The 144,179-nt window shown below is 36.3% G+C and overlaps 7 protein-coding genes across 12 annotated transcripts; 4 read left to right on the top strand and 3 right to left on the bottom strand.

The window, feature by feature from the left end:
* The first annotated feature begins 8,427 nt into the window (after nt 1-8,427).
* On the top strand, nt 8,428-25,443 carry LOC129268529 (ras-related protein Rab-22A-like). The gene is made up of 5 exons (XM_054906078.2): nt 8,428-8,502; nt 10,079-10,160; nt 11,400-11,471; nt 18,763-18,979; nt 19,836-25,443. The coding sequence occupies exons 2-5, from the start codon at nt 10,089-10,091 to the stop codon at nt 19,934-19,936; spliced, it is 462 nt and encodes a 153-aa protein (XP_054762053.2). The 5' UTR covers nt 8,428-8,502; nt 10,079-10,088; the 3' UTR covers nt 19,937-25,443.
* A 6,879-nt stretch (nt 25,444-32,322) lies between these two features.
* LOC129268540 (uncharacterized) lies at nt 32,323-42,849 on the top strand. Its single transcript, XM_064095721.1, has 6 exons — nt 32,323-32,438; nt 35,590-35,776; nt 37,058-37,494; nt 38,292-38,899; nt 39,113-39,274; nt 40,605-42,849. Exons 1-6 carry the CDS (start codon nt 32,323-32,325, stop codon nt 41,078-41,080), a joined length of 1,986 nt encoding a protein of 661 aa, XP_063951791.1. The 3' UTR covers nt 41,081-42,849.
* LOC129268550 (beta-1,3-galactosyltransferase 1-like) lies at nt 42,513-45,483 on the bottom strand. Its single transcript, XM_054906094.2, has one exon. It carries the CDS (start codon nt 45,016-45,018, stop codon nt 43,927-43,929), a length of 1,092 nt encoding a protein of 363 aa, XP_054762069.2. The 5' UTR covers nt 45,019-45,483; the 3' UTR covers nt 42,513-43,926.
* Nucleotides 45,450-69,199, bottom strand: LOC129268561 (Y+L amino acid transporter 2-like). The gene is made up of 12 exons (XM_064095446.1): nt 69,040-69,199; nt 65,909-66,017; nt 64,549-64,717; nt 63,726-63,917; nt 56,188-56,313; nt 53,956-54,055; nt 51,820-51,864; nt 51,198-51,321; nt 50,703-50,806; nt 50,069-50,312; nt 48,738-48,915; nt 45,450-47,389 (listed from the first exon to the last, which is right to left on the bottom strand). The coding sequence occupies exons 1-12, from the start codon at nt 69,048-69,050 to the stop codon at nt 47,325-47,327; spliced, it is 1,467 nt and encodes a 488-aa protein (XP_063951516.1). The 5' UTR covers nt 69,051-69,199; the 3' UTR covers nt 45,450-47,324.
* A 7,165-nt stretch (nt 69,200-76,364) lies between these two features.
* On the top strand, nt 76,365-95,721 carry LOC129268592 (Y+L amino acid transporter 2-like). 2 transcript variants are annotated; one of them, XM_064095445.1, is made up of 12 exons: nt 76,365-76,518; nt 81,689-81,782; nt 82,228-82,591; nt 83,456-83,519; nt 84,044-84,105; nt 85,403-85,502; nt 88,376-88,420; nt 89,764-89,887; nt 90,820-90,926; nt 92,648-92,891; nt 93,068-93,245; nt 93,977-95,721. In XM_064095445.1, the coding sequence occupies exons 1-12, from the start codon at nt 76,508-76,510 to the stop codon at nt 94,039-94,041; spliced, it is 1,458 nt and encodes a 485-aa protein (XP_063951515.1). In that variant the 5' UTR covers nt 76,365-76,507; the 3' UTR covers nt 94,042-95,721. The 2 variants fall into 2 exon arrangements, with proteins under 2 accessions (XP_063951515.1, XP_063951514.1); XM_064095444.1 differs by lacking the exon at nt 76,365-76,518 and having other exon boundaries at nt 81,591-81,782.
* Nucleotides 95,722-96,780: 1,059 nt separating this feature from the next.
* On the top strand, nt 96,781-109,797 carry LOC135153187 (proton-coupled folate transporter-like). 4 transcript variants are annotated; one of them, XM_064095441.1, is made up of 6 exons: nt 96,781-96,875; nt 101,649-102,589; nt 103,515-103,649; nt 105,918-106,001; nt 106,702-106,861; nt 107,807-109,797. In XM_064095441.1, exons 1-6 carry the CDS (start codon nt 96,868-96,870, stop codon nt 107,973-107,975), a joined length of 1,497 nt encoding a protein of 498 aa, XP_063951511.1. In that variant the 5' UTR covers nt 96,781-96,867; the 3' UTR covers nt 107,976-109,797. The 4 variants fall into 4 exon arrangements, with proteins under 4 accessions (XP_063951511.1, XP_063951510.1, XP_063951513.1 ...); XM_064095440.1 differs by lacking the exon at nt 96,781-96,875 and adding an exon at nt 97,095-97,123; XM_064095442.1 differs by lacking the exon at nt 96,781-96,875 and adding an exon at nt 101,284-101,473.
* Nucleotides 109,798-114,757: 4,960 nt separating this feature from the next.
* Nucleotides 114,758-131,802, bottom strand: LOC135153186 (cystine/glutamate transporter-like). Of its 2 annotated transcripts, XM_064095438.1 has the most exons (11): nt 131,516-131,605; nt 131,135-131,282; nt 121,849-122,212; nt 121,077-121,202; nt 120,633-120,732; nt 120,216-120,260; nt 119,987-120,110; nt 119,376-119,482; nt 118,792-119,035; nt 117,872-118,049; nt 114,758-116,690 (listed from the first exon to the last, which is right to left on the bottom strand). In XM_064095438.1, exons 2-11 carry the CDS (start codon nt 131,279-131,281, stop codon nt 116,626-116,628), a joined length of 1,500 nt encoding a protein of 499 aa, XP_063951508.1. In that variant the 5' UTR covers nt 131,282; nt 131,516-131,605; the 3' UTR covers nt 114,758-116,625. The 2 variants fall into 2 exon arrangements, with proteins under 2 accessions (XP_063951508.1, XP_063951507.1); XM_064095437.1 differs by having other exon boundaries at nt 131,135-131,802.
* Nucleotides 131,803-144,179: the final 12,377 nt, after the last annotated feature.

The following is a 144,179-nucleotide window of genomic DNA, read 5'->3' as shown; positions in this document are numbered from 1 at the left end:
AATGAGAAAATGGAATATGGCAGAAGAAGCAGGATGCTGTAATTTAGTTTTAACAGAGCAAAACAAATTAAAGAATTTAGCACTGTTTTTAGCAATATGTATTTAGCAATTTTCGGATGATATTAGGTTGTCTCCAGAGTCATCAATTTGAACATAAATGCTATCAATAAATAATGAAAAATAATCACTTACAATTTTTATTTGGTCCAATATGGGTAACTGGTAAAACCTTAGGTGTGGGGTTCACAAACCACTTTGGGAAATCATATAGTTTGGAGGAAATATTCTATGTCAAGATTCTCAAATAAAACTTCAGCCAGCTCTACATTTATCCACCATTAAAGCCACAAATATAAAATTGAAGTTGGGGAAAGGATAAAAAAAGCACTTTTGTGTGACTTTCGGTGAAGCTACTTTTTAAAGTTCCTTGTGTGGGAGTATAATAATGTAGGCAATTACATTTGTGTCATGCTCAGTTTAATGAAATCTAATACAGAACTTGAAAGGAAAGAGTATCATGGATGAGATTCAATTAGAGGATCATCAAACGAGAATAATTATTGACAGGACAAAGGTGTGAGGAGAGACGGATGGCTAGATCAGTGTGAGAATGATATTGGTTTTGGTGGTCAGAACGATGTGGCAGACAGCAACAGGTTGCTGTCACAGGCAAGAATACAATCTGAGGGTGCGTTCAAGCGATTTCAGTATTAAGCTGGAATGCTAAACGTGATTCTTAAATAAAAATGGAAGCTTAAAACACCCTTATTCTAGGTGGGTGATTTTTCAACAAAGCTGATTCTCATTTGTTACAAGACATTCTCATTTGTCTGCATAATTTGATCTGAGAAGCACATGTGTGAAATTCAACTGTTAAATGTACACAGAATAAAGAATTGTCTCAAACTCTGAACCAATAGCCAATAACTACAGTACTAGGGAACTAGGGCTACAATTGTACTAGAGCTACAATTCTTTATCATACTTTTAGGGTAAGACCGATTTTCTATAGGGCAATTTTAATATTATAGAAGAATTTTGAAAAACAAGAAGGGGCACTAAATTTAAAAAAAGCCCCAAGGCCAATGAGAGAGGCATTGAGGGAATTCAATAGCTGATCAATAAATGACTTTCAATGAACATGGTTTTAGAATTGGGTTGAAATATTCACCTTTTGTTAAAGTATTCCATGTTTATCCTTAGAAAAGAGGTTTGTTTTCATGACCAACTAAAAATGATTTAATGGTCCATACTCTGAACTTGGGTCTAGTTCAAACTCTGATCTTAATTTGTGATTTGACGCTCAAATGATCATTCATAACTGACTGCGAATAATTACTGAAAGAGTTCTATTTATTGTTAATGGTGAGGAAAGAGCCAGGTAAAGATAGGAATCATAATGCACGTATATATGTACAAGTAGTAGTACAATATTGAAATTTTTGGCTTCCTATTAGACCATGGCCTAAATTACAACAGACTCCAGAATAAGGGCTATAAATGTCTAAGAAAACTGGTTCTAGGAGGAAAAAGAATTGTGTAAACTCAACTTGAGTACAGGAAAACTTTATATTGGCAAGGTAAATCCCCATATTTGTCAGGCCATCACTGATCGTTGGACAAATCAATATCCTGTGTTCTAAGAAAATTGAAAGGTGGTACTCCTGACGCTCTTCAGTCCAACCAAATCAAATGTCAAATACATGTAGGTACTGTAATGACACTGTCAAAATAGATTACATCTACATGAATGAATTTTGTAGATAAATATACAGCATTCATGTGTGCCCGTCTGCAGTTTTTCACAGAATAAACCTAAAATGTCATGGTTTCAGACTTTCAGTTAAAAATATCACCAATAGTATGGATGTACTTATTGTAGCTTTCATTATTTGGTCGCTTTGTTCATTACTTTATTTATCATAACATTGTACTACGTGTATGTGTACTACATGTATGTGTACATATTTAATAACATGTATTTGGGAATGGGTGATGTAAAATAGAATGCACATTGTGCATACATGAAGGAGTCTAGGCCTACACAACAGTATAAATGCTTGATCATCGAGAGAATTTATTCAAGTACATGACAATTATGTACTCTCAATGACATTTGATTACCTAGTTTAAACGGTACTTATATCTTTAGTGGCCGTCACACCTTGAAAGCTCAGCCAACTTCTATCAATGCATTTTGGGTGTGGTAAACCATTTTAACACTTCTTCCCATTTCTTAATATCATTTTATTTATATCACTTAATTTATCAAGTAATGGAATTCTTGACGTCAAGAAAATTATTTGTACATGTATATTTAACAATAGCAATTCTTGGGGTCAAGAAAAAAGGTAAAATAAAAAGAAATGACTTGCCATACATACATGTACATTAGCAAACTGTACACTAGCTGAAATGTTAGGGTATGACAGCCCCTTTTGTTGTGTCTCACATGATAGCCATCTGGCATTCTGGCCCCTTCTCAACAAAACTATTAATAGGTCCAGACAACTTATAAATTAGCTACAAATCCTCTTTATCATCCACTGACGTACAACTTTGTGGGTAGAGTATTCAATGTGACACTTTCTCAATACTGAATCAGTTAAGTTGGTCCAGAAGTGTAGCCATTCTCTTTGTTTTGCCAAGCCCTGTGTTGCACAAAGAACTTGTAGGTTAACTAATCAAGGACTAGAAATTCAATTAGATTTTTCTTCTTGTGGGGGTGGCCAGGGGGATAAATCAGGGGGTTAATTTACTCAATGAATGAGCAGAAAGAGCATTCCATTTGACGTCAGTGACAAGTTCGATGACAAGTTTAGTTTGGACTGCGTCTTCAGATGGCAGGATGGCCAAAGGAACGCAGCCAGGAGTGGGCGAGATGAGTCACAGATTTTCCATAAAAAGGAGCAATTAGTTAGGGACGTCATAATAGACTGGTAATGAAATGTGACGCAAAACGTCAACTCTAGGCTCACAAGGGAAGCATGAGAGTTTGTCATTTTTTCTCTTTGATCCAAAAAGAATCGACCTTACTTGTAGCTGCATTTGTGGTGAAGGCGTTAGAATGTTCCCTATCTAATATCTCTGATGGTCTATTTTTGAACAGCATTGATATGACCCATCAATCTGAATAGTCTTTGTTTGTAGTTGAGATTTATTTTGAGCTTATTTGTAGCACTATTGAACAGAATTGTTTTCTGAGTATTTTGATCAATATTTGTGGAAGTTCCAGCTTCTGCATGTTCTGCAGTAGGTAGAATCTGTGTATTAAAGGAGAATGAAACTCTTGGAGCAAGTTAGCTTTTGTGAAAGCAGAAAAATCAAAGAATAAGATCAACAAAAGTTTGAGTAAAATAGGACTAGCAATAGAAGAGTTATGAGCATTTGAATGTCGAGATCACTAATGCTATGGAGATCCTCCCATTGGCAATGCGACCAAGATCTATGATGTCACAGATGAACAACTCTCCCCTTTTGGACACTGAAAATATACCCCAAAACATCTCTTTTTGCTCATTCTAATCATATGACAAACGATTCATCAATGATATAATGTTGTGAAACCTCTGTACTTGTCCTCTCATATAAAGAGAACACCTCACCTTGTGATAGACTATAAAAGTGAGAATATAAGTGAAATAAGTACTAAAGTAATGAGGGAGTTGTACGTGTGTGACATCACAGATCTTGGTCGCATTGCCAATGGGAAGATCTACATGGCATTAGTGATCTCAATATTCAAATGCTCATAACTTTCTTATTATTCATTCAATCTTCCTCAAACTTTCAACAATATGTTTCTTTGATTTTTCTCTTTGATATGGATTCAGCTGGTTTCAAGGGTTTCATTCTCCTTTAATATCAGAATTGTCAAGGGCGTATTCTGGTTTGAGCATGGGGAGGTTCACATCCAAGGGAGGCGGAACTAAACTTTGGCAAATCAGCTATTTTAAGCAGAAGAAGGGGTACAAATTTTGTTTTGCTTGCCAGTGTCAGCACTCCTCTGCCTCAGCGGGAGAGTGCACATGCACCTAGTGCACCCCCAGCCTACGCCCTTGATCATATATGTGGAAAACAGGGCCCTCTGGGAGAACAGTATGTGTCACTGCTGGGGATACTGTGTATGAATGATGACGATGAAGATGGTGAAGATAACAATTATTATAATGATGACGATGACGATTATTATGTTGATGATGATGATGATGATGATGATGATGACACATGTGATTAATGATGTACAACAACAACAACAAAATAATTAGGCCCTCATCAAGAACACATTTCTCATAGAGATCTACAAGGCATTTGGCAAGTACACATGTTTGATTATTTGACCCATATGGCCTTTTATTTGCATCCAAGATGAAATCATACATTTAACATGATAAAACAATATTTAGAAATATTATAAAGAGGCAAGGGATAAAAAAGCAAAATACAGATTTAGAGATAACAATTACAACAAATGAAAAGCACAAGATACGTGTACCGGATGCAGGGGACCAGCAAAGGCCGAAGGCCTATCAAGGCTAGTCCCCTAAAATGACATACCAATAAATAAAGTGTACACCAATACAAAAAAGGGCAAACAGGCAACTGAAAGTCTATTGAATGAATGATTGATTAATACACATGTAAAGGTGTATTCCAGCCAAGGGTTCTTTCCTTCCTAATAGGTGGATAACCAAGATGACTAGATTTTGAAATTGAAGACATGGGGTAATCCATAATAAACAACCTGTAAATGTCACTACTATAGTATGTAGTCTGCTATGCAAACCATTCTCAAGTTAAAGGTCTGAATGTGCAGCCTATAATGCTTTGGTTACTGAAGGCGCTCTCACTCTGCAAGTTTTATATGTGCTAGTCTTAAGTGTGGAGATCCACTTGTTGATCAAAGTGCCTGCAGACTATGTCACTACTAGTGGGCCAATTCAAGTACATCAACGTTGCGACAAAGTAAATCTGGGACTGGGAGAGATGTATTAAAATGTAAGGGTAGCTCCTGAAGTTTGGTGGTTCTTGTGAAATTCATAGTAGCCTATTTTTAATCTTGTTTTGGCTTGATCACCTGGTAGTGTTTTGTTCTGGTTTTGTTAATTCAAGGAATTCAGAAATCCTTATTGAAGACACATACTTCACCTGGGTCGAGTGCAGCACACATGGATACATTTTGTTTTGCTGAGGGATATCTTCTTGATATTTTCCATTTTCCATCTAATTTGTTCTAAATGCATATAGTTAGTCAAAGTCTGCCTCAAATGATGTTCATTGTTTCAAATTTTTAAGACAATTGAAGGGAAAAGGTGTATAGTGGAGTGGGTGAAAATGTAACATGAGTTGTGCTCATACAACAGTTGCTCCTCTGAAAATTTCTCTGAAGATTGTAAGGTGAGGTTAGAGTTGTTATAAGGTATTTGGTTCAGAATCATGCATGGATAAGGATTAAGGTTAGGTAAGGTCAGGTTTGAAGCTCAAGTTTATATTTGGCTTACTGTAATGTGTGCATTTTCAGTAGACTGTGCAATTGTCGAGGAGCATACCTGTATGGCATGGAACCATGTCGGACACAGCAAAATAAGATACAGGGCAGCTTGTATGATCAGGGACCCCTCTCACGTCCCTGGTATGATGCAGGATTTCTGGTCAATATGCTGTTGACATGTCCACTTTCAAAATTATTGTGTAGATATTTTCTTTGAGACAAAAGATTTCCTTGAAAGCCTGACAGATTGTCTGAGGCTTGTCAGACAAAGCAATAAGTGCAAACTGGATTCCAAGTTAATCTATTGCAGTTCACTCCAGTTCTTAAAGCTCATCATCTGGTCTCTGGAAAAGAATTCTCCCTGTATTTTAGCAATGAAGATGATAATAAATTAGGTCTGATATGTCCTCTTTATTTATCCCAGCAGAAATTGTCCTCTTCTTTGATACTATTCAGAAAGACATGTTAAGGAGTTTGCCACTCTAATGGTCAATGGATGGTGCAACACCCTACATGTAAACATTTGACATGCATGATCAACTATCAGCCTTTGAGCACACTTCTTAGTAAACTTTACTATATTTTTTGCCTGTTATTTTTTCAAATTTTCTTTCATTATCTGAAATATCACAAGGGGGGATGGGGATTGAAACGACAGCAACAATAATGATAGTAGTAATGATGATGCTGATGATGATGATGGTGATGTTGATAGTACTGATGACCTGGTGATGATGATGATGATGATAACAACAACAAAAACAATAATGATAATAATAACAATAATGATGATAATAATGATGATAATAATAATAATAATAATAATAATAATTATAATAATAATAACAATAACAATAATAATAATAATAATGATAATGATAATGATAATAATGATAATAATAATAATGATAAACAGTAACAACAACAACAACACAGGGTAGCCACTTCAGTTCTGGAAACTGGCCTCGCGAGGGCCTTTGCTTAACATGATAATGTTATTATTACCCCTCCCCCCTGCCTGTTGCATGTGCATGTAGGTGTAAACATGCAATACATGTAATTCGGCTATCACCTCCCCTATACTTGTAAGAGATGTGACTTGTGAGAAGGAACTCACTGGCATAGATGTGGAGACATGACTTCCTGGGCTTCATGAACCATGAAGATGTGCTTTCATAATGTAATTATCTAGCTTCTAAACTACCATACCATTAATAGGGCCTTTTCACACGTGAATCTTGAATTATCATTGTAATGATGATTGCAATTTTTTTTTCTTTCAATAATGATGATTGCAATTCGTCTTTGGAATCATCGAACCTTTCACACGCTCACTCGAAAACTTTGATTTGAATTCGAATTCCCGAGCAAAGGCTGTATGTGTTCTTGGTGACTTGTCAATCAAAGCACTGAATCGCAAATACAAACTACGATGAGTGCATAAATTGTATTATCTATGGAAGTGCATAAAAGGTCACGTAAGCTCCGCCCCTCCAAAAGATGTTTTAGAGGTCAAGCCTATCACTCACAAAATTTGTACCGTAATTTTAGTGAAACTTAACTGGAATTCACCTCCAAAATAGTATTTGAATTCTTGATTGTGATTAGCGTTCATGATTCTAATCATCATGTTCTAGTTTGGTTTCACACGTGCTAAAAATTTGTCATTAGCCTTATTTTCCACTTGAATCATCATTCAAATTAAAAAAAAATTACCATGTGAAAGGGCGGTTAGACAAAATCATGATATGATACATTGAATTTTTTTTTATTTGTCATGATTATTTGTGCCTACATGTATAGCTTTTCATCATCACATTGAAATATTTTTAATTCTCTGCATTCTATTTCTTTGCATGTGAGAATATTTTCCCTGTTTAAACTTTTAACAGTTTTTGTGATAAATGAGTGAACTTCCAATACTTCTATCATATTTACAGTTGCTATGTCTGTCATGCCTCTGGCAAGATTTTTATGTTCTTCAAACTTTCTTGCTACACTGTTCATGTATATTGTAATTATCAGTATCTATCAGACTACATGTATCTGTATTTTATATTCATACTCTTTATAAAGCAAACTGCTCACATGGCTCTTGTGAGGAATTTTATGTAGGAGCTGTTTCAACATTCCTCTGTCACGTGACAAATCTGCAGTCATGTCTCAGTCCCAGACCCTGTACTGCATGCATTTACAATTCACTCACTGTAGATTTTATATCCACTCATGTGTGCACATATCATACAGCAGGGGTAAAACAAATCTTGGCAATTAAGCGTGGTTGACTCATTAAAGCAATTAAGGGGCTTCCTAATGTGTTCTTGTACTTGAGATGCAGTATATATGTAGTATCCTGAGGTTTGAGGCACTGCTTCCAGTTTTCTCCCTGGCAACGTGTGATTTTACCAAGTTTACTCTTCAAAAGAGAGAAAAAAAGGTGAAGGGGGTGGGGAGGATGGAGGGCCAACCTCAATGCTGAAATACACTCCGCACATTGTGTACCAAAGTTTCCTCTGGGGTTTTGCCCCTCGGAAGTAGTAATGGTCAGGCCAACTTTCCATTTAAATTCCTACTTTCTCCCAGCCTGGCATATCTCTAAAATATAGATTAACAGCCTTTTCTTTGAATCATTATGATCTCAGTATCTGAGGTGTAATGAGCCAAAAAAATTGTAAGGGGGCATATATCTTTAAAGTTGTGTGCGAGTAAAGAGACCGAACCAAAATTTTCATAGTTTATATATAAATTAATGATATTAAGAAACTCAAGTGACCCTTTTCGTTTTTGTTTATATATTTCTTTTTCTCCTTTTTTTCCTTTTCCTTCTTGGTTGTGGAACTGTTTTATGCTCCAAGTCCCCTCTGTATTTGCCAATGTCCTTAATAATGCATTCATTATTGGAATTTTTTTTTTTTTCATTTTTGTGTCTAGGACTCTGGAGTTGGTAAATCAAGTATAGTTCAAAGATTTGTGAGTGATACATATTATGAATCCATCCCTCCGACGATAGGGTGAGTAAAAAACAACTTTTCAACCTTCTATTGTTTCTTCCTTCTTTCCCATTATCTCTTTATCCTCATCCATCTTGTTCTCCTTATCATCCCTCTTTTTCTTCCTTTACCACTCCAATAATTTTCATCATTTACCCCTTAATATCATTCTCATCCCTTTTACTTTCCTGAATTTCATCTTTTTCCTCTCAATTCATCATTTTCTCCTTTTTGTCTCGATGAAGGCGAGACTTAGGGATCCAAATGTTGTCCGTCCGTCGTCCGTCCGTCACAAACCTAATGACACCTAACTCCACAACCGTAAGTCGCTTTTCAACCAAACTTGGATGGTAGATGGACTTGGGGGACCTGCATGTTATGCTGCAGTCAGAGGTCAAAGGTTATTTTCAGGTCACATGGTAAGGTCAAAGGTCATTTTCAGGTCAACAGTAAAGTTTACATGCAAGACTCTCTTATGACACCTAACTCCGCAACCGTAAGTCACTTTTCAACCAAACTTGGATGGTAGATGAACTTGGGGGACCTGCATGTTATGCTGCAGTCGGAGGTCACATGGTAAGGTCAAAGGTCATTTTCAGGTCAATGTTAAAGTTTACATGCAAGACTCTTATGACACCTAACTCCGCAACCGTAAGTCACTTTTCAACCAAACTTGGATGGTAGATGGCTTGGGGGACCTGCATGTTATGCTGCCGTTGGAGGTCACATGGTAAGGTCAAAGGTCATTTTCAGGTCAACATTAAAGTTTACGTGCAAGGCTCTTAAGACAAGTGTTATTCCATCCCAGTCATTTCACAATGAAGTTTCGATACAATTCTGTTGCGTGCCCTCGCAAATCACGATATTTCTGGTTATTTTCATAAGTGGGCGAGACACAAAATCGCTTTTGCCTTGTATTTCTTATCCATCCATCATGTCCTTATCCTCATCATCCTTTTCCTCTTTCCCCTGCTCCTCTTCCCCCATCTTGTTTGTTTTCCATGTTACATTTTCTTGTTCCCCCTGTTACCACCTTGTTCTCTTGATCTTATTTCTACTTGTTTGCATTGTACATTTGAACATGCTTTATTCTTTTTTACTGTACCCCCCCCCCCCCATTCTAATGACCTTTATCTTTAAATTGACTGGTTTCCCAGTATTCATTCTGTGTTAGATGCTTTATGCACAAAAAGTATAAGTTTATATAAAAAATATAGACCATTGTGGTTGATACTAATAGCCTACTAAATTACTAATGACTTGCTATGCATATTGCGTAGCAACAAATGATGTGTGCCAACTAGATTTTCATTCATCCATAAAAGGAAGGTGTCTCTGTAAATTAAAAAAGAACTTAATATTCTAGATACAATAAAAAAAAAGAAATGACTGGTAAAGACATGAGCTTGAAATTCCAATCATTACATTCTTGTTCAAGTTCATAATAATAGTGCCAGACATTTTCTCATTGCTTTTAGAGTTGCTACATGTACTTTTTTTATTATTCAATATGAAATTTCAATAAATTGTGAGCGAATGTCACACAATTTTTCTATTGTTAGAAATGAGACTTACATATTTTATTGTTCTCCTACAGTGCCTCATTTATGTCAAAGACGTTAGCAGTTGATGAAAAAATGTACAAATTTCAAATATGGGATACCGCAGGTCAAGAAAAGGTAAAGTCCTTTTGTCTTTTCATATCACATTTAAAACAGGAAAACACACAAGGAATTTTAGCACAGTAATGTTTGTTTGGTAATGTTTAATTTATATAATTTAAAATAATTTTTGTTTTCCCCTGGTTGCATGCAGTAGTCAAATATTCATGAAGTTTAAACAAAAATTGACTTTAATAACTGTTGAGTGGTGACTGAGCGAGAGAAAATTATGATTGCAACTCTTTGTTTGTTATTATGGCAGGCAGTTATGCAGTAAAATCTTTTCATGTTAAAAGGTAATAAATTAACTCTTGGAAATGGGATGTTTACTTAGAAATTCAGATCACGTTTTTTGGCAATTCCTTTTCATATGTTTAGCAGAAAAAGTCAGACAGGAATATCAACAAATTCTTGAGTAAAATTAGACAAGCAGTATAAGGTTACATACATGTATGATCATTCGAACGTTGAAATCACAATTGCTATGGAGATCCTTCTATTGGCAATGCCATTTGGACACTGAAAATATACCCATAATCTTTTTTGTTTTTGTTCATGTCAATGATACAACATACAATACAATTTGTTCATGGTATAATGTTGTGAAACATCTATTTTATGTCATCTCATAAAAAAAGAATGTCTGACTAGATGTAAGACCAAAAAATTAAGTAAAATATGGAATAAAAACTCAATAAAGTAATGGAGAAGTTGTATGTGTGACATCACAGATTTTGTTTGCATCTCATTATTTAATTTAAATATTCATAACTTTCTTCTACATTCAAAGTTTCAATTTTCATTGATCTGTTTCTTAGATTTTCTCTTTATCTGAATTCAACTGGTTTCAAGGGATTTCAATCTCCTTTAAGTCACATCAAAGTGAAGAGAATGATATCCAAGCTTTACAAATATGCATCATTTATCAATAATGATAATGATAATAATAATAATAATAAAATGTTGCTTGTATACACGTATACAGTACATATCACTGACAATGGATGAGAGAGTCTCTCTCTGCTTATTTTATGATTCTGAGTGTGGCAATTCTCAGGGGTATTTTTTTGTTTGTTTGGATATAGTATTTATTAGAAAATGTTGAAAGTTGGCTAAGTGTTATTAGGGAATAGCAAACTGTAGCTGTGGTGTACATTAACCTTTGAATGCTTAATTGAGAGGGAGGAAGGGGGGGGGGTTACTGAACTGAAGTGTTTTTCTTTTATCACAACTATTATTTTTATTTTGCCCCTGCAGTATCGAGGTTTAGCACCCATGTATTACAGAGGGGCTGCAGCAGCAATAGTGGTCTATGATATCACAAGTCAAGTAAGTTCATCTACTCCACCTTCTTTAATTCTTCAAAGCAAAGTGCACCACATCAAGCATCGGGAACATCTTGATTTTGGATTTGATTTTGATGTTGTCTTTCATATTCTCAGTCAGACTTTGCCTTTGCAGTTTTGCTGTAATTTCGATATGGATTGAAGTAAGTGACACAAAATTATGTGAACGGGCGTGCAGGACAATAGTCAAATAACTTAAGCCCATATCAAAACTAGTATACTGTGGAGCCAAGTGAAGGCTTCTGACTGAGAATTCGAATGTTGACATCAAAATTTAAGCCAAATTAAACTTTATTAATGAAGCTGTTCCTGATGCTCGATGTGTTTGATGATAATCGATACTTGGGAATTAATTCAGACAAAAATTGAGGTGAAATTAGTTTACTAACATTTAACATTGCCAGGTGCAAAAGTGCACTACCAGAAGCCTGGCCTTGCTCGGTGCATGGTAGCACTAGTGCACTCGTAAAAAAATTCCACCTTTTTAATACAAACTGTAAATTTGTTATAGGCTTTGACATGATATTCATATTTAATCATTTTCTTTTCCTTTCTTTTGCCTTTAAGACCCATGTCTGTATGCGAGTTGGAGGGGGGGGGGTGAAGCATAGTACTTAATTGAACTGGGCATGTGAATTGTGAAAAATTGCAGCCACATATTTAGTGTTCAGACTGATGAGACAAATCACCCCCACAACAATAATAGTTTGTTGTACACATCAACTTTCAAATATAACAGATTTCTGTCCAAAGTTGTCCAAACTCGTGATCTCATATGTGCAGCCAGGTAAAAAAAAAAACCTTATTGCTCAATTTTCCATTGACTCTGTAGAGAAAATTTTGCTGAACTTTGTTATTGGGTATGATAAATAACACAAAAACAACCACTGAATGAGGAAATAAAAATAATCTACTATTATTATTGTCATCGCATTGAATGATGGTATTTGTTTTGTATTCAGTTCAATTAGAAATTTTAAGGAAATACATGGGTGCGTCTGTTGACATTAATCAAGATGGCAGCAGGATCTTGCAAGACGTATATCATATTTTTATTTGTATAGTGTGGCACTGTGGTAGTAGCATGTTCATCACACTCTAATACAGTTCTAGTCAATTCCAAATCAGTAGTCAAGGCAACTTATAAATTGTATAAGATGAAAGAAAAGACTAATTAAGGTTCCTTCAAGGCTAAAAATCAAGTGATTTTAACAAAAAAAACAGGCAAATCTAGTAATCAAACCAATGAAACCAATGACATCATAATTGGACAAGGATTCACAAAGTTATGAGAATAAAGTGTTTTTTATTTCAGTGAAGCAGTTCTATGCATGTCCTCATGAATATGCAATGAGTTAACGAATGATATCATTTCCTCAATTTTATATTATTTTTTTACATTATGTCTCTCAAGAATATAAAAGCAGGATTGACTATTTTTCACTATGTAAAATAATCATTAGTGAAACTGATTTCATTACAAAGGAGACAAGTTTTACACACCTGCATGAAAATATGATTTCAGTTGAAAAGGAAAGAGTAACATCACCATCCCACCTATTGTGTATTCATGAAAGCATAACTGTTTTCCCAAAATATTGCAGAAATTTAAAATTTAATTATTTTTTCGATGTGATTATTTTCAGGCTGGAGGACCCCTCTATGCTACATGTATCATGCCATTTTTATAATCTATTATTATCCTTTGTTTTTATTTTTCTCTTATAAACGGTATTGTGCGTCTCTGAAGATAATGTAGATGTAGACAGTGCTTTGCACATTAGTAGTCAGCCTAAATGAAATTACTATAAAAAAAAATTTATTCTTGATCATTGGCAGTGAAACAAATGCAGTAGCTCTGCAATGTATACAGGCTATTTATCTGTTTTCTTTGTTGAGTGATCTGGCCTACATTTTGCATTCCTGCCAAAGTTTTATTTCTGTCTGTCACCCGGCAAGGAAGCTTGCCTGATGACTCTGTCCAATGTTGCTCTTAACTGTAGGTAGTTTGTCGTTGCAGTAGTAATGAGTCATTCATTGTTTCCTGAAATAGGCCGCTGTGGCTCTTGAAATATGGAGTAGAAAGTACAGTCTAAAGGAAGCTTGCTTGGTTACGATACCATCTCAAGTGAAAGCTATGCAACTGTATTACACTGTGATGATTACTGGATTATTGTCAAGCATGCATGCTGCAGTATTGGGTCTATATTATGTCGCTATAGACTGGAGGCGTACACAGGATTTGAATTACAACCGAAGATGGAGATAAGTGGGAAAAATGTGTATTTGTAACTCAGGATGATTGGTTGACTGAAATTGAGACGTATCATAGATTGCAAAGTGTAAACCAGTACTCTAGTAAAAAACCCACAAGAAATAAAGTGTATTATTAGCATATCATACAGGGTTGAAGGTAGTGAATACACTTTACATTTAGTTTCATACCATTTATTGAATCATATCAGAATGAACACATCTATGAGAATTAAAAAAAATACATATTTTCATGAAGAAAACTTTTTTTTGGGGGGGGGGAATATTTCAACAAAGTACATAAAATATTTTACTATTGCACAATTTCTATATTATATACTCAACTGCGCATTACAAAAAATGTTTTTATTATTATTGCCCCGGCTATAGCCGTGCTGCCTTCAGGCGCTCTGGCATTCAAGAGATTTCTTCCTACTGGGAACTTATTCACCTCACCAGGGTTGAGTGCAGCACCATATGGGTAAATTTCTTGCTGAAGGAAAACATGCCATGGCTGGGAATCAAATCCCGGGGGGGGGGGGGGCAGTCAAATATATTGCTGTACACACGTGTGAGCAAAAAACGTGTTTAAAGGGGTGATTTTTCAGTTTTGGACGCGGGCCGCGCGTGCACTCGTTAAGGGTATCAAAAACACTGATTAAAAAAAAAGGGGTAGTTTTAAAAGACTGGTCAATGGTCAATCGCAGGGTCAAATGTATTTAGGGTATTTTTTTTCCAAAGCTTTTTTTTTAAGAGTAAGACTAGCCAAACATGTTATTAAAGGGTATTTTTTCCCCAAGCTTTTTTCCCGGAGTCATATTCTGGCGACAACTTGTTTAGGGGGCAAAATGTGTAAATAAAGCACGCAAAAAACTTGTTAGGGGGTTATTTTGCACACAGAGAAAAACTCATTTAGGGGGTGTTTAAAAAATATTTTGGCCACGCGTGTGTACAGCAATACATTTGACTGCCCCCCCCCCCACGTCCCTCAGATTGAAAGACAAGTCATAATCACTAGACCAAGATGCCCCCACACCTAAAAAACAATAAGACAATTTTTGTAGCAATTATTAAGAGTGCTTCGCAAATATACCAAGATATGAAGATAATAGGAAAATTCTTCCCTACTTTTTTAACAATACTGGTTTTATGACTGTACACATAATCCTGATGAGGAGAGAAGGTGAATCAACTTTCTATTAATAATCGATCATGACTAAAATTGTCACATGATAGTGTGTATGCTTTGATGGAACTGCAAATATAAATATTTGTCATCATTATTCACGATTATCTGTCCATTATCATTGATATGTTTTAATAGTCTATTGTTGGCTCATAATCGTGTTCTTTGATATTTTAAAGTGAAAGTAATAATAACATTAAAAAAGATATTGCATTGGCTTAATGGCGATTTCTAGATGCCATTTTCCAAGCAAAATTCTGAATTGGCCTGTTTTCCAAATACTGAAAATTCATATTCTTTCCTGCATGCCGTATAAGGAACTATTTCTTAGTTTATTAATGAATGTTGCTGTATTTCTATTAGGCAAGCCTTTAGCAATCTCTCAGGTAGTTAAGAACAATATTTTTTACTAAAAAGTATTCTGGTATTATCCTGGTGTTCAGGCTGTAGAAAATCCTTTATTTTATTTTTTTTTTTTTCACTGTGGGTTACATGTAAGTGGCTCTAAGTTATTCTCAGGTCCCCTGGTCCTTTAGCACTTGCATCCTAGTTCATAGAAATTTAAGTTTAAAAAGGACTTCCCAAAACCTTTACCAACAGTTTGGAATTTGTATGGTTGTCATAATTAGATAAATAATCAAACTTGTTTTACTTCATTAACTAATTTACAGTAGAAACCATTGAACAAAGAGTCACCAACTTAAAAGTCGGGGACAAAGCTGAGGCCATATTTCAACTAAATTTTGACAGTGTCAGCCTCAGGTTGGACCAATTCCTAGGTCACAGTGTCCTTGTGACTCGGAACAGCCGACCTACTTTATACACCATTTCTTTTATTTGTAATTTACCTGAGGAAATATGATTGAGAAAAAGATAAAAAGAAATGCCAAAAAAAAAGTTTCCATGAACAATCCAACTAACTGGTCAAGCAGTCAAGACGAGAGTCTTGTATATTTCATTGTTTTTATTATTGCGGTAGATCATGTACTGCTGATTGGAAATATTCTGAATATATCTAGTCAGGTACCGATTGAGAGGGGTGGTCAAATGAGCCCCCCCCCCATGCCTCTGGCCGAGATTGACATTCTGTTTCCCCTTTTATGGCAAGTCTGTGTGCTTTTTACATACAAGTGTCTCCAGGCTTTGAACTACACTGTAATTTGTGAATTTTCGTTAGTCCTTCCACTGTATCTATAATTTTTGCTGTAAAGCCATGATGCTATGAACCACATTCACAAGTAACTGAAAACCTCTGTTACTTTCAGAGAGCAATTGAGCACTTCCTTCCCTTGTTAAATCCTTCTGCCTTCTATCCTACCTATCGTCTTGTACCACATTCACACTGAGTTGAGACCAACCAAATCCAATCACATACCCTTATACCTCAGTCACATTTCCCTTATGGTGAATGTACGGCGAGTCGATAACAGCGGGTTTCATTTTTATTCAAACCACCTATATATAGCTTGTACAAAATATGTAAAAATTGCTGTTTGTGACTCGCCGTACGGCCGCCGTAGGGGAGATGTGACTAATGTATTAGTTGATTTAGAGTCAGTTTCCTTGGTGTGACTGTTCCACTCTCTATGGACTCTGTGTGAAAAGAGGATTGTAAGAGATTAGAAGCATTCAAAATGTGGATATTGCGATGCATGCTTAAAATCAACTGGTCAGAGAGACTGTCAAATGAAGAGGTGCTAGTTATGATAGGAGAAACGTGAACTAAACCCTCTGAACACAATTAAAGACGGGCAAAGAAAATGGATTGGTCACATACTGAGACATGACAACATGGTTGATCATATCAATTGTAACAATCTTGGTAGTGCCACTATTAATAGGATACTGACAGGGGAGCTGAAGATGTCACAAAATTGCTAGTATTCATTCACTTTTGGCTCCAATAATGTAAATGGAATTTTACATATGTACTACCCCCTCCCCCCAAAAAAAAAGAAGGGTGCAGATAAATTTGTAAAATTCATAGTTTTTTTTCCTCATCTGTAGAATTTGCAGAAAAACTTTGGAGTATATATTTTCATCCATGCTTTATTTCAAAATATATACATGTATGAAATACAAACGTACAATAATGCATGGCATGTGCAGCATCCGAATACGGTATTTGTGCACATGAATAATAATATGGATTCACTTGTAAATATAGAAATATATATTAATGAAATTTTCTGTATCTTCAGCACAAAACATATTATTAGGTACAGGGAAATTATGAAAGTTAAGACAATTGGCCTGGTTAAAAGGAAAGCTGCAAAAAAAAAAAATCATTGAAAAACATCAATTAAATACAGTATTTTATTTTGTTTAAAATGGGAGGTCTTGCATACATTCTTTTACACTTACTGTAAAATTGTTTCACAGTGATATGCCAACAGCTGTATGCCAATCAAGCCTTTACTTTTTGAATTTAGTAATAAGTGATGCATGTAATTTCCTTTTGTTATTCTTGAAAAGGAATTGAGGAAGTCACCATATTAAGTTCGAACGTCTGATACTATTATTGTGGAAATTCTGGATATGATATTTGAAGATGTCATTTCCACTGTCTTCTCTGTTAAATACACAATTTTGTTTCTAGACATTACGATTAGTTTTCGTAGAAGTGATAAGTAATGTTGTCACTTCCACCTCTTTTTTTTAGTATCATGTTTTAAAGTCTTCCTAAATGGTGTTTGTGGAAATGATATGTACATAAAATTGTTTTCCCACCACCTCTGTACTGCAATTTTCCCATGTTAGATTAAATAATCATAAATCCATGGAATAGGACAAGGAAAAAGGATACAAAGTCATCTGAGTTTTCTCAAAGGGCATGTAAGAGCACTGGGTTGACTGGAAGCGTATACCTCTGAAATGTCATTTTTTAGGTGGTACATGTATTTCTTTATAAGAACAATAGAATAATATTTTTTATTCATTTTCAACAAATATCTGTCACTTGAAAAATAATAACAAATTAGCATACACATAATATTTTAGTTTTTGGTAGTTGAAGAGTACATTGTAAAGCAAAGGTGTTTTCATTTCGACAATTAATTTTTAAAAGTTTAATATTACATCACCTTCATAATATGACATATGGGCCCGTATTCTGAAGTCGGGTTTAACTTAAACTCAGGATTAAAGTTGTAGTTTAAGTATGGAAAACCAAAAGTATCAAAATTTTTATTAAGTTGTATGTTTCTTGTGTTTACTGTGCTCTTTCCTGATTCATTGATGGTGAAGACAATCATCTATTTATACTTCCTAGACAATCATGAATGATTTGAGAGCCAAATGAGCTGAAGTATGATATCTCTACTGTTAGTGATTTGTGTCACAATTGGCTATCCATACTTAAACCACAACTTTAAACCTGAGTTTAAGTTAAACCTGCTATCAGAATACGGGCCATGATGTTTAAAAAATAGCCCAAGGTTAAGATGTGACTAAGTGTTGCTGTGTTGAATGTCTTTACCTACCCCCCCCCCTGCCCTTTCCCACATTTTCTCTGTGAATTTCATTATCACGCATGCTTTTTTTCTTTGAGGATTTTGAAATACTGAAGAATTTTTTTTTTTGGCATTAATATGACAGAAGCAGAGTTATACTCTCATAATATTACTCTAAAATGCATCAAAGCATGAATTTCCACTACCTAAAATTGTAAAATTTTCAGCAGGAGGTGGTGACACCCCTCCCATACCCACCCCCAACAAGTTTGTTTGGTGTGCTCCCACACGAACAACAATTTTCTTGTTTTATTGATGCTTCTTCATTTCATGCTTGAATCAGTTTTTAAGATCTTCTCTTTCTCCCAATTTACTCTTGTCAGGCATCATTCAGTAAAGTACGAGACTGGATCAGAGAACTGAGGCAGCATGGACCAGAGAACATTGTTATATCAGTAGCAGGGAACAAATGTGATTTAGAAGATTTAAGAGAGATTCCAGTGAGGATCGCAGCAGAATATGCAGAAGAGGTTGGAGCTGTTTTTACAGAAACAAGTGCCAAGACAGCAGCAAATATAAAAGAATTGTTCATTGCAATTAGTGAGTATGATGCATGTTTGGTATAGATTTAAGAGGAGATCATTTGAAGTACTGTTGAATTCATCAGACATTTTCACAAATGATACACTTGATTTGAGTAAAATTCAATAACTGAATTGTTGCCTTTTGGAGGTTGCATTGAGGTTTCTAGATTTGAAGAGAATTCTTCAAAGAGCATCAAGAATACAAGGCATCATATATCTTCAAAAGCTCTGATATCTTGCATAAATTACTGTAATTAATTAATTCAACATTATCTAATACAGTATATTCATATTATTGAATTTTGAAATGTTGTTATTTTTTCAGTGCATTTGTTATGTATAGTCATGAATATGCAGTGAGCTCGCCAATGATGCAGAGTTGCATCTCTTTTAATAAATGCTATGACATGAATTCTTTATCATTTTATCATATTAAGTAACAAAACTTTCAGCTATGAAAATTTTTCAGATCTTTCGGTAGCCATCCTTACTTTTGTATCTTTTGAGCAGAAAATGGGAGTAATTATAAATTGTAATTTTCTATAACAGAATACAAAATTGAAAAGGGGATTCATTGTATGTTCATGGTGAAATGTTTCATTAAAATAATCCTAAACTTTGAAATCCATGATTTTATTTTTAATCATATTTTGAAGATATTGTTGGTGTTCGCTAGTTCAATGTTGCTCTTTTTATTCAAATCGTTTTCCTCTTAAACGTAAAAACCCTCAACAATAAGAAAATAGAAGATTAACATTCAATAATATAGTAATAATGCACTAAGTACGTAATACTTTTAGATAGCAATACTTACTTAATATCTATCAATTTGTTTTCCATTGTATCCTTCTTTACTCCCCCCCCCCCCCCAGGTAAAAAGCTCCCACCAGAAGTTTTAGTACCAGGTTACGGCACAGACACAATTAACCTGAGGAACCAGAAAGAAAAGAAAAAGAGGGGTCGATGCTGCTGACCCCAGCCAAAGGTCATCAGAGGTCATAGGTCAATTCTTAGCCTGCCATGCTTTCGTGATCACCAGACACACCTGTGTAATCGCCTGCTGCCCTCGTGTGTTGCTGCTGCCACGAAGACTATCCCTATAAGGATGTGTTTGTACTTCTTATTTGAAGACAGATTGAGCATTTTGAATGCACATGGGAAACGTTCAGTCTTGCAGTTTATAAGATAACTGATTTCAGTTGACGTATCTGGGCTTGACAGAGCCAATCAATAATGCATTGTGCAGTAATGTTCAGGAGCAATAAGCGCAAAGTTTGAAATGAACCTTCATACAAACATGCTTGATAGTCATGTTGCTTATATGCCTCCCTAGAAACTACATTGTGAACTTTGTTTGCAAACACAGTCATAAACTTTGTTTGAAATTGGATTTTATTACTTAGGACAAAACCGCTTTTTGCTTTGGCCATGTTTTCTTGTTTTCAAAGCTCCCATTGAGCCCCCCCCCCCGCAAAAAAGGATTTACGCACATTGTACCCTGAATATGTTTCTTGAAGTGCCTTTAGATTCCCATTTCCATGCAAACTGTTAATCTGATGTCAGCTGGAAGCTGATTGTGCCTGCAGTGGTGGAGTCGATAGTACAAGAAAAATGCATTAGAGTGGAGGTCAGCATTTTATTTTGGATTTGTAGATCTGAGGGATTGCCTTTCAAAATTTTGGAGTAAAGACGAGTGTTATTACAAGGCAGGCAAATGATTTTTAATGGATGCTTATGTTGAAAGAGGCAGAGTTCAAAATCTAGAGCAGTTTTTCTTTTAAAAAAAGTAGAAGTCTTTCTTGCCCAATATGTGTGACTTTTCATGATCTACATGTGTAACATGACTGAAATACGCAGCCAATCAACATACACAAAGGCGACTTATAATTATTATGATATTTTTACTCTGCTCTTGAAATGTTGTAGCCTTTTTTTCTAACCAATGACTTAGTTTTGTAGTAGATGGATTGCATTAAGGTATAAAAAAGTCTTCATTCCTCTATTATTACAGAAATTTCAAACTATACAAAATATTTGAATTCATTGTTAGCAATTTTAGATCATTGTGTTTACAAATAGGCATAACATTTTTGCGAGCATCGGAAGATGATGCGCTAAAAAGGATTTAATGTCCTCCCCCCCTTCCCTTGCCTGTATACGCCCTTGTTTGGATATCTTTCTGATCATATGTGCATCTGTGGTATAGCTGTGGATTCTTGACACTCTAAGGTTATTTTTCTATGGGCCCTTTTGACCAGATATTGGATGTTAACTTCGGTAATCGTTAAAAGTGCAATATCATCCACAGAAGTGTAGATTCGTGACTATGACTGCATTTCATTGAATTGCAGTTCCTCTTTTGTCATTATCTCATCACTGACTCTATAGTAAGATGTATCTTGTAAACAGCATAGGGGAAATCACACAACCCTGCCTGACCCTTTGGATGTTTTCAACCAATAAGTCAATTCACTGTTGACTCCTGCTGCCTAGATGAATTCATATTGAGAGCTTTGATGAGATTGGGTCAACTATTGGAGAAGCCAAATTCCATTGGTGTTTCCAAACTATAGGCTTGGGAGACTAAATAAACAAACTTGTTCAAAGTTGATGTATTAATGTTTCATTCTCTGGGGTTTTCCTAATCTCCTTGTCATATTTAGCTGATCATTTGTAGTTCTTCCGGGTTAGAAATGTTGCTTTAGTCAATTTTCATGATTTTTCTCAGCTTCAGTTTTTACATGAATGCATAATTAGTTATCTGTGTGAGACAGAAAGTAGGAAAATATTTTATTCACTTTGCTTTCCCCATTTCAAGGCTGGTTATGTTTTCTTCTAGAGAGAGATAGTTTTCTTGAAAGCATAACACAATAAATGATTGTGTCATCCCCCACTTTAATGGCATCTAGTTACGACTTTGAAACGAGGGCTTCATCTTACAAAAAGATAGGATTAATGCAATCGATCTCAAGTATGGCAAGTCAGCAACATCATCATTTGACATATATCATTTAAAGTATTCTAGTAATATGTACAACTCTCATGCATGAGTCATTCTTCTTCAAATCAGTTTGCTCTCTTGTGTTCATATAGAACCGTATATACACATGAAGTATCCTTGATGAAGAATTATGACAGAGACGGCTTCCCATATTGATGAATGTTTGGAGGGGTTTTCAACTTTTTTAAAGGTGGCCTTTTTGTAATCCCTCTTGTTTTTATTTTGAATTAGTTTTCAAAACAGGTGAAATCCTTTTGGTATACAAATTATGCGCAGATGTGAGTGCATCGGTAGGTTTTGTGAGCATAAGGTAACTATGGAACTGTTAAACCCACACAAGGCGCAGCCGATTGGGTTTAGACAAGTTTCCAGAGTTACTGCATGCTCACTTGTCCTATTGATGCCTTAACAAAACTGTGTATCATTTGTTTTATAGAATGGTGAATTTTTTTGGCTAAAAATCGATTTTATTACCACCATGCATAAGTAATTACCAATGTATGGCTAGTCATCAATCCGGTAAATTTGCCATGCATAAGTAATTACCTATGTATGGCTAGTCATCAATCCGGTAAATTTGCCATGCATAAGTAATTACCTATGTATGGCTAGTCATCAATCCGGTAAATTTGCCATGCATAAGTAATTACCTATGTATGGCTAGTCATCAATCTGGTAAATTTGCCATGCATAAGTAATTACCAATGTATGGCTAGTCATTAATCCGGTAAATTTGCCATGCATAAGTAATTTCCGGACGCATGGCTGGCCATGTGACAGTATACAAATAGCGAATAGGCATGAGTGCGATGGTGCGAGATTTCGCATGAGGTGAAAGAAAGATGCTCTATTCAACGAGGCGTTAGCCGAGTTGAATAGAGCGTTTCTTTCTTTCACCGAAGCGCAATGAATTAAATCGTATTGTGACGTCACCTCCTAAACCCGTGCAACGGTACATTTTGGACGGTACATTCTGGATGGTACGTCTTTTGTGCAATGGTACGAATGTTTGACATTCAGCCTCCCATTTGCTCGCGTACAACAAGCTAAGTAGGCGTTGTACAATCATTACTTATGCATGATAGCCATTCTATTATAGTTTTTAACAGGTCCGAGGGGCTGTTTTATAAAACCTTTTCATAAGCTACACATGACTGGTGACCCATTATTGTGTAGAATGATACACCCCCAACTGACATTGCACCTAAGAACCTGTTCCAGTTGTTTGTAAAGTCATGCATAACTTTACAAAGAGCTTTTTGAAAGTCCAACCAGCAAACTTTCCAAGACTGGGCTGAACAGTTATTTTTAGAACACAGAAACATGTCAGTGGTATTTGATGATTAGGAGGGGAAAAAATGGTTCAAATATCTTCCCTTTCCTTGTGCCTTGTACATATATACATAGTATTAAAAGATCTTTATATAAATAACATTTGTATCTATTTCAACCTGTACATTGCAATCATTAGCTCAATTCTATATATATGCGTTTTTAGAGTGAATGTGAAGTATGCGTTTGATCATATTCATACTTCAAACAAATTATCTGTAGAGGTGATTTGAAATGTAATCCATATTGATGTTGTAAGGTGCTCAAGTAATCATGTGTGCAAAAAATATTTTTCCCTTGTAACAAAATATGTTTCTGTTTGATTATCTAACATAGTAAATCAGTATTCAATTCTATTTTTACATTCTTGGAGGAGAAAATTTGAATTATAATAACCACAACGAATAAGTGAGGATATGACACCAGCAGCTCGCTTGTTGCATATTTGTGAGGATATTTAGAGAACCGTTTCACTGACAACATGCAAAACTTTGAATTGTCATAACTTTGTTATTCCGTGTCCAATTCTGGTGAATTTTTCTGTGAGTTTTTCTAATTTTACTCCATCTCTTCAAATCAAATAGTACAAAGTAATTGTTGGATTTGCAATTGATTTCATTATTTGTATCCTTCGCAAAATGTTCAAATGCCAATAAAAATCAACCATACAGACAGGTGTAAGACGGGTTTAGATGTCACATCTGATTTATCTGTACGGAGATGGCTGTTAGAAATGAATGAGTATTTATTGCCATCCATTCATACTGCCTTTTGTCACCCACTCTTATGTGTGTATGTATTTGTCACCAACCTAACTAAAAAGGTCGACTACTCTAGAATGAAAAAAGTTACAGAATTAGGGGCCTACACGTCGATATGAAGTTATATTTTTTATGTGATTTTGTTTGTAATTTCGCATCTGAAAATAGGATTCGAATTTCTCATTGTATTTAGATATCAGATATTTCTCCAGTTTTGTTAAAAGAACCCACCAATTTTCAAATACCAACAGTGGCATACTATGACTTATTAATTATTTCTTTACTTTGTTTTACACAGAGTTGTTTGATAGCAGAATGCCAGAGTTTGATGTCATATCAACTTCCAAATATATAATTGTGATAACTGTTATCTTGGAGTATATATTTATTTCAGATGACTGAGAAGCTGAATTCATTCTAAAAGTAGCCATTTCAATTAATAAAACATAACATAGATGATATATTTATATGATAACTACCTGTAGTTGTTTTCATGTCTACAACATTTGTTGGTCCTGATTTAACAAAGCAAACACATTATGTTTATGTTAAACATGGCATGTTAGAATATGTGAAGTAAATATACAAATCAGATTTTTTTCCTAATTTATTGAATCTTCTTGTAGCAGGAACACAAATAGAATTAAAAAGAAAGTCAGAATAGAAGGAAATCCAATAGTTGGCAAAATAAACAAATGAAACACTTTAAGGATTTAATCTTATGCATTTTATCTCAGGAAGATAATATTTTTTCATATTAGGTAATGATGATATTAGATTATAAAAAAAAATCATTATCTGTGTTCTAGCTGCAAGTGATATTTACATTATTTTGTTTCAATTGAAATAGACAATTCTTAAGGGACTTTGAACTTGAATACTTTTAAAAGTGGAGTTCATGTAATTTTAACCTGTATATTTTTTAATTATAAGTGTATTCATATTTGAATGAGAGAATGATATATTTGTGCAGAAATATTGAATTTGTATATTATGATAAATCAAAGGCTGTACAATCAATGTTACTTTAGTCAATCAAATGGTGCATCAAACCAAGTAATTGGGAATGCATTATGAGTTGCTCATTATACATTTAGCTTGTATATTGGCTCTTTCTATTGGTTTCTGATAATTTTAGTCAGAACACATCCCATCATGTAGACATATGTGCAAGTAATTAATTCTTGTTTGATCATCCTCCCTGCCCCCGTTATTTTGAAAATAAACAAACCCGGACAATATCACTGTAGATGAAATGGCATCAATAGAAATATTATATACATCTCGAGAGGATATTTCTTCAAGATAACCTGTTAATCATGTTGTCATGGAAATATCTATTTAATGAAACGAATGGTTTTACTCTATGATGATGATATTTACAAAGAGATCATGTGTGATTGTTTTTTGTATTTTGTTCATATCAGTAACTTTGTGGATTATTGATTGCTGATTTGCTTAATTTTAACATTTGTGACATATAATGTAGTTCGAATGAATCACGGGATGCAGAATGGTTTTAAAATTAAGAGGGGGGGGGGGCTTACTTTGCAAAATAAATGTTGGAAATTTTAACCCACCCCCCTGGTTCCTTGGCCCCTATGGATAAATGACATGCTATTATAGATATTCCTATTACCAAATAGTGCCATTTATGTATGAAAGGGTTCTATGGTGCCCTTCTGCAATGCTGTGCCATCTGTTTATTCTTGTCATTTCTACATTATTACACTTTGCCACTCTCCACCCAGGTGTTAAATGGGTACCTGGTAGGATGTGAAAGCCTATATGTAGTATGCCTAGCAATTGAGTCTTGGAACTCTTGTTGGAATGCTCCCCAGGGAATGGAGAATGTGCATACATTGTTTGCGGGCATGCAAGGATCTGATGACCGGGGTAATAATATGTCTGTTAAGCGCTTAGAGACGTCGTTCCGATGTATTAAGCGCTATATAAATGCAGAATATTATTATTATTACACCATTTGAAGAATGTGAGTATTGTTTTGATGTGGGGTTTTGCAAGGTTACATCCTTTTAAGTGCATCTCACAAAAATGGAAACCTGTCTTTCGAGGTAGATATCACAGTCATAAGGTATCTTTAGATCATATCTAGAATGGCATCTCTTCTTTGATTTGAGACCAAATACTTAGTGAACTGTTCATGCATTGCAAAGTAAAAACAAGAAATACTGAATCATAACATAATGATTGGCGGAAAACTAAATTGTGAATCTGCTTCCACTACCATATGAAGATTAGTGAAAGAAAGTTATAAAGAATATAAAAGATATGCTAATTAGCCATCTCTTTCTTGCATAAGGTTGTCGCATTCTTTACAAACAATGTGCCATTCTCTGCATGACCTGGTTTTAAAACTGAATTTTCTAGACCATCTACATGTGAAATCTTGAAATCATTATTTGGTATCAAAATCAAGAAGAAAAGCTGATTTTTATGATTATGTAAATGAAAGACTAAAATCATTTTTTTATGTTGAAAAATAAAACTGGGAATCCCAGTTTCACTTTTTTGTGGAATGCACTATACAGATATTGTTTGTCACATCTGGGGGTTTGGTCAGCATACAACAAAGTAAGTACTCTCTCAGAATTCTGTTTAACCAACCAAAAAGTTGATTAAAATAGGAATTGACCAACTGTTGGTTAAAGAAATTCCAATTCATTTTGCATGCATATTTGTCATAACCAACAGTACGCATTTACACCAAATTCTAGATTGGACAAATAATTTCTGAGAGTGTATGATGAGCTGTTATATCAACACAATCCTACTTCTCAATATCAGGAATTTCTACTTATTACCAATGCAAATGATTTCTTGATGGAAAGAAATTAATTCTTGATGAGAATTTTATGTCTTGATATGAAGAATTTTTAAAACTCTTGGGGTGATATTCTGATAGCCATGGTTTAGTCAAACCTGGGTTAACTTAGACCATACTTTTATGGAGTGCCAGTTGTCAACTTATTTACCAATAAATATCCTGCTTCAAAAAGTTGTTGAAAATTGATTAAGTTGTGAAATGGAAAGAATAGGAAAATACAAAAATATAATGAATTTTGATGAATCAATTGGTAGATTACAATTGCAACAGATATAGAAGAAATGTTATGAAGCCAGCATTACATAGAAGTTAAAACTAGCTTTAATTATCAATCATAATACCACCCTTGATATCTAGTAACGGGGTTAAATCATGAAATGACTTGACATACGCTGGCTTTTATGTTGGGTATGGTGCCTCATACTTTGCAAAGTTACCAATTTACTTTTGAATCGTGTTCATATCCAGATCCGTGGATTAAATATCTATGATATTAAGCAATAGGTATTGTGAGATGCTATATAAAGGTTTTTTTTCTATTGTATGGTTCTGACATATGTTCGTTCTTAGTTCATTTTCTGAACTAATAAATATGATGCAATTGAGAAAGCATACATTAATAAAGAAGTCATTGGAACATAATTTTTTTCAGTCTGTATTGTTTTATTACGCAGGGTGGTGTATGGGATTTCTCCCTCATTTTATTTTCAGAAAACCCACATCATATAGCTGACTATACAGACCCTGGATACAAACATGTCCATCTTGCAACAATAATGATGGTAAAGTTGCTTTGGATGGCAAATACCATAGCAAACCTGATTTTGATTGGCTGTTGAGCAATGTTATAGAAGTTGTCATTGGTTGCTCAGCTACAATCGATTGTTGCTTTTTGTGCAACAGGGTTGTGAGAAGACAGAGAAAGGGATTCTTATACAGGGTGTTTCTAGAACAGTAGTCAAAATTGGAAAGTTAGAACCTCCTACCCCCCCCCCCCCAAATAAAAAAGGAGAGGGAAAATAAAAGAAGGGAAAAGAGAGTGTGAGAAGTAGAGAGGTGGAAAAGAATTGAAAGGAAAGGGGGATAATTTTTTTTAACATGGTCAACCTCGATTGAACGTCGGTAAATCCGAACGCTGACTTACATAGAGCGTTAATGAACTATAGACGAACAGAGGGAAGGAAACAGAGAGGAGAGGGAATATAGAGAAAGAAATAAAGAGGAGGAAGAAGAAAAGAGAAACGGCCAAAATAGAGCGTGTAAATGAGAATTATCATTTTTTTCGACAAATTGTGAATCTATATAAGCCTTAAAATCCTTGCCTCCTCATCATGTACCAAATAAAATGGATTATAGATAGTGAGATAGCTCTATGGTGAGATACAGGCTGATCTCGGGGACGGAAGCGACCTCGCACCCTATTGGTGGCGCTGATATGTGGGGGGGGGGGGGGAAGTAGATTAAGAAAGGAAAAAAAATCTGCTCTCATTATTTCAAATTTCGGAGTCCTTTACGAAACCTTGGATCCGTCCCCTGTCCCCCATATTTGGTTATCATTTGCAAGAAAACGATACGCGGTGTATCAATGAGTATGAACCAACACTTGTTTGTGAGAAATACATGATTATTGAAATTGATATAAAACTTTATCAGAATCCCGAAGATTATACTGGATTTAGGTTTCTATATAGGACCTCGCATCACGTAACCAGTAGCGTAATGAGCAAACATATTGAGGGGTCAGATGGGGTATGGAGCAAAATTTCTTAAAAGAAAGCGAAGTAAGCGAGCAAAAAAATCGGACGTGTAATGCAAATATCTATTGTATGATATATTTTAACATAATCATGATAATAAAAAAGTATCATATTTCGTTCCTTTTCCTTTCGTTTTCTTTCTTCATTATTTTGTCAGATTTCGTAAACTGGGGGAAAAATGAAGACCTATGGTAAATGCTGTCATGAGGATAGTTTCACTCTTCAAATTTTGAAAATTTTCTCTTCCGTACATAGGCCAGCCCAATTTGTCGTCACAACTTTGCAGAGACGGCTCGCTAAGTCGTATTGCTGAAATACCATGGACATTTAACGAAAAATAAAATGGTACAATTTGATATTTACCGTTTTTCGTCAGTAGGTGGGGAAAACTTTCAGGTCTTTATGATAAATATAAAATTTTCGTTAGCGCTTCGTCCTCGAACACATGGCTGTATGCAGACACATTTCTCCGGGGGGGGGGGGGGTTATTTCAAATAAATTATTTAAAAAAATGTTGTCAGCCCCCAATTGTCACAGCACCCCTAGTAAAAAATCTAGCTACGCCACTGCTTAGAATATCCAGTTTTCATGTCTAAGAAGCCAAAAATTTCAGCTTGCTTCGCACTCGCATCAATATTGTATAGATAATACCCATCCTGTTCATGGTTACATTGCTTTGAATGTCCTGTTTTAGGTCTATCTCTAACTTTAAAAATCACCTCGCCCTTAAGCGCTCTAAATGTTCTTATTAATAAAGTGCTTGCTGAACTGCCCAGTTTTTTTAGGTATGAATATGAAAAAAAAATTAGCTCGAGCTACCTGCTCGTATTAACTGTTTGATTAGATACCCATTCTGTTTATGATTGCAAAATGTGGTCAACCTGTCCAATTTTCAATCAGAATCTCAAAAAATTTTCAGCTCGCGCTTATTTGATTGATGAGATACCATATATTCTACTCATGAGTCACAGCAATCATGCAAACATGGGAGCAAACAGGCATTAATAGGTCGCCTTTTAGGTCAGTCTATCAATAATTTCAGCTCGCGCCTCGCGCTCGCATGTTACACATTTTGTTCACGATGACAAAAAGTGCTTAGATGTTGTTTGAAGGTTTGTATGGTGGCATGTACAATTGCTGATGTGGTTTACGGTACACCATATGTGGAGTATTATAGAAACAGTGGATAGAAGAAGAAAAATAAATGGATAGGCGAGAAAGTGGAAATTTGAGAGTAGAGTAATCTTTCTTGAATGTAGTCCTGAAAAGGACTGTAAACCAGAAAAGATTGATGAGTTGAAACGGCTTGACAGTCAACCTGCCCGAAACGTCGAGTCTCTCTACTGCTTCTGCTCATCATCTCTACTCGCCGACTCAAGCCAGCATCTCCTCATCCATCCTACTACTCAAGCCGTTTCAACTCATCAATCTCTTCTGGTTTACAGTCCTTTTCAGGACTACATTCAAGAAAGATTACTCACCATTACGCATCATTAAATTAGGCCTATCCTATTTATGGTTAAAAGGATGCTTAGAATGTCAAGTTTGTGTCGAGATATTAAAAACTTTTAGCTCGCGCTTCGCGCTCGTGTTATTTTATTTGTGAATGGTGAGATGTGTATTCTAGTCACTGCAAACGGGTGCTTTTGCAGGTCAGTATATTTAAATTTTCATCTCGCGCTTCTCGCTCGCATGAATTATTAGTTAGATATACATCTTGTTCATGATTACAACCCCTCCCCCCAGAATATTAAATTTTCAGGTCTAAACACATGAAATATAAAAAAAATTGAGCTCGCGCTCGCAACTTATATTTAGACCTTAGGAGATGCTTTTTTTTTGGAAGATTAAATATAAGATGAACTTACTACTCTCTTTAGTTAGGATTAACCCTAAATTAAAAATATCAATAAAAATACGAAAATTAGATTTTGGTGGCCGATCGGGGAAATGTGAATGGAAATATTTTCCCGCCCCCTCCTATTGATGAAAAGTGTAACTGCCCCTGGGTATGGCGAAAGAAAATATGACTGATGAGAATGTGGCACACTTCAAAGACTCCAGGGGCCGTAGTCTGAAGTCAGGTTTCATTTAGACCAAGGTCTAACTCTGTGCTAGAATGGGGAGCCAAACATTCAAAAATTATGTTTATACTGTGTATCTCTTATGTTTACTATTTTGTTTCCTAATGCTCTCATAAATAAAGGAAAATACTGCAGAATACTTCAGTTATCATTCCCAGACAATTATGAACAATTTGAGTGTCAAATGAGTTAAGAAATTGGATGTTTATACTGTTAAAGGGTTTGTGGCCCAATTTGCCATCCATAGTTAAAACACAATTTTAAACCAAGGTTTAATCTAAACCAGAGTTCAGAATACGGGCCATGGTCGTCGGACGTCGGTAATCGGTACCGAAAAAAATCTGTCGGCAAGCAAGGGCCTCCACCCCCCCCCCGCCCCTGCTCGCATTATTTATATATGCCTTGTGATATACCTCATCATGTTATCATGGTTATTGAGAATAAAAAGAAGATTTTCTTAAAATTTGGTCTGTAGGATTATCCCCAAAAACAAATTTATCTTGGTGCCCATACAAAAGTTCAAGGACCCCAAGTGCCCCCCCCCCCCTGCTAAATGAACCCTAGCTACGCCACTGATGAGGAGATTGAGTCAATTGCCTTCAACATTGCATCATTTCCAAGAGGTTATCGATAATATTACTGAACGATATTCTGAAACGACTAGTAAAAAAATTACAGGTCCCGTTCACATAATTCAGTAGGGCCTACTGTGATGAGAAGCTAAACGTGGAACCCCAAAATGCTTAAAATGCTATATAAGATTTAAAAAAATATTCTAAGCACTGTATATCACAATATGCGTATCTCACTAGAAAAAAATAATGCGAGCGCGAAGGTGAGCTGAAATGATTAATATGCAGACCTGAAAAGATTGCTGTTAATGACTTTTTGCAGTGACCCATGAACGGAGTATAATACCTCACCAATCGAATAATGCGAGCGCGAAGCGCGATCTGAAAATGCTTAAGATTCTGATTGAAAACTGGAAAGGTTAGGCCTAACCACTTTTTGCAATCATAAATAGGATGGATATCTATAAATCAAACAATCACAATTTTATGTCATGATATAACATGCACATAAATTCATTCTATTTTTGTCTATTGTGTTATTGATATATGTATTGTGTAGGCCTATTCAAAATATTTTCATTGTCATGTAAGATTATGATTTTGCTCGTTTGCATTTTGTAAAACATCCTGAAGCTGATCAATATAACTTTGTTTGTTACGTCATGATCACGCAATTCGTAAGCGCGTTGCGCATGCGCAGTTGGTGTACGCGCTGCCTATTTATGTTTTGTAAACAGACTGTTGTTATCCCGACCAGGCAGAATCGGCCCATTAAAGACTCTAAATTAACATTTTAATGTCAACACAGTAATAGCCAAGTCGTGATATCGTGTTAAGGACAAGGCGAGAACAAATATTAATCTACTTAAGATATTAAACTAGCGGAAGTTCTATTGTTTCTGAGTTACGTCTTGTAAGAACGAGTGATGGGCCCGTGCTTGACAAGGAGAGACCAATTTTGAGAGTAGCCCACGCCGACGCGGCTGGCCTGCAGGTCAGACGCGATGAGGTCCTCCATGAAGGGTGAGATGGAGCGAGATCCAACGATGGATTCACGTATTGTGCACTCGGTGGGTGTCAGCAACAAGAAAGAAATGTCAACGCTGCACCACAAGGAAAGGTTAGCAATGAATTCTAACCCTAATTCCTCTTCATCAGTTTGGTTTGGGGGCATATCCACAGAGTCTACACTAAGTAAGTAGGCTAGATCTAGTAGTAGTAGAAATCTATTCTGAGTCTACGTTAGATCTAACGTTAGAACTTAGATCTCTAGTCTAACGTTAAGTAACACTTTGCTTTGGCCTGAAAAGGAAAAAGGAATTTTTTAGGTGTTACAATATTAAATAACCTTAGATTAAATAATAGATGAAAATTCAAATTGGAACGAACACGTACGTTCCGTATGCTACTTTACTAGTTGAGAAAAGTCGGTGTACTTTACAAAATGAAAAACATTATTCTACATACCCCCTGTAGTCGACCTACTAATAGTACTACTACCCTTGACCTTGTCAAACCACAATTCATTATTTTCACCCTATAGATCTATATCGTACTGCAAGTGCAATAAAGTTTGGGCAACCTGTGCAAAAAATTAATACAATATAGACCTACTTATACCTATATTACAGAAATAAATCATTCGAAATCTGTACTGATTCGCAATTTTTATCACACACAAACACATTATTCCATAAACTGAAGACTCCCCAACCTTGACATAAATTTACTTCAAAGTTTACTGCTGATGTTCAAGTACCGTACATAATTAACATGATTCCACCTTACAATGAACACATCTATTCATTCATAGCCTATACGCAACTCTTAAATTTTCATTTAATCAACCCCATGCACGTTGCTTATTGCACAGAGATCCATAAGAACTCTCTACCTATAACCAGAGTATATCAAGAGTTGCCCATGCATCTCTTTACTCATTTAAGGCAAATTTAAAGTAACTTTTCTGTGTCAGTATTTCAGATAACCTTTAAATCACTATTCCTTTGATTTAATCATCATCAAATACTCTCACATGACCATCATCATCATCATCTCCTTCATTTTCAACATGATCACCATCATCCCAATATCATCTTTCATCATTATAAAATTATGAACAAAATAAGATTACCATTCTGCTTTATTGCGGGGTTGTCATTTTTTCAAGTAATCTGCTTTAGTTTATGGCAATCCTCCAGCAAACTCTTAATGCTATAGTTTTTTAGTAGTAAATCATAATTTGTTTAGAATGACTTTTTATTTAAAAAAAATCAATTACTGATATAGTATGTTTGTTTTGTATTGAAAATGTATTATATACGAATGTTATGAATGCAGAAGAAAACAATAAATCAAAATCAAATCAAATCGAATTATATTATAACTGTTAAAGACATTTTGTTTCATTAGACTTCGACTTCGCTAGGGCTGCGAGCCTTTTGTCAGTTTTGAAGATAATTGCAGAAAAAGAAGAAGTTTGATCTTGTGATGCTGGTGGTGGTGAGAATCACATCAAGACATCAGTCAAGCGTTCTTTGCCTTAGATTGTCCTTTGGTCTAACACACATTTTACTATAGATCTAGATCTACTCGTAGTCTATCTAGATATATGCAAGTGCATGCCTGTGGTGAAAAAAACATAATTATGCGTAGCCTAGCAATCTAAAAACCTATACTGTCGATAGATCTAACAAGTTAGGCCTATTAATACTGGCCTGGTGTCTGTTTCATAAAACTTGTATAATAGTCTAATAAAAACGTTATTATAAGAGTAAAAGCTTCTGAAATCCTTCAATCTGATAGGCTGATAGTAAATTTGTTATAGAAATTGTGAATAACAAATATCTGTGAAACGGGACCCTGAAGTTCACAATATAACGTCAACTTTCTAAAATAATCATGTCTAGATCTACACCGATTTTCAACTAGACTTGAATTTAAAAAAAAAGGGGGGGGGGCGTTGCCAAGTCATAACCACATTACTTTAACGCTCATACCGTAAGCGTTATTTACTTATTTTTATGTTTTTGCATTGTATTGACGAATTCCAAGGTAACATCTTGATATGATCCAGATTTGAATGAGTTGGGGACCATGCCCCCCCCCCAAGTTCCACGACCAAGAAAAAAAGGAGTGGAAAGAAAAAAGAGGTGGGGGACCGTGAAAATGTCATTTTTAATATTGTTTATGTCGAATCTATCATAAAATTTGATTTTCAAACATTTTTGCGCGCTTAACTCGCTCGCAGGGGGACTTTTTGACGAAATTTGTCACCACGCCATGTTGTGCCACTTATTTTTTTATTTATTTATTTCCCATTACAATGTACGACACTGGAGCCAGGGCCGTATAAAATAGGGCGTAATAATTGGGAAATCTTATTTTTCTTGTAAGCATTGTGTGGAGGAATATACAGACCTTTTCTACACGTACGTTAATTCAAGCCCATCTATTTTGGTCTACAAGAACAAAATGTGTGAAAGAGCCTCCCTCCTCTCCCCAAAAAACTTGTATAAGCTTGTGAATTGTGATCCCCCTTTTTATTACGTGAACAATGTTGAATGCATTAAACAACCCCAAAATAATTTGCAAACATTAATTTGACTTTTTTCTTTGAAAATACAAGAACTACAGACGTAAAAAATATTTTTGGCTACACTGTAATCAGATGATGCACATGACGAACAAATTTGCCCTAGTCTAGCGTCGTTAGGCCTATATAGACTTTTCATCAAACCATGAAGTAAAAAAAAGGTTATATGGATGACATTTTATTTCATTTTATTTCATTTCATTTATTTCCATATTCAATTAAAAACAAACATAATTATCAAATCACAAACAAGAATATATACATAGTACAGAAAAAACACCTATAAACATGGAAAGAAAGTGAGAGAAGGCTATTTTAAATACATATAAAAAATACATAACAAATTGGAATATGGTGGAAACTCCAAAAGCCACGGGGGCTTATCGAGGGTATTCCCATAATTAATCCCAGCCATGGCATGATTTCCTTCGGCAAGAAATTTATCCACATTGTGCTGCACTCAACCCAGGTGAGGTGAATGGGTACCTGGCAGGAATTTATTCCTTGAAATGCGTGTGCGCTGTAATCTTAGTAATTACGGCTGCCAAGCTACAGCTGGGGTAATAATATCCAAGTCCTTTGGAAGCGCATAGAGACATTATTCATAATCGTGATATGCGCTATACAAGAACTGTTTATTATTATGTGTATAAGTGTTTTCCGAATCTTAATTCAGGTCGCTTAAAAGTGCAAAAAATGTCCAAGAACACATCCATCGCAGGGAAGAGAAAGAACTTATTCGACAGCTCACCAAGCTACAAGATGAGAAATGCAGACGACATCCGGACATGCTAAATTCACGCTCTCAGTCTCGAACAAGTTCCCGCCTTTCTGGACCGCGTACGGATAGCAACACTAATATGGTAATAACTCTACCGTCTTCATGAATCTCAATACCCTGATTTGTGTGATTCACTGGTGCATCTTCTAGCATGGGTACACTCTAAAAACACTGATTAAAATTTTACCCAATATTGAGCAAAAAGGGAACATGCATGTTTGCTTTTTTTTTAAAACCAAATATTAGGCAAAATGCATGTTTTAAGGGTAAATTTCGACGCAACATTGCGTAAAATTTATATTTTTACCCAACCAACATGCATGTTCCCATTTTACCCAATATTGGGTACACCTTTTTTGGGTGTAGCACCAAGGTATTTTGATATAGGTTGGGGGAGATTGGTAAAAAGACCCGAAAGAAAATTCATCAGCTTTTATTTTTTCTCACATTAAAAGGGTGTGAAAACATTGGGATACTGTATAAAGTTTCCACATTCGTATTCTTCTCTTCTCCATCCTCGTTTTTATCACTTGAAGCATGTGCTCCTCCTCCTCTAGCGCCACCCTTGTGGATTTAATTTTTTTTTTACCGTTTAGGGCACGTGAGGGAACCATAGTTAGAAGAAAATTGAAATACATGTAGATGGTTACAGATAGAAAATGGCTAATTGTACTTACTAGGCGGACTCTTGGGCATTTTGATTGGGGGTGGGGATAGTCGACCTGAAATGATGTATTTTTTTCTCTCTATTGAATAATAGGAATGATGTAGAGCTACACGACCCATAACTCAGTTTTTGATACTCCTATATCTAGTTGCTCTTTTTCTTTCTTTTCACTTCTTGAACAATCATGCAGGGGGGGAGGGGTCGCCCCCTGTAGTGCCGCCCCTGGTAATTGCAATCATTAAGATTTGAGTCCATTTAAAGATATATTCGATTAACATTCTATGCCCTGTGGAAAGAATTTGGCGTAACCTATAACAAGATGTAGCTCAATAAGAGTTTAAAAGAATAGACTTAATCGTAAACACTTGTTCTGACCTTTAACCACGTCGGTATTTTTTACCATGTACAGGTACTACATGAATATGCAGTGTGTATTCCAACGTAATTCATACCTGATTGATACGACTAATTTAATCCGCAAAAAAGTGAACGAGCCATTATCGACAGGCGCTTCTCCCAGAACTTTTGAAATCTATGCAGATCATTGTGGACAATGCACAATAATTTGTCCAATTGTATTTGGCAATATGACCAACAGCAATATATCCATCCAGTGCTTGACCATGCGCCTCTGAATTAAATCAAATTATATACTATAGTCAATTTTAATTCATGAAATGGCTCTCTATTCAACAGATCCTCCAGGTCAATCATACAACAGGTCACTTGCCCGGTGGTGGAAAGTTGACAGGGGGTAAGTCCATTCACAACGCATCGGTAGGTTCTCGGTCACAACTGACTGGACACCAAACTGCGACCCCCTCCGGACTTCAGAGAGGCCGATCAAGTCATCAGGCTCTGATGACCAGGCGACAGTCTGTCGACATCATGCGCGATGGCGTCGGTCCGGTCCCCGGCTCGTCCGGACGGTACACATCCATCTCTGACCTCACACGTGGCCATGCTGGGATGACTGGGATAGGATCGAAGCATACGAGTGTTGGAATCAGTCCTCAGGTTTCCTACGAGCTCAATCAAGGGCCACCTCCAGTCCACCAACCGGCTGGCTACGGACATACCATCAAGGAATATGTGAACAGGGAAGGGCTTAACAAGAAAAGACCAGCTCACAGGTAATTCTTTTTAAACACGTCTAATATGCTTGACAAAACAACTTAGGCCTTCAGCATGTTAATATCTACTGTTGATAGACGTCTTTTCTTTTCTTTTTTTTTCTTTTTTTTTATTAATATAATTTTAATCAAACCTCTTTTTTATATTAGGCTTATTAAGTAAATCATTACATGTGTATCGAAAGCCTGTGGTGTTTGGATTAAATGGGGGACGGGGCCCACTCAAATGGGAATGGGTGCTAAATCAGATCGACGATATGAAGAATCTCCACCAACAGGACGACTACAGTCATGACAGTCGATTCCCAAACTACCTACCCACATCGCGGGAGTCAGGTCAACTGCTGACTATCCAATTTCCCATTTCATATAGTTTGAATTTTAAAAATGGAGATAGTATTTTTGACAAGTTCCACATTTTTTCTTAAGAATCAAGTCTTGCCGTAGTGCTATTTTTGATATATCAATGTATTTTTATTCAATTCATTTATCAATGAAGTCATACCATGAAATGTGAAAGTGACATCGTACTTTATATCAATGACATGTATGTAACTACGAAAACATTCCTTGGATCATTCAATGATTTGAGCTTATATAGGCTGTAACTTACTAAGAAATGAACACAATATTTCGATTCATGAAATACGTTAAAGATACTTTTTATAAAAAGAATAAAGATGATCATATTGACTTTATTGTCCATTTTATAGCATTATTCATTATCTTACTGTCTTACGCCCCCTTTCCCGATATTTTAAGACTTATTAAGATTTGATTCCTTATATTTTTTGCAGTTACATGGAACCCAAGGGAGGCTCCATGCATCGACGAGCCAGCGTATCCATGGAAGATCGCATGAAAGGATCGCAGATGACGCTTGCCCGACCTGGCGACACCGGAAGTCGAATCTCCCTCAATACCTCTTTTCATAGTCACCACCAAGGGCCAAGGGCGTCGAGTCACCTGTTGGCAGGTGGTGGACCTCGTTCCAGGGAATCGGGTCATATGATTGCCGGTCCGCCAACCTCTTCCCACGGCATGGCCATACCAAGTCGATTCCTACTCAGCAAGCTCTTCAGTGGACAAGCAGTCTTAGAGGAGACTCCAGAACAAGAACGCAAAGAGAGCAAGAGGCATCGCACACCCAGTGACCATTCGAGTACAGAATCTACAGAATCGGAAACAGTTCTCAATCTGGAGTGTCATGATGACTTGGACGAGGGTGATGAGCCTTCCACCAGCCAAGGCAGTGATCACAAAGTCCATTTCAAAGAAGAAAAGAAGCAAGAGGATAAAGCAGTAGATGACACTCCCGCTGCAACAAGGAAAGAGCGCCGAGTTGGTAAAAGTGACCATGTGGTTGCAGCACGTCGAGAATCCCCAAGCAAATTTAAATCTAATCGTAAGTACTGCCCATTAATCTTTGACCGTAAATCTTTGTCTCACTGTATTAAAGTATTTGATCTGTTTTTGATTGTACAGAAGGAATATTTATCTTGATAAAATATTATGTTAGGGTTTTTTAACCTTCCTTTTCTTTTTTCTTCTTCTTTTTTCCCCTTACATTCACACATACATGATTGTTTCTCTTTTTATATGACTGACGAACTACCAGGAAAATCTGCACAAACGAAAGAACAACCCAAAAGTAAAATAAGTCCGCCAAAAGACAAGAAGGCGACGAGTAAGAGTGCTCATGTTGTTAAGTTAAGCAGTGAGTCCAAACATGACCATCATGATTCAGGTCGGGAACACATCAAGAAAGCTAAATCTAAAGGTATGTCATTTTAGTTGCTTGTTATTTCGGCAGATTTAGATTTCATTAGAAATAAATAGCTTATAAATAGCGGACATGTAGAATTGCCATAAAAAAAGTAATAAAACGATACTCATTACGAATGAAAAAAATAAAATAAGAAATATGTATATCAGCTGAGATAGGGGTATTCAAACTATCTCAATTTGTATACCGATATGACTTGTGAGTATACATGGATATTATACAGTGCGTCCCAGAAAAAACGAAACCGAGATTTAGCGATGATTTATCATAACTTAATCAAAAATAAAATAGACAAATGACCTATCAATGTAAAGCTTAGAATCTCTTCTTTCATCTAATATTACTTAGATTATTCATCATTCACGCATGAGTGAGCAAAAACAATTTAAAGGAAGGATACCAAAAACTCATTTGGCGGGGGGTATATGAATTTCAAAAAGAAAACCACATGTCTTAAAATTTCAATATCTGCTCTTTAATTTGATACCTCAATTACAGAAAATGGTCAAGAAAAAACAAAGTTCTGGTTATTTGAAATAAGGCTTGAATTTCCATAATTTCATTAAATAATCTGTTTTCACCGGTTTCCCACAGAAGCTATCGCATGGTTAACAAAAGACTTAATGCATGGCTGATCGTAAACAGAACGGAGTGTCGAGTGAGTTTGAACGCTAGCCTGTAAAACCTCTTCATTTTATGAAATTATTGAAATTCAAGCCTTATTTCTTGACCATTTTCTGTAATTGAGATATCAAATCAAAGAGCAGATATTGAAATTTTAAGACATGTGGTTTTCTTTTTGAAATTCATATACCCCCCGCCAAATAAATTTTTTGTATCCTTCCTTCAAATTGTTTTTGCTCGCTCATGCGTGAAGGAGAAATAATCTAAGTAATACCAGATGAAAGAAGAGATTCTAAGCTTTACATTGGTAGGTAATTTGTCTATTTTTGGGGGGATTATGATAAATCATCGCTAAATCTCGGTTTCGTTTTTTCTGGGACGCACTGTATATATGCATTTGTATGAATTTAATTTGCCATAAAGATTTGTTTCCAGACTAAGGCCTATCATATGGCTTCTAACCTTCATCTTAATCATCACCGGCTGTTGGGAGGGGGTGTGAGAACCATAAAAAAATTAGAATATATTTTGTACAACAAAATTTTGGTTAACGCTCTAAAATAACGTGCGACAAACTCTAATGCCTATGGAAATGTGTCGTCTTAGAGACTGCAAATCATGAAATGGATTTGGACGGGTTTTTTAAAATAAAATTATGTGGAACTAATGTCAATTTATTTATCTTTAATTATTATTTAAGATGCTTCACATAGTCATATCCACATTCCAATGGATGTTCTGAATGATCTTCGCTCGGCCTTATACAACAACAAGGCGGATGGTGCTGGTGTAAACATCGAAGAACTCATCGCCGGCAGTGTCGGCAGCAGCACGGCCTACGACCCTTCCAGCAACTCCGTTCAAAACCGTCGGTTTCGTGCTCAACTTCGCGCGCTGCAGTGCATCAACTCGCAAGCGGCCGCTCAAAGGCAACAGCACGACGCCGATCCTGCGATGAACTTTGACCCGCTTCAAGTCCTGCGATGCCGCTACTTGCGACTCTCCCAGTCCAACATTGACACTCTACTTGAAATGTGCCGCGAATCGGGCATCGAGGTCGGCGTCCATCCTCACATGAACATCGAAGACATCGGGAAATTTGTGTTTGATAGTAAGAAACCGAAGTCGAAGACCTCAAGCTCGACTAGTGTCAGTGTGGAGAAAGTCATTGTTTGATAACTTTTAATCAAAGGGAATCAACCCCTCTCTAACCTTAGTATATATGTTTAATGTTTCACCTGTATGGTAAATAGTCATACAACATACGGCTAATCTGAAAAAAAACCTGTCCGTATGTACACTTTGGAGTATCTATCACACTAAACGTCATTGTACGTCTGATTTTGGATTTTTTTACATCTTTGAAGTCGTGAACATATGTGTAAAAAGATGAATTCCATTTTAGGAGCATTTTCAAAATACTTTCACTTTGTTTTGTGTCAAAGGACGCATATGTTTAATTTCCGAAACTATGTCATCTAGTAAAGAAAGATTAAATTTGTTAACCATCACCAACATACAAACTTCGTTGTTTCGTATCTCTCAGAAGACTGATTGACAGTTCTTGAGTTGTTCGAATATAAACCACTCTATCGCAAACAGTCAGATGCAGAGCAATGACTAGAACTCATTTGTTAGGTTTTCAAGACTAGACACTTGCGAAAGGTATGACGTCATATTGAGTATGTGGTTTGATTGGTGAAAAGTTTTATCGAGGCTGCGGCCTGTGGGCCCCGTCTCTGACTGGTCTACGGCCACTGAAGAGCTGTGACGCCACATATCTTGATTTGTTCAAAGACCGGGAATAGACCATTTCGAACGTAATTTGTGCGGTGGGTGTTGGTAGAACAGTCTGTGTGGATGTTGCATAAAGCTGTTCGTAACTTATGAACGGCTTTACGATCGACTGGTGATCCTTTCTTGAAACTACATCAGCACCAATGAAAATATGGTGTGGATATCATTTACATCAATAAAGAATAACCAGTTGTTCGTGAAGTCGCTCTTAACTTACAAACAGCTTTATAAAAGACCCACCGGGATGTGCGGGAAAGACTTCATTTATTGGTGTGACCATGATAGTACCGAAACCGATAATTTGACCACCATGTAGCGTTTCAAGTTCATGTTCATCCATTCAATTATATCCTAATTTGGAACAAAACGGATGTGCCTTTGTAAATCCCCAATATTTCGCCTTACCAATACGCTTTCACGCAGGAAATGACTAACTAGGACCTGGAAAAACCTATCCTTCATGATTTTCTTCGTCGATTTCTTGTCCTAACTAAAAAATCGATTCCCCCACCCAATAATGTTTCAAGAGGAATCACTGAGAGTTTTATTTAATAAGCATCATTGCACGATTCGCAATAGTAAAACAAACCCCCAGTGTTATTAGCCCCCAGTGTTGAGTTAATCGTCCATATAATATGTACAAGTACGCTTATGAAAGCTTATGCCATCATGGCCATGGCAATTAGCTTATAAATCTCAAGGGATTCCTGTTTGACCTATAAGTTTGCGTTTATGATTACAGCATTAGCTGTAAGAGAAAAATCTACCTCTTGAATGAATTTTAAACAAGTCATGTTTTACATTTAGTTACAATAACACAAATAGATTTATTTCACAAAGAGCTGACCAACAATACAAACATCATTGTAAAGTATTCTGTCAATTATTAATCTTTTTTTCTGGAAATTACGTAAAAATGTTCGTTGAATAAATATGAAGTAATGAAGTAAGTAAAATTGAGACATTTCATCGATGCTCATTAATATTGTGAGTCAACCTATTCAATAGGAGCTAACTTTGTTAAGTATGTTGCTAATTTGTTAGCTCGGATTAACAAAATTCAACTATACTCCACTGATACAAATTAATTTAATAATGTAGTGATATTTGTTAATAAATTCGAGTCAATTCACATCGGTTCCATTCAATTATTCATTATCCGATTCACGATTTCATTTTTATAGGTTTTGATATTAATATCATTCTTAATATGAGGGTATGAGAGAACCATTTGGGTGTTGTAAGCAATGCCAGTCGATGACAAATCAGACCTCTTTACAAATGGCGTATCTAGGGGACGCACCATTATAATGGGGGGGGGGGGGGCTGGAAGTTTGGGTTGATGCAATTTTTTTTTCCTTTCTTCTTTCAGTAAAGTTTTTTTTTTCCTTAGTCCAGTATGACAATTTTTTGGGCCCCTTTCAGATGATTTGTCAGTGGACCAAGTTTTTATTTTTTACTCTGATGGTGAGTCAAGCTTTTTTTGCTCATATAGCCAGTCAAGTTTTTTTTTGAAAAACTTCCAGCCCCCTGGATATCTAATGGTGCGTCCCTGAGACGTCCGTGATCTTAAGTCTTGCAGTAATTTCTTTCAGTCGATCTCATGCCTGTCGCTTTTTCTGCAGTTAAAGGAGAAGTCCACCCCGACAAAAAGCTGGTTTGAGTAGGAAAAGAAAATCAAACAAGCTTAACAATGAATATTCATCAAAATCGGATGTAAAATAAGCAAATTTAAAATATCGTTTGAGTTTACAAACCAGTAGTATGCATATCTCGTTCGGTGTGCAAATGAGGCAGCCGATGGCGTCATACTCACCATTTTGAAATTCATTACATGCAGATGAAACATGTCAATTTTCTCTTCATTATAGTTTGAAAATTGGATTCCTCCCTGAACATGAGGAATTACAATTTATTGTGGCATATTGTGATTTGATGAACAAATCGAAATACGAAATAATAAAAGTATTGTATAATTTAAAGAATGGTGAGTGTGTTTCATGAATTGTCTCATTGGCACTCATTTGCATATCACAAAAAAAAAATGAAAAAAAAAGTTTTTAAAATGTCACAATTTCCTTGTTTACATCTAATTTCGATGAATTCTTCAGCTAGTTAGATTTTTCTCTTTCCATTCAGAACAACTTTTTCTTGGGCTGGACATCCCATTAAATGAGACCTATTGAAATTGATTTCGAAAAAAAATCCACTTCACTTCGATTACGTTAACCCCAGCTATTTGACATCCATGCCCTCCAAACATCGATCATTTCTTCTACGTCAAGGTCGTAAACGACGTACAGGAACCTCACATTTTTTAATGTTTTGTTAGACTTTACAAGTTTATCTTCATATCGCACTTTCAGTAAATCACGTTCAAGGAAGCATATTATTTCTTGGGGAACAATATTTAAGTGTTTGGCACATATACCGATGAAGATATCCTCCCAGGGGAAGATCTGTAAGGTTTGAGAGTGGTTGTAGATCCTTTCAGCAACGTCCATGGACATGACGTACGCTTTCCCTTCCGTGTAGGGAGGGTATGTTTCGTTAGGATAGATCTCCATTGGTGTGTACCATTTTTCGGTTGGATCGCGATACACACGAGCCCCGAAGATCGGAATACCACCAAGGTAGTTGGACGACGGGACGTGTTTTTCGAGAAACCAAGTCAGATTCCCGACATTGACAACGACATCATCGTCGAGTTTCATGAAGAACTTGGCCCGGGGGCATGACTGTGTGGCCCACTTCAGGGCACCGATCGTCTTGACTGTCAGGTTGAGGTAGGTATCCTGGAAATCTTCTTGGATAATGTCCTTGTGGATGTAAGCCTCTTGCTTGATCCTGTACCCGACTGATCTGTCGGACGTCTCTCCCAATATGAACATGACTTTCATGGCAAACTTGAACTCAATCGCGCGCTGAATCCATGTCATCCTGATAACATTTCTTCGGTCGAAGTTTCCCGGGGCTGACGCCACGATGGCAATGACCGTTGTATAAGCCCTTTCGCACTTGAGACGATTATTCTGCAAGTAGTTATAGTTGTGTAAAGCAGAAACGGGTGTCCATGAATGCTGGGCGAGGACACCCAGGTTCTTGGAATGGTTTTTAGCACTTATGGATTCAGCTTCTACGCTTTCATCAGAAATTAACTGCTTCTGTTTACTATTTTCGAATCGTAATATTTCTCTGTCAGGCTTGGGGATCGAACCTCGGATGTTGTGCTTGGTGATGCTGTACCCGAGCCATGAGGACATTGCTGCAGCCAGGAGAGTCAAGCAATACAAACACTTTGAGATCTTCGCCCTCATTGCACCTGCTCGTTGTGTAACCTGCTGGATATTGGATTCTAGTAAACGCCTCGCGTTGTTCAAGGATTAACCAAGATCATTCCGTACAATATGAAAGCTAGGAAATTAAGATAATTACAAAGGAATTCAATAAAATTTGTTTCTCGACCAACATACCATTGTAACTCCTTATTAAAGTTGCTGTCATAAACTTCTCAACGGAAACATAGAATGGATTGGATTGGATCATGTTTTGAATTTGAATTTGAAATTAACCGGGGAAATTAAATTTAAATTGAGTTCAAAAATTGATGGAAATAGGGGGAAACACATGCCTTCACGTCAACCTATATGAACGGATAATGTACATTTACGGCTTTGTACACAGACTTCTAATGTACATTAACTGCTTTTTACACAGACTATGAAGAAATGAAAGAAAATACAAATGATTATTTTATCGTTCAATTTAATTTCATTGTTGAGTCTCACTGTTCATATTATTATCATTTACTTAAGAAATATACAAAATACAGATTAAAAAACATTATACATACCCGACGTCCGTGTTGAAAAAGTACGAAATATAGGCCTACATAAATCTGATTTTACAAAATGGGGTTGGGCGGTTTTAATAAGATACGGCGTCATTCAGAAATTCCCATCGCCGCTACGAAAGAACTCAGCGCTTTATTAAACAGGTTCTCTTTAAGCACAGGCGCGGATCAAGGGTGTGACGGGGGGGGGGGGGGGGGGGGTATGTGACAATGTGACATACCTTTTAGGCAAACAGTGGTATACTATTACCCCCTTGTAAGTTGGAAAATAAATGCCCCTCCCTACCTCCTAATAGAAAGTAAAGATGAAATCCACCCTTTTGTGTTTTATTTGTTTGCCTTTTTTCGTGGCTGGCCACCACCAGCAGAGATATTGATCAACATTTTGCTCTCCTGCCCCCCCCCCTCCCCTCCCCTTTCTGAAATTCTGGATCCGCACCTGGTTAGGCCTCACTACAACTGTTTATACTGAACTTGACAATGAAGTATGTAAGCAAGTTTTACCTGGCTATTATTTGATTTGTCTGATTTGATCTTTTAATAATATTGATTCTCGGATGGCTTAAGAAGGATTTGCATATGTATTATTATATTCGGGAGACAAGTTTTATTTTCTAGAATTTGACAAATATTTCTAATTAAAATATGTCAATTATCTAAAAACAAAACGAACGAAGGGGGGTCTGGGAGATGTTTCATAAAGCCATACGCATAAGTTTCGCATTTTAACATATTGGGAATGTATATTACCCTCCCCAGTTTCAGAAAAAAATTACATTTTCCATACTTGTTAATAACTACAAGTTGAAGATCAAATTTCACCTGCAGCTGATGGGAATCAATCTGATTGAGAATCTGATTTGGTAGCAAAGAAAAGCATGCAAGCGATTCGTAAAGTCGTGTGTATAAATAACTCAAACACAATTCTCCATGGTATACTTTATCATCGGAGAAGGGGAGGGGGTGAAAAATCACTCCAGATCTTCTAAATTAAACGTGTAAGCCCTTCATAATTATTGACATATCGCCGCCATTACACACGATAGCATGCCGCCCATCTCAACCATCCTAAACGTGTCGTTTGACAAACTTTTGGTTTCCTGTATTTGAGCTCCAATTCGTTTATGATTAATTTTTATCATAGCAGTCCGAAGGTCCAAACTATCTCTTTGATCATTATTTTTTTTCAATATTCTTTGAAACTTGTAAAGTTATAGCAATTACGGGACTGAAATTTCAGGTCACTGGAATAAGTTCAAAGGTTATTTCGGCTGAAAATTCTTGGATAGTGATGATAACATTATTTCACTTGCTCCATGAGGCTCGCATAATAAAGAAAAAGTGTGTCCAAGTATTATATTTATGTTACCAGGATAGTGTATATGATTTCACATGTGAAGTTGATCACATCTTATCTTCAAATAATAATTTTGTTAAAGGCAATACTATTTCCGTATTAAATCGCCTAATGAAAGTGAGGCTATACCGGGGATATAGCTGTGATATAATTGTGAAATAGTTAACTTGTCATTATTCTTTTACTCATTAACTGTTATAGTTACACATTTAAATTTTAAAGACATGTTAAAGTATCCAGCTATTGTGCTAATATACTCCTCTAGATAACACATAGGGGGGGGGGGGCGAATAAGCTAAGCAACATATTAAGAAGGTGTGTTGTATTTTTTTTTAAATCTCCGACTTATAAACTGCATAATTTTCTACAGTATATACAGGTCCAGATTACAGTGTTAAGACGTGATATGATCGTTAGTAAGTCTTCTTCTCTTGGTGGATGCAGTTGAATAGTCTCTGAAGAAATCTCGTCATTTTATCTGGAAAGAGTTTTAAAAAAATAGACAACGTACTTACAATAAAAACGCTGTTTAAGATTTTATACAACGCTGTTTACTATATGAACCTTACAGTATTTGTTTAACCGTTTAAACAATCATGTTTGATTTATTGAACATTAGATATTGAAAATCAAACTTTGTTGCTTAAGATTTAAACACTTGTTTAAACTGTATAAACAATTACTGTAAGGTTCATATAGTAAACAGCGTTGTATATATTTTTTACTGTGCAGTAGCGTACATATGGGAGGGGGGGGGGCTGGGAAGCAACCCCCCCCCCCAAAAAAAAAAACACGACTAAGAAAACAAAAGAGAAAAGGAAAGACATACTATTTTTTAAATATTTTGTCAGTCTATCACAAAATTTGATTTTTATAATAAAAATGTCGAAATTTTTTTGCTCGCTCGCAACCTTTAAAAAAAAATTAATTTTGACCTATATACCATATCTTGCCCCCTTTGATGATTTTTTGGCCCACTACGCCACTGATATTTCTTGACGTCTACTTCAACAAAGGTTGAAATCAAATTCTATCGAGTTACAGGAAAGTGATGTTAGGATATTGCAAAAATGCAAAAAAAAATATCAATTCTCATTTATTTTTTATTTTCTTTACTTATTATATAATAAACCAAACATGCCAAAATAAAGTATACTAACGAAAATGAAGTGATATTCAAAAGGGGGGTAAAAAAATTAATGGGAAGAAGCCAAAACGATCTGTTTCTAACAGTTTCCGAAAGAAGTGGTTTCATTCAATAACAATAATCATCATCAGAAATTTACATAATGACGGTTTTCATACGTGTACCACAATCATTACAATTATAATCATCATGATAATCATCATTTTCTTCTCCCTCCTTATCACCATGATCACAATTTGTCATTATATTAATATATCATCATAGTTACAATCTACTACTGTAATTTTTTTTGGGAGGGGGGATATATCCCCATCCCTAGGGACGGCAACCCAACCCCCTCCTAATCAGGCTCCTAGGACCCATTTTTTTTTACTGGGGGTGCTGATGTAAATTTGACATGCAAAAAAAAGGCGGTGGGTTTCGGTTTCACTAAAAAATGAAGGCTATTTAGGTCTCGAGATATTTTGACGAGCATAAGAAAAAAGGGGTTTCGCTACAAAATATAGGTCATTTTGCTTAGATTTCTCAATTTTTTAACATCTACCAGAATTCCAGGAAGATGCTGCCTATGGAGAATAATACACGCAGCACCCCAAGGAAAATCTTGAGGGTCGTCACCCCCGCTTCCCAGGGCCATGCTCCTAATAGATATCACAGTACAATATTGCTTGCTACTTACGTGAGTAAGGCTGTATGGATTTCAGTCTAAATCGCTCATGAAAAAAGAAGAAATAAACCGGAAGACCAATCAAGACAATGAAGAGGCCGAGAGATTTCCTTACTGGATCCAAATAGAACGACATCCCTGTGATGAAGATCTGACCAACCATGTAAATAACAACCATCACCAACGGTGCCTTTATAAAGGGAAAACAAATAATTTGTATATTTCATGGTAATTTATGTTCAAGGTCTTGAGGTGACTTTAAACTTTTGAAATTATCACTAAGGCTCTCTCTTCAGAGAGAAAAAATGAGAATATAGATACCTATTATTTTAATAAAAGAAATGTATACCCACACATACTACGGGTGGTATTCTGATAATTAAACCTAGGTTAAACCCTAGTCTCAACTATATAGGATTGAACCTAAAATTTTAGACCACACTTTTATGGAATGCTGTATGGCTTCACATGCAGTATATCTTCAACATTCGTGGCAACTATAATGTACCAATTAATTCATCAAAATTAATTTTCCTTTCCATTTCACATCTCAATTAATTTTTGATATTTAGTCATTTTGGTTCCGATAAATTTTTCATAACAAAAAGGAGGTCTATCCAATTTTTCACATCTTCCAGACTTCCTGTGGGTGCTGCCTTTATGGAAAACAATACACGTAGCACCCCCAGCACCACCGCTTCCCAGGGACATGGTAGTCAGGCACGGATGGGGGGGGGGGCGGTATAGCCCCCTTACTCCTATAGATGTAGGCCTATTTTCTACTCAGTCATTGTCGCAGTGACAAGAAGATCGTGTATCAAACTCTTGAGCCATATAAAACAGTAAATAATAATAATAATAGGTATTTATATAGCGCCATCTATCTAGAAATATTCTATTCCGAGACGCGTTGTTATTATTAGTATTACCCCGGCTTTAGCTCGAGCTGCCTTTCAGCGCTCATGCATTCAAGGAATTAATCCTGCCGGGTACCCATTCACCTCACATGGGTTGAGTGCAGCACAATGTGGATAAATTTCTTGCTGAAGGAAATTACGCCATGACTGGGATTCGAACCCACGACCCTCTGTTTCAAAGTCAGAAGACTAATCCACTGGGCCACAACGCTCCATAAAAAAAAATAGGGGGGCTTCAGACCCCCCTAAACGCTTTATTGTATGTCATTGACAGTTATATATAGTTATATTCACCATTCCCTGCCAGTTTGTTTTTTGAATAATTTTCTTCATATTTAATTTATTGACCACCAAAGCTAAATTGGTCAACAGCACGCCTCCCCGTTTTATCAGATAGAATCACATGATTTTTTTTTCCATACTTACCCTAAAAGGTCTCTCTAGATCAGGATGCTTCCACCGGAAGTAGGGGAGCACCGCCACCGTCATGGTATCGAATATGGTTTCGATGAACATGACGTACCTGAGAAGCGATAGAACCCTTGTCTCCATCAGGTAGACGAGACTCAGAAGTAGGGTGAGAATGGCCGGGATGGGTGTGTTGTATCTCACATTCAACATCGCAGTGATCTCCGGGAAAAGCCCCTCTCGAGATGCCGCGAAGACCTGCCTAAAGAGGGAAATGGGGGGGGGGGGATGACCAATCATTTAAACAGCTTGTTCTCGCTTGGAAACGAAATAAATTACCACAGTTAAAAAAAAAATAATGATGACTTACACAATAACCAACTTATTACTATCAAATATAATCTGCTTTATGATTTTCAATCAATTTCTATCGAGTCCTTATTCGCCTGATCAGACAACCGCCCTACAATATGTATATTAATTATAGTCAACAACGCTGTCAATCAATAACTCAATCGATCAATCAATCAATCAATCAATCAATCATATCAATCAATCAATCAATCAATTGAATAATGAATGAAAAAATGAACCAATCAATGAATCAATCGATCAATGAATGAATGAATGAATCAATCAATCAATCATTTACCTTCCTCGTTTGCATGTATTGCTGTTGAGATTACCCATGGCAGATAGTGCAACAAATAGCCAGATTAGCCAAGACCATCTACCTAATGCTAGAACACTGTAATCCTGCAAAATGATAAAAACAATTTAAAAAAGTACAAATTCAAGATGGAACAAATTCACGGTAGATCAATATACGACGAAGACGAATCGATCAGTGAATCATTGATGAGAGTGCTTTTTTAAAATTTGTTCCTTTGTTGCATACCTATAATTATTTTAGAAGGAGCTGCCTCACAATCCCTCAAGCCCCTTTCCCCTTATTTTATTTCACTGTATGCCATTTCTCAATATTTCGTTCTAACATACCTTGTTGGTGACCGAAATTATATAAACTTCTGCCATTTCCTTCTCAGAATAATACACGTTTGATATTTTTTCGGGGGGAGGGGGGGGGGGGCTCCAGGCCCCCCTAAACGCTCTATTGTATGCCATTGACCCCAAAAAAATGACTAACCGCTGCCACGGCTTCAGACTGCAACACATCTTGTGGTGAAAGTAGAGTAAAGTAGGCAATATTGGCCATGATATAGAGAATAGTTATAGTTGCCATGGATAAAGACACTCCTAAAGGAATATTTCTGACAAGAAAAATGAAAGAAAAAGAAGATGTTTAAAACGAATTTGCAACAAAATGCTATACTTGTATCTAATTTATTCAGAAAAAAATGAAGTTTTACGGAAAAAACTTCAAATTTAAAATCATGACTAGCATCATCATGGCTACTTTCGTCATCATCATCATCATCATAACATTATCAATAGTATTATTATTAGGAGTAGTAGTATTCATCATCATTCATTATTATTATATTATTGTTATTATTAATTTATTATTGTTATTATTATCATTATTATTACTTACTATCATTATCATCGTTATTATTATCATTATTATTAGTAGTAGTTGTAGTAGTAGGAGTAACAGTAGTAGTAGTAGTACTAGTAGTAGTAGTAGTAGTAGTAGTAGTAGTAGTAGTAGTAGTAGTAGTAGTAGTAGTAGTAGTAGTAGTATCATCATCATCATAATTTTTGCAATAATCACTAAATGGTTATGAAGGTTGTTTATAATGCCTCACCTCTCAGGTCGTTTAACCTCTTCTGTGAAAGACATAACTACATCCCTGTTTGAAAATAAAGGAAACACATTGTAATATTCAGAAAACAGGATGAATAAATTATTGGCAGGTATATGTAAAACAAGAAGGTTGACAACAACGAACGTAAAGGGCAGCAACACCGTTCGTTGGTTGACAAGCTGGAAGAATGTCTAGACTCTAGAAAATAACTTTGTCGCGGTAAATGATCGTATAATAATTAATCAAGGCTATGTTGATTATAATGGATATATTTACCACTGCACTGTCACTTATCTCTTACACAGAAGCATACCGTGGGTCACGGCATTGGGGGGGGGCACCAGCAAAAAATTTGAGTCACTTAGTGAGCGCGCGAAGCGCGCTCAGTTGCCAGGTATACTGACCTAATAGAGGCATTTTAAGGACAGTGCCATTAAACGGATATGTATCTCACTGGTCAAATAATGCGAGCGTGAAGCGCGAGTTGAAAATTTTTGATATTCAGACCTAAAAAATGGACATTATAAGCACATTTTTGTAGTCATGGGACGTACCTGTCTCGCTAACCAAACAATGCGAGCGCAAAGCGCGAGCTGAAATTTTTGTATATAATTACTCCAAACAGGGACATTTTAAGGACTATATTTTAGAAATCCATTGAGAGTATACATATCTCACCATAGTCATCTAATGCGAGTGCCAATCGCTTGCTGATTTTGCTGGAATTACATCTAAACACATGAAGCACTTTTTGAAGTTATTGTAATCATGATTTTCATACGCATCTTACTAATCAAATATTGCGAGCGCGAAGCGCGAGCTGAAAATTTAGGAAATTCAGACCTGAAGAGGGGCATTCTCAGACTTGTTCGTAGGAATACACTAAGACCATACGCATTTCACTAACCAAATGATGCGAAGCGCGAGCTGAAAATTATAATATTCAGATCAGAAAAGGTAGCATTTTAAGGACAGATTTTAGGAATTCAATAATCCACTCAATAATCCACTAATGCGAACTTAAGCACGGACAGGAAATGGTTTATATTAAGACGTTAAAATGGGGCAATCACTTTAAGTAGTCATGAAAAAGAAGCATATGTCACTACATAAAACAATAATAACTCGAAGTGCGACAATTGACTTGAAAACGGAAGGTTTTAGTACAACAGGATTATATATCTCGTTTAACAGACAATGCGAGCACCAGGGACAATAAAGACATAGGCCCTGAGCAAATTATTTTTTATAAAGTTATATAAAAAAAAGTTTTTTATGTAATATAACATAACATAATTATAATATAATCTAATATAACATTATGATGAACAATAATTCTTCTTTCCCACCAACGTTTCTTTTCCTTTCTCCCTCTTTTTCTCCTTTTCCCCGTTTTTTTGCCAGCCGATGGGGGGGGGGGTGAAGTGCCCTCCATGCCCCCCGTAGTTACGCCACTGCTCTTACACTTTACACTCGCACTTACATAATTATTCAATAAAATTATAAATGCAAATTATTATGTTGACAAATCATTTTACAACATATTTTCTGTAATGGGGGATAGAGTAATCAAATCCTACGATTACGATAGTTCTTTACATTCTCCTGAAGACGACAAGGACACACTTGTCGAAACGTCGAGTTTGGGTGGTCCTTTTCAGGACCAACACTTGCCCAAGAAAGATACATGATGGTGTACCGTGAATCTACTACACAACTCTTCTTTGCCATGGAAACCTTCAGAAGTTACAACTATATATCCCTTTCATAATATACTTTATATTACTTTATAATGGAAGTCTCGCTGCTCTCGCATGGTCATCATTGAGAAAGGGGAACTGGCACTAATTCATTGATCATGGTTCGCTCAAGTCTTTCCAGAGGCATCAGATCAGAGCAGTGCAGACTCGGGTTCGAATCTCACTGTGGCTCAGGCACCCGGGCGGTGGCACTGAGGCCAGGGGGCAATAAAACCCCCATGCTCACAAGAATTAAAAAATAAAAATAAAAATATACAAGAAAGGGGGGGGGGGTAAGAGAGAAGAAAAAGATGCGTCAAGGAGAGATGAATTGTGCCACACTCGACCGAGGGTATATAGGCATGGATAACAAGTAAAATAGATTGTATATTATTACCATCCTCCAAAGGCAAACATTCCTGAGTAGATGGCTAGAGGAATAGTCTTGACATCAACGCTGCTACCTTCAAACGCATTCTGGAGGTAAATTGTCCTGCCTGCAACCATGAAGAAGAATAAAGAAGAGAAAAACAGACGATCATAACATATTATGTCGACAGTTGTAACGAGCAAGGGACAAGAAGGAATAATCTCAACATGTTTTCGTTCTTTTTACACCTCATTGCAAATGAAGAGAATTTAGGGAGAAAATGTTTTTCTCTTCCATTTTTTGGGTCTGATACTATTCAATGTAAAGGATATTCTAGTTGGAAAGAAAGATCGTAAGCAATTTTTGTAAAGCTAGGATTACACCAAAGCCGAATTTTCCCAAATAAATTCGGACTGATTCTGACTGAAAATGGCATAATTCGGTGGATTCGGAACTTATTCGTCTCTGATTCTGGGAGCTCCCCGAATAAGGACTAATGGATCCCGAATAGGTCCCGATTCAGCAAGGTCCCAAATCACTGAGAATTGACCCAAATCAATTTTGGCCATCCAGAATAAAGCCGAATAAAACCAGACTAATGGCAAGAATCGAGCCGAATGAACGTGGCCCGATTGCACCGATTACAGTCGAATGACGATTTGAATGTTGACCCGAATCGTAACGAATATGGTCAAATGCGCCGAGCTCGGACCGTTACCCCCCAAATGATACGAGTAGATCCGAATTTGTCCAGAATACGTTGAATCAGGGGCGGATCCAGGAATTTTCAAAAGGGGGGGGGGGCACATTTTCCCGAGGAAAAAATTGACATACATACATACATAACAAGTACTTATTAGCGTTTTACCGAAAATATTATCAAAGCGCTTTACGATAAATAACTAATGATAATAATAATAATAATAATGAAATTACATTAAACAGCACTTAAAAATGTATCTACGGGGACTGGTGCCTGATCTTAATGCCCTGTTCACCCGCAGTTTAAGGAACTTGCCCAGAAGGCAATCCGGCAGTTTCATAACTCACAAGGGCTCTAAAAACACCAGGCCTAAGCTAAAACCCTAACACAAAACCAACTTACGAAAGAGAACTAAACATGAATATTTAATCCTCTAGTTACACAAAAAAGTCATACAAGGAGAAAAAAATTCAATGAGCAAATAAATGTGTTTTAAGCAGAGATTTAAAAGTTTTAAACTTGTCAGCAGACAATCGAAAAAAAGGTTTCAAAAAAAAATTAAGGGGATTTCGTCTACGAAAAAAAAAGCAAATTAAAAAAAGGCCTTCCCTTTCAATAGGGGGGGGGGCACACTTCTGTTTTACTGACATTTTACATTACAAATTTTAACTGTGCCTCTAAAAAGGGGGAGCGGGGGGGGGGGGGGCACGGGCCGGCTGTGCCCCCCCCCCCCTGGGTCCGCCAGTGTGCCGAATACCTCTCCTAATCCAACCGAATGTCATCCGAATACATCCCAAATGTGGCCCGAAGGAAATTTGTTATGGTCACATTCGGGAGTATTTTGGAGGGTATTCGGCTGGTTATAAACATTTCAAAGCGAGCCGAATTTCTCCGCGAATGTTCTCGAATCCCTCCCAAATGTTCTCGCATTCGCGGAGGGACAACAGAATACTCTACGGTGAAACGATAGCTTAAAAGCCTGGTTACAAAGGAGCCGAATCAGCTGCGAGTCCATCCGAATACACGTATTCGGGGGGTTTCGGGAATCTGTTCTCCCTCCGCGAATAAGCGAAATTTTGGAAAGGATTTGGAAACATTCGAATCCATCGAAAACATCTGAATTAGGCCGGATTCGGTTAGAATCAGTCCGAATTTATTCAGTTTTTTGTAACCCTGGCTTTACAGAGAAATTAGTAAGCTATAGCCTTTGCATTCGATCTTATACCAGATAGTGTCGCTGAAGTTCATTTTGATTCGCCCATGCAAGCGACCACATGGGAATCAGCATGAAGGTGATATCAGACAAGCATATTATTACACGTTTGAAAACAGTTTGTAAATACCAGACGCAAACAAAATTATTCGTTAGAATTCGGCAGAAAGTTGGTGAATCCAAACATCGATTCAGTCGCAAGTATTATTCAGTGTGGTATACATCCGTATGTTCATGAGTTTTTTTTAATAAACCACAACATAAAGTTGGATCATGAAAGTAAGGGAACATTCCACCAACTTTTGTGCACCCTCCCCTGTTAGAAAAAATAGCGATAACGTACCTTGAATAAGGTTATGGATGCCAGTCATGATCACCATCAGGAGTCCAAAGGTTTTCGTCACCGTGAAGAAACCTGCGAAGCGAGTCGGTAAATTGGCGCTCACACAGTTGACGAAAACAAGTACAACTGTAGAATGTAATCAATTTATTGTAATTAAAATTGTAATCAATTTGAATTGTGATACATGAAAATTGTCTTCCGGCAATGGGTAAAGTTCGAATATGATTAAGATATCAAAGAAGAGTGCTTGATTTCATTTTCAATGAAGTACAGAATTAAATAGACTTCTCAATTGATAAAAAGTATGAAATAATTCATTTGTAATTGTTTACTTTATTTATACTGCATGGTAGGCCTGTTCAGTTATGCAAAATTGCTTTCCGAAGGCGCCCTGCAGTTAAACAAATAACTCAACATCATAGATTTTCAATGTATGTAATGTAATATAAAATCATAATAAAGTAAATACAGAATACATTATAGGCCTATACAGTGAATCAACAAGTATTATGGAATCATTATATCAAGTTATTCAGTATAATTACAACAATTCATGTTGTAAGATAGTACTTATTCAAAATTATTCGGAAATACTTATTCTGCAGTTTTTGTATCTTATTTTGTTGTTTTTTGCACAGCTTCCCTAAGATGTGCAACAATAATCAATGTAAGGTAAAATCATGGCAAAATATAAATTCATAAGAATCCTAGGCGGAAGTAAATGATTGATTATCTTTATACAACCTATGGTACGAGATATTTTTATTTTGTTTATTCTATTTTATTTGTCTTCTTTACCAAAGGTAGCCTGTTCAGTAGTTTAGACACTGATGTCAACCAGGGCCCTGTACAATACATATATATACATAAACAATAAAAAGAACACATTATATACAACACATGAAGTCGACATTGTTACACTTCAATACGATTAGAGAGAAATGATTTGAGTTCTTGAAAAAGGAAGCAGTATTGGAAATTGACAGGAAAACAAGAAAAAATTGATAGGTATGTATTTTCATTATAGGTTACTACGTTTTTATAATTAAAAACTTATCAATTTAGTGAATTTGCAAGTGTGAATTTAGAAATCGATCAATCATACAAAAAAACCTCACTGAAAGAACTATGAGTATATCCCGGATACACAATTTGCTTATAATTAAAAAAAAGATGCGCATTACACTTATACTACAGAGTGGTTATTATTAATCAATATTCGTTGGACTGAATCATATCATTATAGTTAAATAACAATTATTTACATTTACTTCACACAGCATATGATATATAACATAACGATAATATGAGCATTAAAGATTCAATAGTGATTGTATGTTTCATAATAATACAAAATTACATAGGATTGCTATTAAAAAAACAGAGTGCACGATTTACACTCACTGGGAGCTAACAACGGCATAAACAAGTAATTACAACCCCTCAGGAGTTTTGCTAGCCTCCAGTATAAGGTGGTGAATGCTTCTTTGGTTGTTGCATTTTTAAGAGCTGGAAGAAGTCCTTTCCACAAGAGTGACCCTTCATGAGAAAAACTTTTTCCCCATCTGTGTTTTGACCATATATAGGTACCAGCAAACCTTGTGAGGTGGCACCCCTCGTACGGTGAGTGTGGACGCTATTACTTTTAGTAAACATATCAGAAATATATTAAGGACCATTCCATTGAGTGCATTGTACATTAATTTACATTTGTTGAATTCCCATCTTTGTTCAATGTTTACCCATTTCAGTTGTGACAATAGGTGTCATGAAATTGCATCCAACATGTCCAAGGACAAGTCTTGTCATTTTCTTATGTTGGGCAATGAATGCATCCTTTATGTATTTTGAACAGTTAGCACAGGAAGGACTGCAGTAGTCAAAATGAGGTGTTATCAAGGCATTAGCTAGGATTTTGGCACTATCGATAGTTAAATACTTTCTTAGTCTACTTATATAAGGCAATACGTGAGCCAATTTTTTTGCTCGTTTCATCAACTTGTTTTTGCCAGGTGAGTGACTCGTCGAACCACGTGCCCAAGTATTTGAAATTTGAAACTCTTTCAAGGACATGATTATCAACTTTCACATTTTAGGGATCTGAATTTTTTAGTTTGTTAGAGGTACCAAATAACATGCACTTCGACTTTTCAGGGTTTAGTGTTAGTCGATTTAATATTAGCCATTGACTTATTCTCTGAAGATCTGAATTGATTTTTGTTTCAATTTCTTCAGTACATTTAGCGCTGAACATTAATGCAGTGTCACCAGCATGATCGTACATTATTTTCTTAAGAACATTGGGTATGTCATTCACCAGAGATATGTACGCTGACGACACGACACTTACCATCAGTGCGAATGATGCGACAGTTTTGGAAGAAAAATTAAGTGTTGTATTAAACAAGGTCATGGTATGGATTAAAGATAATCAGCTCGTCCTCAACACTGAAAAAACTTGTGTCATGATAATAGGTTCTCGTGCTAATCTCAGGAAAATAGATTCTTTCACGATTTCGTTAAACGGTGATTTGATAAATAGAGTTCAATTCACTGAATGCTTAGGAGTTTTGATAGATGAAGAACTGAAATGGTCAAAACAAATTGAAAATGTATGTAAACTTACTCAGAAAAGTTTTGGAATAATAAAGAGAGCGAAAAGTTTTTTGCCTGTGCAGTCCTTAAAGTTGCTTTATAACAGTTTAGTGTTGCCAAGATTTGATTGCTGTTCTGCTGTATGGTCGAATAGATTTCAATCCCATACAATAATATTAAGCTGCAAAAAATTCAGAAGAGGGCTGCAAGAATAATATTGAACAAGACATACGACACACCGTCGGCTGATTTGTTCGCAAGTCTTAAATGGATGACACTAGACAAACGATTTGAGCTCAGTCACGTTTTGATGATATATAAATGTGTTCATAATTTAGCACCTTCTTACCTTCAGGTAAACTTAACCAATCCAAATGATGTACATGAACATCATACCAGACAGAGAGACAGTGGATATTTACGCGTGCCCAAGTTTCGCACTGATTGTTATAAGTGTAGTCCAATTGTTTCTTCAATATTTGAATGGAATAAGCTTGATAATTCAATTAGAACAGCTCCTTCTGTCATTTCATTTAAGAGAATGTTTAAAAGAACTTGTAATTTATGAATAACTTGCGGAACATCCACTGTTGTGCGTATTTTGTGTTAGCATGACCTTGATGATTTGATGTATATTATCAGTATTTTCAAGATGTCGTTCTTAGTTAATTTGATTTATTGATATTTGATTATACGTCAAACGAGTGCCCGTCTGCGTTTTGTTTGCTGCTAAGTTTGTTAATGTTTCGTTTTACATTCAAATCATAATGTGAATCTTAATGCCGTAACATTCTGTACATACGTTATGCATTTTGTAAATATGTTTATTGTTATTCAGGGCCCCATGGAAGACCACTACTTATTGGTGAATGGGCTACCCTGTCAAATTTTCAGAAATAAATAAAATAAATAAATTAAAGTACACAGGAGAGGCCCCAAGATTGAGCCTTCAGGCACTCCTGTTTGTACCTTTTTCAATTCAGAGGAAAAAGTTTTGACAGAAGTACACTGTGAACGATGTTTTAGGTAGTTCTCAAACCAATTATACTCTGCTCCAAGAATTCCATACATGGTAAGTTTGTGAAGCAAAAGATCATGGTCGACTGAGTCAAACGCCTTTTTGAGGTCTAAAAACACAACTCCCATCAGTCGACCATGATCCATTTGCGTGTACAGATGATCACTTAAATAGGTAAGAACCGTGCTAGTTGAGCGATAGCAGGGCCCGCTGGGAGAACAGTTTTCGGAACTGAAGCGGCTTCCCTGGGTAAATATACCTGTATTATTATTATTATTATTATTCTTCCGAAATCCAGACTGCTCACTAGCTAGTAAATCATGTTCCAAAAAAGTAGTCTGGAACCTGGGTATGAACTAGTCTTTCAAATATTTTCATAACCACAGGGATAACAGATATAGGTCTATAGTTATGCCCCCCCCCCCTTGTGAATTGGAGTGACTTTAGCATGTTTCCATTCATCGGGGATGAATCATGACTTTTGCATTTTTTATGCAAATGCATACCGTTAAGGTTGAGCCAGTTACATATAACATCAAAATCACTTCGCAGATTTTTGTTTTTAGATAATACATCATTACAAAAAAGCAGTATCTGCATAAAGACACATTTTAGAATTAACATTCATTTCAAGTTACATATAGCATTGATAAAAATACAAAATATTAATGGAACCAATATGGATCCCTGTGGGACGCCTGAACTAATTTTACTGATACACTTATTTATTACGACAAACTGTCTCCTGTATGTAAAATATGCTTTCATCCAATCATGTTCGTTACCCTCAATTACATTATACTTCAGTTTTTCAAGAATGAAAGTAATATGTGGTATAACATCAAACGCTTGACGTAAATTGAGGAAAATACCTCCCATCATTCGCCCCTGATCCATTACAGATAGCCTGTAATTTCATTTAGACATGTAGTAGTAGAATGCAAAGGTCTAACAAAAAACTGACTGGGAATTCGTTAGCAGTTTATTTTCATTCAAGTATTCATAAAGTTGATTGTGGATTGTTCTTTCTAATATTTTAGACAAGGCAGGTAGAACAGATATCGGTCTAATATTATCGACATCATCCTCCTTTATGTATTTGAGTAATTCTTGCCGTCTTTAAATCGTTTAAATCTCTTGGAATGGTACATGTTCACAATATCATAATGCATATATATACCAATGGTTCTACTAAAAAAGGAACAGCAGGCCTTAGGATGTGTGTCATCTACATCAACGGCATTTGAACAATCAATGTTTGACAATGCCTTAGAAACGTAATCTTTTTTTATTTCACTGGATTTAAATTCACATTCGGGTAAAGATAATGTTTGTAAACTACTGAATGCATCAACTGATGTATTATCAGAAGGGGTCTGTAATCTCAGTTCTACGTCATTAAAGACTTTTTTTAAATCCGGTAACTTAATTTTACACTTGATTTTGACGAAATATTCAGCATTGAATTTGTTTAATCTTTTGATGTTTATTCAAAATCAAATCAGCTTTTTGTCAGTGTCAAATTGGCCTTAAACTTAATTACATTTCAGAGAGCAGATAGCAACTATCATACTTTTTAGGTGGTCTGTCAACGACAGATCACCTATTAGTTTTGTCAGAATTTTCTTTCTTCTTTATTATTATTATTATTATTATTATTATTTATTTTTATTTCCGCCAATTTTTTGTTCCTAGGATAACTCCAGATCGGTTTTGTTAATTTCTTTCAATTTTGGCACAGTCAAAGGTGATTGTCATAAGACGTGAAAATAACATTTTCAAGGTCATCAGGTCATGATGACGTCATCTAGACGCCATTTTGTAAAATCACATTATCAATCATATCTCCATTATCAATTATCAAAAATTACCAATATTTACATCACATTAATTTCAGGTCAAGGGTCAACAGTTCATGTCATCAAAGGTCACCTGGTGGTCACGACGCGCGCGTACGCGCTCGTCAAAATTTTAAATTGCTCAAAATCACTTTTTGACCAAAGTAGAGTACGTTTTAGGTCATTTTAAGCATTTCAAAAATTTGCGCACGCACACGTATGCGCGCGCGTTTCCGCGCGTAACGCCTTCAACGCAACACAGAAACGCCGTTTTTTTTTATATCATTGCATTGATAATATAATTCTGAGCAATTTGATACCTTCATCAACCTTCTACGACCATTAATAACGAAATTAACACCCGTTAAAGTTTGCAGCACGTGTGCGCGCGAGCTCTTACTATAGGCCATATATGGGCAAAAACATGCCTATTAAAAATTCACTGTAGCTCTTTAAATAGTGCGTTGACCCCCATTTTTTTTTCATATATCGATAGAGTATGAGTTGTAGATTTGATTTCATGTCACCATTGTCCCTCAATTTGATCATGACGTCATCATAATGGCGTCGGAAGTTAAAATATCAATTTTCCTTGTTATGACGTCATAATAATTATGCAAATTAGGCTTTAACTCCGTGAATATTGGTCAATTTTCGCCCAATTTTCGATATGTTGTAGTTTAGAATGTACTCATTCTCCTGAATTGGCATGAAATTTCATTTTGAAAAACGCATCATGGCGTAAAATAGCGATCAAAAGAGGCATGTCATTTTTCCTCATTTTGCGTGTAGTCTCTATGGGACATGACTTTTTCTCAAAACTAGATTCTACATTCCTCTGTTTCGTGAGCTATATCTCCACTTTTTCTTGTCAGTTGTCTCTGAGCTTTTAAAATGTTGTAGCTGAGATTCTAAGCTTTCGGAAGTGTGCCCTCCATTTTTTGATCAGATGCCGGGATCATGCCCGTTTTTCGCTTGCAAAATTGGATTTGCAATTCTCAAATTTGCTTACGTGTAATCTCTATGGGGAATGTCGTGGCTCAATGGATAACGCACTTGACTTGCGTTCTCGGGGGCGCAGGTTCGAGTCCTGGGGTAAACAAGATGATTTTTTTATCATTTTTTTTTCTTTTTTACCACCTCGTACATGATCCTTTATGTTAATTAAAAGGTATAAAAGTTAAAATTTAGCAAGATAAAACAGACTATAATTACTTTTTTCATATCACATGTATTGTCATATATCAAAGAGACCATTTTCACAGTGCTTTATCATCTCCCGTCTTTCACAAGTATTCCATCCATAATGAACATTCCGTTGTCATCATGAAGATCATATTGATCTGCTGGAACATGGTAATGGTGATCATGATGGCGAGAATAAGGACAGACCACCTAATTCGTCCGCATGACGAATTAAAATCTAGTTTAAATTTCACTTCACATATTATACAAATATACCGGGTTTGAGAAAGTAAAGTGGAAATATTATTATCCGAGGTTGGTTCGGCAATTACTATTTTTCCCGAGGGGGGTGAGCCCAGATGGAAAATAGTAACATTGCCGGACCAACCGAGGATAAAATATTTCCACTACACTTTCGAAAGAAACGCCCGGTATATTTGTTTTATATCTCATCCATATATTAAAGTTTATTTTTTTATCTATTTATTTCTTTATTTATTTCTTTATCTATTTGTTTTCTTTATTTTAATGACACTGGAGATATACAGAATTCTTATTAAAACGATCGAATTTATGAAGTTATACAGGACTGTAAACCGTTAAAGTGTTAATTTTTCACTGACAAAATTTATTTTGTTCCAAAACCGCATACAAAACGTACAATTACCTTCTGATTGTGAATTTTTGCATGGTCAGCCCCCACCCACTTTCGGCTCATCCCCCACTTTCAAAACCGTTCCATGGCATCTGATAATGGGGCGAAATGTATAAAATAATTGTCATGAGTGATTTTTTTTTTTTTGGGGGGGGACGCCGCAGGCAGTGTCCTCATATTTATGCTAGTTGAATAGGTTGTGAAATCTAAGTGGAAAAAGCTTCTTCTTTTTTTTTTTTTTACTTACGAATGGCGCAAAAACTGATGAATCGTAAACTAATAACCGGTGGATCGACACACTGAAAGAATGGCGTCAGGAGATATTGAGAAACGACGTGTGCCTGAATCGCCACAGAGGACGCATTAACCATCACAATGGTCCAGAGCTTTAAGAAACCGACAGCTCGCCCCCATCCCTCTAACATGAAAGTAAATTCACCTGCCAAAAAAAGAGAGAAATAGATACTATTTGTCTTAATACATAATGAACCATGGCTGTCTTATTGAAGAGTGCTTGTAGACTCATGATGAAGTATAACTGCACCCTGAAAACACGAACGGCGAAAAGGCCGGGTGGGAAAGAGTGGAGAATGGCCGAGGAGTGACAGCGTTCTCCATCCTCATTGAAAACGCTGTCACTTCTTGGCCCTTGTTTAAGGTTGTTTACCCCTTTCTACACTTTCTTTTTAAATAGTGTGTAAGGCGCTCCATTAGCAAGTATGATTAATATTATCTTGAGCATGTTTTAGACATATACACGGAAACACAAATTTTGCAATACAAACAAATCATAAGAATCGGTAGCAGAAAATAATCTAAAATAGGGGAAATGGCAAGTGTATAAATTATGAAATAAATCAGACAACCGCTCTGCTACACAGTAATATACTGTAATTATTACTTTACAGCAAGCTACTATATAATTTTCCAGCAGTAAATAACTGATAGCCATACTAGATTATATCTATTGCTAGCATGACTAGTATGGCAGATCACAGTACATTTTTTTGTTTGAATGATCATGATGATGACCCAGTTCCCGTATAGTTCTGGATGTGGAGTTGTCTTACCCCCTGATTTGCGGAACATCAGCGCCAGTTCTGTGTATATGAAGCATCCGCAGGTTTGGATGATGCCACAAACGATCCAGAAGATGAAAGCAAGACCGACCGACCCTCCTGCTCCTCGCAACACACCCGTTGGAGAGATGAAGATACCAGTCCCTATGACAGCTCCAACCTACATCATGTATGAAGGTATCGACCGACAGGAGTAACAGAGAGTGTAAAATATAATGTTATTTGGTGTTATGTGGCAAGAATTGTTCGAAGATATATACTCGTCTCTACCACCGCCATCACCATTATCAGCAGCAGCAGCATCATTACCATCATCGTAATCATCATCATTATCATCATCGTAATCATCATCATCATAATCAACATCATCACCACTACCATCTGCATCGTCATTATCGTCGTCAACATCATCACTTTCATCATTGTCAACCCCATCACATCTTAAACATCATTACCTCATCCTCATCCCCACTACTACCATCATCGTTGTCGTCATCATCATCATCATCATCATCATTACCATCATCATCTCCACCACCACCACCATCACCACCACACCATCATCATCATCTTTGCCCTCATACGGTTTACGATGACTGCTGTCTAGAATGGTCTATTGAGTCTTTTAATTGACCACCGTTACCAACACTCAACCGCTGCTATAGTGTGAGGACACCTTTAATTCTGTATTTTCTCTCAATTTCACGGATAACAGAAAATAAGTATCTGCCAACCATCTGAAGTTCCAATTAAAAAGTTCAATAATTACGCATTCGTTATTCAAACGGCAATGTAGACAGGATCATAATGCCTCATTTATATTTGCTAGGATCATCCTACGATGGATGAGTCTACGGATTTGTTTGTTTTGGGTTTTTGTGGCATCGCAGTTGGTTACATTATTTTTTAGTTTACATTATATACTGCGATTTCTTAAATTCGGTATTGTAGAGGGTCAAAGTTGTAAAATCCATGCATAAAATTATGGAGGCTTTATGGAGATCATACAATGTTCCTGCGCGGATGGTACGTCGGTACATTATTCGACGCCTTTGCGCTGACCGACGCCCCTAAATTGTGGTGTAATGTTTCTATGCTGATCGTATGCCCACATACAGGCTGCAATATTATGATAAAAAAAAAACCTTCGCGCCAGAAAAATAAAATAAGATAAATTCATAGATCCGACCTACTGAGCACGAATCAGTACGAAATTCTTACGATCATCGTACGCAACCCTACGGCGATCGTATCATCGTACGATTAGCTGGGTACAATCAACCTAGGGCAACCCTACGATAATGTAAACAGGTTACAATGGGATAACACAAGGACCTGAATGAATCCTTACCGTATGGGCGATGACGCCAAGTAAACCTATATGTCGTGGGATGAACACTTTTTTGCCGCTCGAATCAGAACCTTTCTCTTCGTGCTTGATAGCGACATCATTCTCGCAGCTGGAGAGAGAGAAAAAAAAACACTGGGGTATTCTGATAATAAAACCTATAGGTTTAATCCTAGTATAGTCTAAACGAGAAGTTTAAACCACATTGCTACGGAAAGCTGTCTTCATAATATTTCTTCAATATTGGTAGCGATTAAAATTTACCAACTAATTCATTGAAATTCATCATATTTTTTGTATTTTCCTATTCTGCCCGTTTTATGACTCGATTAATCTTTTAACAACTTTCTTCTGCAGGATAAGAATGATTTTACTTGGTAAATCTGTCACTCCATAAAAGTATGGTCTAAGTTAACCCAGGTTTGACTAAACCATGGCTATCAGAATATCACCCATGGATTTAAAGTAAATCAGTAACGCAGGGGATATCTATCTTCATTTAAAATGTATTTATTTTATAGTATTCTCTTCCCGCTACAAGCGAATGAACTGTATCATAATAAGGGAACATGATGGAAATTAAAAAAAAAACGCATGAAGTTATGTCGATCTTGGTATCATTCTGTTCAGTAAAGATGTTTTGTAGATAAAGCTGTACAAAAAAAACCCAATTAGTATCATTCTTCTAAAATCTAAAGTGGGAGGGGAAATCATGTATTCAATTTTTTTTTGGCTTGTCAAATTTTTCGTGGACGAAAATGAACTTAATTTTTTTTGGTGAAAACCTTTTTTTTCTTTGCTCAGATCATTGATCCACCCCTGTATTCAAGAAACAGAAGTTTTGATATAGTCCTGCACATGAACAATGATATATTGAATTAAATAAATTATAATGGCAAAGTCAGCTTATGATCATATCGGCACTGGTTCCAAGCTCACGGTTTCATAACACAATTCAGAACTTTAAGATACACTTCCGTGATTACTTTTGTTATTCTTTTCCTATGAATTTACCCGATGTTTAACTTCGTAAATTCATATACTATAGATTTAAAGCAGCTTAGGGGAAAATTGTATCTGAATTTTCCAATGTTGGTATCGGTTGAAAAATAAATTATCGGTAATTATTTTGTTATTACTGTTGTGATCGATTTTGACTAATTTGTACAAACAAAAACTTTAAGTAAATATGTTTTCCATCCCTGCCCACTGTACCTTTTGAATTCTAAATTGTTTCCATTTCCGATGTGGGCTGTAAATCATGGATGGTGATTATATATATCATCGGAAAGGGACTAGGCACGGTCAAGGTGTTTTGGTTGTATCACTATTTACACTGGGTTTAATTGGGAAAGTTCAAAAGCAATAAACTTGAACTTTAATCAGTTTGAGAAAAAATAGTACGTGCCATTGAGCAAACCCTACTGGAAAGAATACAGTTTCTCACAAGTGTGTGCGACAGTGTGATGACAGTGTGGAACACAATGTAAAATCATCTTCACATTTAATGTAAGCATTTCAAAAGTGCATGTGAATCACATATTCACTCTGGCAACACACTGTGAACATCCACACCAAAGAGGTAGTCAAGCTGTGAATTTAACATAATCCACCAAGCTGTGATCACACTGTTTGAGGCTATGTCCTTTCCAGCAAGGAAATTACTATCCAGTATATTTCCGCAAACAAAAGTCAAAAGTGACAATCGAAAACAATAGTGGAGGCCATCAGAAGATGACGCTAAATTAGCTGGAAGAATTTGAAAAATGCATCATATAAGCAATAGTTAGCTTCGCTACATGACAATACTGAATATACTAAGGAATGTTATATCTTTTTTAACGATTACAATAGAAGTTTACGGTGATTTATTGAAGAAGTTTAGGTTGATATCATTTAAACGATTCGATATAAGTTTAAAATCCAATGATTTAGATTTTTGTTTTGTTTCTAGTCAGTGCGATCTGTATATTATACTGTCTAGTGAAAATCATTTCTCATTTAAGATAAGAATTGTGTCTTGAAAAACCAATCATAGTCTCGCGTTTGGTGGTGTTTTTATGGGAGGGGGTAGCCGTCGCCTCCTAATTTTTCGCAAAATTGGTATCATGTTAAAACATTAATTACATTACTTCTATACTCTTCAAATATATTAATAGATATAAAATTAATAATTAGATTTGGGACCAGCTAAGGCCAAATGCATATCAAAGCCTTAGTTCCCTGAATATGAAATAAATACATTTTCATACAACTAAAAAACTAGGCCTAAACAAAATAAAACACAAAAGGGCAACAGTAAGTTCGTATTTTAACATTGCCTCATGAGTGAATGATTGATAGATAAGAGATGATTTATAATCATTGTCTTTTAAAATAGAAATTGATTATCAAGATTTTTCGATTCTTTTTTCAATTTATTTCACGTTGAAGGTGCTCTGTAATTAATAAGTACTAATTTCCTATCGATTGTTCAGAACTTCCACACCAAACCAAATGTGATTTTATGTCTGGGAATAATTATGTTATTTAAAGAGCGGTGATTGCCAATAATGTGTATTATGTTTACAACTACTTGGGGGAACAAAACTTGGCGTAATATGTGGGAACAATTCTAAAAACAACTTTGACATAATATCTAACAAATAATCTAACAAATGATATCTTATTTGATTTCCCTTTCTCAATTTTTGTTCGTCGTGGAACTAGGTGGTCCAGAGGCACCCCCGCCGCTCCAGCTCCCCATCTGTAACAGCACCCTCAATGACGCTATACTCCTACTTGAAATGTTGATTCAGAGTTCACATAAAATAAATCACTGATCTTCCTTTTTGTGCGTGATATTGGTAATCAAAATGAGAAATAAAACATGAAAAGGGTTTTAAAAAGAGCGTATGATTACGAAGACAGTTAATAAACATAATTCAGCATAATAGTAACATTATTAAACGCAAAAGTTTATTTGACAAGCACGATCGATACAGGAATACAAGATACAAATATTATTACGAGAAGAGTGCATGGAGGTTGATTACCAAACCTGCTTTATGATACTATCAATCGCAACATGTTATCTAAGAAAAATTAATGCAGAAATATAATAACAATAATACAAAATTAGGAGGCATTCTTACCTTCCCGCCATTATGCGTTTCCCTTTGATTAGAATATGCTGGTGCGAAAGTTCTTTGTTAGAGTGAAAGTAAAATTTTAGCTAATGATGAAATTTGACAGAATCAAAATAAATCTAGGTTAGTTTTAAGCGAGTGATACATCCCGCCAACGTTGGTTCACAAAATGCATTCATATAGAAAGGGGTACAAAGGGCAGATCATGCACGTTTGATTCACTCGCTTCACCGTCTTGCACATTTTTGAATATATATATTTAAAGTATTATTAAAAGGGGAAGAAGAAGAAGGGGAATAAGAAGAACGACAACAACAAAACTAGAAGATGTGCACAGACTATTCTGCTTGCAATTCCACATTTCATTATTTTGTTTTAAAGAGATATGCATCTGTTCATGATTACAAAAAGTGCTCATACACAATGGGCCTAGAAACTAAATGCTAAACCGCCCGAAAATTTTGTTCGCGCTAGGCGCTCGAGTCATTTACTTTGTAGATCTATTTTTTAAAAACAATATTCCTTAGTGTTTAACAGAAATAAAAGGTTCTCTTTCGGGCCAGTGACAGTACATCAAAAATTTCAGCTCGCTCCTCGCTCGAATTAAAATTTGATGTAAAATTTGTAGATTTATGGAATAAAGAATCAATATGATCTAGAAATGGAATGGTGGCATGCACTTGGGGGAGGGGGTTACCAAAGTAAAGATAGACTTTGATATTAAAAAAGTCGTCTGCTTCTCCATCTTTCTTCCCAAATCTGAATATGTTGATTGAAAGGCATAATTCTGAAATCGGACATCAGCCAACAAAATTCCAGATCAGGAAACCGTTCCTTTGTAAATGATCAGATACGTCTTGACAGTCGCTATAAGCCAGTTCGTACTTTCCATTTTGCGCACGATCAGAGGAAAGTCATTTGTACTGAAGTGACATGGTGGTTTAAAATTTTAAATGATGTCTTGGTTATTCATATATTCTTTTCAATTGTGTTTTTCATTTACATCCACAAAAACAACAATGCGTCCACGAACGACTGGTATTTCACAGTTTACCTGTACATTATACAACATGCTATAAATATGCATTCAAAGTAGAATTGCAACAAATAGAGAGTTCATTGGTGTGCTATTCTAGTCATTTGGTCTATTCAATTTCTTCATCCTGCTATGTTAGACATGCTTACGTAATACATTGCTTTGACATCTGCATATCACAATGAAATAAATGAAAGGTAATTTGAACAAAATTGTTCACGAAGTAACTACGAACTGGTCTATTGTCAAAATACCTGTTCTCATTAAAATACACATAATTAGGGGGCAGTGGCGATCATTTCATCATATGTTTGTATGCTCACGCTTTTATTTATCTAACAATGTATTAGATGCTTTAAGAAACCCCTCAAAAAAGTTCTGCAATTCAAGTTAGAGGGATGATATATATTTTTGTGTCACTGAAGTATTAAAGGCGAAACTGATGTCATTGGAAAGCTTCATTATTTCTCTTTACAAATGACTTTCCATTTGTTATGATTATTTAATTATGAATTGTGCTATTACCCTGAATAAAGGGCAACGTCAGAAGTGAAATTTTGAGAATGCAATGTTTTCTCTATCCTGTCTCCATTTCATTAGAATTTTCCCTCGACACAGGTAGTAATGAATGATTGTGTGTCTTCATTAGTGTGTCATTAAGGTTGAAAGGTGTGGTTTGTGTTTTTGAAGAGATGTGTATCAACTGTTTGCGTGATTTCTTGTTTGCTTGAAGTGAAAGCTTCATAAATTTAAAATGATCAACGACAAAAACAACATTCTCATCTTTTGAAAATTCAACATCTTAATGAAAGGGTTCAACATTATTCCAAACACATTCAATCCGTTACCATGAGAATACACCATGTGTGGACTTTCACGCATCAGTACATCAATATCATTTCAAACTCAGTCCATCCTCGAAACAATTGAAAATTCACTATTAGAAACAACAAATTTGCAACATTTAAGGTATGACATTACTGCTTATTTATCAAGTCTGTGCATTCCATGATAGCGTTAGCATTACTAATGATACATGAATAATCATGCTTTCCAATGATTCTATATTCACATATTATGATGGCACACACTAAGAAATGTATTACCCTTCAAACTTGAATTTCAGAACCCTATTACCATTCTGCACTCTAAAAAATATTGGGTAAAATTTTCCAGGGTAATTACCACCTAATGCTGAGGGTAATTATGTATACAACCAACATTGGGCATATCTTTAGGGCATTTTTATTTATCCAGTGTGATGAAAATTTTGCCCATTCTAACGTAATTGCTGCTTATTTTTAACCTTACTGGACAATATGCTTCCCGGCTTTCTGCATTCAGGCCTGGTTACACCGCCCGAGCGTTGTTGGAGCGGTCGTGGAGCGGTGAGAAAAAATAATCACCGCTCGCTACCGTTCACCACCGTTTAAAGGCCTGGTCACACCGCCCGAGCGTTGTTGGAGCGGTCGTGGAGCGGAGAGAAAAAATCATCACCGCTCGCTACCGTTCACCACCGTTTAAAGGCCTGGTCACACCGCCCGAGCGTTGTTGGAGCGGTCATGGAGCGGAGAGAAAAAATCATCACCGCTCGCTACCGTTCACCACCGTTTAACCAAAGTTGGCCTCCGTTAAGGCAACGCCGAATACGCTCGGCCACCGCTGATGGTCCCTCCTACCGCTCCGAAAGTTTTGAGCTGCTCAAAATATTGCGAGTGGTGAGGAGCGGGCAATTTTTCGCTCCAGCAAAGTTGACTACCGCTCTAACAACGCCCAGTCAAAGTTTGGCACCGCTAGACGAAAGTTCGTGAACGCTTGGGTCCGCTAGGCCAACGCAGAAATCTTGAGCGCTGGACAACCGGGATTGCTGGAACGGTTTTACTTGAGACATCACCCCAAAAACCTGTTAAAAAACGGTAATTTTTATACCGTGCAGTCATCGCAGCGCACCGTTTGGGGTGTACATTGCCGATCATTTTTGCAATTTTGCACGGCGGGGACGATTCCCCTTCCATTCCATGAAATTCCGGGTATGATGTAAACAAAATGAAGGTTGATAACGCATATAAGGGCTACCCAGCCCTCTTCCAGAGATAAAAGTTACTTGTAGAATAATTTCAGCCTAAAACCCTCATCATAGTAAAACATTCGTTGTGTTATATACTCTGCGTTTTAACCAAGTCTACACAGCTTGATAAAGCAAGGTTAATATTTTTCAGATTTTAAAGTATTTTTTAAATCTAATGATCATTTTGATGCCATAAAACTATTTTCAGGATCTCATACACACTTGTTAGGCATGTGAGAAGCATAAACCAACATTCACTCTGATCAATCTTAAAGTAGCACATAACAAAAAGTTTATATACTTCACATTGTTTAGCGTAATTTTTCTTTTCACAGATAGGTTTTAAGCAGCCAATCAAAATTTGGTATCAAAGTGACGTCATATGGGCTTTAAATTATGTTCAGTCGATTCTACGCCAAAAATTACCCTTAATCTACATGTTAAAGTAAAAATATAACACGGAAAATAATTTTGGCGCACTTTCAACTCATTCTGGCCCACTGTGCGACGCCCGCATGCGCAGAACTCCGCTCTATCAACGCTCGAGTCACCGCTAAACCAACGCTCGCGACCGCTCGCCACCGTTAAACCAACGCTAAAGCTACGCTGGCTTGAGCGGTGCACCGCTAAGGCAACGCCCATGTTTTCGATTTTTTCCCAAATTTTGTGAGCGGTGACGAGCGTTGTCGAAATTCGACCCTCTCTCCCTACCGCTCCACGACCGCTCCAACAACGCTCCAAAAACTTTACTAAATATGTTTTACAGTGTAAATGTTCTATCACTGACAAGGTCTTGGGAGCAAGGGGGGGGGGTAGGTTCTTCCCACGACCTATTCAGTGAACGTGCACACAAAAACGTGAAAATATGATATTTACATCTGACACTGATTTATAGCAATTTAACGTTCCCGTGCCCCCAGTTTGTGAAAAATATAATGAATATATAAACCTTCATAATATCTTCATGCTTTGCAGATAAACAAAATCGGCTTTGTAACGTGGAGAGTAAGTCACATGTTATTCAAGCTTAAAAGTCACGATACAGCCTGCATGGTCTAGATCTATTCATCTATTCTGGGTACACATAAAAGATGTTCCAATTAAAATAGGTAGATGCATGAGACATTCACGAGACTATTGTTGCCGAACCATCATTCTTCCATAGCTGAAATCTTGGTTCTAGTTGACATTGCATAAATATTCATTCATCACATTTTCTTTTAATGCATAGTTAATCATCGAGGACAAGCACCCAACTTTCTTATTATCAGTCTTCAGCTTTTGTCAGTTCTTTTTGTTATAATCACTCACACACCTGGATTGTAGCGAGAAAGTGGTTTAAGAAAAGTCGTATATCAATGAGCGCGAATGCTTGCAAGCTTAACGAATTTGATGTTTCGCCGGGGTTCGTAAAATGTTACAAAAAGTTTGTTAAAGGTTGCAGGGAAGTTCGTAAACTGTTTTCGTTGCTGCAACAGTTTTTCTTGTCGCAAAGAAATTTTGAACATGTTCAAGATTTCTTTGCTATCTTTTTTTTTCCACAAACAGTCGTTACCATTGGTCAAACAGACAACAGTAAGCCTTTGCACGTGGTTTTAAGATGGTATCACTGAAGTTCTTTTTTTTATTCAGAAAAGATAGCAAACAAATTACCACATGGCTCCTGTATAAAATCGACCCACTGATAAAAAAATGTGAGTTGAACTTTTCCGAAAATATTTTTCCGTATATAAGGAAATGAATTCGAAAATTGATTTTGATATTGCAAACAAGTATTCGTAATAGTTTGCAATACAGTACTCGTCAGGAAAGTTGGGGAATCCAAATATTCAATTCAATTTATTTTCCAGTACTTGTAAAAAAAGCTTACAAGTGCAAATACAAAGGTAACACATCCATTTAAAAATGAATACAAAGAAAAAAAAAGAGGAAAAATACAAAGAAAATATACAAGTAAATAAAAGGGGATAACAAAAGCAAAATACGCTTGTCTGAGTTATCTCCTAAATAACCATGATATCAAATTTCTATTAAATTTTTTAAAGAATATCATCTAAACCATTCCAGAGGACTTGACCTCTGTATCTAACACTCTTTTGCCCTAGGGTTGTTTTGAAATAAATACTATGATACATCTTTGAGTTCCTGGTATCATAATTATGGATGGGATCATTTACGGTGTACCAATTAGAAAATTGTTGTTGTAATTGACTTTTGCTATATTTATACATAAATTCTGCAAGTTCCAGGTCACCTAGTTGATAAATTGTCAATACATTATATTTTAGAAAAAAAAAGTATGTGCTCTATGAGGAACCTTGTCAATGACTCTCATGGCACGCTTCTGTAATTAAAATATTCTACTTACCAGATAAATTGAACAAGCTTGCTCAAATTATGTTACCATATGACAAGTGTGGCAATAAACAATGCACTTTAGGGGTATCAAATTTTCACTCTGCTCATAGTGCCAATGACTCTAGCAATCTTAGAGCATATACATGGTTTGACCACGTTAGTTTTTCATCAACGATTAGACCTAAAATCTGTATGCAATCCTAGTAATACTATTACATATAGCAGAATTTGTTATATTCATATTCAATAAATTACTATCATATTTTTTATTTGGAGTGGTCAAATGCATACATTTTGTTTTATCTAGTTTAACCCGTAAACCATTAACCTTAAACTAATAAAACAAACTTACTGATTTCTATGTTCATCTCATGCATTAGTGACATTAAATCTGGATCACTGAAAAAAAATTGTATCTGCAAATATTATATAAGACAGTATTTCAGAGACATTAGGAAGATCATTAATGTATATTAGAAAAATAGGGGCCAGAGAATCCAACCTTGCGGAATTCCACATGAAATTTGAAGTTCACTGGAGTGAACACCATTATGATTTACAAACTGTCTTCTGTTATTCAAGTAATCTTTAATCCAGTCAAACACTATCCCTCGAATTCCATAAAATTATGACTTGTTTAATATATGTTTCTTATTACCAAGTGCCATGACCAATTGATCTAAGAAGTCGGTGACTGCTAATCTGGTTGAATGGCCGGATCTAAATGAATAATTATTGAAAATTTTATAAAATGTAATTTTTTCTAAAAATGAAAGCAAACGTTTATAAAATAGACGTTAAAGATTTTTTTTATACAGGTAACACTGAAACTGGGCGGTAATTTACAAAATGATATTCATGGTCCTTTTGGTACTACACCAGATACAAATGACAAGTTTAAAATAAAATAAAGTGGTAACATTAATAAGTCTATTTTTTTACAATCATGGTCATAATATTATCATAACCAGGACTTTTCCTCTGATTTAACTCATGTACAACCTCTAAAATCGTATATTCTTCTACCGGTTTTAAAATACATAGATTGAGAAACATGATCTTTCAAGTAACTCAAGCAATGAGAAATATTGATATTTGATGAATCAGTAGATTCAGTTCCAATATTTACAGAGTATTGGTTAAATCTATTTGCTATTACAGTATGATCATCAAAAACACAACCATCATTTGTATTGAAGTTTAGAGACGCGGTTTTCTTTTTTGTTCTTCCTAAGACTTCGTTATTTACACACCACAACTTTCTACTATCTTTTTTATTATCATAAACTTTCTTGGTATAGTAGTCTTGTTTCGCAATTCGAATTGTTTTTGTAAGAATATTTCGATATCTTTTATAATTTGTGTGTTTAATTTCCGATGGATTCTTCAAAAACTTTTTATACAATATAGCTTTTTCTTGCATAATTTTAATATGCCAGACGTAAGCCAGGGCTTCCTTTTATGTTTATAGATTTTTTTAACAATTGGAAAAGAGATGTTAAAGATTATTATTCAATATAGTCATAAACCTGTCATATGCAATTTATTGCCGTTACACTGTCTAAGATTCTCTCCCAGGATAATTTACTTAAGTGATTCCGAAACTCGAAATAGCTTTTTTCAGACATATCATAACGAATAGGGTCACATGAATATTTGCACGATTTAGCATCTCTTTGTGTGAGGGTAAAGATAGGTAGATGGTCCGATAATATATTTGCAATCAATATACCACTCTTTACAATCCAATTCCATATCATTAGTGAAAATGTTATCAATCAGTGTGGCACGAGACTGAAACAAAACACATGTTTTTTTTTTACCCTCATGACCCTCGAATTACTCATCGTGAACTGAATGATCACTGAAGTCACCGAAGCCTAACATTCGATCACGAATAAAGTGTAACGTACGGAATCGAGCTGATTTTTCCTGACCATTCGCAGTGTTTTCGGATTGTGACAACGACATTCCAATAACATCACGAACATCAGCAGCATATTACTCTCGATATGGAATACCGGTAAGTGCCTCATTTAATGCCCTTATTAAAATATAAAGAAAACTACCATGTTCAATCTCTGTTTCAGCATCAAGATCAGTTTCACGTGGCTCAAAACCAAGCAATTTACACTATGGAGAAATGGGCTCGTTAATTCGATTTATTTATTTTTCAAATTTTGCTTTAATTCTAACTTAAAATGACTGATATCTATTCATTCGTCTTACCTTAACATTCGTCTTACCTAAACGCCTTAGCTTTTCCCGGACAAATCGTTGTTTTTCTTTGGCGTCGATCCATTCTTCAGATTTGGGGCAAGGCAAATATCAGGGAAAAAATGAATGTTCGTTCGATGTATTTATTAATTCATACATTTATTTTCGGGTATATATATATATATATATATATATATATATTATTCCATCAAGGAGCTTGGAAGCTCCTTGATTACATGGAGCTACTAACGGAGTAGCTCCATGGTGATAGGGTGTATGTGCGCAAGGGCGCCGGAAGCGGGGGGCAGGGGCGCACTTGCCCCCCCAAATAAAAATTTGGGGGGGCAAAACGAGATTTTGCCCCCCCCCCCCAATGTGCCCCCCAAAAGAAGAAAACTGATAAATTATTTAAGGACAAAAGTAAACGATGAAGGCACTTTTCTGCCTAAAAATTGTCATTTCCATTGTCAAAATAAAAACATTTCGCCCCTGACATAATAGTACTAAGCCTCGCGTCTTTTGACGAACATGTCCCTCTGTGAAACATACCTTTAATTAGCCCCTTTTCCATCTTATTACATCGTGATAACGTTTAACCTTTTAATGAATACATTTCAGACTAAAACCGAATGGCAAATTGAAAGCTGTACACCAATGCATATGCTGGCTGTGTCGGCTAACAAACGCGCGGTCGCCCAGAAACGCTCAGACCGGACCCGATATCACTAACGCGCGTTTACTCGAGCAACTATTATGGAATCTATGTCATAGCTGTCAAGCCCAGAAACCATGCATAACATCTCGAGGTCGTCAATATCTCATATACTTGTTGCCTATGTAAGTCATCCCTGAAATGGTAAGTATAGATTAATAAAGATATAGATTTAAATTATGAAAACTTATTTCAATTATTTCATTTCAACTAAATATAAATTGAGTTAATACAATGATAACAAGTCAGTGCCCTAAAGAAAATACCAAGGTCATTTCAACTCAATATAGACATGTTATCAGAAAATTACACACAGAATAATTATGTGTAGAGGATTATAATTTATAATTTGTGAAAATGGTGAATCCCACTCGAAAGCAACTTAGAGATAATGTTTAATAAAATCATCTGTGAAAGTGTTTCCTTGATCCGAATCATATTATCCGAGATATGAATAAAAATGTAAATAAAGAATATAAAAGAAAAATAAGCGTTACAGTACTGCTCTACTATTTTCATAGCCCCGTATTTTCCTCGATTCCTTTTCATTGGCATGATTGGCAGGCGTTTTGTCTGATACTATTTCAGCTCATATGATATAGCACTTTTGTATTTTAGATTCCAAGACTCCTTCCCATTACCTGTTACTAATCAGATCGAGAGGCAGCTATGTTCTCTGGTTTATCCCAGCTTTCGTTATTCATGGATGTATGCAAAAATCTAAAAAAATCCGGGGGTGGGTGGGGCTGCAAGACCTAAATTTTCGAAGATACTTAAGAGCGAGGGGTTTGTGATGGGGGAGCTTTTGCATTTTCTAGAATAAAATTAAAGGATTTCGTGCACACTTTTGGTGAATTTTGTGAATTTTTGCTCTCTCGATCGGCGGCCCCCGGCTGCGTACGATCATGTTTGCCATCTCAAAGTCTTTAAAAGGCCTATATTACTTTGGTTTGAAACAATTTCGTTTGCCAGGCTCGTCATTTGCTGGAACTGCGACCCTGGTCATGAAGAAACACCAGTGTGGGTCAATAGGGAGGAAACAAAACTAGTTATGGTCACATTTTCCCCAAAAAATATGTAAAGAAAAAAGAAGATTTTTAAGGAGTCATCCAAAAGTGCTTCCCAGCCATACAAAACATGCAAAAGGAAACACATAAATCGAGTAATGTTTTAAACTTTAATGATTTTCAGAAAAGTTTTAAATTGTTAGACAATTAAGCTTGTCATATTTCTTTTTCCTCAAGTTACAAAATATGAAACGTATTGCCCATGCATGGATAATCAGGGACTATCTCCAATGCTGATGTCAGAAATGATTTGCATAGAATGGGGATTTAAGTGCTTATCGACGTCTGCCACGTCAGAACAGTATGACATTTTGAATTTGAAAAGACATTCATTATAATTTCTTTTGTTTCTGTTGTTACGCTTCTTCTGCTTACTCCTTGTTCTGATAAGAATTACTTGAAACTTATGATGATTGTGCTCTCTCGCGTCGTCCGTGTATGTAAATGTACATAAATAAATGTTTCTGAAAGGATATTGCATGAAAAATGTAATTTCTGGTATTTTGAGTCAATATAAGCGTAATACGTAAGTTAATTGATCAGACATGAAAACCACATTCCGAAGCGATCGTTTTGCGCGTAGATTTCATAGGTTCTCATAAATTATGAGTATAGTCTTTCGTAGTAAATTCTATGTATAATTCTCAAGAAATTTATTTTTGAATGCTCTTAGAAACGCAACTTTTATACTCCATTTTTACACAAAGTCCTTACCGTGGGGGGTCCCACACCCTCTCCCGCTCGATCGCTTCGGTATCTCACGCTGTCAAAAATATTGTGCCCCCTTCGGGATTTTGCCCCCCAAAAACTGAAAGTGTTCCGGCGCGCCTGTATGTGCGGATGTCGACACGTAGGCCTACACGCCGAGTGGTCAAAACGACCATTCTCTTAGTTGATACGACAGATACATTGGTCAAAATCAACCAAATTCCTAGTATATTTCAACCAATAATTTGGTTGATTTGGACCATTTTTCTCGGTCGGAAACATATAAGCCAAAAGTATGCTCATTTTGCCAATCCCTATTTTAAAATGTCTATATCTTATTCCACCAATAAGTCGCCAGGGAAGGTTCTCTGTAATAGTCAAAATAGTAAATTGGTCTTCAAAAGCCATAAATTAAAATTATCTTATCCAAAGGAGTATTTATTCTTCTTTATGCTGTAAAAATTTCGAATTGTAAACTCACTTAGAAGACAAGATACAAGAGTTTGTTTGACACAAGTTTTTGTGGACTGCTTGAAAATTTAATTGAAATTGCACAGTGCGCACATCTCATTATTGAGTAACACAATCTTCACAAGTTGTTTTCTCTCTGAAACTCATGCTTTGTTTCTTCTGCATTCAATCAAGTATTTAAGTGGTTATTGTTGATCAATTTAGACAAACTATATATGTCATTTTAAAGCTATGGCTGTGTTTTTTCAAACTATATTAAAATTTAAAATTCATTTTGGGCGACTTATTGTTGGTTTTTGAGTGGCTGGTCAAATATTCTGAAACGCGGACTCTGTATTGTCAATTCATGCAAAAGCTGCCATGTATAATCATCATTCATTGACCTGGCCACAGAGGACTTTTTATTGTTACTGGGGTGCTCTGACAAAGAAAACCCCCACTATAATTAAGAATAATGATTTATAACCAAACCATAAGTGGTAAAGGTGCCCGTACAATATCACCACAGTTTCATTTAACTTAATGCATAAATTCGGACGATTTTTGGCAACTCTCTGCACCCACGGTTCATTTTCATCTTTTTAGTATCCAGTTCCGTTTCATATCATTCCTTTATTTTTTTTTTGAAATTCAATTTAGAGAGAAATTCATTCAAACTTGTCATTCAATACTTAGCACCAAAGGAAAATCGTTCGATTTCGTCCTAACTATCATTTTCAATTTCATTTACAGAAGCATACATTTGCACGTTAATCGTCGAAATTCAGTTAACATGTTTCTGTGTTATTTTTTATCACGTCATATTCTCTTTTGTTGAACTTTATTTATCTTTCTATTTTTCTAAACCCTTCATTTAGATTCATTTAATTCCATATAACTGAATAACATTTTATTTTCATAATTGAAATAACACTTGATAAAGCCGGTACTTGAAATTCCATCAAATTTTGTTATTGAAATTTTAAGCTTCGAACTGTCCATTGGGAAAGTTAGATGCCTATTGTTATGAAAATGTAGTGAGCGAGCTGATGTGATGTCATGCCCGTACGATGGAATCTTTGACAGTTATAATTTTGATTAGCCTTTATAAACACAATAAAGTATTGCAGCTATGATGACGGCTTGTACAGAAAGAGTGGGACGTAGCGTTTAATCGGGAACTCCACCTTTCGTTCAACCCCCCCCCCCCCCCGTTTTGCCAAAAGGCTGCGTTGGGACCTTTTTTTAAAATACACCATTCTGAATACTTTCAACGAAATTTGAATCAATATTTAACCTCAAACAACCATTTCAAAAAGGCTATCGTCTGGAAAGGTTTATCATCATCAGTCTAACGTGTTTATTACAATAATTGGTCTAACATCGTGTGGTCTAATATCAGTTAATATAATAATCAGTTGGTCTAGTCATCATTTCGTCCAATTATTACTTGGTCTCAGTGTTATTTGGTTTGATCTCTATTTGGTCTATAGTCGATTCGTCTTAGGGCCATTTGGTCTAATACCGATTTGGTCCATCATTATTTGGTCTAATTGCCATTTCGTCTATCAATAAAACCAATTTATTTTATTACCAATACGGTGTACACATAATTTAGGTCCATTGTCGGTTTGTTTAACCTCAGTCGGTCTATCATCATTAGTCTACATCCATTTAGTCTAATAACAACTTGATATATTTGTCATTTGGCATATTAGGCCGAATGATGTATCAATACACCGACTGGCTGTAGAATAAGTGGTGAATCCGGACGGTAGCTTCTTTGAAATGGCTGTTTGAAGATGAAATCTAAAGTCAAAACTTGGTGAAACTAATCAGAATGACATAGGTCTATACACTCATTGCCATGGAAACCACTAACATTGAATTCTGTGAACGTGTGCGTGTATAATTATGTCTTAATATCATGAACTCCTCAAGTCTTCAAATGCTTCATTGAATAATGATAATATCAAATCCTTATGACCGTTATTAAAGGTGTTTGATGTGTATTGTTTTTCTATGAACATTCTTGCCAGTAATGATAAAGATGCCGGAGATAGCAAAGATGAATGCAAGGACAAAGTCGCCATACCTCGACACCTTGGAATTTTTGGTTGCATCTGTCATTTTGTGAGTAGTAGATAGTTGATCATCTAACTAGATGAATGAAAAAAATTGATAAAGTTAAGAACAGGATATTTTGGTTGTGACTGGCAGCAGTAACCTGTAGGGTTTTACTTTCAAACATAAGGTGTTGGAAGAATGATTTTGAGGAATGTTTGTTTTATTGTTTAATTCCCCTCAAGGATACAGCCACCTGTTGAAGAAGCAACAAACTTGATATCTATATAGAACAGAAAACAATCTCACATTCATGTGAAATAATAGATACTCTGTTTGTCTTCATACTCTAATGTCAAATCTGAAGACAATTTGGGGTTAATTTTTACATTTATTAATTATTATTTAATCTTTAGGGATATAGTCTGTGTTCATGGATTAATATGATTCGTTGTTGTAAATCATAATAAGAGGTAGCCGCATATTTTGAACGATCATTATATTGTTAAAACAGGTTGGTCTTGTGGTTGGGACGGGGATCTTCATTTCTCCGACCGGTGTCCTTCGTGGTGCTGGAGGATCCGTAGGCCTTTCATTCATCCTATGGATAGCATGCGCCATCATTCAGACGTGTGGCGCCCTCACAATGGCCGAACTAGCTGTCATCATGAAGAAGTCTGGTGGGGACTTCACCTTCATCCTCCAGGCCTGGGGACCCCTGGTGGCTTTTATCAGGCTCTGGGCCCTCGAAACCGTCATCATGCCGTGTGGAGCAGCTGTTGCAATCTCCACCATCTCAAACTACCTGCTGACGCCCTTTTTCCAGTGCGAGGAAGTGCCCGTCGTGTCTTTGAAATTCCTTAGCGTGCTCTTCCTCCGTGAGTTAGCTAAACCGTGCACGTCCCAAATCTTCTTTAAGAATCAAATTGCCCTGCGATAGAATAATTACTATCAATACGAATCTTCCGTCCCTGTAGGTCTACAAGTTTGGTATTGTTCCCTTGAATCCAAGACAATAGCTAGTTTTCGCTCAACTATGCGGAATGACTCATATAACGCAGAAAATACATTGAAAATGCAAGTCAATTACAACGGAGCCTTTGTCGAGGGTCAGTGAGTCAGTTTTGTCCGATATTTCAGAGCTGACGAATAATCGCAAATATGTCGTTTATCCAGAGTCACAGACAAACCTGCTGTTTAGGTTCACTGACCGTCGACAATGACTTTATTGTCACGAAGGGTATTTGACAATAGATTATCTACGTTCCAGAAAGCGTCTGTGTAGTTGTTGCGAAAACTGCTACCACAGCCACTCCAACGGAACTGTCTCTAAACCGACTGGGTGTCATGTCAATGATAATGCTGATATCTTATGCTGATAATTTTTGCTAATGCTGATAACTATAGCTTCAAACTTCGATCCGGAGGAATAGTAGATCTAAGTTTTATAAATGTCTATGACCCAATGTAGGGCTGCAGGATTTAATTTTAAGAGTGTTTTGTTAAGATTGTTTTGGGATTTTACTTATCTTCAAAACATATGAACTGTGAGGGTCTCTACGCATGCATGAGAAGCAAGGACTTCTGATCAGTTTTATTTTTGAAAAGACAGAAGGTTATATATGAGTTGGAAATGTCATATCATGAAACGTATGATATAACATAATGCTATATTAAATGATATGTTAACTTTTCATCGTTGAAATAAGCAAAAGATCCAGAATATTTTTGTTTTGTTTCAGTCTTTGTTCTGGCAGTGAATGGTATCAGTGCTCGTTTAGCATCCAGACTGGCTGGGGTACTATGGCTGCGTTTATCCGACCTCAAGCCAGAATCGTGATTTGAATCATGATTGGAATCATGATTCAAATCACAAACATGAATCACAATTACTACAGAATCAGGGTTTAGACGACCTTCGTTCCAACGCTGTTTCTCCTCGGATTCGGACCGATCCAGTGCGCATCACAGTGCGCAGTTTGACCCAGGAAGTATAGGTCAACGTTGGACACTTAATTGGAGGTCGGCGACGTACATGTGATGTGACAACGTGGGGCGCGCGCCTTGGCAAGAACCGGAAATAGCTCGACACAATGACGTCATATAATCATGATTCAAATCACGATATCGTTTATCCGAACATTTTCGTACGTGATTCTGCAGAAACGTCTTTCCAAACGCCCTTTTTTTCGTAGTTCATGTTTGTGATTCTAATCATGATTATATTCAATTTCGACTAAACGCAATCGTGATTCTGCAGAATCGTGATTTGAATCATGATTGGAATCATGATTATAGGGTAAAAAAGTGGCGGATAAACGCACCCTAAGTGTAACAAAGGTAGTTGGACTCGCCATCATTATTGTAACCGGGATGTACAACCTGTCAAAAGGTACATATCTAAATTATTTTCTTAATAGGAAAGCCACTTATCACAGTCTGAATTATTACGCCGGAATGCGGCGGAAAAGAAAACATACTTTGCACGTTGTCCTAGTTGAAAAGGGTTATATATATAATCGTCAGTCAACGTATAGATAAAATCAGTCTGTATACACTGACGAACGACTTGAAGAAAAAAAGATATTTCATACCAGGTATGCTATTAACAGTTAGGAAAATATTTTTCTTTAGTCGAGGTGCGCCAAGTTTCAATAGCTATTGTGGGAAGCTTTCTCTGATGTAACAATTGACCATTCTCCCTACTCCCCACTGGCAATTGGGACGGTGTTTGAGAGTATGTCTCAAAATTGTACCAGTATTTCATTACAAGATGGATATTTCCGATTCTCACTCGACGTGAATACAATCATATCCCAAAATGAAAGAAGTTTCGTTTGAGCTGGCAATCGATCATGTCCGATAGCTGAATACTTTTTTCCCCCACCGCAAACGAAACTTTTTCAATTAGCCACGGATTTGGCCTGGATTTCCAACTCGATGTAACGTCAATCATAATACGGCAATTGAATTCTTGTACATAAAGAACTAATGGGATTGTTTTCACAGTCGCGTAAGAAGCCAAAGATTTTGAGGGGCAAATTTCTTTTTTTTAAATCAAGCTAGCAAAAATTTTGGCATATTTAGAATGAAAACCTAACTTGTGATAGATTTTTGAAATTATAACCACAAAATAATATCGTGGGTTTTTTTGCTCCCTTCTCATTGGCGTCTCTTCCCTTTCTCCCTTTTCCTTGGTTCTTAGTCATTGAAAGTAGGGGGTCCAGTTTCCCCAAACCCCACCCCTTCCCCAATCCCGGCATCGCTATTCCAGTTATTTTACCTATGGACCCTTTCAGTCTGCATCGCAGAGTAAAGCTCGATATTATCTTTCAATATTATCGTTATTAGCATCGATTGCTTTTACATGATTTCATTTAACTAGTTTTCAGAGATTTTCATAAACCATAAATTTCGTCATAAAATACAACATTGGAATAGAATGTCAATGGGGGCCTCTTCATATTCCCGATGTATGACAGCTTATACTTGGCGCAAGTTAATAGGTGCATTCGTTTACAAAACAATTATATCAAAAGGTTCTGGATGAGACATCTCTATAGTATATTCTATAATAATTGACGGGAAATCATACATTATTTTCTGAATAATTAGCACTTGTTCAAAATTGAATTATTTTCACACGTAACCGTTTGTGTATTGGTGTTTACTCCATTTTTGTAATACAGGTTATACTTCAAATTTTCGGGAGCCTTTCAGCTTGGCCTCATACGATCCGGCTCTCCTACCAACTGGGCTTCTGTCGGGGTTATGGGCTTACAACGGATGGTAGGAAATAATGAATTTTCTTTCTCAACTCTCATGGTAATAATACTGATGATTATGGTGTAGTCGTTAGTGATGATGATAATGATGATGATAATGACGATGACGATAATGATGATGATCATCATCATGATCATGATATGTAATGCTGATAATAAATAAGATTATGGTTATGATTATATGATTATGATTTCTGATGATCTTAACAATATAACAATGATGATAACAGTCAGAAGAGGCTCTTTTTGCTAGTGAATATATATATATATGTATTTTTTTGGGGGGTGACAATTTTTTCTCTTCACATTTGAATGGATATGAATCATCGTTTAAGAATGTCAAAATATATCGAGGTACATGAAATATTTCAATACCTATTGAAAGAGGTATGGTGTAGTATCAATGAACCATCCATCCTACTCCCAGTAGAAAGATTTTGATTGATAGATTAATATTTTATTCACCAGGTATAACAAGTTATATGAGTTTTATCATTACACGATGCAAAATACGGTTTTCCATTTAGTTGAGGTCTCATTATATAGTCTCCCTTCTCGCCCTTTAAGCGAGCCTGTATCGGGATGATATATTCATGACAACATTAATATCATTCATCTTTGTTTCTTGTATACATTGCATTTCTTTATAGGCACTTCACGTTTATTACACATTTTTATCGCATTTTTTCTTATCGCATCTCGACAAATATCGACTTGTTTCCTATTCCCGCGACTATTAAGAAAATTTTCCCTGTACGCCTGAAACCATGAAACCCTCAAAGATTTGGACTCATTACCTGCATAATTATAAGCATAATATAATACCATGGAGCTACTGCGGATTGAAAGGTACAATCGTGATTAAAAAAAAGTTAGTGAACCCCACCACAAATTCACTCCTTCATTCCGAGTGTTGAATGTAGACAACATTGTTCGACGAGGCCAGAGAAACAAACTTTAATGGTCATATTTATCACCTGACTTCACAATCAAATATATAAAGCATGGCAGAACTTGAACACTCTAAATATCTTCATTTTCTGGTAGGGTTCACTAACTTTTGAGCACCACGGTATATTTTTCTATAGCTTTAGCATGTCAGTCTACAATAGGTATATCCAGATCCCCTTCCTGTGCCTTTCTTTGTTATGTTGTAGTCTATAGTGAATTGCTTCAAAGGTTTAGAATTGAATAATCAGGAGAATTATGAGAATGATTGACAGGAAGCTAACACATTCGGCTCTACTAAACCTCCCTCTTGAATGTTTTTTTCGGTTTAAATCATTGCATTAAAAGTTAGCCATCATGAGATCAAATATCTAAATACGGTGAAATATTTACCAAGCATGAATTTGGGCTCGAGCTTTGGGGAAAATTTATCTTAAGCCTACAAATCGTTCAAACGCTTCCCCTTGGCTTTCAGATGTCTTGCAGTTGAAATATAATTATGTTAGATGGACTAAACTTGAATTTTTTATTGTGCACTTTATAGCTACAGTTGCGTTATGGTAAAAATATCAATGTTGATTCCTATGATCTTTCACCCTCTCATCAGTTTAAGCGTTGTATTGTTGAATTATTGATGATCCGGGCATTTTTAGCGAAGTGCAGTAGTAGATGTTGTAGTAGTAGTAGTAGTAGTAGTAGTAGTAGTAGTAGTAGTAGGATTAGTCACGGTAGTAGGTTAGTCACGGTAGTATGTAAGTCACGGTAGTAGGATATGAGTCACGGTAGTAGGATTAGTTAGTTAGGGTAGTAGGTTAGTCTCAGTAGTAGGTTAGTTACGGTAGTAGATTAGTTACGGTAGGATTAATCACGGTAGTAGATTAGTCACGGTAGTAGGTTAGTTACGGTAGTAGATTAGTCACGGTAGAAGGTTAGTCACGGTAGTAGGTTAGTCACGGTAGTAGGATAGGAGTCACGGTAGTAGGATTAGTTACGGTAGTAGGTTAGTTACGGTAGTAGATTAGTTACGGTAGTAGGATTAGTCACGGTAGTAGGATGAGTCACGGTAGTAGGTTAGTCACGGCAGTAGGTTAGTCACGGTAGTAGGATATGAGTCACGGTAGTAGGATTAGTTAGTTAGGGCAGTAGGTTAGTCTCGGTAGTAGATTAGTTACGGTATGATTAATCACGGTAGTAGATTAGTCACGGTAGTAGGTTAGTTACGGTAGTAGATTAGTTACGGTAGTACATTAGTCACGGTAGAAGGTTAGTCACGGTAGTAGGATATGAGTCACGGTAGTAGGATTAGTTACGGTAGTAGGTTAGTTACGGTAGTAGATTAGTTACGGTAGTAGGATTAGTCACGGTAGTAGGATGAGTCACGGTAGTAGGTTAGTCACGGTAGTAGGTTAGTCACGGTAGTAGGATATGAGTCACGGTAGAAGGTTAGTCACGGTAGTAGGTTATTCACAATAGTAGGAGTATACGGTAGTAGTCTAGTCACGGTAGTAGGATTAGTTACGGTAGTAGATTAGTTACGGTAGTAGGTTAGTCACGGTAGTAGGATATAAGTCACGATAGTAGGATTATAGTTACGGTAGTAGGTTACGTCACGGTACTAGGATTAGTCACGGTAGTAGATTAGTTACGGTAGTAGGTTAGTCACTGTAGTAGGATTAGTTCTTGCATCCCTTTTTGTCACCAACGTCATCGATGAGGCCTATAGTTATTTTCAACACGATCATTATCACCAACCTCATACCCATCACCATCAAATAATAAGAAAAATCATCACCACTATTATTATCCCCACAACGTGACTGTCATCATTTGACCATCGTCATTGTCACCTCACCTCATATATACAGCTGTAGATGAAGAGTGACTACCGCAAAGGGGTCATTGATTGATTTCATACTTTCTCTTTTTCAGGAGCGTTGTCACCACAATCACAGAAGAAGTAAAGAGCCCTGCACGGTAAGTCGTCGAGACAATTTACAGTATTCACCGTCCAACGTTTTTTTTTTATACTATTATCTGTTTTTTTACTTTGGGTTCAGATTGAAGGGGTACTCAAGGTTTGAAATATTATGATTATACAGAAAAATTACAATCAGAAAATTACAATACTGAAAATTTCATCAAAATCGGATCTTTAAAGTTTTGCAATATTTCGGCGAAACAATTATATATGTATTTCTTCATGAATATGTAATTAGCAAGCTGATGATGTCATATTCCCACTTATTATTTTGTATTTTATTATATGGAATTTATTTATTCATTTTTGAAAAAGTGAAATAATTTTGAATTAAATTGAATTGAATTGAATAAAAACAATTCTTAAAATTGCACTTTCGGAAAAGCAACAAGATACAATTGTTGTTTACATCCTGGCAGTAAACTGCGTATCCAGGTAAAGCAACATCCATGTCCATGAAAGTTTCGGGTTGTATTTCTTAAAGGACAAGTCCACCCCAACAAAAATTGATTTGAATATAAAGAAAAATATCCAACAAGCATAACACTTAAAATTTCATCAAAATCGGATGTAAAATAAGAAAGTTATGACATTTTAAAGTTTAGCTTAATTTCACAAAACAGTTATATGCACATCCTGGTCGTTATGCAAATGAGGAGACTGATGACGTTATCCACTCACTATTTCTTTTGAATTTTATCAAATGAAATATGAGATATTCTAATTTTCTTCTCATTGTCAAGTGAAACAGTGATTAATTCCTCCCTGAACATGTGGAATTAGCATTGTTTGATATAAACAATATGATTCAGTCAAGTCGGTCCCTATGGTCAAATCTGTAAAAAATGAAATATTGTATAATTCAAACAATAAAAAAACAAAAGAAATAGTGAGTGATGGACATCATCGACTGACGATTTGGCATGTCACTGAGTTGTGCATATCACTGTTTTACATCCGATTTTGATGAAATTTTCAGTGTTATGCTAATATGATTTTTCTCTATTTATTCAGATCAACATTTTGCTGGGGTGCACTTGACCTTTAAAGAAGAATGGAAAGGGAGAGAGGAAATAAAAGAAATGGCAAAAATGAGAGTGAAAGAGAAGCAAAGGAATTGAAATGGAGAAGGGAAATAAGGGACAAAAAGAAGGAACGGAGTTAAGGAAGAAAAGAACAACGGGAAAATGGAGGTTAATTACAAAAAGCACAGTCGGAGCGTTAGTCATAAAGGCGGCGTTCTTTTCAAAAGCAGATTTTTTAAAACAAAATATCAACAGTAAACACTAAAACCTACTAAAAATCATCTGCAGCTATTATTTTACTTTTCATAATCCAGAAATATTCCACTGAGCATCGTCATCTCGATGTCGTTGATCACGGCGGTGTACCTCATGACCAACGTCGCCTATCTAACGCTTCTCTCACCTAATGAGATTCTTGCATCCGATGCGGTGGCAGCGGTAAGAGATTTACCCCTCATCAATGAGAATGGGCAGCACACGGGGGGGGGGGGGGCAGTGCACTCTTAAACAAACAGTAACAAATGACTAGTTACTAGGGTCAGCGGGGTACAACTGTTATTCTAGTCATATTTGACTATTTTCTAGTCGTATTTTACTAAAACATAGTTTTTTCTGACTCGTAGAATATATGTCAGAAATGTGATAATCAGTGATTGTCATATCAGTTGCACCCAGCTGACTACTGGTCTAGTCAATTTGATTTGTTTTAAGAATGTGGCCACTGCCCCCGGTATGTTTTTTTAGAAGTGGTAAGGAAAAATGAACAACAACGGATAAAAACAAATAAGTTTCGGTACTATTCTACTAAAAGACGTCACTTTTATATTGTCCACTATCGGAATATACTGTCGCTGTCCCTTTTAATAAAATCTTTTCCATTACTTCGTTTTAGTCTTTCATATTGTTCTCCTCACCGTTGTTTTATGTTTTGTTTCTTCTTCTTCATGATTTGTATTCGTAATTGATTTGTAGCTGTAACTTCGTATTTTTTTTCTTCTTTTATCTATGCATTGGTACTTTTATGGGGGGGGGGTAAATGATGAATTACACAAGCTCAGGCAGTGTTGTGCCTGCCACAGAGACAAGGCCAAGATCAAGGACAATGTCAATGACTGACTGCCCAAAGCCAAGGACAATTCCACATAATTGCCCTCGATGTCAAGGTCGATGAGTACAATAAAGAACTACAAAGAGGCAAACTCGTTGATTTGGACACTATTTATTATGCGACCTGTTTACTCTTTAGTTTTCGCAGCCGAAGTTACTGAAATCAACAACTTCTGAACTATCTATCTTGCGATGCGTTACTACCATATACTTTCGAAATAAATATTCACTTTAAAGACAACCCTTCCCCCATTTCGTTTCAGGATTACAGCATCCATTCCCTTGGAATCAGATGGTCGTGGATGATCTGGGTGTTTGTTGCGATGTCTTCATTGGGCAGCACCAACACCAGCATTTATAAATCATCAAGGTATTATACACCTATATCAAAGGCTGCTTTTGGAGGGATTGGGAGGGCCGTCGCTTAAGGGGGGAGGAGGGGATGGTACTGCCTCTGTGTGTGACGAAAGAAATGTGACTAGGGCACGCACTATTAGATACCCAGGGGGGCTGGAAGTTTGGGTTGTTGCAACCCCCCCCCCTTTCTTCTTGAGTATTTTTTTCTCAGTCCTCAGAGACAAGTTTTTTTTTTGCCTCATTCAGAATTTTGGCAGTGGACCAAGTTTGTTTTTACTCTGATGGTGAATCAACTTTTCTTTTTTTTGCTCATATAGCAACTATATTTTTTTTTGGTTGAAAAACTTCCAGCCTCCCCCCCCCCCCCCCCACTGGATATTTAATGGTGCGTCCCTATTTAAGGGGAATGAGGAATGCTTTCAAAACTCATCATGTCGCCGGACGTCAGTAATCGGTACCGATATTTGTCGGTAATCAGGGCCTCCACCCCCCCCCCCCGGAAAAGTCCTAGTGACACCCCTGAGGATGGGGGTCATATTCCCCCCAAAAAAAAAAATTGTTCTTGTCGATATAAAAGTAAACGGTCAACCATTGATTGAAGTAAAATTGGTCGACGATCCTTTCCGAGAATTTAATAGGATAAAAGGCAATCAATTCCAAAACAGAGTCGACATTTTCCTCCTATAAAATTTGAAAAGTAAAAAATGAATCAATAAATAAACTAAATTTCAAATTCAATTCCACTTTAAATAAGAACAATACAAATCACTATGATACAATATTCAATATATCAGTGGGGGTCATAGAAAACACAAATTATGGCGTGAGGATAAGAAACTAAAAGGTTATTCAACCATACAAAAAGTGCTCATTTTGCCAACCTTGAATATGGGCGTCAATTATAAGCAATTCTTATCCGTTTTTTCATTGGTAACGAGGGGGGGGGGGATACCTCATACTCGCATTCATATCCCTCCCCTTCCACCCTTTGCGTCATTGCGATTGCATATAACGATAGATGGCGCACGAACGATTTGAGTTTATTTAGACTTTGTTACGTTAAATTTCATGTTGTGGGATGTGAAAGATCATCGTCTTAAACGATGAAAAGATTCTAAGCATCAACGACACACACAAAAAATAATAATGATAATTCAAAGCAATGATAAAAAATGAAATTTCATGAAAAGAAGAACGATAAATATTCCCTTGATTAATCTGATACGGATTTCGCCTCAATTAGAACACACAAGCCGTCGGAATTATAGTCAATCCAATAATGCACACATACTACTTTGGCTCAGTCTAAAAGCATTTATATTCTCTCGAAAAAAAAATGAATGAAAATCCCCAAACCCTTGTCTAATTGAGTTATATTGATGTAGTATGATGAATGGCAAATTCTCTATTAATAGAGGGGCGTGTGTCTCTTGCGCCCCGCCTGGATCCACCACTGAAGGGGGGGGGGTGTCTGGTCATTGTTGCAATATTCTGTGCATTACTGAGTAAAAAAAAAAAAGAAGCGAAAATAGCAGTGATTGAGCAAAAAGGTAAACACGTTATTAAGGAAATTGGAATGATCTCATTTTATCCGATTTGTGCATAACTATATAGATAAATAGCTAAAATCAAGGAGCTTCGAGCTCTTTGCTAAAATGTACCAATACCAGATGGGGGGGGGGGGACGTTGTTCTTTTTAATGCTCTTATGTTGTCCTTTTTTTTTCTTTATCAGGACAAGGTTTTCATCGGCCCGAGAAGGTCACCTCCCCGAGATCTTATCCATGGTGTCCATCTCACGTAACACGCCTCTTCCTGCTATATTATCTTGTGTGATCGCACTCATCTTCCTCGTCGAAGACGATATCATTGTCCTGGTCGAATACCTTGGGTTTATAGATGTCGTATTTGAAACGGTTACTATCGCTATCGTGCCTTACTATCGATGGAAGTACCCTGACATGCCCCGACCCTATAAAGTAAGAATCTTATAGCATGCTTGTTTTAATAAGTAATTTGTGAAATATACTAATATCTCTTGGTTAAGAAGCTTCAACATAATCATTTATGCTGTGTTTTTGTTGAACATAATATATCTTCATCCAATCTTTACTATTTCAGTGATATATCACTCCTTATCGTGATTACTACACAGGTTCCGCTTGTGATCGCATTCGTTTACATGGCGGCCCTCTTGTTCATTGCTTCGATGTCGTTATATGCCAACCCCCTTAGGAACTGCATCGCGCTCATCCTCGCTTTCGTTGCTATCCCGGTTTATTACGCAATGGTGCATCCCAAATACAAACTGAAGAGGATCCGGCCATATTCAGGTAAATTTCTATTTCTATTTTTGCTAAGTCTCTAACAAAAGTTATTTTACCTTCGAAGAAATGACTATGAATTAAAAAATATAAGATTTAAAGTAACTCGTAAATTAAAAAATATATATCAGCTCACTGTTAATGTGATAGATATAAAACCATTGAATGGAAATTAAAGCCGATAATTTCAAGTTACATGTGCAAGTTGCCATGGGTGGTGGGGTCTCGTGCCGCCCCGAGGGATTAAAACTCTCACGATTTCGTCACTCATACATGTTTAACAATTATTTTTTTCCATCAAGACAGGTGAAAATTGATTTGAATGAATATAATCGTCAGAGTCTGAACTCATGCGGATATTATTTTTTTTCAGATTTAATGAGTTGTATTACCTGTACATAACATAGACATTTCAAAATGGAGAAAAGATAATAGGCTTATTCAACTAGAAGTTGACATGATCAAAACATATGAAGTTCATAATCATATTCCCATGGTTGCAATAACAGACCTCGAACATGTTGAACAGATTTATGATTTTGTAGATTCATTTATTGATTATGAAAAGTGAGTGGATGGTTTGAAAGCGTATCGGTATATAGCAATATTATAGCATTGTCATCAAACACATTTTCCAAAAACATACAGAAATCAATTAAAAAAATTGTCGCTTTGATATTCCGTTTCTCTACTATCAATATTGACACCCCGGTCTCCCCCACCCCTTTTTATCTCCTCAGTGAAAATAACACGATTCCTGCAGAAGTTATTCCGCTGCGTGAGACAGGAGAAAAGGACATTCTGATCTTTTCGCAGGACATCCTGGATGTAAGGATCTATTATGAAGCTTCATTGTAATTATGCGACATAATCGTCATTTTTATTTTGTATACAAACTCCGGAATATGATCGAGCAGACAATGGACATCCAAACAAACCCAAAGACACCACAGATCAGTGCTCAAGATATTCATTAAATTTTAATCATCGATAACATTGGCGTACTACTGGGGTGGGAGAATTGTTTAAAATCGAATAAATATTTCAAATATATAAAATACGTATTTCAATGTACCAACAAGAATTTATTATGCAGGTTATGGTATTCTAATATCATTCTACGTACAAAGTCAACGAAAGCTCTAATAATTTATTTCATATTTCTTTTGCTGGTCCGCTTCGTTCACTTGCATTTATAAAAAGGATTAGTAAAACATATTTGTTTGCTCACTGCATTAATTATATCACCATTGGTCACTGATGTACTGCTGGAGTGGGGTAGAGTGTCTTTGAAAAAAAGGGCTCATAAATTAAAGAAATTAATTGTATGGTATTATTTTGCATCAGTAGTTTCATTGGATTATGTGTAATTTCTGTTTAAGAACTTTCCATGTATTTTGAATGTCGTGCTTATATAGAATTATTCAATCAGTGAAGTATCTTTTCTTTGTCAAACGTATTGTCTCAATTAGAGTATTATAACAAATTGAAAGGTTTATTATGTTCAGCATGGTTTCTAAACGGTGAAGAGCGTAGAATAATTTTTAATCCATGTATATACATGTAGTTGCATAGGGAAATTCAGTAATCGTTTGTAATCGATTACGTAGCTTTTCTTTTAAATGTTATTAAACACTATTTGCTGAGAAATAGCGGTGTTTATAATGTATGATTGTCTTAAAATGTATCTTTAATTATTAATAGCTGTTTGGGTATAATACAAAGTGCCATTAACCATCACCGTCTCTCAAAAGATTTATTTTATGACTTTAACTGTTTTTTAAATAAGCTCCAAGTTTTCTGGCTAACAAGCGGCCTCCATTATTTTTAAACGCAGACGGGCTTCGTGCTCACTAAAGAGACAGGATGAATATAATTTTCTCAGCATCAAAATAATAAGAAATTAATTCTTCTTCTTATTTCGTTGTACGGAGTTGTGACGTATCAAGAATCGGAAATAGATCAGAAGTATGAAGTGTTGGAAGTACTGACGAGAAGAATTGAGAATGCTGTACCGAGATAAGGAAAATACTGAAATTACTGAGATACGTAAATTACTGAAAAATGGCTGAGAGTACTGAAATTACGGAAAATACTGGAATGGGCGAAGTACAGGAGAAACCGAAATGACTGAGATACTGGAAATAGCAAGAGTTACTGGATAGACGAGATATATTGAGTGAGAAGTATACCGTGTATGGTCTTCCTACCATTATAAGAAAATCACACACGGTTCTTCAACATGGTTGTTCGGTTCCAAAGTTACTGGGAGCAGAGAGTCAGAAATGAAAAAGACGGATTTTACACCTGCAACTGCTTGTATGCGGTCGAAACGAACCAGTTCGCCTGGAAAGAAAGGTTCGGCTACAGTATTCTTATATGTGGTGTATTTAGTTTTTGCCTGTAGAGTACCTTCAAGTTTTTAGTTATGATATACAGATATAAGTTATTTTTTCTTTTAATTAAACGCAAAAGTGGTTAAGATATCCAAGGAATTCCTGGTGATTTTTTTATGGTTAGTTTGTCTATCTTTTACTTTTAGAATATGCTTATCCAATTTACTACTGAAAATATGCAGAAACTTATTGAAACATGATGTATAATCAGGCGACCAGTCAGCAGACTCTTAGGAAACACCTAGTCGTGCAAGGTAAAGTAAAAAAATCATTATGGTTAGAATTCGGTGGTCTATATATAACACCTACAATTATTTTTTTTTATTTGGGACATTGATTTCGATAAAAAGTGACTCTACGTATTAATTCATAATTACTGATTTCGTCATGAATCTTGCATTCGTAATTGAACGTGTGAAACATATAACGCAACACCCTCGCTATGTCTATATTTCCTATAATTGGAAACGAAATCATATTGATCTAATGCAAATGGAATATTGGATACATCGGGTAACCAAGTTTTTGATTTGATTTAGTGTGATTTAGTATGATTAAGCATGATTATGCAATAAGCAAGCTGATGATGTCAAATCTCCACTTATTCTTTTGTATGTTATTGTTTGATATTATATTTATTCATATTTGTCCACCAAAAATAAAAAAAATGGACTGACAACCGATATAACGGGCAATCGTTCATTGCCGCAATTTATTTTGTTATAAGGAAGACAATGTAATTGACACATTTTTTTTACAGTATGAAATACTAAGTAATGATAAGTGGGGACATACATCATCATATGAATATTCTTGACGACGTGCATATATTTAATTGCTTTCACAAAATATTGCTAAGTCTTATAATTCAATAAATACGGTTATTTTCAGCGTTTTGCTCAGGACGGTAATATGAGCTAACCAGTAAATGGTCTGCAGAATAGGTGAAGATAAGACTTGAAACTATGAAAGACCGAAGTCGGATAATAATTGTCCATGAATCTCGTGAATGACATCCTTCTCTATATACATGATTGGTAATTGGTCGATTCATGGGGGCTTCGCAAGTCATGTTTGATTTATTTGTGTCTGGGATTAGGATTGGGTTCTGCGCGCGTATTTTCATCAGCATCAAACATGCGGCGAGTCTTTAGCAGACAGAACGAAGACTTGGCACAGGACTGTCAGGGTTGAGGATAAGAAATACCCATCTATAATTTCAAGTGACGAATCTCATGAACGAGTAAGTTGAATTATTATAATTTCGCATGATATGAATGCTTCGTTATCATTATACAGTGTTATAGCTCCATTCTATATTAACTCTAATTATAGATTATATTTCAAGTGACGAATCTCATGAACGAGTAAGTTGAATTATTATAATTTCGCATGATATGAATGCTTCGTTATCATTATACAGTGTTATAGCTCCATTCTATATTAACTCTAATTATAGATTATATTTCAAGTGACGAATCTCATGAACGAGTAAGTTTAATTATTATAATTTCGCATGATATGAATGCTTCGTTATCATTATACAGTGTTATAGCTCCATTCTATATTAACTCTACACGAATAGTGAAAAACAAGAAAACTTCTTGCCAATTTTATTCAATTCAACTAAACATTCATTTTCTTCTATGTCATAAAAGTCACTTGATTAGAGTAAAAATCAAATAATGAACATGAATACATTATTCATGTCATCACAAAAAGTAGTGGCTTGTGGCAGCATACGCCTGTAACGCAATACTCGTCAATAAACAGATTGTAAACCTTTGTTCTACCGATTTTGAATAATTATATTCACGATATATTAAACGCATTTTTGCATCACCTCTTAAATATAGCCTCTAAACAAAGACCCCTATCGATCTTCGAGACCTCTTGTTAGGAGAAAACTTAAAATATTTATATTTTATCTAAATGTTATGATTGTAGCTCCTTCTGAGAGCTTCACATCATGTATAGTGGGGTTTCGGAGTACAGATGGGGGAGGGGCTTGGGGCCATGGACCCCCTCAAATATCCAAGAGCAAGAGAAAGGGGAGAAAGGGAAAATGATAAGTTCTGAATAATTAGGTCAAAATCTATCGAGAAAATATTTTTTTTGCATTAAAGAACCAAAATTTTTGCTTACCCTTGTAGTGACTTGACTATATCTACATCTATATATTCTTTCCTTGTATATATTTTCATTTATATTTCAATATTCTGAACATGTATATAAATTCTTTCTTTTATTTTCAATTTCATGTCTACATTCTAACTTGCTTCTGCCATGTGCAATGTACTACTATACGGTACTTGCACAGAACAACGCAACTCATTACCTGCCCAAATCTACTTGGCAAACACATTCTTATATTTAGAAACAACCTTTCTTTTGTTCCTAGACTTGGAGCAAACATCCTTTCATTGTCCCTTGTTTATTGCAATGAACTTGCAGGTATACAACATCACTACAGAGATGCTTGCATGTTTGCTTTTCTCACAGTCTGCTTCTCTCTTCTTTGTTCTTTTCAACTTTGTTTTGCCCCCCTTTTTGGCGCTTATTTCTTTGTCTCACCTTTTCTGATGTTGGTAAAAACAACTTGTTTTCTCTACCACATCATCACTCTACTCTCTGCCTTCGTCCTGACCACTCATGCTGACCATCTCATCCAGCTGCTAGTGAGGATCGACTCAAATCTTGTGGAGGATCAATTTATACCTATTTCTCTACATTTTCCAATTCTTATACTTCTTACCGTCACTTCCACTCCTTCGAAGTTTATATTCTCTGCAGTATTTAGTGAGCTCATTACTTCGCGAGACATTTTGTGACATCTATCCCTTTTTCTACCCTATTTGAAATTGTTATATAGTGTAAATATTTCTTATCACAGGATTTGTGCAATTAACCTGAGCGGCTGGATCCCATTCTACTATGGCGAGCAAGAACACAACTTTTTCTATAAATATTAGGAGAACTGTACCTATATCCTAAACCCTCTTCACTCTTCTCAGTTTTTTTTCGAAATGCTACCCCATACTCCATGTCTTGCCCCTCAAAATTTCTTGCACATTACGCCACTGTATACAGTGTTAGGAGCATTGAGTGTCGTCTGGGTATTTTGTAGGGCTGGAAGATATGGCGAGGTTACCCAGGGATCTCATGTGCTGCAAATTAACGCACATAATTGAATATCGTCTTTCTGGTTTGTAACATTAAGGAATAGATGAAATTTATTATATCAGATTAAAACGTCGCAAAGTACAAATTAGCCATTTGATCAGATTAAGAAAGATTTTGGAAATGTAATTATTAAGAAGTCAAGGAAGTAATGTATTTCAGATCTGTAATGACTGGGGTGTATTACGGTGGCTAGTGGCGTACCCCCCCCCCCCACGCTAACGGCATGGGGGCGTGGGGGGCACCATAATTTTTTTTAGTCACTTAGAGGGCACGCGTGGCGCGCTCAATTGCCAGGTATACTGACCTAATAGAGGCATTTTAAGGTCTGCGCCATTATAACGGAAATGTATCTCACTGATCAAATAATGCGAGCGCGAAGCGCGAGCTGAAAATTTTTCATATTCAGACCTAAAAGGGACATAAGCAAATTTTTGTAATCATGATACGTACCTGTCTTGCTAAACAAACAAGCGATTGCTGATTTTGTTATAATTACATCTAAACACATCATGAAGCACTTTTCGTGGTAATTGTAATCATGATTATCATACGCATCTCACTAATCAAATATAACGAGCGTGAAGCTTAAAATTTAGGAAATTCAGACCTGAAAAGGGGCATTCTAAGGCTTGTTTCTAGGAATTCACTCAGACCATACGTATTTCACTAACCAAATAATGTCAGAAAAAGGGACATCATTTTTAAGGACTGATTTTAGGAATTCATGAACAGCAGATATATCTCACCAATCTCACCAATCCACTAATCATTAGTGGATTGGTGAGATATATCTGCTGTTCATGAATTCCTAAAATCAGTCCTTAAAAAAGATCTAAAGCGATTTTTTTTTACAGTTTTTTTTTAACACAATAATAACGCGAGGGACTATATTTGGTGTATATTGACTTGAAAACGGGATGTTTTAGTACAACAGGGTTATATATCTTGTTAAACATACAATGCGAGCACCAGGAACGATGAACACATAGGCCCTGAGCAAGTTATAAAAAAATTTCTTATGTAAATAATAGTTGTGGCACATATAATTTGTTTATTTGTTAATTTTTTTTCTGTGTGTAATCGTTAGTTTTTAATTTTTAGTATTCTTTTATATTCATGTATGTATTTCATATATCCAAAGGTGTGACAACAGCCCAAGCATCTGCTTATATTGTCATACCACTGCATGTCTGCAACCTTGGTATAATCAAATATGTAAATGATCATAATTATACATTATTATTATGTAAAATTTAATGTAATCAATTTTGTGATGGTCACTCTATGTACATTGTCATGACATGCAGAAACGAATAAGTAGATAAATAAATAAATAAATATATATATAATATAATAAAACATATTATAATGTACAATAATTTCTTCTTTCCCTTTACGTTTTTCTTCCTTTCTCCACCTTTTTTTTCCCTGTTCCCCGTTTATTTTGGGCCAGCCGTTGGGGGGGGGGGGGCGTGCCCCCTAAAGTTTTGAATATTCAGGTTTGTTATAAGCAAATTCCATATCAAGAATGCAATACGTTAGTCCGAATATGAAAAAAAATGGTTTGTTATTTCAAAAATTTAGTAGATATATTCCGAAAAGTCGCAATTACGAGTGTTTGTTAATCAAAAGAGTATACAGGGTTCGTCATTCCGAAGGTTCGACATCATGGTCATAGTCCAAAAATGAAATGAAGTTCGTTATTCAAAAGATTTGATGGTCTAAACATGAAATATAAGTGACGGATATTCGTAACAACAAACATTATTTCGTGTTTTTTTTTAATTAATCAACCTTAGAAATGGAATAAAAAATCTTAAAATTAAGGAACATTCAGAATAACGAGCTGTATTGCTGTAACCAAAATTTCGACAGCGCGGAGTCAACAAAATCATAAGTTTTGGGTAATATAAATATTGTTTGCCCATACCATGGTACATCAGGGAAAACATTATCAAGGACAGGCACCAAGTAAGGACAATTAGTGCCCTGAAACGCACCCTGACGTAATCACAATCAGATGAGTTTACTGCTTTGCACACATTTACTGCCCCTTCATCACCTCCCTTGTCCCACATGGTCCCACTTGATCCAACATGGCGACTCGGAGATTCAGACCGACTTTCTTCATGATGAGAAGAAAAAAAGGCTAATGCAGTGTATGATGTATTTAAACTTACAAACTTGAGGCATGTACGTCTAATTACAGCTTCTAGAACTCCACAATTTAACATTTGTGCAGAGATCTCACATTATCTAAATGGGATATACTCGGATCTTTTCCATCACATCAGGTGGGTGTTTCATAAAGCTGTTCGTAAACAAACGCAGTAAAGTCATTCGTATCTTACGAACAGCTTTATGATACCCACCAGCTGCAAAAAGGAAATCGGATTGGTTAGTATAAAGGGAAACACGACCTGGTAAGTGTCTGGCGGGGTGTCTGGTCACCTATGTCCAGCCATCTAACCACCTTTTCCTTCAACATATCCGTACCGTTGCCAAGTGCTACGTACCTTGTACCTTCATGACCTTATAATAATAATTAAACCCGATAGTACCTTGTCATAAAGCTAAATTGGAATATCTGTTCAGCGTGTTGTCAGATCGAGTGACACTGCCTGTTTAGAAAGGTGAAGGACTTGCTTACAAAGATGTGTGAGTAACGGGAATATTGGGTTCGAAGTTCGGATGTTTTTTTTATAATTTATTTATATCGCCATATAACAACAAACAATCACAAGTCATGTTTGGAGCATATCAATTTACAGATCTGTATATATTCTGTACGATCAAATTTGTGTTTACTTTTTGGTTTTTATCTTGATTTCAGAATGGATGCTGCAGAGGATATCAGCAAGGCCAGATGCATAGCGACTGAACCTATCAACTTTCTTCTCCTAGCGATCCAGGGGATGTTGGTAACACTGCGGACTCTCTATATCCAAGAAACTCTGGCCAGTGACTATGGGTACAACTTGCTTCCTCAACAAAGAGGCAATTGTTCGCTCCAGAACGTGACAGATCCTTTGGAAGTCCAGATAAACTCCGAGACTGCCCTGTGGATTATGTGGTTATCAAGCATCTCAACCTTCTTACCAATTCTCACTGCTTCAGTTCTGGTGGCTTCTTCGGACTTCATCGGTCGGAAACCCATTCTCATACTTTCAGCAATTGGCCATCTCATTGCGTCTCTCATCTATTTGCTCGTTTCTTTAATAGACCTACCACTTTCTGTAACCTTGCTTGCTGCCATAACGTTAGGAATCAGTGGTGACACATCTGCAGCAATCACTGTAAGTACTGCCTACATCGCAGACTCCACGAGCGGTAAATCGCGCACACAGAGACTGGTTTTACAATCACTTGCAACTTATGTAGGATGGGGTAGCGGTCAGGCCTTCGCAGGTATTCTTGTAAGGTACCTTGATAACTTCTCAGTGTGTTTTGCCATACCGGTAGCATTATCAGTCATAAACCTCTTTTATACGATATGTCCAGGGATTCTTTTGGAGACGATATCGCATCGTGAGTATTTCAATTTCAAGAAAGTTCTCCACAAAAGTTTTAAGAACCTCAGAGGGGTGTTCGGAATGAAGGCATCGAAAGGGAGACGCAATGTGTGGTGTCTGATGACCATTATTTGCTTCATAATGTTCGTCGTAGAGAGTGTTTACGATGTAATAGTCATCTACGGCCTTGGAAGACCATTCTGCTGGACACCTGATGTCGTAGGGTACTATTATGCTGCCGTTTCCCTTTTCCCAGCAGTAGGTAAGCACGCTTGACTCATGATAGCCACCAGTCATTCAGGGCAATCATCCCATGCAGGCCTATGATTTACCCAGAGAAACTTTGGAGATTAGTTTATGATAGAGTCTGATGGTAATTGTCCTGGTATATTTGACTTGTTCAAAAAGCCTGATAGAGTGCTGGAGTCATTTTGATTGAGTTTTGAGTTTTCTAAAGGGTTATGATTTAGAAGTGAAATGGGCACGGGATTAAGGGTATGTCAATTTGAGTCCATGCTAAGTGGCCCTGACCATCATAGTGCCTGTCCAAATTTTCCCGAAGGTACAGGGAAATGATTTCGATTATAAGTGTTTCGGTTTAGAAATACACATGATGCATGTGAAGAATGGGATTGGGCCGAGGTGACATTTGAGACTCTATAAGGGTTTAGCCCAATGGCTCAATGTGCAAACTTGCCAAAGTAGCGATTGTCGCAAAAGGGAAACCGATTAGTTCTTCCAACCAGTATCCTGCTAGTATTGAAAACATACTTATTCAAAAAGAATTTTAAATGAGTTAGTGCCACGATTGCCAGCAAATTTCTCTCTTTTCTTTGCCTTTTCTGTCTCCTTCAAACAGCGCACATAGGGAAGCATTTGGCAGTTATTATGCGCTATATAAACATGTTGATATTACTATTATCATTATTATTATTATTATCTTTATCATTATTATTATTATTATTATTATTATTAATATTATTATTATGATTATTAATATTATTATTATTATCATTATTATTATTATCATTATTATTATTATTATTATATTAGATGAAGCAGGTTAACTGACAGGAGTAAACTTAAACCATTTCGTTTCGGTACAGATTTGGGTATCAGCTTTCATCCTTAATATTTGATTAACCCCTATTTACTGCTGTTTGCTTTTATAAAAATTATTCTCATAGTTGCAACGGTTACAGTGAGGCCACTACTTCGATGCCTTTCCGAGTACTGGCTCGTTCATTTTTCGTTGATATCTCTTATCGCTCAAATATTGACGTCTGCATTGGCACCCACAACGCTTCACCTGGCAGTCAGTGGTAGGTTGGACCTGGTCTTCGTAACTTAAAGCTTATTAAAGGTCAAGTCCACCTCAGAAAAATGTTGATTTGAATCAATAGAGAAAAATCAGACAAGCATTACTTAGGTGACAGCCAGGATCGGACCCTGTATCTTTTTGGCCTCCTCCTTCTCCTGTCCTCGCATTCAACTTTTAACTGATGTTCTTTTAGAATGCCAAGATGTATAAGTCCAACCAAATTCTGAACATCCATGTTGGTCGGAGGTTGGCAATCGACTGAAAAATGTGTCATGTGCCGCGGTTAGTATGCCGATTGCTTGAAATCGTTTCAAGAGCCCACCATGAACGTAACATAATCGCTTAATTCGTAGCACCACCGTACCGAGGTCCTAATTAGCGTATGAGCCTCGTTGTACGATCGCTTTGATCGCAGAAACAGCGCATCACATCTGCCTCGAATCGTCGCAAGAAAGTGGCATCGTCGTACTTTCAGCGTATTACCATCGCCTTCAGCGCAGGTCGGTCGCATAGAAGTTGCAGTGCAATCGTCTCGCAGGCTAAAAATAGAATTCGAGGAAGATTCTGCTACGATTTGCGGGATTTACACAGATCGCCATGGTCGCCACGATCGCCTTCCTAGTGAGATGGGGGTATTATTTTCCATCCGATTTTGATGAAATTTTCAGTGTTGTGCTTGTTGGATTTTTCTCTTTTTATTCAAATCCACTTTTGGTTGGGGTGGACTTGTCCTTTAAACGTGAGGCTGACTTCTGCGATTAATTACATTGGTTATCGCTTACATGGATTATGATCAATCGTACAATGTGTATTGTGCCTTGTTTATTGTGTATGATCGTAAAATCAGCCCACGATTAATCCCTAAGCTATATATCACGGGTCCAGACTAGTCTGCTGGGCAAACCCTTCACTCGAGTTAAGGGTCTGAATGTGCAGCCTATACTCATGCCTTGTGTACTGAAGGCTCTCTCGCACAGCAAGGTTTTCATGTGCTAGTCTTTGCGTGGAGGCACACTTGTTGATCAAAGTTCCAATCAGGGTCTGTGCCTGCAGACTAGGTCCAGACATTGCTTCTGCGAAAGTTTATCCAATCTATAGTTTTTTCTAAAGACATTATCATGCGGTGCATGGTTCTCCGATACAGCGTTCCATCTTTGAGGGCGTTAAAACTTTAAAGTCAGGGAGCGTGATCACTTTCGACTACTTATCTTGACGAGAATATTTAAACATATTTGGACATAATTCTTTTGACTTGTCCATCTGATAAGGTATATTCCAAATAAAACAAATTATTTTTAGAGCAAAGTTTTTTTTATGGAATATTTTAATGCAAATGTTCATTATATGCGAATTTGGGGTGAAGTTGGGCACCATACACTGGACGGTGCGGGTGACTGAAATAAGGGGTGAAGTGGAATGTGCCTTGCCAATCGGTCTACACCAATTTATCTTCTTTCCAATTTATCTCATCCCATTTTCGCAATTACTTCGCAAATGGTTTCTATAACGCAGATAATCTATTGTCAAAAGCCCTTCAATGACAAAACAGTCTTTGTCGGAAATCGATGAATCAAAACAGCAGTGTCGTCTTGGACTCTGGACAAACGACATATTTGCAATTTTTCGTCAGCTCCGAATTTTCGGACGATCTGCTGTCCAGATCCACCAACTGTCGACAAAAACCTATCAGTTGTACATTTTGATTTGACTTGCATTTGCAAAGGAATTGGTGCGTTGTAGAAAGCGTCTGCGTAGAGTTTGCGAAAACTCATTATGCTAATCCTACTTCGTCTACAACTCGTTTGTCTATAAACATGTGGTCTAATTGCCATTTAGTCCATTTGCTAATTCTGTCGAATTTCCCGTTAGGCTATACCCATTTCATCACACCACTTAGTCTATATGGTTGGATGAACTGTTTATGGACCAAAGTTTCATTTGCAAATAGTAGTAGACGGAGCGGCAATTAGACCAACTGGGCATTAGACCAAATGAAAATAAACCAGGTTGTTAATAGACCAAGTGCAGAGTAGACCAACGGCAATTGGGGTTAGCCTAACTGTTAGACGATCTGAGAATTAGACCAAATACTCGTAGATCAGAAATACCATAATCTAAATAAAACAATCAGGGAGAAGGCGAAGAAAACTATTAATATTGTTAAAATCACATGTTTAGGGGGTATATGACTATCATGTGTTATTCACCGTAATGACATTACTTAGGAAACCTACATGTTACTCTAATTGTCTAATACTTGTTTTTTCAGCTACCGCTGTGAGCTTGTTCAGGACAACAGCTTCACCTGTCTGTAAAGGTCTCATATCTAAGACGGTTAGAAAGAAAGAGCATGGTAATACAACTATTTAGTTCGTAATATTTGCTTTGTTACTTTTTTTCAAAATGATACTCTGTTGGAAAATCATAATAATTGAGTATAGTAATGGCTTTTAGTGACAAAATAAATGTTGCTATACGTTGACAGAAGGAAGCAAGTTCAAGTGTGATTTCCTGTATTAAAAACGAGCAAACGTCAATGCAGTAGCATGCTTGTTATATAACTAACCATATCTCATAACAGATTCTTTCTTTTTCACTTTCAAAGATTTTTTTATTCAAGAGGGGGAAATCAATTCTAAAACGTAATCAAATTTGTTTAACATGTCATATGGGTAGAATGATAAACACATGTATAGCCAGAATAAATGGCATAACAAGCAAAACATATCGAAAGGCTCAAATTTATCTTCCAATGTACGATTAACAAAGATTTGTCACTCAAAATAAGAAGATTAGAGCTCTTAAATATTTAATACAGCATTATGTCCCTCTTAATCATTTGGCTTTTTTCTTTACTACTCGAAGAATATTTCAAAAGAAAAATACATCATTAAATGGAGTAGCAATTCAATGCTTTGCGGGGGACAAGTGAACCTGAATTGGACGATCAAATATGGTGTTTGAGCATTTTTGTTTTCAATTCGGAATTTCCATACAAAATTAATTGTAGATGCATGGCCAGGTTTAATATTCACTCTTCTTATATTTTCTAGGAATGTATTTTGCCCTGCTTTCCCTTTTTTTGAGTCTCTCGAGTGTCTGTTCGCCTTTTGTTATTAATGGACTCTTCGCTTACACCATCAAGACGGGCTTTCCCCAAATCACTTTATACGTGACCGCAGTTATTCTACTGATTCCTATATTTCTGAACGGGTAAGTATGTTTATGGACATATTGACAATTAAAAAATTATCTTCGGTATATGCAGGGATTGGGTTTGGTTTGGTTTTATTTACTTCTTAAAAATCACAACGAAATACATTGTAAAATATAAAAAAATAAATATATAAACACTTAAAAAGATACGGATGGATCACTCTATTCAGAGCCTTTGATCATGTTGATACCATGTCTCTGTTCTTCCTATAGGTCCAATATTTTGAAGGATTCATGTTATCCTTTTCATTGGGACGATTTAATTCAATCCTGCCCACGATGAAAAATCGAAGTTCAACCTTAAGTTGCTTTTTCCAAAAAACTTATTAATGACAGCTCCCATGGTTACATCACCAAAAAATAATACGATTTGCCGAGGACTGTTAGGACTTACCAAAACCATGATTAAGGTTTTTAAACGGGCCCTGACAATGTCAAAGTCAATCATCAGTCAGTCTCTGCTAAAAACGCTTTAAAAAATATCACATACTACTGGTAATCAAGTATGGAAATCACCATCGTTCTTAAGACCTATCTTAACCATAAGTGCAAATCTGAATAAATATGTTTTCTAAATGTATTTTACAAAATCACATTGGATATATTAAATGTAAATGAAACATCAATATAATAGCAATATTAATGATGATAACAATACTATCTTCATATATGCTGGAAAATTACTAAGGCTTAACTGAGTCATGACTTGAGCTAAATAATATTTTATTAAGTGATATTGCTCTGCAACGCGTTTTTCTTAAGATTTCCAGGTGATGTTTAAAAGTGAATGTAAAGAATGTCTGTTTTTTCATTGATAAATTGAGGTACCACGGAAAGAAATTTTAGGGGTTCAATGTACAGCCGGTAAAATGCATAAAAACCAGGCTCTGGTACCATTTTTGAAGATGTCTCATTTCTTATTTGTTGTTTTGTCATTTTTAGGTTGCTGCAATACAACGACAGGAGGATAAGAAGTGGTGAAAAATCGTCAAATGTCGACGATCATGAGGATGATGACGATCAAAAAGCTCGATCTCCAAACCAAAATCTTAATTTCGTATCCAGCGGAGATGAAAAAGAAATTAAAGGAGCTATGAAAGACGAAAACTGACAGTCAAGAATAAAGTATTATACTCATTCTTGGAATATCAGAAGGGATCACCTACTAAGGCTGAATCTAGATTGCCTCACAAAGTTGTTTTGCATTATCATTAATTAAGTTTACATTTATTAGCATTCTTGCCGATTTTCCATCTCTAATCATGATTATTGGTTTTCGTCTCTATATTCATATTGAAAATCAATTATTAGATTGTGTTAAATAACAATCTAAATAGCTTGAGAATAAGATCGAGTTCTCAATCTAATACATCAAAATTTTCATTCTTATTTGAATTAGTTCCTCACAACAATCTAAAGAATTTATAGAGTATAGTTCTGAGTACCATCATGTAAATCCAAGTGCAATGTTAGTCTAATTAGATATTTAGTTATAAATATCATATTGCTTCGTACGATGGGCTGATATATTGATTATCGTTAGAACCATAATTCGCTTGAATATCTGCCTCAGTGAACATGGTGAGCAATAGTCAAATAGGATCGGGGAGTAGAGGCGTAATGCATGACACCTGGGTACTTTAATCATGTTAATAGGAGGGGTGCTCTCTCTTTTACACTTCTTTCTTCTTTGTTAGATTCCCCCGCTTCTTTTTCTCTTCGCTTTTTCCATACTTGAAAAATCTTAGAGGACATGTAGTGCCGCCCTTTGGAGCAGCCATATGGGATGATCGAATAAATAATAAATTTAGTGTTGAATATATTTTTTCAATCTGGCTTTCAGACAAAATCATATTTTATATAATTTACATATAATTCACCCAATTTACATATCAGTAAAAATAGAATGGCCGGATCTTTTTGTTTCATACGGAAATTGATATGACTGGACAAAAATGTCTTTACAAGACAATGTGTCACTTTTGACTCCAATTATTGCTTCAAGAACTTGGCGTAATACCAAATTTTATTAGAATCGACTTTGAGCCAGTATTATTAGTGCGTCCCACAAAAAAGGAAATCCGTTTTCAGAGATAGATTTCAAACTTATTAAATATGATTTTTACTATACTCATGTCAAGATAAGAGTAGAATCTCATCTCGAAAAGAATCGAATTGAAACCAACAGCTAAGCAATTCGTTCACGCGTGGCAGATTACAAACAATAAATATTGAGGCATATCAGAAAAGATTTGCGCAGAAATTTCGCGTGTGAATCTGAATTGACTCTCATTTCTGAGATCAGTGAGAGAAGCTTAACAAAGAATACAAAGAAATGCTAATGAGCCAATCGTCAAATAAGCACGGCCGTCGTATCACGAGCCAATCTTGTCCCGTTTTTTCTGCGCAACCTGGTTTTGACATTAAATTTCAAACTCGTCTTGCTCATTAAATGCGTGAAGTGTTCATCTCACGTTAGGTATTCAAACAAAGAGGAATAATTGAATTATATGACAATGTAAAAGAAATATCATAATGTATTTGTCTTTGAAGAAAAAAAGACCTGGGAATCTTGGTTTCCTTTTTCTGGGACGCACTGTTTAGGTCGTTAGTTAGATAAAATGGGAAAGCGAGCAGGGGGAAGTGGGATGGGGGGGGGGGGCAAGAATCTAGTTTGGGCCCTTTTTGCAGTATAAAATGTTCTCTGTAGCTTCTTACCCTTTCTTACGGAAAACAATATCAGCGTTTATTACAAAATAAGGTAGATAACGGGATAGATATTCATTTTTTTGTTGCAAATAATCATTAAAAATACAGGTGAAGTTGAAGGAGAAGAGGTTCATCGTGGATACAATCAAATGTAATTTTCGCATAAATCCGAGCTTACAATTTTCTTGAGAATAACATCAAAATAAAAAAAAGTTTGGAAAGTATTACAAGGTTTAAATGAACATCTTGGAATTTCGCCGATTATTCAAAAAGTTTTTTTATTCATCATTATTATAATAAAATTATTTTCTTACACAAAGTTATTCTGAGGTATATAGCACGGATGATCCGTAAAGAGGAATTTATATAAATGACTTGATAACTATTTTTATGTGTATAATGTTCCTGGTTTAAATGATTTTTAACAAATTGTCCTTAAGAACATAAAACAATACATGCATATAGAGAGATGCAGGACTAAATGCCCCTACTTTAACGGTATAGTGCAAAGCAACAATAATTGAATTATTTTGTTTGTGTTAATTTAACCAGTATGCACGTTATATCGAATCATACTAAATTTACATTCTTGGTATATTTCGTGTACTTGAGTATTAAAGGAGTACCCGGGCCGAAAATTGGAGTAAAATTAATAAATTATAAGCTTTAAGTTCGAATGTCGTTGAATGTAGCACATCGTAACACATTGAAGTCCAGGGCCCCGTCGCAAAAAAGTTACTCTGATGGTAATTTTGCTACCCAATGGTAACTGCCATGGTAACGCTGATCAACGGCCAATCAAAATCAAGAATTCCATGCAAGTTAACATTGGATGGCAAAGTTAGCATAATGGTAACTTTTATGCAATAGGCCCCAGTTTCATTTGCTTTTAAAGATGAAATTTTTTTTCGTGTAGGTTAAACGAAGATGAAATCATCTTCGTGTAGGTTAAACATATACGAGTCATATCAACTAGAATATCAAGGACTATTGGTGTCATCAGCAAACTGCGCCATTTTCTTGCCACAATATATTTTTATTTTACTACACAACTCGATGATTTCGCCTCATCTAATTTACTGTAACATTTTCTGGGCCAACATATCCCACCAGGCTCCCTGGATTGTTGAAATTGCAAAGATTGTTAAATGTGTTCCATCTCTGATTGGAATGCTCACTCAAAACCACTTTTTAAAAATCTGAATTTCCTAAATATATATCAGTTCAATCAATATATATGATTATATAGGCCTATAATGCATGCCCCAAGGACAGAATTGAATTAAACCCCTAACTTCCACGTGTGTAGTGTGAAGCCATAGACCACACGGCCACAGACAGCATCATTTGCAGCCCAGCAAAAGCCGGGGTAATAATAATAGCAGGGTCCGCTGGGAGAACAGTTTTCAGATCTGAAGGGGCTTCCCTGGGTAAATGTACCTATATTATTATTATTATCATTATTTTGGATCGATTTTAGCCTAAGGAACCTCACACATTCAAAACCGCGACCACACCCACACCAACTGTTTTCACCCACGCCACCACCCAAATGGATACACCCCTTACAAACACAAACCGATACTCACTAAAACATCCTCCTGTCCTCACTGTCAAATGCCCTCAATTATTGGGGGTTTTATGTTCGCAGTAGATTATGAGAATCGTATACATCATCTCATTTTTTAAACCTATAATTCGTTTTATGATTGCCAAGTCGGTGAAATGAACAACTCGTTCTTCCTTAGCTCGATATAAAAATTCACAAATCATTATTTAATTATTGTGAGTACATCATCAGAAAGACAAGCCTATACTGTATTCAGAAGTTCATAGATTTATATTCAAAATTCGTAGATACAAAATAATAAGATGTTTGTACGCTTTTTAGTTTAGCTTCAAAATTCAAATCGTTTTATTACAAAAGTCTTTATTACAAGTCTTTTAAAGTGTAAAACCTAAAAAGAAAAAAAAATGTACAGTGCGTCCCAAAAAAAACGAAACCGAGATTTAGCGATGATTTATCATAACTTAATCATAAATACAATAGACAAATGACCTACCATTGTAAAGCTTAAAATCTCCTCTTTCATCTGATATTACTTAGATTACCCCTCATTCACGCATGAGTGAGCAAAAATAATTTGAAGAAAGGATACCAAAAACTCATTTGCGGGGGGTATCTGAATTTCAAAAAGAAAATCACATGCCTAAAAAGTTCAATATCTGCTCTTTTATTTGATACCTTAATCACAAAAAAATGGTCCAGAAGTAAAAAAAGTTATGCTCCCTCGAAACAATGCTTGTATTTCCATAATTTCATCAAATAAACGTGTTTTCAACGGTTTCCCACAGAAGCTATCGCACGGTTAACAAAAGACTTAATGCATGGCTGATCGTCAACAAAACGGTCGAGTGAGTTTGAACGCTAGCCTGTAAAACCTCTTCATTTTATGAAATTATTGAAATTCAAGCCTTATTTCAAATAACCAGAACTTTGTTATTTCTTGACCATTTTCTGTAATTGAGGTATCAAATTAAAGAGGAGATATTGAACTTTTAAAAAATGTGGTTTTCGTTTTGAAACCCAGATACAGCCCGCCAAATGACATTTTGGTACCCCCTCTTCAAATTGTTTTTGCTCACTCATGCGTGAATGAGAAATAATCTAAGTAATTTTAGATGAAAGAGGAGATTCTAAGCTTTACAATGGTAGGTCATTTGTCTATTGTATTTTTGATTAAGTTATGATAAATCATTAATAAGTCTCGGTTTCGTTTTTTGTGGGACGCACTGTATATATAAAATGATTAAACAAAATTTAAAAATGGTAAATAATATAGAAATACAGAATCCGGTGTGTTGGCTCAGTTGGTAGAGCGTCCGCCTCACAACCGGGAGGGCGTGAGTTCAAGCCCTGGCAGCGTCAGACCAAAAAACAACAAAAAAAGTTAAAAGATGGGAGTTTGCTGCTACCCTGTACAAAATGGATAGATCTATCTGGGGCTGTACAGTGGCTGCCGGGCCCATGATCTTAGGCAAGAAATTATTTTGGGAGTATTTCCTTTTAATATTTCATTTCGAACAATGAATTATGTTATTTGGAAATTTGCATTATTGAATAGCCGATATGATATACCCTTTTAATATTTGAAATGGAAACAAAATCGTAAAAAATACCCCAAGTCTCTTCTTGTGGGAAGCCGACGTGATACAAAGTAATTCTATATAGCCCGAGTCTAAGATCCACATTTCATATTTAGATATAAAATTGCATAAAAAATACAGGTATATTGTACAAAAATAAATCAGAGGCAGATGTTGATAAGTCTTTCATAATTCTTTATAAAACAAAGCTTTACTATCTAATGATATACCTTTATATTTCACATACTATTTTAGATAATATTTAAGCCCGGGTTGAGTAAGAATATGAAAATCATTCATTTTTAGATGAAATTAAATGATATCATGAAAAACATGTCTAAAGACAAGATCTCCATATATTCTACTAACATGGAAAAATATACAAATGTTTCCTCTTCCATTTTTGATAGATACCACTTATGAAGCATGGAAGGAAACGAACATTAATTGAAAAATGATTAAACACTCACTTCATTTTTATGAGATATGAAAACGAAGAGTATATTCCTTTTTAGATTATTGAAGTTGTACCGAGACTTCAGACGTCAAACATGCTTTACAATCAGTTGCGTACCGTGGGTCACGGCATAGGAGATGGGGGGGGGGGGGGGCAGCAGAAATATTAAAGGGGCGCGAAGCATGCTCAATTGCCAGGTATACTGACCTGACAGAGACATTCTAAGGACTGTGCCATTAAACTGATATATATCTCACTGATTAAATAATGCGAGCGCGAGCTGAAAATTTTTTATATTCAGATCTAAAAAAGGGCATTACAAGCAATTTTTTGTAATCATGATACGTACTTGTTTCGCTAAACAAACAATGCGAGCGTGAAGTGTGAGCTGAAATTTTTGTATATAATCACTGACCCCAAACAGGGACATTTTAAGAAATATTTTTAAGGAATCCATTAAGAGTGTACATATCTCACCATAATCATCTAATGCGAGTGCAAAGCGCTTGCTGATTTTGTTAGAATCACATCTAAACACATAAAGCACTTTTTGTAGTCATTGTAATCATGATTATCATACGCATCTCACTAATCAAATATTGCAAACGCGAAGCGCGAGGTGAAAATTTAGGAAATTCAGACCTGAAGAGGGACATTCTAAGGCTTGTTTGTAGGAATTCACTACAATCATACGTATTTCACAAACCAAATGATGCAAACGCGAAGCGCGAGCTGAAAATTGTTGATATTTAGATCAGAAAAGTGGACTCATGAAGAGCAGACATCTCTCACCAATCCACTAATGCGAGCTTAAGCATGGACTGGAAACGTTTTATATTCAGACCTTAAAGGGGGGGGGGGAATCACTTTAGATAGTCATAAAACGAGGCACATGTCACTACATAAAACAATAATAACTCGAAGTGCGAGGAAATATAGTTGGCATATCAACTTGAACCCGGGATTTGTTTGTACAACATATATATATATATATATATATCGATAAACAGACAATGCGAGCACCAGGAATGATGAACACATAGGCCCGTATTCTGAAGTTAGGTTTGACTTAGACCATTGTCTAACTCTGTGCTAAAATTATGGGGAGCCAAAAATTCATATTTACTATTTTGTTTCCCTTTGCTTAGTAATGAAGAAAATATTTCAGTTATCATTCTGAGACAGTTATTAATGATTTGAGTGTCATTAGAGTTAATAAATTGAACATGTACTAATAAAGGTTTGTGCCTCAATTGGCTCTCCATACTTAAACCACACCTTTAAACCAGGGTTTAATATAAACCCGACTTCAGAATACGGGCCAAAGGCCCTGAGCAAATCATGTTTCATAATGTTATGAAAAAATATTTATTAGGTAATATAATATAATATATATAATATAATGTAATAAAATATGATACAATATAACATAATATAATATAACAATATGATATAACAAATTATAATGTACAATAATTTCTTCTTTCTCACTACGTATTTCTTCCTTTCTCCATCTTTTTCTCCTTTCCCCCCTTTTTTTGCCAGCCGATGGGGGGGGGGGGGGGCACGTGTCCCCGTGCCCCCCCGTTACGTTACGTAAATGTTTACAATTAACATAAAACAGGCTAAATGCCACCTGTATGACATTGTTTCAAGGAGTTCTCTGGTTTGTCACAATCACAATACGTTAGAAATATTTCAAATGCGAAATAAATCAACAAGGTGTCCATGGAGTGGAGCGAGGGGGATGGAGGCTGACTGAGAGGGGTGGCAACTATTGACCAGGTTAGGCGTGACATGGTCTTTATGGGTATGGGCTTGTAACTACTTTGCGACTAGTTTGCGACTCCAGAATTGGCTAGTTGCTGAGATGTCTCTGTGAAGTCTGAGAGACCTCTCAGAGACATCGCGGAGACCTGTTGGAACTAGGAAGACTGATGAGACCCAAGGCCATATCTTACTAAAGGGAGACGTCTGTAAACAAGATGACAAGCACTGTGCGGGACAGTCGTGGGGACATTGCCACGAAGTCTCCAACACTTTTCGCTGCGACGTCTAGTAAACATTTCTGCGACTAAAAAAAGTTTTAGACGTGTCGCACCGACTAGTTGGAGACTTTGCAGCAACATCCCCACGATTGTCCGGCAAAATGCTAACACTTTGTCTCGGGAGACGTTTCTGAGACGTCACAGAGACGTCTCCTTGGTTTAGACGGAACCAATTTTTATGTTGGAGACGTCTCCGCGACTGTATAGTCTCTGAGATGTCACATAGATGTCTCCTTTGGTGACATATAGGACCTTTACCTCCATTCCCCGGAATTTCCATACACAATAATGTTGCAGGGCTTGAAATAATTCCTTATATTTGTTTGCTAGGAATGTATGTTCGCCTTTCTCTTTGCTTACACAACCAAAGCCGGCTTCCTCAAGAGGCTGTTGCTATTCTCCTATTTCCTACATCTATTTTACTGAATAGGTAGGTAAATGATTTCTTGAAATGTTTCAAAATAACGGTCCAGCCATTGACATCATTTTGGGGATACACAAACTCCACTCCCTGGGGACCATGGAGCTTACGATGCAATGCATAAATAACGACTTTGCATCGATTCCACCACGGGAGGGGGGGGGGTCCTCCGGGGGATTTGTCCTTGAGGGGCCCGTCCTTTGGGTGAGATGTCATGTGGAGGAGTTGTCCTTTGGGGAAGATGTCCCCCAGGGAACCAGTCCTCCGGGGAGTTGTCTTCCAGGGGAGCCGTCCTCCGGGGAGCCCTTATACATATACTAATAAGCCCTTATAATCAATATAACTGTTTTATACTTCTTCAATAACATATAGCATTTCCACAATATGTAATAAGGAATCATTAAATAATTGCATTTATATAAACCAGACTAATCTGATGACACCGTGATGAACAAGTTAAACAATTACAATTCTCTAACATTGAATGTTTTTTATAGTGAACTAAACGGCAGGCATGGTACATGCAAAATATCCATCAATTCTTTTTAAGTACTTCTAAAACATAAAATAGGGAGTTCGCTCCATGACGCACGACGATTTCAAGAACATAGAAAATGTGTTGTCAAATGCCCTTCAAGACAATGAACAACCAAGTCTTGGTCTAAATTAATTGGTGTATCAAAACAGCAGTTTCGTCCTGGACAAACGACAAATTTGCACATTTTTGTCAGCTCCGAAACTTAGGATGAAAGTGTTGTTCTGGTTCAACAATGTCCGGTCCGACAAATACACCCCAGCTATTCTTTGTCATTTTGATGGGCATTTTCAATACATTTACTGTGTTCTTGAATCCGTCGTGGGTCGTGGAGCAAGAAAACCTTCCTATTGATATTTCAGAAAGAAAGTCAGCATCACCTCGTTCAATACAAAGAACATGTCATCCATCAAGTTTGTTCGATCGGGGATGGTGGATATGGACTCAGAAAGTCTTTTTCTCCTGTCGCACGCAATAGAGAACTTTTTGGAGAAATCTCGTTATCTTTGCTGAAAACAAGTCAAATTAAACAAAGATAGTATACGCTAATTTCAGTATAAGATAGATATCATGCATATCACAAGAGATGTACCAAAATTTAGTTTAAATTTTATGATGATAACTATTTCAGATAACGATAAAGATGAAAGTAACGGTAACGATTGATGTATAGTGGTGATGATGATAGTGGTGGTTCAGGGGCACAGACTGTCGTATGTTGACATTTTGAAAATATTCGCGAGCGAGCGAAAATTTTTGCTTTTTATAATGAAGATCTAAGTTCGTGATAGATTTTGACGTAATATTCTTCGAATAATATTTTATCGCCCTTCATTTGTTCCCCTTTCTCCTTTTTTCCTTGGTCATACAAAGACGCCAGTGGGTAGAGGTGGTGGTGGGGGTCATGATGCTGATGAACATGATGATTTTGATGATGATAGTGATGATGGTGATGATGATTGACGATGATGGTGGTGGTAATGATGATGATAATGATGAAAATGATGATGATGATGACGGCGATGGCGATGAAGATCCTGAGGATGTTTGACAATTTTTCAGGAAAAGACGATCAAAGTCCAAATCCACTGGTTGGAAAAGGGCGTACCATGATAATTATTTACTTTGCCAACATAATTTTGGTAAATAATGACTGGTCGTTAGTAAAGTATTTTGAGTATTCTCCTACCCTTTTCTTCTTCCCCCCCCCTCGTTATTTTCTTCCTTTTGTTTTTCTTTCTCGCCGCCATTAGCGGGGGGGGGGGGGGAGGCGACTACTTGTGGTCGCCACTCACGATCTGCCCATGATAAGAATCATGAATTTCAAACAAGTGACTATGGATTTGAGAGGAAAAATCGCATATAGACAGAATTTTAAGTTACAAGTGGCGTTGGAGATTGCTATGCCGGCCTTTTCAGGAAAGAAAATCTCAATCGATCGACAAACAGGTATAGAGACAATGTATTACACCACATTCAAAGTGAAAGTGAACGTGGAAACGTTTGAGTTTTCTATTATCATATGAAAAAACGGCCTATGTGGACTAAAGTAAAAACGGTAAGTGAAACTTAGAAAGAAAAAAAAAAAGAGAAATGTTGTTGCAGTCTGCCTTCATCCGTTAATACCCTAGCAATATTTATCATAATAAGGGCAAGAATATGATTAATTAAAAATGAAATTAATCCTTACCCGAAATAGGTCTGATGCACTTGATCTTGTATTTCGGATGAACTAGGGCATAATAAATTGGAATTCCAATCAACCCAAGAAGTAGACCAGTGCCTTTCTTAACAGGGTCAGCGTAAAGAGACATGGATGCGATGAAAATCAACGTAGCAAGATACAGCAACGCCACAATAAGAGGAACCTGTTGATGTGGAAAAAAATATGACTGAGAAGGTCGCCATGCAGCAATTTTTAAGGATTGTTTTTTATGACTTTTACAAATTTCTTTAGAATAATATCTACCTTCGTCGTGTTCATACTAATTGATATTTGTCCGAAATTCGCATTTTTTTTGTGAATGATTAGCTTAGATGGCCTCAAGCCAGTGGTTCTCCTAAGCCAATCAAAACCATGGTATTTAGTGAAAATGTAAATAATTGACTACCCATCAGGGATGACAGCTTTCATCAAACTAGCAGTAGGATAATGACCCGGAAATGATAAGGGGCCAAAAATGGCGCGTACGGGACAAACTTTCTGAAGGGCTAATTAAACCCTTTTGATACAAAATTTTATTATAGATTTTGACATCGTATATGATCAAAGACAAAGCCGAGTACAAGTACCGTAAGTAGACTGTACAGATATCTTACGATGACTCTGCGCTAAATGTAGTTTTACCTGCGAAGTTGATGGTACGATGTCCATGCGATGTGTTTAGGATAATATCTTACGATTTTTAGGGGAAAATTGAATAACTCCGCGAAAAAAACCAAATTGTAAACTTTACGATGATCATGAATTCCTATAAAAATCGTACGATTATCGTATGTCATTCGGAAATTGTATGACTAGCAGGTTACGATTACCCTAGGGGTGCCCTACGATAATCGGAGACTGTATGTGCCATAGGCACGATTTATTAATTTTTAAATAGCAATTACCTTGTACGGTCGGTCAAGATTTGGGTACTTCCAACGGTAATAAGGGACTATTGCCACGGTGATGGTTTCGAATACGACATCAGCAAATCCTAAATATTCCACCAACACGATGATGTCGTTCTCGATGAGGTAGACGAGACTAACGACGGCAAACAAGATGGCGGGGAGAGGAGTCAAGCGGGTAATGGAAACCATAGAGAAGATTTCTGGAAAGTGGCCCTCTCTCGCAGCAGCAAATCTTACCCTGAATCAGAAGTGATAGATAAATTTGTGTACGCTCTAGGAATTTGTCAGAATGCTTCTTTTGAATCTGTCAGAATACTCCGTTGTTATCCTTTTGAAATTGAGGCATTAAGGTATCCTAATTTTGCCATGATAAATAACTTAAATGTGAAGATGAGCCAACTGTGATAGAAATTCGTTTCCAATTTAACATGCGTTTCATTATCTTTGACCTCACTCAAATTGAGTTTCCATTGAATCAAAACACGGACAGTTATAAGAAATGATGTTATTTTGTACATGCATATTATTTCTTTCAAATGATTTATTTCTACTACTGAGAGCAACTGAATGAATATTACCTTGCCGATGTAAAAAGACCACTGTTTTGACCTCCCAGGGCGGAGAGGGCGACAAATAACCAGATAATCCACGACCATTTGATTCCAAGAGCTAACACGCTGTAGTCCTATAGAGATATTGAGGTAAATTGTTAGGTTCTCATTCTGCATTTCCAAGATGACGTTATTGTAAAAAAGAAAAAAAGTTTAGTTTACAACGTTTTAAAAATGCCATAACAACTACCAAAGCCAACTCCGTGACCACTTATATTACTACTCCTACTACTACTACTGCTACTACTACTACTACTACTACTACTACCACCACTACTACTACCACCACTACTACTACCACTACTACCACTACTACCACCACCACTACTACTACTACTACCACTACTACTACTACTACCACTACTACCACCACTACTACTACTACTACTATACTTCTACTACTACTGCTACTACTACTACTACTACTACTACTACTACTACTACTGCTACTACCACTACTACCACTACTACCACTACTACTACTACTACTACTATACTTCTACTACTATACTTCTACTACTAATACTACTACTACTACTACTACTGCTACTACTGATACTACTACTTCTAGTTCTTACCGCTGCCACTGCTTCTGAGTTCATTATCTGACTGGGTGAGAGGATGGTTAGGTAGGCGACGTTGGTCATGAGGTATACCGCCGTGATCAATGACATCGAGATGACGATGCTCAATGGAATATTCCTGTGTTTAAAATGAAATTACCAAATCAGTGTAGCATGTCTATATACAGATGCGTCAATTTTGTTTCTTACATTCGGTTGCCTGCGACCGATTGCATAGGCTTACCTTTGTGGGATCTTCACTTCTTCTGTAATTCCAGTGACGACACTCCTGTAAAGAGGGAAATAAAACATACTCCAGTTATTTACTTTAAAATGATGATAGTTGATTTATTAAAGAAATCGGATCTAGAGCCAGAATCTATCATTGCACACTCTAAGAAAAGTAATACAATTTTTCAATAGATGTATTTCTTGACCCAATATTCGAACCTTGCAAGTTTGTTTTAAGAAAAAAAAAACACAGAAAGGGGTAGACCCAGTAGGCATATAGTTCCATATGACTGGAGCAAGATAATTTTTTAAGCATTCCAAAAAGTAACCTATTACAGAACATAATTGTACGATATCGACCTTTCTTTCTCTCAGTTTTTTTCTGTCTGCGTGACCTGTCTTTTTTCACTTTAAAGATGAATATACAAACCATCCACTGTACGCCCATATTCCTGATAGAAGACCAGTTGGAAGGAGGGTGACGTCATAGGATCCAATATTGAATGCGTGTTGAAAATGTTCAGTGTTTCCTGTAGTAAGATAAAGTGCATCTCACTCAAGGAATCATAATGCTGCAAGCTACATACTCCCCTCCCAAAAAAAAAAAAAAAACATTTTCGAATGTAGATAAAAAAACAAATCAAAGAAAGTCTTACCAATGAGGGATCCAGAAGGGAACATGGTATTAAATGGGACACTTGCTCCAACATTTGCTTTCAACATTTTGCGTTTTTACCTTTTTTCATATGTTTTAAAACAACTATTCGTTGGGGTGGACTTGCCTCTCATTAGCTTTCATCTTCCCACATGGATAACATGTTTTGTGAAATTCCCCCTTAATTCTACGTCATGTACGAATGCTAAATGGACATACCCTGTGTGAGGTAATGTACTCCGGTTACACTTATGAGGATCAGACCAACCACCTTAGTGACACTTAGAATACCAGCCACCTTGGACGCCAAACGAACGCTGATACAGTTCACTGCAACCACAAACACTGCAAGATGGGCAAACGACGTAGAAAAGAACATAAATTGTTTGAATAAAAATAAACCATTGCTCGAAACTATAAGAAATGAAATTATAACAAAAACATGTATATCAGTATTGCAATTTTACATCGTAAAGTTCATAAAAATATTCGAATGCAGGCCACGAGGCATATGATCATGATGATGTTGAAAAGCGTCAGAAAATTGTCTTTGATGGGCCTATGAAGGTAACATTTGAGCAAATGACATTTGATTTATTTACAAATATGAATTATAATATATAGTTGAATAAAAAAAAATGCAGGGTGGAGGAAACAGATTAGAGAGGATTAGACATGAAAGAGGGGGAAGTTGAACGTATAAAATTAATGCGTCTAATGCGATTTAAATTTCAAGAAAAAAACAAGAACGAATATAATTGGTTTAAATGTAAACACTATGGCCCGAATTCACAAAAGAAGTTTAAACCATGGTCGAGGTTTAAACCCCCTCTAAATTTAGACTGTGGTTTAAACCATGGTTTAAAGAAATCATCGTTTGTGAATCAGAGAGGGGGTTTAAACCATGGTTTCAAAAAACCAGGAAGGGGTTTAAACCCAGGGGGGGGGGGGGTTAAACTTCTTTTGTGAATACGGGCCTATATGTACTCACAAAGACAGATGACGCTTACGATGCGGAACAACATTACAGGTACTTCCACGCACTGAAAAAAGGGGGTCAACAAGTAACGTGAGATGGTCATTACCCCGATGGCTCCACCACTTGGGGCAATGATGAACTGAATTACCCAGAGCCTGATGAAAGCCATCAGGGGTCCCCATGCCTGGAGGATGAAGCTGAAGTCTCCTCCAGACTTCTTCACGACGACAGACAGTTCAGCTAGCGTGAGGGCGCCACACGAATTGATGATGGCGCATGCTATCCATAGGATGAAGGATAGGCCTACGGATCCTCCCGCACCACGAAGGACGCCGGCCGGAGAGATGAAGATCCCTGTGCCAATGATTGCCCCAATCTGTGAACGAAGCAAAATATTGATGGAAGTCCTAAGTTGGTTTGAAGGCATTTCTATTTTATTCTATATAGGTATTACACGCAAAAAATAAGTACCATTAAATCAAATTGGCAAACTTTTTTAGCACAAAAAGGCTGGAAAAGGCTGGAGGAAAATAAGTTGGTCACAGAGTTTTGAGCATTATCTAAATCAATCAAAGTGGTTCTCCTGTAATAGCATAGGTTATATTTAGTGAAACCAGGGAAGCGTGTCATGAAATGACCTGTCGGACGTTTTATTCGACAAGTCCTGGGCCCCGTCTTACAAAGACTTACGATTGATCCAATCGATCGTAAGTCTATGCTGGAAGTTTTTGACTTTCCAACCTAAAAACTAGACATTCGTAACACTTTTTCAAATCATGAGCAGGATAGGAATTACCTAAAAACCGGACATTGGTAACACTTTTTCAAATCATGAACAGAATAGGAATTCAACTAAATAATAGATGCGAGCGCGAGCTGAAAGTTTTTTATTTTCCAACCTAAAAACTGGACATTGTTAACAGCTTTATAAAAATCATGAACAGGATAGGAATCCAATAAAATGATGCTAGCGCGAAGCGCGAGCTGAAGGTTTTTGATTTTACAACCTAAAACTGGACACTCGTAACACTTTTTTCAAATCATGAACAGAATAGGAATTTGTCTAAAATAGATGCAAGCGCGAGCTGAAAATTTTTGATTTTCCAACCTAAATACTGGACATTTATAGCACTTTAAAAAGAATATGAACAGGATATGAATATAAACAATTAATTCGGGCGTGAAGCACGAGCTGAAAGTTTTTGTTTTCCAACCTAAAAACTGGACATTCTTAGCACTTAATAATGAACGGAATAGGAATCTAAACAATGAATGCGAGCGCGAAGCGCGAGCTGAAAGTTTTTCATTTTTTTATAACCTAAATACTAGACATTCTCAGTACTTAATAATGAACGGAATAGGATAGGAATCTAAACAAATAATGCGGGCACGAAGCGCGAGCTGAAAGTTTGTATTTTCCAACCTAAAAACTGGACAATCATAACACTTTTTCAAATCATGAACAGGATAGGAATTTCACTAAACAATATTAGATTCGAGCGCTAAGTGTGTGCTAAAGATATGTCATTTCCGGCCGAAAATGTGGTATTATTAGCATATTTTTAAATCACGGACAGGGTAGCTTTTTAACTAAATTTTAATTAATGTGAGCGCGAAGCGTATCCTGATTTTTTTTCCGACTATAAAAGTCATCTTCTTTTCACCTTATAGCAATAAACAGGATAGTATCTGACTCAACCATATTACTGATGCGAGTGCGAAGCGCGAAATGATTTTTTTTTAATATTCAGATCTGAAAACTGGATCTTTCAAGCACTTTTGAAATAAAGAACAAGCAGTTTATCTCAATAAGCAATGCGTGCGCAAAGCGCGAGCTATTTTTTTTTAAGATTTAAACCTACAAATTATGGAAAAGATGGATATCTTCCTAAATAAATGATTTGATTTTATATATTTCGATCTAAAAAGTGAAAAAAATTTAAGCACGTTTTGAAATAAAGAGATGGCTGTGGATTAATGCAAAGCGCGAGCGAATTTTTTATTTTTATACTGACCTGAAAGTTTTCTTTTTTCCAATTATTCCCCTCCCCTTCCATCATTTAATTTTCTTCCTCGTCCTATCTTTCTTCTTATTTTTATCCTTACCTTCCTACTTTGCGTCTATAGGGGGTGGGCCGCCGCTTCGCCCCTGGATCTACTTATGATGACCCCTCCCACGGCAGGAATTTTGTGTAAAAATGGAATGTTGTTGATGTTTTAACTTATACGGCGCGTATTAGACGGGTCAATATACGACCAAAAATAGCCTTACCCGGAACAAATTGCAACAAATGATTTTTCAACGGTATTTTGTACTATTTGACCTCAGGAATAACATACTAAAAATCTACCAAAATCCGAATCCGGGAAAGTGGTTATTTTCAAGATGGCGTCCAAGATGGCCGCCATTCACTGAAAATGGATACAACTGACACATTATCCACCCTAGAATCCTATTTTGGTTCATATTCCATGGTCTGGGGGTCCAAAAATTAATTTAGGCTAGAATGCATTATAAGTCCTCCAGTGTACCAGGCAAATCCAAGATGGCGCCCAAAATGGCTGCCGTAGGCTGAAAATCCACAATTCATCTAAATTTGTTTTTTTATTCAATGGTTTTGAGGGTGAAATAGTACATTGAAACAAGTTACAAGGACAGCCAGTGGTCTGGTGTGTCCAAAAATCCAAGATAGCTTCCAAAAATGGAGTTTAAAATGGCTGTTGATAATTAAAATGGACATAGTTCATTTCATATCCGCCTGGGACATAATGATTTTGGTGTCTAGACCATGATTTCAATGGTCAAATAAGACATTGGGACAAGTTACAAGGACAGTCAATGGTCCAGTATGTTCAAAAATCCAAGATGGCTTCCAAAAATGGAGTCGAAAATTGCTGTTGCTCCTTAAAAAAAAACCCATAGTTTGTTCAATGTCCAGAAATATGATTTTTGTGTCTATACCATGGTTAAATGGTTCAAATAATACATTGGGACAAGTTACAAGGAAAGTCAGTTGTCTGGGTATGTGCAAAAATCCTCGATGGATTCTAAATATTGATTCTGAAATGGCTGCTAATACTTAGAGCGGACAAAGCTCATTTCATTGTGGCCTGGGATATGTGATTTTGATGTCTAAACCACTGGTTTCAAGGGTCAAATAATATATTAGGATAAGTTACTAGGACAGTCAATGGTCTGGTATGTCCAAAAATCGAAGATGGCGTCCATAAATTGGTCTTAGAATATGCTGCTGATACTTATAGCGGACAAAGCTCCTTTCATATCGGCCTGGAAATGTGATTTTGGTGTCTAAACCACTAGTTTCAAGGATCAATTAATACATTTGGGCAAGTTATAAGGACAGTCAGTGGCCTGGTCGGTCAAAAAAATCTAAGTTGGCTCCCAAAAATTGATTCTAATTGACTGCTGCTACTTAAAGCGGACATAGCTTATTTCATATCAGCATGGGAGATGCGATTTTGGTGTCTAAACTACTGGTTTAAGGGCCAAAATAATATATTAGGACAGGTTTTAAGGCCAGTCAGTGGTCTGGTATGACCAAAAATCTAATATGTCTTCCAAAACTTGATTCTAAAATGGCTGTTGATACATAAAAGTGGCATAGCTCATTTAAATCCGCCTGTGAGATATGATTTCGGTGTCTTAACTATGGTTTCAATGGTCAAATTATATATTAGGACAAGACAATGGCAGTCAGTGGTCTAGTATGTCCAAAATTACAAGATGGCTTCCAAAAATGGAGTAAAAAAATGTCTGATGTGTTAAAAGCATGGTTTAAAAGGGTCAAGTAATACACTAGGGTAAGTTACAAGACCAGTCAGTTGTCTGTATGTAAAAAAAAAATCCAAGATTACTTCAAAAAAATGGGGTGTAAATTGACTGTTGCTACTTAAAAGTATGCATAGTTTATTATAAATACACCTTGGAGGTATGATTTTGCTGTCTATACTAGAGTTGACAGGGTCAAGCAATACATTGGGTTAAATTGAAAGGACAGTCAGGTGTCAGGTATGTCCAAAAATCAAAGATGGCTTTAAGAATGGGGTCTTAAATGACTGCTGTTACTTAAAAGTGGATGTAGAACATTATGAATACACCTTGAGGATATTATTTTGGTGTCTACACTAGGGTTTCAAGGGCCAAACAATGCTTCGGGACTGGTTAACATGATATGCAGCTATCCATTTTGCCTTAAAATCCAAGTTGGCTTAAAAATGCGTTCTAAAGTGACTACTGTTACATAAAATATCTACCTGTTAGAAATAATCTTGGTGCCTACACTTAAATGCATGGGGACAAGTAATCATATTGTTTCATGAGTTGGTAACAGCACCCATTTTGATGAAATTTTAGAATCCATCATGGATTCTTTGACAAAATGGAGTACTAACCGTCCTTGTTACTTGTCCGAATGTATTATTTGACCCTTCATACCACAATTTGGACACCAACATTATTTCTTGCAGATGAATATTGTAGAACTCTGACCACTATTGAATGATATGAATCGTTTTAAATTCCTTTTTTAAAAACCCTCTTGTGTTTAAGGCGAATTGAACAACTGCATATCAATGTAACCAGTCCAAACGTATTATTTTAACCATGAAACCATAGTGTGGACACCGAAATCATATCTCCTAGGTGGATTTTAAATGAACTATGTCCATTTTTAAAGTAACAGCACTCATTTTAGACTCCGATTTTTGGAAGCTTTCTTAGATGTTCGACATACTGGACCACTGACTGTCCTTGTAACTAATTTTCTGCTTTTGAAACCATGATATAGGCAAAAAAATCATATGCCCTTGACGAATAAAACATGAACTATGTCCATTTTTAAATACCATCGCGGCTAATTGATACTATTTTTTAAGCCACCGTGGACTTTTGGACATACTTGACCACCAATCGTCCTTGTAATTTATCCCAATTTATTATTTGACCCATTTAACCATGGTATAGACACAAAAAATCATATTCCCGCGGATATTGAACAAACTATGTTGGGGTTTTTTTTAATAGCAACAGCATTTTTTTACTCCATTTTTTGAAGCCATCTTGGATTTTTTAACATACCGGACCACTGACTGTCCTTGTAACTTGTCCCAATGTATTATTTGACCATTGAAACCATGGACTAGACACCAAAATCACATCTCTCAGGTGGATTTGATATGAGATATGTCCATTTTAAGGATTAACAGCCATTTTAAACTCAATTTTTGGAAGCCATCTTGTATTTTTGGACACACCAGACCACTGGCTGTCCTTGTAACTTGTCCCGACGTTCTACTTCATCATTAAAACAATCGAATGTAAACCAAATTAAAGCCACTTAAGTGATAGATGAATTGAAGATTTTTTAGATTACGGCAGCCATTTTGGGCGCCATCTTGGATTTTCCTGGTACCCTGGAGTGCTAATATTCACTCTAACTTGTATAAATAAATTATTTTACCCATTGGACCATGGATTATGAACCCAAATAGGATTCTAGGGTGGATAATGAGTGAGTTATATCCATTATTAGTGAATGGCGGCCATCTTGGACGCCATCTTGAAAATAACCACTTTCCCGGATGCGGATTTTGGTAGATTTTTAGTATGTTATTCCTGAGGTCAAATAGTACAAAATACAGCTGAAAAATCATTTGTTGCAATTTGTTCCGGGTCAAACCATATATTGACCCGTCTACACACCCATGACCCATGTGAATAACAAAACTCACGTTAAATACCAATTAGACTTTAAGTCATTGTGTGAAGATTTTGCAGCTAACAATTGGTCCTCTGTGACAAACTTATCCAATGTCAACGTAGCTTACGATACTTTTATCAAGTGTTTAAAAGAGACTATTTCCAAGCATTCAAGGATATCATCCGGTAAAGAAAGAAGTAGAGCACCCCAAAAACCCTGGATTACAAAAGGCATTCTTAAATCCATTAATAGGAAGGAACGCTTATATAAGCGATATTCAAAACTGAAAACCCATAACATGAAGAAAAAATACTCATCCTATAAAAACAAACTTATTCATATTATACGTGTCTCTAGACAAAACTATTTTGCTGCAAAACTGAAATCGAATTGTTGTGACTTAAAGAAAACTTGGAATATTCTGAACAGCCTGCTCGGTAAAGAAAGATCGTTAAAATTGCCTTCATTCATCCGTAAAGATGGCGTGAAACTTACTGAACAGAAATCAATTGCAAGTGCTTTTAACTATTTTTGTTAATGCTGGTTGTTTTGATGATCCGAGGCCCGTTGGATGTTTTCGTGATTATTTAAAAAAACAATGTAACCCATTCTTTTTTTCTTTCGCCTACAGACAGCAACGAAATTTTGAAGGTATCTTGCTCTTTAAAGAATAAATATTCATGTGGGGTGGATGATATGTCACCATATCTTGAAAAGAAAATAATTAATTATATTGTTGAACCTTTAACCCACGTGTTTAATTTATCTTTTCAATCTGGATTATTTCCAAATTCAATGAGTGTTTCAACAGTTATACCCCTATCCAAAAAGGGTGACAAAAACGATTTATCAAACTATCGTCCAATTTCATTGCTGTCGACCTTTTCCAAGATTCTAGAAAAATTAATGTACAATCGATTATTTACTTTCCTCAATAAACATTCAATTATTTTTTCTGAGCAATTTGGATTTCGAAAATGATATTCTACAGAGTCAGCTTTGCTTTTTGCTTCTGAACTTCTGTATAAATTTTACGAAAAAAAGAGATAGCTTTGGGGGTCTACGTAGACCTTAGCAAAGCATTCGTTTGTCTGGATCACCAAATCTTATTACAAAAACTAAATTTTTATGGAATCAGAGGGATTTCTTTGGAATGGTTTAAAAGTTATTTATAAAAAAGAACGCAATTTGTAAAATATAATGAAACTGATTCTGAACTGCTTTTTATACGACAAGGTGTGCCCCAAGATAGTATCCTGGGCCCGTTATTATTTTTGTTGTTTATAAATGACATTATTGAATCTTCAAAGAAATTACATTATACATTATATGCTGACGACACGAACATATTCTATTCAGGTAAAAATTTGAAAGACTTGATTTCTGAAGCAAACGTTGAACTGCAGAAGGTTGCTAATTGGTTCTCTGCAAATAAATTGAAAATTAATGAAACAAAAACCAAATATATGATTTTTAATTTTGGCAGGAAAAATGATACTGTTATTGTAAATATAACTTTGAAATTGGACGGTAAATGTATCGACCAAGTTCAATTTGCAAATTATTTAGGTATAACTATTGACAACAATCTTTCATGGGAAAAACATATTGAAATAATTTCCAAGAAGATTCGATGTAATGTTGGCGTTATGTGTAAACTAAAAAGTTTTTACCATCTTCTGCCATGCTTTTTTTTATATTATACACTTGTATATCCGTACTTAATGTATTGTAATTTTGTATGGGCAAGAACATTTGATAAATTTTTAAAACCCCTTTTCATACTTCAAAAACGGGCTGTTCGTTTATGCTGCAACGCCACCTTCAGGGCACACACATCTCCATTGTTTAAATCTTCGAAATTACTTAAATTTGCAGATATTCTTTCCCAAGGCACATCTTTATTTATGTATAAATTGAAATATTTCATGTTACCAGATACTTTTTATGACAGTTTTCATTTGTACTCCGATTATCACTCAATTAATACAAGAAAAAAGGGTGACTTTCGTCTTCTAAAATTTACAAATTCTTTTTTACAAAATAGATCAATTAGATTTAAGGGATGAAAAAAATGGAATTCTCTAAACAGTGATTTAAAGGGTACTTCGAATTACATTTCATTCAAAAATGAATTAAAGAGCACAATACTTGCCACTTATTGATATATTATACTGAATGATTCTGATTATTTCTTTAATGTTAGTTAATTCTTAAGTTTTCGTATGACTTTATTGTTATATTTCTATCGTTATTTATGTTATATGTATATATATATTTTTTTGTATCTCATGTAATTGTATATTCATTGTATTTCATTATTTTGTATGTGGAGGGTTGCTTGTTTACAAGTTTTTTTACTTTTTTTAGCAATCCTGGTATTTTATGTACTACGTTGTTTATGAATATTATTGTAACTTGATTTTTATCTTATACCAAATAAATGTTAAAGGTATTGTTTAACTTTGTGAGCAGCCGACTTAAAAAATTCTCAAATCAAGATGAAACATGTGTATAAGTGCATGTATTAGAACTAATAAACCCTGAAAACAACCATTATTGAGAATGAAAAGCTAAAACTACAAGGCAAACCCCGATTTTGTAAATAGGCGTCTTATAGACGCCTAAATAGTACACATAAGTGTATTGGATGAAATTAAGATGGTGTTTTCGGTCACTTTATATTTCAATTTTTGAAGCACTAAATAATTATTTTCGAACGCAATTTTTTTCTGGGCTTCATTTTTGTAACATATCACAGACACAGGTGACAAGTGTGACCTTCTAGCTCAGATTTTTAAAAAGTCAAACCAATGTTAACCAATCCCTTTAATCTGAATCTGTCTAACTGTAGGTAAAAATACAAAATTTGGAGAGGTCAATACTGGACGGAATTCGCACCCCATCATGATTATTTATTTGTAAATATCGTCACAAAACTTCAAATTGTCAGTGGCTTGGAAAACTCAAGTTTTTAAACATTCGCATTCCAATAATCAGTTCTGAGTGGTAAAACAATACTTAATGATTGTTAATAATAGAAATGCACAAGCTGAAAAAAAGGAGAAAAAAGCGAAATATGAGTCAGTAATTTTCGCATTCCAATAATCAGTTCTGAGTGGTAAAACAATACTTAATGATTGTTAATAATAGAAATGCACAAGCTGAAAAAAGGAGAAAAAAACGAAATATGAGTCAGTAATTTTCGCATTCCAATAATCAGTTCTGAGAGGTAAAACAATACTTAATGATTGTAAATAATAGAAATGCACAAGCAGAAAAAAGGGAGAAAAAATGCGAAATATGAGTCCGTAATTTTGGCCCCAAAATTTCAGGGAGTGGTCAATTGTAAGAAGTAAACGTGGATTTCAATAATTTCTCTTTTTTTTGCAGGTTGCTCAAATTGTGCCCATTACTTGTCACCGTACTATTGTGATTATAGTACATATTTTTCATTTTCACAGAAGGCCTTTTTTAAGTATATCCTGATTGTCATACAACCCCTAGCTAGATATTAATGAAAGCTCCTTGTTGTTCATCGAGTCCCTAGAAGAGGATGTAAAGTCGATTGTACTTACCAAGTGCCATATACAATCCAAGAGTCCAAGATGTCGAGGAATGGCCACTTTGTTCTTTGAGCCAGGGTCACTGGCACCAGTCATCATGATCGTGGGTGATTCTGTCCCTATTTCACCATCAGCCAAAAAGCCAGTTCGTAGTTCCATTCTGCGCATGATCAGAGGAAGGTCATGGTACGAAAGTGACATGGTGGTTTAAAATTTAATGAGCTAAGCACCAACTTTGGTGTCTTGATTAATCATATATTCTTTTGAATTGTGTTTTTCATTTACATCCAAAAGAACAAAAATGCGTCCACGAACGACTGGTATTCCACGGTTTGCCAAGTACATTGTACAGCATGCTATAATATGCATTCAAAGTAAAAATGCAACAAATACCTTCATGGAGTGTTCATTGGTGTGCTATTCTAGTCACCTGGTATAATCCAATTCCTTCATCCTGCTATGTAAGGCATATGCATATGTTATATCTTGCTTTGAAATCTGCCTATCATAATGAAAACAATGAAAGGTCATTTGACCAAAATTGTCCATGATGTAACTATACGAACTGGTCTATTGACGTGATACTGCATGCATGTTGTAGGCATATACGGAGGCTATACAAATGGAAACAGAATAACCATAATCGTGTTTTAAGCCACAAGGCTTCGAACACTTCCTATATTTACATGTATAATTCAATGAAATGACGGCTTCAGTGATTTTCAAAATAAGTCTTTTTGTATTTGTATGGGTTTTTTAATTGAAACGGAACTAATCTACATTACAGTGGCGGACCGTGACCCGGAGGAGACAAAGCATTGGAGGGGCACTGTATTGTTTGTGAACAATGCTGTGCCCCTCCAATGCTTTGTCTCCTCCGGGTCACTGTCTGCCAAAGCTACATTATCACACGTATTATTTACAATGTAAAAGTATAGGCCTACATAAGCGAAACGGACATCACACCACATATCACCACGCAATACCGTACAGCTAAAACAAAGAACAAGACAGTATAGGCCTAGGCCTACACAAGACGATGCCATTAAAGTCTCACTCTCACATAATTGTAAACTTTGTTTTCGATACAAAACTCCGACCCATGAGGAATCGCCCTTTATGTATTTGACTGAATAGTTGATTTTATTGATTGATTGATAAAAATTGAATTAATTTCAATTTTTTTCAACAATAGGTTAGGGCCTAAAGTATAATTGCATAGTAAGAGCGAAAAGGGGAAGATGGGGAAAGTAAACAGAGGTGAAAGTAATACAGAAGAAAAAATGAAGAGGAGAGAGACAGAAGGTGAAAATTAAAGAAGAAAAAACACGAAGAGAAGACAAATTCACTGCGAAAGAAAAGAATTTAGAAAAAAGAAGAAAAGCAATAAGTCTCGTACGGGCCATGTAAAACGAATTGCAGTATCGATTGGAATGTAGGCACAGGGGAGGGGGGGGGGGGTCAAATATATTGCTGTACACATGTGTGACCAAAAACGCGTTTAAAGGGGTGTTTTTTCAGTTTTTGACGCGGGCCGCACATGCACTCGTTAAGGGTATAAAAACACCGATTAAAAAGGGGGTGGTTTTGAAAGACTAGTCAATGGTCAATCTCGGGGTCAAACGTGTTTAGTTTATGTTTTTTCCCCAAGCTTTTTCCCCGGAGTCATATTCTGGCGACAACTTGTTTAAGGGCATAGAGTTAAATGGTTAAGGGCCAAAATGTGTCAATAAAGCCCACAAAAAACTTGTTTAGGGTCCCGTTTAGGGGGTTATTTTGCACAAAGAGAAAAACTCGTTTAGGGGGTGTTAATTTGGTCACGCACGTGTACAGTAGTACATTTGAATGGTCCCCGAGAATGTGGGCCTATGGAATCCCATGCATGTGCATGCAAGACACTGTATCCAGCACCTGACAATCATGTTGTATATATATAAATATTTCCTATTATTCCTTTAGCCCTAGCCTCCAGCTGTGGACCTTATCAGAGATATCCTCCATCTATGCATAGGGTACTGTGTGACCGATCATTATCAAAAGGTCTCTGCAAGGCCCGTCTGTCCATTTATTTATTTGTTTTTATTTATTTGTCTTATTTACCCAGGGTAGCCAGTTCAGTGATTGAAACATTGTTCTCAATCAGGACTCTGCACAAATACATATATACCTAGAACAAACATAATACATTATATACAAAATGTTTGAAATAGAAATGATTACATTACAATACAATTTCAATATAGTGAAATAATATGAGCAATTGATAAAAAGAACCAGTATTCAGCAGGAATTCAGTAGGAAATCAAGGGAAAAAATTCTAGGAATGCAAAATAACGTATATTTAATTGAGTGAAAGTGCAAGAGGAATTTAGAAATCGTTATTTTAAACCTAAAACTTAATTGAAAGAACCCCTAATTCATTATATGCTTGTACTTGAAAACAAGATATTATAATAGAGATTGGATGTTATTCATTATTCATTGGACTTAAAAATATTATTCTAGTTACGTAACAATTATTCACATTTACCTTACCTAACACACATCTTACTTCACATAATACATAAGTATAAGATAACATGGAGGTTCATTAGTAATTGTACACTCCACAATAAAATAAAATGACATAAGATTGCCATTAAAGATATACAATTTGCATGATTTACACTCACTGGTCAGGTGAAAAAAAACCCATATAATTACAGCCCCTCGTGTGTTTTTACTATCGTCTTCAATATAAATCAGTAAATGCTTCCTAAAGCCCCAGTCACATATAGATCCCGGACCACCCCGGACCATCCCGGATCTGATCCGGGGTGGTCCGGGGAGAGATCCGTGTTGGCGCCTTGGGCATCCTTGGAGGTCCGGGGTGGTCCGTGTTGGTCCTTGAACGTCCGGGAGGCCAACACGGCAGTTTTTGACTGTCAAAAACATCCGGCGTCATCCGTGGACTGCCGGGTTGGCAAAGCCATCCGGGATGGTCCGTGTAGGTCCGTGTGGCTGTCGTGTAGGTCCGTGTAGCTGCCGTGTAGGTCCGTGTGGCTGCCTGGAGTATCCTTGGCAGTCCGTGTTCTTTTTTCCCATCAAATCTTTACAACGCTATTTACTTTATGAACTTTTCAGTAGTTGTTAAACAGTTGACACAAACATGCTCAATTTATTTATGATTAAATGAATGATTGAATGATTCAGGATATTTTCTTACGCTTTGGATAGTGGCCCCAACCTAATATTTGTAAACTTAGTGCATGTATGAATATTTTTTTTTCTCTCTTTTTTTTTTAATATTTACCCCAACTTTGTCTGTTATTATTATTTCACATTTTATTTTTAAAAAATATGTTATATGTATATAATTTATGTAATGTACCTGTTACATCGAAATTGTACATTAAGTTTATACTACTGCCCTGCATCGACAGTTATGCGTCATGACCTGGGCCTATCTTAATTTTTATTATGTTTTCCATTGACTTTGTAAATTTCTTTCCTTTATTGTGATTTCAATAAAGTGATATCAAATCAAATCGAAATTAAATTTGTCGTTCAAGATTTAAAGTACTTAACAACTACTTTTAAAACAGTAAACTGTGTTGTATAAAAAAGCAGCGTTTTTACTGGTTAAGGAAGTTTTGAGTTTTGATATATTTTAAAAAAACAACATAATATAATGTTGCGACAAGGATGAGAAAAAAATAAATAAATAGATAAATAAATTAAAAAAATTTTTAATAAATATCAGCTCATTATTATGAACAGATTTTCATTTGCCGTGCTGGTCAATATAGCTGCCGTGTTGGTCCTTGAGCTGACGTGTTGGTCCGTGTAGCTGACGTGTTGGTCCGTGTAGCTGACGTGATGGTCCGTGTTGCTGACGCGTTGGTCCGTGTTGGTCCTTGTAGCTGACGTGTTGGTCCGTGTTGCTGACGTGTTGGTCCGTGTAGCTGACGTGATGGTCCGTGTTGCTGACGTGTTGGTCCGTGTTGCTGACGTGTTGGTCCGTGTAGCTGACGTGTAGGTCCGTGTTGCTGACGTGTCAGTCCGTGTTGACGACGTGCTCTGCCGGCATGGTCCGTGTAGATCCGTGTGAAGCTGCCGTGTTGATGCCGTGTTTACAGTCATCCGGGGCAAAGCTATCCCGGACCTCCCCGGATCATGCCGGCATTGCCGTGTTGATCCGGGATGATCCGTGTCTATATGTGACTGGGGCTTAAGCCCCAGTCACATATAGACACGGATCCTCACGGATCAACACGGCAATGCCGGCATGATCCGGGGAGGTCCGGGATAGCTTTGCCCCGGATGACTCTAAACACGGCATCAACACGGCAGCTTCACACGGATCTACACGGACCATGCCGGCAGAGCACGTCGTCAACACGGACCGACACGTCAGCAACACGGACCTACACGTCAGCTACACGGACCAACACGTCAGCAACACGGACCAACACGTCAGCAACACGGACCATCACGTCAGCTACACGGACCAACACGTCAGCAACACGGACCAACACGTCAGCTACAAGGACCAACACGGACCAACGCGTCAGCAACACGGACCATCACGTCAGCTACACGGACCAACACGTCAGCTACACGGACCAACACGTCAGCTCAAGGACAAACACGGCAGCTATATTGACCAGCACGGCAAATGAAAATCTGTTCATAATAATGAGCTGATATTTATTTATCTAATTTTTTATTTATTTATTTATCTATTTATTTATTTTTTTCTCATCCTTGTCGCAACATTATGTTATGTTGTTTTTTAAAAATATATCAAAACTCAAAACTTCCGTAACCAGTAAAAACGCTGTTTTTTTTATACAACACAGTTTACTGTTTTAAAAGTAGTTGTTAAGTACTTTAAATCTTGAACGACAAATTTAATTTCGATTTGATTTGATATCACTTTATTGAAATCACAATAAAGGAAAGAAATTTACAAAGTCAATAGAAAACATAATAAAAATTAAGATAGGCCCAGGTCATGACGCATAACTGTCGATGCAGGGCAGTAGTATAACACTTAATGTACAATTTCGATGTAACAGGTACATTACATAAATTATATACATATAACATATTTTTAAAAAATGAAATGTGAAATAATAATAACAGACAAAGTTGGGGTAAATATTAGAAAAAAAAAGAGAGAAAAAAAAATATTCATACATGCACTAAGTTTACAAATATTAGGTTGGGGCCAATATCCAAAGCGTAAGAAAATATCCTGAATCATTTAATCATCCATTTAATCATAAATAAATTGAGCATGTTTGTGTCAACTGTTTAACAACTACTGAAGTTCATAAAGTAAATAGCGTTGTAAATATTTGATGGGAAAAAAGAACACGGACTGCCAAGGATACTCCAGGCAGCCACACGGACTTACACGGCAGCTACACGGACCTACACGGCAGCCACACGGACCTACACGGCAGCTACACGGACCATCCCGGATGGCTTTGCCAACCCGGCAGTCCACGGATGACGCCGGATGTTTTTGACAGTCAAAAACTGCCGTGTTGGCCTCCCGGACGTTCAAGGACCAACACGGACCACCCCGGACCTCCAAGGATGCCCAAGGCGCCAACACGGATCTCTCCCCGGACCACCCCGGATCAGATCCGGGATGGTCCGGGGTGGTCCGGGGTCTATATGTGACTGGGGCTTAAGCCCCAGTCACATATAGACACGGATCAACACGGCAATGCCGGCATGATCCGGGGAGGTCCGGGATCGTTTTGCCCCGGATTGAGCGTTGATGACTGTAAACACGGCATCTTCACACGGATCTACACGGACCATGCCGGCAGAGCACGTCGTCAACACGGACCAACACGTCAGCAACACGGACCTACACGTCAGCAACACGTCAGCTACATGGACCAACACGTCAGCAACACGGACCAACACGTCAGCTACAAGGACCAACACGTCAGCAACACGGACCTACACGTCACCAACACGGACCAACACGTCAGCTACACGGACCAACACGTCAGCTCAAGGACCAACACGGCAGCTATATTGACCAGCACGGCAAATGAAAATCTGCTCATAATAATGAGCTGATATTTATCAATTAATTAATTAATTTATTTATAATTTTTTTCTCATCCTTGTCGCAACATTATATTATGTTGTTTTTAAAAAAGATATCAAAACTTAAAACTTCCTTAACCAGTAAAAACGCTGTTTGTTTTATACAACAGAGTTTACTGTTTTAACAGTAGTTGTTAAGTACTTTAAATCTTGAACGACAAATTTAATTTCGATTTGATTTGATATCACTTTATTGAAATCAAAATAAAGGAAAGTCAATAGAAAACATGATAAAAATTAAGATAGGCCCAGGTCATGACGCATAACTGTCGATACAGGGCAGTAGTATAAAACTTAATGTACAATTTTGATGTAACAGGTACATAACATTTATTTTAAGAAAATGGAATGTGAAATAATAATAACAGACAAATTTGGGGTAAATATTAAAAAAAAAGAGAAAAAGAATTATTCATACATGCACTAAGTTTACAAATATTAGGTTGGGGCCAATCTCCAAAGCGTAAGAAAATATCCTGAATCGTTTAATCATCCATTTAATCATGAATAAATTACGCATGTTTGTGTCAACTGTTTAACAACTCCTGAAAAGTTCAAAAAGTAAATAGCGTTGTAAAGATTTGATGGGAAAAAAGATAACGGACTGCCAATGATACTCCAGGCAGCCACACGGACCTACACGGCAGCTACACGGACCTACACGGCAGCCACACGGACCTACACGGCAGCTACACGGACCATCCCGGATGGCTTTGCCAACCCGGCAGTCCACGGATGACGCCGGATGTTTTTGACAGTCAAAAACTGCCGTGTTGGCCTCCCGGTCGTTCAAGGACCAATATGGACCACCCCGGACCTCCAAGGATGCCCAAGGCGCCAACACGGATCTCTCCCCGGACCGACCTGGATCAGATCCGGGATGGTCCGGGGTCTATATGTGACTGGGGCTTTAGTTGGCGCATTTTTAAGCACTGATAGAAGTACGTTCCACAAGAGTGAACCTTCATGAGAGAAACTTTTTCCCCATCTTAGTTTTGACCATAGGTACCAGCAAACCTTGTGAGGTGGCACCCCTCGTACGGTGAGTGTGAACACTATTGCTTTAAGTAAATATATCAGAGATATATTTAGGACCTTCTCCGTTCAGTGCATTATATAATAACTTACATTTGTTAAATTTCCATCTTTGTTCCATGTTTACCCATTTCAGTTGTGACAATACATCAACAGTTGGCGTCATAAAATTGCATCCGAGGACGAATCTTGCCATTTTTTGCGTTGGATAATGAGAACATCTTTAGGTTTTGTGGGCAGTTAACCCAGAAAGGGCTGCAGTAATAAAAAATGGGGGTGCTATCAATGCATTAGCTAGAAGTTTGGCACTATCGATAGTTAAGTACTTTCTCATTCTACTTAATAATGCTATGCGTGAGCCTGTTTTTTTTTTGCTCATTGCATCAACTTGTTTTTGCCAGGTGAGGGATTCATCCATCCACGTGCCCAAGCTTCGAACTCTTTAAAGGACGTGATTATCAACCTTAACAGGGGTTTGCATTTTGTTGGAGGTACCAAATAACATGAATGTCGACTTTTCAGTGCTTAGTGTTAGTCGATTTGATATTAACCATTGACTTACTAGATCTGCATTGATTTCTATATTTCAATTTCTTCAGCACATTTAGCGCTGAATATTAATGCAATGTCGTCAGCATAGAGCACGATCTTACATTTCTTCAGAACACTGGGCATGTTATTCACCATTATTCTGTTTACTATAATAGTAAACAGAAGTGGCCTCAAGATTGAACCTTGGGGCACTCCTGTTTGTACATTTTTCAATTCGAAGGAAGATGCTTTTACAGAGTTCCACTGTGAACGATGTTTCAGGTAGTTCTCAAACCATTTATATTCTGTTCCAAGAATTCCACACATAGTAAGTTTGTGAAGCAATAGATCATGGTCGACTGAGTCAAACGCCTTTTTGAGGTATAAAAACACAACTCCCATCAGTCGACCATGATCCCTTTGCTTGAATTTGAATTTATTAACAAACTTCATTCATATGGCATGAATATTTTGTTTTAAAATATATACAATGATAACATAAACAAAAACATTCATAACTGTATGTCGTATAAATCAGTAATACATCAATACATAGATTTCCAATTATTATAAAGATATACATCTATATACAAAGAGAAATTACGAATTGAAATCTAACATAAAGAAGGTGTAGCATAATGCAATATACCGGTACATAAGTTATATAATTATCGAATACAAATCAGGAAGTAAATAAATGTATAACGTTATAGAGATATATCTTTGGTAATGATGGCTTTGGTGGATTTTAGATAGCTTGAATGAAATTTAAAAAGAAAAATGTACTTGATGTTAAAACTCACCCCTTTTATTTATAATCGCTTTGAAGAACTTACAAAAATTATCAATTATGTTTTCGTTATCAAGTTTCATTATGAATATAAATTTGTCTTCATCGCTATGGTTCTTAAACTGTTTATACATTTCAGCTATTTTGTCAAAAAACACCACCCTTTCAGTTGTGTGTACATTACATTCTATTATCATGTGATACTCATCCCCAACCCTTCCTGAATTACAATTATTGCACGTTCTTAAATGTGAGGGTATTTTATCTGGACGTCATATGTCTTCCAGTTTCGATTGGTAAATTATGGGAACTTATTCTAAATCGACAGATGTTTTCCGTATTTTCTTATTTTTATCAGTTAATAGGTATTTCTCTGTTTGTATATTCCGTTTAAAAGGTTTATAAGTTCTCAATTTATTTTGTTCAACATCATTTGCTCGATCATTATGTTAATCCAATAAGAACTGGCGATTGAAAATATCTTCAACTTCGTTTTTTTTAATTTCTTTTTCTTCTACTCTATCACTATCAACTATCTCACCTAGTTCTAAACAATTCTTATTCACATCCAAATATGTGTTAAATCTCTTAAGTAGGTATTGCAGATTTCCTTGCCAGCATTCGCAATTATTCTCAATTATCTTTTTGTTTTCTTCAAAGGAGTGATGTAGCAAAGAATCTTCATCTATACTTCTCATTGGAGCATAATATTTTCCCAAGTTTTCGCTCATTTGTGTTATCAGTGGATACATTCCAACTTCTGCAAGTATTGCTAAGTGGCTGCTCCTCTGCTTGTACAGAATGATGATCACTTAAATAGGCAATAACCGTGCTTGTTGAATTTCGAAATTCAGACTGCTCACAAGCTAAATTATGTTCTTGAAAATAGTCTTGAACCTGAGAGTGAGCTAATATTTTATATACCTTCCTAACCACAGGGATGACAGATATAGGTCTGTAGTTATTAGGGTTATAGTTCTCACCCCCTTTGTGAATCGGGGTGACTTTGGCATGTTTCCATTCGTCGGGGATGAATCCAGAAAGTGGGGTGAGTACAAATTATATATATTTACAATGAGCTGATCTGTGGCAAATTTAGTATCACAGGTTGTCAATGTTTTAAATACATTCCATAATTTAGCAGAGTTATTTCTGTTTTGTAAGATACTATTCTAGTAATAGTCTTTCTTTAGTGTTTGGTGCAGGTTGTTGACATAATTTATAAGAGAACGATACTGCTTCCAATCAGCATGACCAACCTTTTTCTGCCTTTAATTTGAGTCTGTCTCGATTCCTTGACAAGCTAAGTGTTCTGTAACCCACGGCAGGCGCATAGCCAGGGGGTGATGGGGGCGGTCGCCCCCCAAACGTCCCCAAAAAGAAAAAGAAGGGAAAAAAGAGAGGAGAAAAGGAAAAGCTAAGGGAGGAAAGGGAAGAAAGGTAGCTTTGTGGGTTTTTCTTTTTATCCTTTATTTTTTCTCAAAAGAGAAACTCCTTCACTCTTGCTCTAAATTTATATATATGAATTTTGCGCGCGGTTAAATGACAATATTGCAGTTTTCCTTTGTACCCCCCACCCTTTCTCTAACCCTGTTTTTCTACCTCAGCTATATGTGTTTCTTGCCAGTTAAAGTTCAAATGTATACATTAGGGCATGGGATTAGACATATTTTATAGCTCCATGGAATTAGAGTAAGGTTAGTCCGAAGTATATGAAGTTATCTTTTTTTTCAAATTGATCGCGCAACTTCTGGTCGGGTCGACTCCGGGCGGGTAAAATATTTATATCAATTTCTGCCGTCACCTCCATAAAGGTAACTTCTCCCGCTTTTCAGCTCATTACTAAACAACCATAATTTGGGGGCAAACAGGTACCTTTATTTAAAAAGAGGCAAGTATACAATTCCTGTCGTATTAAATAAAAAAAAGTACAATATTTTTTTTAAATTAAATTCTATTAAACTTCATTTCCCTGCACATTCATCTCCTGTCCTGTTTTGTGCCCTCAGTTTGAAATTTTGAATGACACTTAAGTTTCTTTATCAGTAAAAATGAAGCGCTTCATGATAATAGTCAAAGAAATCATCTTTTTTTAATGATTTAAATAAATCACAGAAGTTTCAACTTTTTGCGTACTATTTTCCTTGTAATGAAGTTCAATAATCTTAGACAATCAATTGAATTAGAGCCGATGGGGTATTAGAGATATCTGCAATTGATGGAACGTTCGCCCTTTGAAATGTCAGAGTTTCATTGCTCGGGGCGGGGAGGAATATCTTCCTCCCGGCATATACCCTTCTTCTCCTCTGTTTTGCGAGTTAAAGATATAATTGATTGTAATCAAATCTGATCGTTCCAAGAGAAGCATTCATTTTAACTTAGAGAACCCTTAGCTCGGAACCCTTTTCTTTGGAAAAAAAATAATAAAACGCTTTAGCTTCCGCTTTTCGCGCGGGGTAATTATTATTTCAATTTCCACCATTTTATCCCTTGTTTGTGCGTTCACAATCACTTTTGAAAAAAAGGTTCAAAATCACAATATAGTCAACTGAATTGGAGCTGATATAGGTACTAGTGACAAGAGAGACGGCTCCTTTTCATTTTAATTTATGAAACACCGAAAGCTTCGCGCTTCGCGCGGGAGGAGGAAAGTCCCCCACCCCTAGGGAACGCGCTTCGCGCGGTCTGTAAGTGTTGGCACGCTTTGCGTGCATTTACCGCCCCCTCCAAAATGAAATCCTGGCTATTTCGCCCCCGACTCTCCTAGTTGGGGCAGGCTTGTCACATACTCTAAGGAAACCAGATTTCCATGAGTTCCAAGCTACATAGAAGTCTGGGTTGCCCATGCAGGTATAGTAGTTCAAGTCAGCACTTCTAAGATCATTGATAAAATCAGCTTCTTTAAACTTTTTGTAAGACCTAAACTGGACTATTTTGGGTGGTATTTTAGGTTTGAACATCTTCCGAACCACATCGACCAGACTATGATCACTCACACCTTCAGAGAGTACTTTACTCGCACATTTATTTATTTATTCATTTATTTTATTTATTTATTATTATTATTATTATTATTATTATTATTATTATTATTTTTTTTTTTTTTTGGGGGGGGGGGGTCATCTGATTGATGGTTACATCTGATGCATTCACATGATAATCAGTGGATCCGTCGTCTTACATTCGTCCGGTTTGTTGTGATTGGTTAAATTTAACCTGGAGTGATTATCACCATCAATGGGATCTGGGTTAGGACCTATATCTTGTTGAAGTAGGCCTAGTGCTTGGAAGGTGGCATTCCAGTTTGGGTAGCAACATGAGCGTTTGCCGCAGTATAGATTTTCATATGGGATACATGTTCACACGCTTCACATTATGTAGGTGAAATAGTGATTTGGTTGCCTCAAATAACAGCAGGATGACACCAGCGATCAGTAAGATTGTCAGTGTCATGGTCAGTTCGGGGTTCTATTGTTTGGACACAATAGGCAGCTTTTATTGATATTCGGCAGGACTACCTGTCAGGCTCCCGGGGGGCCAGTCAAATGTATTGATGTACACATTCGTGACCAAATTATTTCCAAACACCCCTAAACGAGTTTTTTCTCTGTGTGCAAAATAACCCCCTAAACACGTTTTTCGCGGGCTTCATTTACACATTTTGGCCCCTAAACAAGTTTTGTCTACTTGCTAACAATAAGCTTAAATAGACAAAACTATATTCATGGGTATTGCATGCCCCCAGTGCAGTTAGGGTTAAAATACCACAAAGGAATACAATGTTAACACTGTAAATAAATGTCATCCAAAATTCATCAGGTAATAATTTAAAAAGCCCCGGGGAAAAGTTTGTGAAAAAAAATGCCCTAAACACGTTTGACAAGTCTTAAAAAAAAAGGTTTGGAAAAACATTATACCCTATATACGTATGACCATTTACCAATCTTTCAACCCCCTTTTGTTTAAATCGGCGTTTTTTATACCCTTATATAATTGCTGTGCAATATGGCCAATGCCTTCTATAAGCAGGTAAAAGTGTTGTGAGGTAAAAACCACGGCACCAAAACCACAACTACTCACTTTTTATATAGGAAGAAGATCCTACTAACAATTGGAGCGCCTCTGACAGTCTCACCTGCATCACGTGACTCAATATACAATGATATAGCAGCAGTGCTGACTTTGAAAACTACTATAAAATAATTATTCACAAAAAACACCATTCATATATTGATACAATACTACATTCATTGACCCTAAATGACATTTGACCTTGATCATGTGACCTAAGACTTGTCAGTGATACTTCATTACCCCTTTGTCCACAATTCATAAACTATATCCATAAACTTTAAAGGTTATGACAGCAGTTTAATAATTACCTCCAACATGGCCAAAGTTCATTGACTTTAATGACCTTTGACCTTGGTCATGTGACCTGAAACTCAGGCAGCATATTCAGTAATACTTGATTTCCTTTATGCCTAAGTTTCATGAACTAGGTCTATATACTTTCTAAGTTATGCTGTCATTTCAAAAACTTTCGGTTAAGATTTGATGTTGACGCCGCCGTCGGAAAAGCGGCGC

The sequence above is a fragment of the Lytechinus pictus genome, chromosome 2 (genome assembly GCF_037042905.1).
Source record: "Lytechinus pictus isolate F3 Inbred chromosome 2, Lp3.0, whole genome shotgun sequence".
NCBI lineage: Eukaryota > Metazoa > Echinodermata > Echinoidea > Temnopleuroida > Toxopneustidae > Lytechinus > Lytechinus pictus.
Note: the sequence above shows the minus strand (reverse complement) of the source record. Positions and strands in the feature narration are given on the sequence as shown.

Coding starts and splice junctions, on each gene's coding strand:
- LOC129268592 (XM_064095444.1), top strand. CDS start 81,672: ATGAACATTCTTGCCAGTAATGATAAAGATGCCGGAGATAGCAAAGAT. Junction 82,592..83,455: donor CCTTAGCGTGCTCTTCCTCC/GTGAGTTAGCTA, acceptor GTTTTGTTTCAG/TCTTTGTTCTGGCAGTGAAT. Junction 89,888..90,819: donor CATCCGATGCGGTGGCAGCG/GTAAGAGATTTA, acceptor ATTTCGTTTCAG/GATTACAGCATCCATTCCCT.
- LOC129268529 (XM_054906078.2), top strand. CDS start 10,089: ATGTCAAAGACGTTAGCAGTTGATGAAAAAATGTACAAATTTCAAATA. Junction 10,161..11,399: donor ATACCGCAGGTCAAGAAAAG/GTAAAGTCCTTT, acceptor TTGCCCCTGCAG/TATCGAGGTTTAGCACCCAT. Junction 11,472..18,762: donor TCTATGATATCACAAGTCAA/GTAAGTTCATCT, acceptor TACTCTTGTCAG/GCATCATTCAGTAAAGTACG.
- LOC135153186 (XM_064095437.1), bottom strand. CDS start 131,323: ATGTCACTTTCGTACCATGACCTTCCTCTGATCATGCGCAGAATGGAA. Junction 119,036..119,375: donor GGTCTTTTTACATCGGCAAG/GTAATATTCATT, acceptor CTTCTGATTCAG/GGTAAGATTTGCTGCTGCGA. Junction 118,050..118,791: donor ATCTTGACCGACCGTACAAG/GTAATTGCTATT, acceptor CCACATCAACAG/GTTCCTCTTATTGTGGCGTT.
- LOC129268561 (XM_064095446.1), bottom strand. Junction 51,865..53,955: donor ATGTTTGCCTTTGGAGGATG/GTAATAATATAC, acceptor ATTTTCAAACAG/GGATGTAGTTATGTCTTTCA. Junction 48,916..50,068: donor ATCTAGAGAGACCTTTTAGG/GTAAGTATGGAA, acceptor CCCTTTATAAAG/GCACCGTTGGTGATGGTTGT.
- LOC135153187 (XM_064095441.1), top strand. Junction 103,650..105,917: donor GCTTCACCTGGCAGTCAGTG/GTAGGTTGGACC, acceptor TTGTTTTTTCAG/CTACCGCTGTGAGCTTGTTC. Junction 106,002..106,701: donor GGTTAGAAAGAAAGAGCATG/GTAATACAACTA, acceptor TATATTTTCTAG/GAATGTATTTTGCCCTGCTT.
- LOC129268550 (XM_054906094.2), bottom strand. CDS start 45,018: ATGAGGGCGAAGATCTCAAAGTGTTTGTATTGCTTGACTCTCCTGGCT.
- LOC129268540 (XM_064095721.1), top strand. CDS start 32,323: ATGAGGTCCTCCATGAAGGGTGAGATGGAGCGAGATCCAACGATGGAT. Junction 35,777..37,057: donor CGGATAGCAACACTAATATG/GTAATAACTCTA, acceptor TCTATTCAACAG/ATCCTCCAGGTCAATCATAC. Junction 37,495..38,291: donor AAGAAAAGACCAGCTCACAG/GTAATTCTTTTT, acceptor TATTTTTTGCAG/TTACATGGAACCCAAGGGAG.